At 41.6% G+C, this 109922-nt stretch overlaps 3 protein-coding genes across 3 annotated transcripts; 2 read left to right on the top strand and 1 right to left on the bottom strand.

Moving 5' to 3' along the window:
• Positions 1–15858: 15858 nt before the first annotated feature.
• On the bottom strand, positions 15859–27148 carry RBFA (ribosome binding factor A). Its single transcript, XM_075213179.1, has 7 exons — positions 26850–27148; positions 26178–26217; positions 23372–23545; positions 22689–22801; positions 19787–19871; positions 17761–17834; positions 15859–16301 (listed from the first exon to the last, which is right to left on the bottom strand). The coding sequence occupies exons 1-7, from the start codon at positions 27053–27055 to the stop codon at positions 15935–15937; spliced, it is 1059 nt and encodes a 352-aa protein (XP_075069280.1). The 5' UTR covers positions 27056–27148; the 3' UTR covers positions 15859–15934.
• A 9747-nt stretch (positions 27149–36895) lies between these two features.
• On the top strand, positions 36896–58975 carry LOC142157794 (putative 2-ketogluconate reductase). The gene is made up of 5 exons (XM_075211334.1): positions 36896–37271; positions 54810–54981; positions 55437–55615; positions 55849–55945; positions 58652–58975. The coding sequence occupies exons 1-5, from the start codon at positions 36896–36898 to the stop codon at positions 58806–58808; spliced, it is 981 nt and encodes a 326-aa protein (XP_075067435.1). The 3' UTR covers positions 58809–58975.
• Positions 58976–62276: 3301 nt separating this feature from the next.
• Positions 62277–102729, top strand: LOC142157795 (glyoxylate/hydroxypyruvate reductase B-like). The gene is made up of 7 exons (XM_075211335.1): positions 62277–62400; positions 65552–65707; positions 92199–92579; positions 97320–97491; positions 99483–99661; positions 99902–99998; positions 101361–102729. Exons 2-7 carry the CDS (start codon positions 65623–65625, stop codon positions 101515–101517), a joined length of 1071 nt encoding a protein of 356 aa, XP_075067436.1. The 5' UTR covers positions 62277–62400; positions 65552–65622; the 3' UTR covers positions 101518–102729.
• Positions 102730–109922: the final 7193 nt, after the last annotated feature.

Consider the following 109922-nt stretch of genomic DNA (forward strand, 5'->3'; position numbering starts at 1 on the left):
ACAAATACCACAGAAGAATGAAGGTGATTATGATGAAAATGGGTTAAGGGAGAGCAATGATGATGAAAGGAGTCTAATGATAGCGTGTGAAGGGATAATAATTGATTTAAATATGACCTCCGAAACTGTGGGGCTACAACAAAATGGTGCCGAAACAAGCGCTCTATCTACCGCTCCCAGCAGTCTAGGCTTCTGGGGGGAGAAAGGCATATAGGAGGAGGCAACCCAAGGATCCCGACGGTGCCAATCGGCAGATGGGAGGATATAAATAGGAACTGCCCTGGAGGGAGAAGAGCAGCCATCTTGGGAGAGTGAGGTGCAAGCAGGGCCGGTGCAAGGTTTCTCGGCACCCTAGACAAATTTTCAAACTACCCCCCCTAAACACACACACACACATCTCTGGCACACCAGATACCCACTTTCCAGACTCTCACTTGTAGATACGTAAAGAAAAGACAAAAAGGATTAGCCTTACCTCATCCAGCAGTCCAGATGCAATGATATTTGATGCAGAATGCTGTCCAGACTCCACTGATGCCCTGAGAAAAAGGCAGGATTTCTAGAGGGGAGGTATCCAGATGTTAGATTGCGGAACAAAAAATTGACACAATAAGCTTGCAACAGACAATTTTTAGTGATGATTTGAGTCCTAACATGCGTCACACTCCTGCCCCCCCCCCCACCCCTCAGCACACTATCTCAAACCTCCCCTGGCAGCACAATCTCCCCTCCCCTTACAGCACAAGCATCATCATCATTACCATTTATTTATATAGCACCACTAATTTCGCAGCGCTACAGAGAACTTACTCACATCAGTCCCTGCCCCATTGGAGCTTGCAGTCTAAATTCCCTAACACACACACATACAGACAGACAGACTAGGGTCAATTTGTTAACAGCCAATTAACCTACCAGTATGTTTTTGGAGTGTGAGAGGAAACTGGAGTACCCGGAGGAAACCCACGCAAACACGGGGAGAACATACAAACTCCACATAGATAAGGCCATTGTCGGGAATTGAACTCATGACCCCATTGCTGAGAGGCAGAGGTGCTAACCACTGAGCCACCGTGCTGCCCAATCCCCCCCTTGCAGCACCCCCCCCCCCTGCAAAACAATCTCACCCCCTTCAAGCACAATCTCCCCCCTGTACGGCACAATTCCTCCCCCTTACAGTGCAAGTTCCCACCCCCCCTTACAGCACAATCCCCCCCCCGGCAGCACAAAATCCCCCACTCTGCAGCACAACCCCCCCTTGCAGTACAACCCTCACTTTTGCAGCACAACCCCCCCTTGAATCACGCTGTCCCCCCATTGAATCACACTGTCCCCCCCTGAAGCATACTGTCCCCCCTACAGAAAACTGTCCACCTATGTATTACAATGTCCTCCTTTTGTAGAACAATCCCCCTACTTGAAGCAAACTGTCCCCCCCTGCAGCACAGTCCCCCATGTATCAAAATGTCCCCCCTCTTGCAGCACAATACTCCCCACTTGAATCACACTGTCCCCCCCACCTTGCAGCACATTCTCCCTCACCTCTCCAGCACTTTATTCTTTACTTACCTGGCTGTTTTCTTCATGCAGCTGTTCCTCTCCTCACTGACTGTCGGGACGTGATGATGACTTCACTCCTGACAGTCAGTGAGTGGGGAAGAGGAGGGGGTGTGAGCGAGGGAGGAGGGACAGTACGTCTCTACCTGCCCTCACACACAACAGATAGTGCTTCTCTTCGGAAAGGGGGGGGGGGCTGCCCCCCTCCTTCTATGGATATGAAGCTGTGCGGCGGTGGGCTGCATCAGTGGCGCCCTCCAGAGCCCGACGCCCTAGGCAGCTGCCTAACACTGCCTAATGGTAGTAGAAGCATAGTGTCATAGAGGAGCCTAATCAGAGCAGGCAGGCTAGTCTGAGTCCAGCCAGTGAGGAGGTGTTGGGGTATCGGGGTTCACCGATTCTTCTATCAATCACCTTCAATGTCAGTCAGGTCTTCCTTGATTTGCAGTCGACAGTGGTTTAGCCTTATTTCACAGAGATGACAAAAGGCTCTCCAAAATTTAGCCACAAACTGAGTACCACGGTCTGAAACCATTTCATCTGGACATCCATGCAACCGGAAGATCTCTTTAATGAAGAGTTGGGCTAAAGAAGATGCCGATGGAAGTGTTTTCAAGGGTATGAAGTGGGTTGCCCGGGAGAGACGGTCTTTGACTACCCAGACCACAGACTATCCTTTGGATAGAGGAAGATCAGTGATAAAATCCATAGATAAGTGGCTTCAAGGGGGATCAGGCACCAGGAGGTGGTGTGGAAGCCCACACGGACCTTGTCTGGGAGATTTATTTTGCGCACAGAAGGTACAGGAGGAGATATATTGCCGGATATTAGAGGGTAAGTTCAGCCACCAATAGTTGCAGTGAATTAGTTCTTGGGTCTTTTTGATGCTAGTGTGGCCGGCGAAGCGAGAGGCATTGGCCCATTTAAGAAGATTGTCACGAAGGTGAAGAGGCACAAAGGTTTTCCCTCTGGGAATTGCTTGGCTGGTGGGCGTAGTGGCCAGAATACACTTAGGATCAAGAATATGTTTCAATTTGTTTGGCTTTTCCTGGTTGGTGGTGTCAAAGGAAGGAGAGAGGACTTCTGCCTTGATGTTCTTAGCTCCCAGTCTGAAAGTGATCTGAATATTGAAGCGTAAGAAAAACAGGGACCACCTTGCTTGTTGTGGGTTCAAATAAGTAGCTGATTGGAGGTACAGCAAGTTTTTGTGGTCTGTAAAGATAGTTAGAGGGAAGGAAGCTTCTTCCAGTAGCTGTCTTTATTATTCTAAGGCTAGTTTAATAGCAAGTAGCTCACAGTCTCCAATTCCGTAATTCTTCTATGCCGGGGACAGATTTCGGGAGAAGAATCCGCAGGGAAAGAATCTTCCCATAAAAGATCTTTGTGACAAAACAGTCCAGACGCCAACTGAAGACCCATTAACCTCCAGAATAAAGGGCCGAGAAGTATCTGTTTGTTGTAAGATAGCGGCAGAGGTAAAAGCCTTTTTAAGTTATGAGAAAGCTTCCACTGCTTCTAGTGGTCAAACCATCTGGTCAAGGCGGTGATGGGAGCTACCAGAGAAGAGAAGCCTTGAATGAACTTTCTATAATAATTGGTGAATCCCAAAAACCTTTGTGTTGCCTTTAGACTGAGAGGTTGGGGCCAGTCCAAAATAGCCTCGAGTTTCTCTGGGTCCATGTGGAGTCCAGAACCGGAAACAATATAACCCAGGAATGGTAGCTGTTTAGATTCAAAAATACATTTCTCTAACTTGCACAATAATTGATTTTGCCAAAGTCACCTAAGGACAGTTGAAACATGCACTCGGTGGGCTCTTAGGTCAGGAGAAAAGATAAGGATGTCATCTAAGTAGATTACTACAGAATGATAAAGCAGGTCTCGGAAGATTTCGTTCATGAAGTGTTGGAATACAGCTGGGGCATTACATAGCCCATCGTTTATTTTAAAGGCCTTCTTCCATTCCTTCCTTTTCTTGATTCAAAATTTATAGGCACCTCGAAGGTCTAGTTTCGTGAAAACGGAAGCTCTTTTAATTCTGTTGAAGAGTTTGGAGATGAGAGGTAAGGGGTACTTGTTTTTTACAGTAATAGCATTCAGACCCCTATAATCGATGCAGGGACGGAGACTCCCATCTTTTTTTAAAAAAAAAGAACCCGGCACTTGCAGGGGGAGATGATTTTCTAATGAATCCTCTCCTCAGATTGTCGTCAATATATGTAGACATAGCCTGTGATTCAGTCAGGGAAAGAGGATAAATACGACCCCGTGGAGAACACTTCTCTGGTAACAATTTTATTGCACAATCCCTAGGGTGGTGAGGAGGTAACTTGGAAGCTTCTAGTTCACAAAACACATCTGCAAAAATGGCATATTGGGCCGGGATACCCCGAGAAGAAGAATTTAGACATAAGGGGGTAAATGTATGAATGTCCGATTTCTGCAAGTCGCCAGAAATCGGCGACTTTGCAGTGAAAATTTAAAGGGGCGATGGCTTGTAAAGGCAAACTTGCCTTTACAAGCCATCGCCGCTTTAAGTTTTACCTGCAAAGTCGCCGATTTCCGGCGACTTGCAGAAATTGGACATTCATACATTTACCCCAAGGAGTTGTTAACCGGAATAACATTCTGAAGTCATCAAGAGTGACAGGAGGAACCCCAGGATAGTACTTGAGCTTGTTTCCGGTTGTTGCACATTGCACAGGCAGGTTTGCAGCATTATGGTCACTGTTCTCACCTGTTTCCCTCTTTCTGCATTCACTTGCTGGGCTGAACTGAGCAGGCACACACCTGGTCTTCTCAATACTTCCTGCATTCTCTTGATTGGCTAATTTCCTGTCAGCTCTGTCTATTTAAAGCACCTGCTTCAAGTTACCAGCTGTTCAGGTCTGTGGTAACGCTCTGCAGATTACTGATACTTGTTCTCTGAAGTCTCCAGCACATCTATCCGCAGATCATCACAGCCTCTGTGATTACTCCACTACCCTGTGGTAATGCTCTGCAGAGTATTGCTTTCTGTTCTCTGAAGTCTCCAGCACATCTATCCGCAGATTATCACAGCCTTTGTGACTACTTCACCACCCTGTGGTAACGCTCTGCAGATTATTGCTACCTGATCTCTGAGCAGTGGCGGATTCAGGGGGGGGCGATCGGGGCGATCGCCCCCCCTAGCAGGGGCTTGCTGCCGGCAGCTGCACACTATGTGCAGATCCGTTCAGCAGAGAGAGAGAGTTAGGGAGAGAGTCCTGCCCAACTGCTCTGATTGACACAATCAGAGCAGCCGGGCAGGACTCTCTCCCTAACTCTCTCCGCTGAACGGATCTGCACATAGTGTGCAGCCGTCAGCAGCCTTAGGTGTCAAAAAGGGGGTGGGGCTAAATTGCCCCCCCCCCTAAATCGCCCCCGGTACAATTAACTTCTGGATCCGCCCCTGTCTCTGAGTCTCCAGCACATCTATCCGCAGATCATCACAACCTCTGTGTCTACTCCACTATCCTCGTGGTAAACGCTCTGCTGGCTATTGCTACAATCGCTACCAGCCTGCTGTGTTAATCAGCACACTACCCTACTGTCGCCTAATCTCTCAGCTATCCTGGTACTCCTCATCCAAAGCATCTTCCTTTATAATCCTTGTTCTCTTTACAGGTTTGCTCATCACCTCCTAGGAGAACTGTGACCTGTGGTCAGGGAGCTGCGAAGACCAAGTGCCCTTGCGGGAGCCTCTGGTGCAGACCTCTCACTCCGTTAGACTCCACGCCTTCTAGGAGGTAGTGCCAATGTGAGCAGATTGTAAAGGTACTCCTCTGACCCTACTGGTTGTGACACCAGTCCAGGACAGGCGAGAGAGATTTTAGCCAGGGAAGACCTAACACCAATGGATTAACGGCCTTGGGGATTACCAGGAAGGAGATGGATTCACTATGAAGGGCCCCAATTTTAAAAGTCCAAAGCGCTGCGTGACTCTTAATAGAACCCCCCACAATCCTGCTGCCATCAATGGCAGTGATAGCAATGGGTTGGCGAAGAGGGACTGTGGACACGGAGAGCTTAGAAACGGTATCTGCAGAAATGAAATTCCCAGCGGCACCGGAATCAATAAGCGCCGAGAGGGGAACATGGTGATCAGAGAGACAGAGGGTAGTATCAATAGAGAAATTATTATCATGCGGAGAGATTTCAGATATACCTAGTCTATTTAAAGCACCTGCTTTCTCTACAAAGTTGCCAGATCTTCAGGTCTCTCCTCCAGGTTAGACGTGTCCCTGTACTGGCTCCTGTATCTCTGCTTTATTTCTTGTGTTCCTGATACAAAGGCGCTACCAAGCACCACAGGACTCATCTGTAGCCGCCGCTGCAGAACCTCTTTCTACTGTATTCTGGCTCATAGGCGCTGCCTAGTTCCACTGGACCTCTTCAGTAACTACTACTGCAGAACATCCTCTTCTCTCCCCCTGTTCCTCAATATTTCAGGCTCTCCTACAGGTTTCGTCCGTTGCCCTCTGAGAGGACAGCGACCTGTGTTTAGGGAGCCGCCAAGACCATACTCCCTTGCGGGGGCCTCTGGTAAAAAAAACCTCCCTTGCCATTAGACTCCATACCTCATGGAGGGTAGTGCTAAACCGGGCAAACTAGTCGGTCACTCCTAGTCCTCCGTATCGTGACACCTACCAGCTAGTTCGTCTTTTATCCGATCAGAAAACTCCTGCCAGAAGGTGGCCATAAGCGCCTCCTCATTCCACTGTAGCTCCGAAGCTAGAGTACGGAACTGGATGGCATACTGACCCAGGGTTAATGTTCCCTGAGGCTGTTAATGAATTGACCGCCATTGCCAGTAATCTCGAAACAACACCATCCCGGTTGTCACCATGACGACTGGGATGCCAAAGGCAGACAGGAGCGGCTCATGACAGTACCCCCCCTTGAGGAGGGGTGGAGGCACCCCGACATCCAGGTTTCCCAGGAAATTTCCTAAAGAACTCTCCAATGAGTTTATTAGCATGCAGACGCCTCTGCGGAACCCAAGATCATTCTTCCAGGCCATAGCCCTTCCAATGTACAAGAAACTGAATCTGCCCTTGAATTCTCCGGGAGTCAAGGATTTTTTCCACAATAAATTCACGGTCTCCATCAACAGAGACTGGCCTTGGTTTGTGTGATCTCTGCCATTTGAACTTACTTGAGGTGACAGGTTTTAAGAGAGAGCAGTGGAAGGTGTTTGGAATTTTTAGATATTGAGGCAATTGAAGTCTGAATGCCACAGGGTTATTTTTTTTCAATGATTGTGAATGGTCCGATGAATCTGGGTCCAAGCTTCCTACATGGCTGATTGAGTCTAATATTTTGGTTGGACAGCCACACTATATCACCAACTTTTAAAGGCAAACTCTATGATGGCAGTCTGAAAGAGACTTGGATCTGAAAGATGCCTGATATAATGAGGAGTGAACTTTCCTCCAAATATTTCAGATCCGTGAGGCCATAGAGGGCATCCTATGAAGAGCAGAATCCAGCAAAGAGTAGAGAAAGTTTTCCCTGGGATGGAATCCGTAATTACAAAAAAATGGAGAAATAAGAATTGTTTTAAGCGAATTTAGCAGTTATCATGGAATTTAGAAATGTACAACCACAGAAACTGTTCCAATGACTCATTAGTTCTTTCTGTTTGTCCATTGGATTGCCGTTGATAACCGGATGACAAACTAATCTTTACCGTAAGAAGGCTGCAGATAGACCTCCAGAAGTGAACGACAAACTGGGAACCACGTTCAGAGTCGATTTCCTCAGGGATACCATGCAAGCGGAAAATATGTTGAATGAATAATGAGGCTAGGGTCCGCACATCAGGTAATTTGGGCAATGGAATAAAGTGGGCCATCTTGCTAAAATGATCCACAACCACCCAGATGGTATTGTGACCAGAAGACCATGGAAGATCCACAATAAAGTCCATAGAGAGGTGTGTCCATGGTTTAACTGGCATAGGAACCAACTGACCCGATTGGGCAAGTTCTAGAGGATTTGCTTCTGGCATACTCCTGACAGGAGAGAACATAGCTTCTAACATCAGAAGACAAAGTGGGCCACCAAACCCAACGTGATAACACTTTAATGGTTTTAAATATTCGCGGATGCCCTGCGAGTTTGTTCCCATGACATTCAGCAAGTACTAATCTTCTAAGATGACCGGGAACAAATAACCTGCTCACAGGAATTTGAGCAGGAGCAATCCTTTGAAATTGTCGAAGTGTAGCTCCAAGGTCATGAATCAAGCCAACATGAATCGAGGAAGAAGGTACGATGGGCCGTGGGTCTGGAGGCAGAGCATGGCAGGCCAGGAAACTTCGAGACAGAGCGTCAGCTTTGATGTTCTTGGAGCCTGGTCAGAAGGTGATGATAAACTTAAAACGAGTAAAGAAAAGGGCCCAGCGAGCTTGTGTAGGTTTTTGTGGTCAGTGAAAATGGTAATCAGAAGGTTAGCGCCCTCTAACCAATGTCAATACTCTTCAAAGGCCCATTTAATGGCCAGTAACTTACAATTTCCCACATCATAGTTGATCTCAGTGGGCGAGAATTTCCAGGAAAGATATGCACAGGGGTGCAATTTCTGTGGGTCTTTCTGAGAGAGTATAGCGCCAGATCCCAGGCACCTACCTCAACAATAAAGGGAATTTCCAGGTTTGGGTGCCTATGAACTGGAGCAGAGGTAAAAGCATCCTTTAGGACTGAAAAACTGGCCAATGCTGCTGGAGACCAGTTAGCCGTGTCTGCACCTTTGCAGGAATTAGATTGATTGCACAGTCATACTCTCGATGAGGGGGGAGAGAATCTGCCTTTATTTTGGAAAATACATTGCAGAATTCTTGGTATGGAGCAGGAACGGGTTTTGGATCAGGTTGAAGAACTCAGAGAAGTAAAATCAAGCAAGTAGATGAACACTCAGGACTGGAACGAAGGATCTCCCCCTTCTTCCAGTCGATGAGGGGATTATGGCTTTGAAGCCACGGATACCCTAGAATCAACGGAGTGGAGGGGCACAAGATCAAGAAAAATGGAAGCACCTCAGTATGAAGGGCACCCACTGAAAACTGAATAGGTGGAGTTTTAGCGAGAATTCTGCCCCCAGATAGGGGATTACCGTCTAATCCACAGATGGTGATGCTTGAGCTCAAGTTGATGGAAGGAATTCCGAGAGTCCGAGCCAACTGGAGATCCAAGTTGTTTCCCACTGCACCACAGTCAAGAAAAGCGGAGACATTAGTGGATTGAGAACCGAAGACTAGAAGTGCGGGAATCAGAAGAGAGTTTTCTGAAGAGATTATTGGAGACCTAGGCGCACCTCTTCCCCAGCGCCTAGTGCTGGCCGCTTTCCGGCTTATTAGGGCAGACCCGGAGTAGATGACCCTTGTTGCCGCAATACATAGAGAGTCCCAAAGAGCATCGTCGTGAACGTTCCTCTGGAGAGAGACGGTAGGCACCTAACTGCATGGGCTCTGGAGTGTCTAGCAGAGTGGAGTAAGGAATTGGTGGAGAGCCAGAAGGGACGGACACATCTTTTTCCGCTTTTCTCTCCTTGAACCTACGGTCAATCTTAATCACCAGCTGCATTAGGTTTTCAAGAGAAGTCGGTGTAGGGTACTGCACTTACAAATCTTTAATTTGTTCAGAGAGACCTAGGCGGAATTGACTCCAGAGAGCAGGGTCATTCCATTCACTATACATGGACCATTGCTTAAACTCAGTACAGTATTCTTCGGCAGTGCGTCGCCTTTGTTTCAGGGCTCTAAGATGGGACTCTGCCAAGGCCACCCTGTCTGGATCGTCAAAGTATACCCAAGGCATTGAAGAAGGCATCAACTGATTGCAGAGAAGGACTTGTAGATGGAAGGCCGAACACCCAGAACTGAGGCTCTGCTTGGAGCAGAGAGATAATGGTGTCGACTCTTTGCTGCTCAGAACCAGAAGAGCGTGGTTGCAAGCGGAAATAAAGTTTACAACTCTCCTTAAAATTGCGAAAGAGGCCCTGTCACCGGAGAAGCGGTAAGGTAGATTCAAGTTGGCCGCCATTACAGGATCTGGAAAGCCTTGCTGGGCTTGCGAGGTTCTGTAGGCTTTTTCCTGGACAGACAAACGCTGTGCCAGGCTTTGGACCATTTATGATAGGGTCTGAATCTGGCCTGCCAGGACTTGGGCTGGAGAGGGGTTCATTCCACTTTCATCCATGGAAGCGATCTCTACCAATACTTCACAGGCCGGTTATAATGTTACGACTAGCAGTATGATCATAATGTTACGACTAGCAGTATGATCATAAACTTGTAGAACAAGATGGAGAGGTCTACACCTATGGCAGTCGCCTTTCCCGTAGAGCATGGACACGCTCATAGGTACACGGATGCCCCCAGGTCTTACACTCAGAGTAGTACAAGGTTATGAAACATACCGTAGCGCTGAGTAGCGGGAGATGGAAGAAGCGCAGTCAGGAAACAGGCCGAGGTCTGAGGTCCAAAGCAGGTACCGTGGTCAGGAACAGGCAAGATGTCAGGGCTGGCAGCAAACAAGGAGAGTTCAGAAACGTAGCGAAGGTCAGGGCAACAGGCAAAGAATCAAGGTCCAGAAAAACAAAGCCAAGGGTCATATACGGGTAATCCAATAACAGTAGATGCAGAGCACAGGATCTGGTCAGGAAAGAGAAACTGCAAACTATAACCGGCAGGGAGGCTAAGCCCTCCCTGTTTTTTATACACAGATGACCCAATCAAAACAAAGAACCCACACATGAAGAAATCAGCCCAGCAGGCTGTTACTGAATTGACCCCTATTGCACACGCGCCCGGCTGTCAGATTAGCCGGGCTGCGACGGTGAAAGATAGAAGTGTCCCAGCAGTTGCCCTGGTGACAGTTGGGACGTGTGGGCGGAAGTGGTGTCCCGGTCATCATGATGACGGCCGGGACACCAAAGGTAGACAGGAGCGAGCCGCGGCTCGTGACAGTTCTTACATCAGATAAAAAAAGAAGCTGAAAAGGAGATATTACTAGAGAAAATGAAAGAATTAGAAACCCTGCATAAAGCCTCCCTGGCTAGTGACATGTTAACTGAATTGACACGAGACATGCCCGTAATAAGCTCCCCAATGACAAGACAAAATTAGCTTTTCAGAAATGCTGCAATCAGTATTTCCAAGGGGGAACAAACATTCCAGATGGGCTTTGTTTCTGGCCAGTAAGCCTGAAACAACACCACAAAAATATGTTTGATTTGATTTTATCTACAGATGCTGAGAAGGTCTATTCTGAAATCACATGGGACTGGGTCCTCTTTGCGAGCACAGAATTCTTGTACTATGCAAAATTCCTTCATCAACAAATAAAATCAATTGCAGATCTATCAGATCCTTCTACATTAGGATTTAAACCATACAGGGTTGCCCTCCTACCACTCTTATCACCAAACCTTTAATTTCTCTGTCAGATTTGATGGTGGAGTTTTATATATTTGTTAGGAACTCCCAAGTCAGTACAGTGAAACTCGGGAACTACTCAGAAGGCCAGGTGTTCGCTGGAGCCCCTTGTGGTGGGGACAGACTGGGCTGCGGGCCGACCGAGGGTCGAGAAACGTATACTGACTTAAAGGAGTTCCCAGGAGTGGAGTGATTGGTGGACAGTAGTATAAGAAGAATCCTAGGTCAAAAGGTCACAGGCACAGATGCAATATCCAAGGGCAAGCGAAGGGTCAAACTCACAGGCAGAGAAGCAAAATCCGAGTTCCAGGCAAATGGTCAAGGTCAGAAGAGAAGGGTCACAGGTCCAATAACAAGCAGGGGTCAAAACACGGGTAGTCAAATCCAAGGTAGCAAGAACCAAAATGGATAGCACAAGCAGGCAGCAGAACTGAGGACAGAACGCTATAACCGGCAGTGAGGCTGCAGACCTCACTGCCCTAAATACCACAAGCCACCAATCAGAGCCTAGCTCTGAGTCTCACACAGCCCCCATGAATAATTGCATTAATCAGCCCACAGGCTGTGTTAAATTACGCGCATGCGCCCGGCCACTAGTACCGCCGGGACGCAGCGCTATATTATCAGCATCGGACCGTTGCCTTGGCAACGGCCGACCAGGAAGCGAAAGTGACGTCCCGGTCGTCAAGGTGACGGCCGGGACGCTAGCAGGACCAGGAGACGAGCCGCGGCGGCTCGTAACAATATTTGGGCAACAATCCAACTTCAAAATAAGTCAGTGGTTTTTAATCTTTCCATGTCTTCTGAAGTTCTTAAGGGCATCCATTACTACAGTAAATATCTAGTATACTTATTACAAAAGATCTTGTTCATTTATATAAAGCTAACTTTGAACCATCATCATCATCAGCTATTTATATAGTGCTACTAATACCGCAGCGCTGTACAGAGAACTCGCGCACATCAGTCCCTGCCCCACTGGAGCTTACAGTCTAAATTCCCTGACACACACACACAGAACGAGAGAGACTAACGTCAATCTTATAGCAGCCAATTAACCTACCAGTATGTTTTTGGTGTGGGAGGAAACTGGAGCACCCGGAGGAAACCGACGCAAAGACAGGGAGAACATACAAACTCCACACTGAAAAGGCCATGGTCAGGAATTGAACTCATGACCCCAGTGTTGTGAGGCAGAAGTGCTAACCACTAAGCCAGCGAGCCAATTCTCCCCAAACTTTGGATTGACCTTAAGGGATGACAAACCCAATGACTTCTCCTGGCTAGAGGAAAACACTTTTACCTACTTCAAGCAGTACCAATTAATATCCCCCCAAAATTCCTTACTAATTTACAGAATAATTTTTTGAAGAAAAAAAAGGTAATCACAGATTTCTTCTCATGTATCCTATATGAAAATTTATACAACATACAATAAGTAAACTGTAGTATGTTTTTTATGAAAATTATGTCATATACTGTATGTTGTTGTGTTTCCTCCGTCGCTAGTTGTTTGTAGCATGATACATATCAGGAGGGGCATAGTAATATATCATCAAATAGCATGCTGGTCAGTAGCAAAATTAATTTTATGTAAAGTCATGTAGTTATGACCCTGATATAATATATAGATAATCCACATTCAGTGGGGACAACCCTTATTTATATATTTGAGTAGAAATAATTACTATAGCTGTAGTTAAACTTTGTACAACCTGGGTGGGAATATTCTGGGCTGCCATGGACTATTTAGAGAACAAGGAATTAACAGTGAGATATTTTGCATTTTTCCCATTCACTCCTCCGTGGCAGCCTTTGCTATGGGAAGTACCCAACCAATACACAGCAGGAGGACGGGGCAGAGGCAACAAAGTACCAGTAAGTCAGTATTTGCTTTATAAAGAATTTATTTAGTAGTTGACTGAAAAACATGTCTGCCAAATTGAGAATCTCCCGATGATGAAACATCCAAATGATAATGACAGTGAATGGTATGGTGTATCTGACTGCCTTTCTGCCACCTCCTCTTGGATGTCTTCACGTTTTCTCAAAATTAACATAGCTAAAACTGAGCTCATTGTCTTCCCTCCTTCTAAATCTTCTCCCCATTTGATCTCTCCATCACTGCTAACAATACCGCCATATCATCTGTTCCCCTTCTCCACTGCCTGGGCGTCACTCTTGACTCCTCCCTCTCCTTTACCACCCACATTTATTCTCTTGCCCAATCCTGTCGCTTTTAACTCTGCAATATCACCCGCATCCGGCCCTCCCTTTCTCAGGATGCTACTAAAACCATTATCCACGCACTCATTATTTCCCGTCTTGACTACTGTAACCTTCTCATCGGTCTCCCCCTCTCTCATCTTGCCCCCCCTCCGGTCTATACTTAATGCTGCTGCGAGACTGAGATTTGCAATTGGGTTCAGGCTCCATTTTGCTGGCTAACTTGAGGCTGCTTTTATTTTTTGAAAGCAATGACACAGTAGAGAAACCTAAAGTCCAGTTATGGACTGATGAAGAAAATAGACACTCTTTGTTAGTATTCTATTTAGCAAAAACAGCTTGTTTGGCTTTGATATAGGATTTATACTGACCTAGTGCTGGCTAGGCTTCCTCCCAGTTAATTAACACATCTTAAGAATCCAACTCCATTCACCCCCGAATCCACCTTCGGGGGTGAATGGAGAAACATTCATTGATTCACTTGCACTCACTTGCTAACAGTAATTAGAACGAGAAACAACATTACCCCTTATCTGGAGACCTTAAATGGATTTCACATGGGCCCAAAGGGGCAGAGGTAAATTGTTTGAACATGAGAAAACAGTGTATATTACTCATATTTAAGTCTGTTTATTGCAGTGGCGGATCCAGGGGGGGGGGGGGGCGATCTGGGCAATCGCCCCCCCTAGCAGGGGCTTGCTGCCGACGGCTGCACATTATGTGCAGGTCCGTTCTGCAGTGAAAGTGTGCTGCCCGGCTGCTCTGATTGTGTTTCACCGGACAGCACACTGTCACTGCAGAACGGACCTGCACATAGTGTGCAGCCGCGGGCGTGGCCTAAATCGCCCCCCCTACACCAATTATCTAGATCCGCCCCTAGTTTATTGCTAGTACTTTGATGATAAAAATATAAATGATAGGAGTTACATTGGGACAGCATGGAGGGTTGACATTATATATATATATATATATATATATATATATATATATATGGAGAGATCACATTTTGTTCCCATCCCCAATGTGTTGGACATCCTCTGATTATACTGTTTGTGAGAGTATAGGTTAGCAAGAAAATACAATGATGTTTAATGGAAAATGCTTGGAAAAGTTACATTAAGTAAAATGTGCAGCATAGTTAATTGTATGGTGTTAGTTAAGTATTGTTTTAAATGTAACATGCTAGCATGGAAATGGTAGTGCATAGTTTGTTGTGTAATGGAAGTGTATGGTTATAGTTAATGCAGTTTAGTGTAAATATATAGTAAATGCACAAAAATGGTAGTGCATAGTTTGTTTGTTAGAATAAAATGGTTGCTTTATCTGCAATGCTTCAATGGAAAGATTACTCCCTTTGTGAGCTGTTTTGAGTTGATTGAAAAAGGCTAGTGGAGATTGTTAGTGTATTTAGAAAGGGACTTGGAAAGATTTAGAAAAACATTGTGTTGTTTACATTGTTTGTGCATAGAAAAAAGTTATGAATGTGATGTTTGTTACATAGTTATTTGTATGACATAGTTAAAAAGTGAAATGTAAGCATAGATCATTTGGGAACGTTTTACAGTTCTACATATACTGTTTGGTACATGCAGTTTATTGCTGGATACATTAAATGGATTACATGGCTCCTGTGTGAGCCATGTGAGAGACATGCAAGTAAGGCTTTATACTAAAGCCAGAGACACATGGTCTGTTCTCCATTTTGGCCTTCCTTTTCTCACACACTTGGCCTATCCTCCATCTTGTTTTCTTACAATACAATATGTCTTACACACACATTGTTGTACAATCTGATTTCACACAATCTGATTGAACAGTCTTACAATCTGATTACAATTAAATAAATGGCACATTTACACATGTATAAGATAGCTGAAGCAGGCAATGCATTGTATTTCATGTAACATCTATTATGCATTCTACACTGTTATTGTAGGTGAAAATATCTATTGTTAATAACAATACATATGATCTAATGAGACTTTGTGGAAATACTTTCTTGATAGGATATAATATGAATTATTACCTGTATTAAACTGTGGCAATCATAGTAAATAGAGCAGACATTGAAATAGAATTATCTTTCTAAGAACGGTATTTAAATTGGAATTAACCCTGTGTGATAATGAATGTAGTTTACTAAATGGTTATAACGATATTAACATAATTAGTATATTTGCCACATCATTGGACCTTCCTGCTTCAGATTAGCACAGTAAGTAGCACCCAAAATAGTTACCCTTTTACATGGACAGAGTCCATTATGTATAATTTATTATAATATAATGAGTGATTATGAACTTTGTTTAGCTTTTCTTGCTAGAATAAAGTTTGCATTTTTGTCCTGCTTTTTATGATGACACCAGGAATTACCTCAAAGAGAAGTGGGAGCATGAACAACCATTAAGTTACCTCTGTGGATAGAAAAGGGGTTTAAATTTCATGAGTATGAAGCATTGTATAAGGTGAGCAGAACTTCATTAGACTGATTTTACAGGATTACACATCATTGCTATCTTATTTACTTTTTTCCAGTTTATTTTGTGCAGGAGGATATCCATTGTAATTGGATAATCAGTGGATTAAAACCAATTGCATTGCAAAAACATCCAAGAAGTTACCAATAGTACTATATTTATTCAAAAGTCTTACAATTTGGCATGTCAATATAGCAAATATGTCCAAGTTTTTATTTAATTTAATTTTCTCCCATCTTCTTCCTCCTCTGCATAATCAAAGTCCTCCTGCAGTTCTGACTCAAATTCTTCTTCTACGTCAGAGTACAAGTCACTGTCTGTGGACAGCAAATAGTCCTGTGGGTTGATGTAATCCCGCATAGTCACCTTTTGTATTTTCTTCCTCAATAACTTTTGCTTCCTAATCTCTGCCAGCTGTTCTTGCTGCTGCTTTGATAGTTCAATGCCATCATTTTCTATTTGCACATCCTTCATTTTTTTCTTGTAGTCAACAATTTGTTTGTTAAGTTCAATATGATCAATACCAAACATACTAGCAGTAGGAAAAGCAGGCAACGCAGAGGGGGGAGCAGTGTCCAATTTTCTAAAGAAAACAAAAATATTAAATAAGCAAAACAAGAAGTGAAAGAGATAAGAGTTACCCCCTTAATTGGTCAAGTCGATTTCAATTGCATAAATTGAAATCTACTTAGCGCTTTTACAGCAGAGATGTCCGACTAAGAAACTTAACTAGTATCAAAGGCAGACATTTAAATTTGCTCATTCAGACACACTTGAGTTCAGCTTATATCACTGTAATTAATCTTTCTGGCTTTATCACTGGCAAACATAGTACAATTCTTTTCTGCCACAATAAAAAAGGTAAACATAGATTTTGGCCTTTCAAACCAAAACATTGAAAATTAAGACATTTTTCATGGAGGGAGGGCCAATATATCCTAGGGACACCTTCTATTTGTATGTTGCAACTGTGCCCAAAATCAATTAAATTAGACAGATGTATGGAAGCAGGAAGAGCAGCTGGGGAGCCGATGACAACAAGATCTGGCACATGGTCGGAATTGAAAAAACAAAGTAATGTTCGCACTAGGGAGGAAACCTTCCTCATAGGAAGTAATGTATACAAATATCCTTGTGTTTTGTCATCACGAATAGAATTTTCATATCTAGAGGGGTGCACCAACAACTCAGGTAATAGATCAAAACTAAAGAGGAAAGGACAAAGAGTTGTGGCTCAAAGAGCAAGGGCACTCTGGTTTCCAAAGAGAATTAGTTATAGTAAGTATATCATATGTAACAGGGCCGTTGCCTTTATTGAGCCATATGATGATAATAGGTGAAATATGGAGTTAAAAACAGATAGAACAGATAGGAAAAACTAATTAAAAATTGAATAAGCCCTTCAGTGATCACCGCTGAGATAACTGATAATTCTCAGATGGTTAATAAGTAGTGGGTTAAATAGAGCTGGTATATTATAATATAAGCTATGTGATCATTATAATTGGATCACTCTTATTTCTGTAGCTTGTGCTGCAATAGGATATCTGTCACACTATTGATGCTTCTGATAACTAAATGTTATCATGATGGCCATAGTCAACATGCTTCTAGTGGGAGTGAGCAACAGTGTCTTACCCACCGATATCAAAGGAATGCAGAGTTACATCACCACCAGATCAAAGTTTACTAATTTGGGATCAAGTTTAACTTAGGACGATCCATACAAATTCAGTTTTGGGTGGAGTTATCCTTTAACTCCTCAATCCAGGAGGACAGCCGACTACATTATAAATAAAACTAGAAAAATTCCTTCCAGAATTATATAACAAGCAGACATGGTACCATCAAGTGGTAGGATGCATTAGAACAAATATATTTAGGGCACTCTGACTTGAAGAATGCTGTAGTAGTATCATCTAAAAAATAAACAATATTTCCAATATCGATATCAATATACAACTCTCTCAGCACCAGAATCTGGCATACAGTAGCATATCTTATCAATCAGATATCGGATCATTAAAATAAAGCTTATGTACCTGGATGTATGACCATATTTGATTGCTGTATCATAGTTGTCTCCAAAATCTAAACTTGCCAGCAATTCTTCAATCTGTGTGTAAAATTAAAAGTAAAGTCACAATTTAATATTTACATATAATGAATGTTTATTATGGAGCTGAATTATATGTATGAAATAACCAAAGTATTTATACTTAACCAAATGTGAAGAATGCACTTCTGCATCCTTATGTAGCAGTTCGCCATATTTGGAGGGAGGTGAAGATGGTCATACGTGGGCTGATCCATTCAGCCACCACATAAACTAAATTGCAGGGTAGGTTTACGATTTGGCTGCACAAAATTAGATTGAAACTTGCACAAAGCGGCCCAATCACATTATGGCCTATGAGCATGCATGGCATAAGATTGCATACACAAGTCAACAGATGATTTTGATAATGATTTTTGCTCTCACCCCACGGAGGTGCAAAACGAGCGTACGTTTTTACCGTACTACCAATAAAAATGGTCAGCCGTGAGGTTGTCAGGAATATTACAGCAAATTGAATCTCCCACTAGTGTCTTAGAGGAGCCCTTTTCCTACTAGACTATACATGCTCTCATGAGCGGGGCACTACCAATCCTTTGTTTTCAGTTTGCTTGTTGTTTTTGTATACCTCGCATGTAAACAGTTTCTCTTTTACCCGCTGTCTGGTGATGTGGAGCATTATGGCGCCTTACCTATCAACGACAATAATAATCCTCAAATAAGGCCAGACCACACAGTAATTTATGACAAAATTGAAAATCTTTAATTGAAAGGTGAGGTACTAAATGGGTAAGTGGTTGGACTTTGATGTAATGTTTAATGTACTCCTCAAAATTTTTGTTCGACTTCACCTCGGAGGTTGGTCACAGGTGCAGAGGAGAGGTATGTACCTTGCAGTGCACTGGGCAGACATTTGAGACACACTGGTGAAAAAACCAAGGAGTTTTGTGGTGCGGATTAGATGTGCTTCATAAATGCTTGACTACTTGTGTACACGGAATACTTGTACAATTAGCACAAACAGGCACCTGACAAAGATGTGCATATGTTCTGCCAGGTACAATTCTCTAGATTGCTCCCTGTAAATAAATCTAAGTACAAATGACGTACTGAGGTATATATTTATTCTGCTTTACCGCTGCTTGCTAGGCATCTTGATCATGAACTATTAAGGGATAGCTCCAATCTAGAACAATGTTGCCCAATTAAAATCATCATGCTGGCTACTGCAGCTTACAGGAATAACTCCCGATACTTGAAATAGACTTTTTGCAGCAACCAGATGGTTGTGAATACCCAACAATGTTGTCCAGTTTGTTTCCCTGGTTACAGGTGTTACCAAGAAAGGTCTGTTATTCCTAACATGTTAAATGGCAGCCACACTGTATCAGAGTTATCAATAGGCCATTTTAGGCAAAAGCAATACCCATTGTAGTGATTAAGCAATCTTTTTCATTTTGTGGGAAATCACTATATAATGTGTGTATTCCAGTTAAATCATTTTGGTCTCTTCTAATAAACATGAACCAAATAACAGTAATTAATTACAGCATATATGCAGTCTATCTATAAGCTTATCAATAGAGTAGTGCCGATGTATGAATGTACAGCTTAACTTCTTTACATAGAGAATGGTAATAAAGCAGATTAAAAGCATGAACTTTGTTTCATATAGAGTTGCATTTAAAATGACAGTCTTCCTGCTTTAGACAGTGGCCTCACATCACCACTCAGCGATGCTGAGGGACCCTATCTCCCTAACTCTGTCTGTGCCTTCTTGCTTGCCTCCATTCCCCCCTCACTATAAACCACAGCCTCCTGCATATGTGCACCTGAAATACTCTGCTGCCGAAATTCTGATGATCTGATTGGGATAGAACAACCTGTAGCCAACCTACTTCAAACCTGAGGTCATCCTGGTCCTGGGTAAACTGGAGATGAATACAAAAAGGTGCTCAAAATTTTAGGCAGATTTCCCTTTGAAAATAATTTATATGTTCTCTCAAGCCCACCTCTTGTCTTTTAGCATCATCTTTGTCTTTTAAAAACAAAATTGGTGGAACTCTTCCGAGAACCTGCTGGGTCATCAAGAGATGTCTGAAAAACACAATAAAAGTTAGATTTAAAAAAATAAATTAGAACATAAAATAAAATAAATTAAAAAGGTACTCCTGGTGTATTCAAAGCTTCACAATCATGAAACATAGTTTACTGGTATTTGCTCCCTTCTCCAACTATTAATAATATCTGCTAAGTATAAGATATCTTTCACATTTTGACTGCCAAGCACACAGGCAAACTACAACAGACAATGCACCCCCTCCCTGGTTACCACTCCAGCTACATAAATTTGTTCTAAAAAAGGAGGTACATTCTAAAAAAAAAAAATCATAAATGCGTTGACAAATAAGTATCAATTTTTAAAGTATTAAACAGCAGACCATAAAAAAGTAACAGTGGGAGACAAAACAGGAATTGGTATCACTCTGCCATGGGTACCAATGAGATACCAGAAGAGCCTTCTCACTCAGACAACTTCTGTTCCCTTCATTTTAAGCCTTATGCTTTGCTTTAACTACAATTTTTCTTATTCAAATAAATGGATAATAATGGGCACTTCCGTGTGATCCCAAAAGGGAAGTATATAAATATAAAATATGTATATTAAAGAAAACACACTATATATGAACATAACCAAAATAACCTACTAAAGCCACAGATTAACAGATTTTGGTAATAGTATTTGCTGCTTTTTTCTTTGGGATAACTGCGTATCAATTTTCTTAGTAGTAAAATACAAAAAACAAAAAACAAAAAAGGTGCATATCACTTAAACCAAAAAAATACCAATGTTCCTTGAAAACTATTGGAGTCCAAATTGAGGAAACTTTTACAGATGGATTCTCCCTTTAAGTGCACTATAGGGTTAATATACAACAATAGAGATTTCCTATTGAGTCCTGTTTGTCAATCCACTTGGACTTCAGGTAATATATGAATTTTATATTGTAATATGTAGTTTGTCCAGTATCTGTTTTTAATAAAATATTTTTTGAATTTTAATATATTTATGGTGGTATTTTTATTTGGCTTAAGTGATATGCGCTCTTTTATTTTTTGTTTTATGCTTCAACTGCCTGATGTTAGCTGCACCAGGTTAAGCTTTATAATGTCAATTTGTTATGGGTCATTTTTGCTCACAAAGTTAAATAAATTAAATCAAACCGATGACGGAAATCCTCAAAATATGGCCCAAAGCTGGGTACACACTATAGAAGATTTCTTGCAACGAGATATTTGTAACGATTTTAACAACGACTGAAAGTCCCAATGAGCAGATTTATGTGTACACAATCATAACCATCTGCTGAAAAGATTGTGACTCTGTAAACTCTATGGAGATCTGCCTATGTTGCTGGTCGTGAGTACATACACACTTCAGTATTTGCTCAGCATCATTTATAGAGAGTTTTAGCCCAGATAAAATCAAACGACACGACGTGGTTTGGCAAGAGAAAAAAATTGATCTTGGGGGGGGGGGGGGGGGGTCACACAATGTGATATTGGACCTAACAATCGTTTATTGTGTGCTTGGCACATAATTGGGTGAAAAACCTATAGTGTGTACTGGGGAGTACTTGATGAATGGGGCTGAGAAATCTAATTATATGGACTAAAAATTGCATTACTAGCGATGTGTAGCTGGACATCACCAGGATGTCTGGCTGTGCACATTTCCCAACATCTGTGATTTTCTTGCGCACCTCTAGCCGCGGAGTGCCTTCACAACCATTCTGGAGGCATATCACTAGTAACTGAATCGACCCCATAGTCTTAGGGACTAAGTCACATTGAGACAGTAATACAATTGTCTTATAGTCCTTGCATAGCAATGTTTCTCAATAATAACAATGTATATCCAACAAGTGAGAAATGCCTTCTGTGTTTATACGGACTAGGAAAACGGGAGACCGTGACAGACTGAACTATACATAAGACGACTAGTATATTGGATAGAAAAAGGCAAGCTTTGCTAAATAAATACAAATGGACATATAATAAAGTTATAAGCCCTAACCAATAGGTGTGACAGATGTATAAAGCATAACTTCATAGTAACATGTCTAAGTTTAACAAGCTAAAAACAATGAGTAGTGTTTTTAACATGCCCCGTAGCAAGTATTAGGGCAGGACGGAAAGAAAATATGCCCTGGGACCACCTTCTTAAAAAATAGGAGCAGGGAAGAACCTAAGCAGTACACAAAAGTAATGCGATTCCACACTATATCTGGAAATAGGAACATTTAACCTCTGATGTGACCCAAAACCATAATCTTGGCTCTTCTTAAATGATGGTCTTTCTGCATTAATGGGGCCAGCACAAAATTAAAATAAATTGCAAACTAGCCACCTTGGCCATGAGGCTAAAGAACATAAATACTGGTCCTACATCAATACCGGGATTAGAGGTTTGTACCAAGCCCCTTCCTGGCTATATAGTCCAGATAACATGCCATCATGTTCCATCTTCCATTGGATAATGCCTTGTATGTACACTGTGCAGGACCCCGATATCTAACCTTCACTTACAAGTGCTGAATGTAATGATATGATATAGGAATGCAGCAGTATGTGCAAGGCCACATCCAAATTTACAACACCGTGGCTAATCATTAAAAATAGCATTACAAGTGGATAAAGAAATAATGTAGATCCGATACATGCGGATACTGTCCTGCATGGTAACAAGTTGAGCAACATTTACCTGGATACAAGGGAAGGGGGCGAGAACATTCCATCACTATTTGCTGGAAGATGTGCATGTTATGATAACTTATGGCACCATTACTGTTGCTTCAAATAGCTTTCATTAGTGGCTTAGCCAAAAGAAGCGACACAAAAGTGAAACAATACCTAAAACGAGGAGCATATTTCTCGAGTAATTTTTCAATGTCGGCATCAGTGTCTTTGTTGCCGCTAGTTTTCCAATATGCACGGCAGGCTGAAACGTCTACTGTTACAGACACCTAAAAACAAAATGCAGAAGATAATCTGTCTCATTCCTGGAATTAGGAGCTGAATTATCTTCTAAATCTTTATAAAAAAAATCTTAAATTATTCTGGGACTTTTACTGTTTATATGACCACTATATATGTTTGCAATTTTAAAGCCTTTGCTCTAGCAAAAATAGTTTACATTGTGTGTGGTTTTTCTTTTTACATTTATGTTTCTATCATTGAATAGTTTACTAAAGCATGTGCTTACATGCAGCAATATGCTGCTCTAACACTTTGAATAAGAGCTGCATTACTGTTTGTTTCCAATGATAAACCATTGAGAAGTATGCTGGAACTATGTAATAATATGTGACCGTGGTAATAGTACTGGTTCCATCTATGTATCACCAGCTTAAAGCAAAAATGTTCCATTGTTTTGTGGGATGGAAGTCTCACACTAATTTTGGAGATTTCTAATTTCACACAATTTTGTGGATCAATTCATGGCTCTTGTGAAAAATAAAAATGGCTTTTTTTCTGGATTTTAAGAGAAGGTGATTTTGTTTAATCAGATGGACTATCAGACTTCTATACATTACCTTTGAGAGTTCGATACAAAGGTCAAAAACCTCTTCACTGACTTCTGAAGTACTCAGCAGGCCTGTCAATGCTTTATACAGGATCATATTCAGAGCTCTAATGCGAACGCTATTGCCTCTCTTTTCTTTCTGTTCCTGTTTCATCAAGCTCATTAAACCATGTGGCCGGTTATCCTGCATGAAATTAGAAGATAAACATACAAACCAATGGTCACAAATAATGTCATGGGGGTAAATCTATCAAGCTAAGAGTTTCTGGCGGGTTTGAAAAGTGGAGATGTTGCCTATAGCAACCAATCAGATTCTAGCTATCATATTGTAGAATGTACTAAATAAATGACAATTACAATCTGATTGGTTGCTATAGGCAACATCTCTTTTTTTTAACCCCCCCACCTCCCTCCCCCCGGGAAACCCTCAGCTTGATACATTTACCATCTGGTATTGGATAAAACATAAAATATTTCCGAGACACAAATATTCTTCCCAAAGCTACCACACTAAAAATCAGGACTGATATATATATTTTTTTAACATCTGACGCTTCAGATACGCTATGAAAATTCCCTCAATTCACTTGAATGGCATTCTAAAACAAAACACTCAGAAAAGCCATTTTTTTCTTTTTCTTTTAAAAATAAAAATAAAAATTAAATTAAAAACACACATTAGGTACTGAAATGGAAAATGAGTAACATTACCAGCAGGAAAGGTTCAGGAAATAGTTCGAGCTGTAGTGACAGCTTGAACTGAGAGTAGGACAGCTGCAAAACAAACACTGTGTGTATCTGCTCTAACTTTGGAAGATTAATTAACAAATAAAAACTTTTCAAATTAAAGTGTCACTGAATATTCACAATATTTGTAAGAAAGATAAGCTGCACTTATCATGAATTGAATAAGGGAAATATAATTTAAACTTGGAAGTCCCAAAGGGCTACCCCAAACAGATTAAACTTCTTTGCATAACTTTGATAAATGAAAGAGTTACAACCTCAACTACATAACAATAAACAAATATAAGGCATACAACATTTTAAAAATTACACACTTGCATATCAGCTGTGGTTTGAGTGCCAAGCGGGCATTTTGGTATCCAGATAACAAAAAAAAAAAAAAATATCTAAAATGTACCGAACATAACATTACAGAATTAAAAAAATATGTACATTTACTGGTAGCTGAGCTTTCATTACTTTAAGAAACTGTTCTAATTGTTATATTATTTTATAGTATGATTAGTAAATTAAAGTAAGGCTGCACAATATGGTTAGTCTTTTTATACACATTGTTTTTTTTTAAACAAAAAATGCAATTCCCTCTTTCTAAAGTAGTGGATCTGCTCCCAAAGTCAGGGGTCTATTTAATAAGGTGCAATCAGTCATAAATACGGAGAAAACAGCAGTTTTCTCTGTGAAATGGTAAAATGTTTTTTGCTAAATATATTTTGTGTAGTATTGTATTACATTTTTTATGTAACAAGGCTGAAAAAAACAGAATGGTGAAGGGGGAAGTAGGGGAGCATCACAATTAAGAATACATCAGCCTTGATTAAAATTTAACTTATAACATACTAACATCAGAGGACATTTCAATCTGTTAGGCAATGGAGAGATGAATTTAGAAGGAGCTGGAAGGGATGTTAGTATCGGGAAGAACAGGGAATGGGGAATGGAGAGAGAAGGGAGAAAATTTCAGTTCCTCAGCTACATTTACAGTGACAGGAAACCCTCACGAGCCAAAGTGCTCAATCCATGTACTTCCATACTGATAGAAATTGATTGGGCCGGTCATTAATTAGTCTTGTAATGTGTAGAAGTTTATATATCTGCCAAACATTATTGATAAATGCAGGTAATGGGGGGAGGGGGGTTACATTTCTCCTGCCATAACCCATTTAAAGTTTCTTAACACAGACCCCATATATATATACTTATTAAGTTGGCGAGGTAATGCCATCTCAGAAACACATTACTTGTCATTTTCAATGGGACCTAGCAAAAGCCTCCCCGGCTTTGCTGGATCCCTCACCTGTGGCTATGTGCAGCGCCAGGGCCTCACTAAGAGTTCAGGCCACCCTAGGCTAATACGCTTGTAGCAACACCTTGCCTTCCACACCAGGCTAATTAATAAACGTTTGGTAAAAACAAACTCATCCTTAATTTAAATTCCACCTTCTTTCACCCTCCCTTCCACCAATGTTTATGTTCCTGTGTTTTGCAAAAAGGGTCACAGACATCTCATTTGGTTTTCATTAAAATCAGAACTGCAAATATAGCGAAACGGAGACATGAATGAGTGTTACTGGGGGTAAAGATGTAAAGTGGGAAGGGGCTGTCACTTCTGTGCCTTTTTACTTTGAAGAACAACGGTTCTCTAATATTTTAAAATGAAATTCAGTATATGCCTTTCCCTGTGACAATTCTGCAACCCCAAATATTTTGCTCCCTTCCAAAGGCATTGTGCCCTGGGCTGCAGCCTAGTCAGCCTATTGGATACTCAGGCCCTGGCTACTTTAGTTTTAGGCCTTTTTTTGCACTAAAAAAAAAAAAAAAAAAAGAACCCCAAAAAAACCCAGGAGTTTGTGCAGGAGGGAAGAAGGGAGTCTTCGCCAGGACTCCTAGCGCAGCACCGGCATGATAAAGTACAGCTGTATTTCATTAAGCATGGCTCCTATTTGCAGCATTTAGTATGGTACAACAATATAAACACTGATGTTTACAACCAAATCAAGACATATATGGACATGTGTTATGTTTGAATGATTGGACAAATCAATTATATATCTATTTATCCTAATACTTACTGGCACAGCATAACATGGACTGTCATACCAAAGTTTCTTTCTGTTGAAAAAAAAAACAAACACTTGTTGCAACATTTAATAAAACAAACACAGAGCACAATGATTTACGAACAAACAGGACTTAAACCTACATCAGTTGCCCTCTTCCCACATGGTACAGTATGTGGCGCTCCACTCACCGACACCAGGTCGGTGGCGCTCCACTCACTGAAATCAGGTAGGTGGCGCTCCACTCACTCACACCAGGTAGGTGACGCTCCACTCACTGACACCAGGTAGGTGGCGCTCCACTCACTGACACCAGGTAAGTGGCGCTCCACTCACTGACACCAGGTCGGTGGCGCTCCACTCACTGAAATCAGGTAGGTGGCGCTCCACTCACTCACACCAGGTAGGTGACGCTCCACTCACTGACACCAGGTAGGTGGCGCTCCACTCACTGACACCAGGTAAGTGGCGCTCCACTCACTGACACCAGGTAGGTGGCGCTCCACTCACTGACACCAGGTAAGTGGCGCTCCACTCACTGACACCAGGTAGGTGGCGCTCCACTCACTGACACCAGGTAGGTGGCGCTCCACTCACTCACACCAGGTAGGTGGCGCTCCACTCACTCACACCAGGTAGGTGGCGCTCCACTCACTCACACCAGGTAGGTGGCGCTCTACTCACTTGGATTTGGTCGAGAACTTGTGTATTAAACTCTTGGCGGGCAGCGCGGAGGAAAGATGTACACATCTGCAGTGCTGAAAAGCGGATTCTGGGCCAGGAATGATGACAACACGGGAGACAGGACATAGCAACCTCATAAACCTTGGACAATCCCGCCAGACAGCAGGTCGGAAGAACCCATGCAAAGATCCAGTAGACATCGCCATGTTACTTTCCGCCTGTAGACCTCTTTTAGATCTGCGGGCGGCTGCCTGGACTATTCAGACCTTACTAGAAGATGTAACTGCACATGTGCCGATGTCCAACAGATGGCAGTCGAGAGCATCAACTGAAAAGTCTGCATCTGTTCTACTAGACTAGAGCGGTGCAAGCGCACTAACCACCTGTACAACATTAAACAAGTAACACATAACTAAACATATGGTTACAATTATTGTGCGCTACAGCAATAGTGTTCATTTTATATGAATATGTTTTACATGCCAGCATGTTGAGATGAGCTTTAAGGAGCGTGTTCACTGTGCTCCACAAAAACGTCATTAAGCTGCTGGCTCTGAATAGCCAAATGCGCTCAATATCACTGAAACTTCTGACCATACCAATAGCTAATTTGAATAATGCGTAATGGGGGTTTTATGCAGGGCTGCCCCATTGAAAAATGTTACATCTCAATGTCTAATTAATAAATATAACCCCCTGTTGTGTGTAGTCTTGGGTGCATAGTTGGGTACTGCACCTCCCCACCTATCTGATCTGGAAAGGTTTACACTGTACACTGGGTTTTTGAATGTGAACCTGCCCCCAGGTATGTTATTGCATAAGTCAGCAGGTTTGCTAAAGAAAAAGATTGAGCAGTTTTCTTTTAGATGCTTTAATGACATGCTAACCAGGTTCCTTGGCTACCCAGAGGGGTCATAAGAAGTGGATCTTACAATCTAAGGGTTATCGGGAAACATCCAAAATTGTGTTTGCTAATTTTCTATGATCAATATGTTACCACCTATTTTCTGCTAAAGCAGAACCGCTTGTCTAAAATCTATTAACACACTTCTCTAAATGGAAGTATTACTGAGTTTTAGAAAAAATCCTAGTGAAACAGAAAGGTAGTTCTGTATGACTGCTAATTCTGCAACTTTCCTTGATGCATCTTCTTGTAAGTTCAGTCATGACGATGCAAGACCTTGCAGCACGGTGCCTTTGCGGTGTTCTTCCACAGTCCTAAAACAAACTAGTCGGTTAACTGGCTGCGTTTATGTGTGTGTGTCTGTTAGGATTTTACACTGTAAGCGCCGAATGGGGTAGGGACTGATGTGAGCTAACATAACTTATAACTATATCTTATAGCTATCTACATAACTTATAATGGTTTCTGCTTAGTTCTCATCTGCTCTGTGCAGCGCAGCACAATTACTGGCGCTATATAATTAGCTGCTGCTGAGGAGGATGATGACAGGGACGTGCAGGAGATGCTGTCTGTGGCTGGAAAAATGTCTGGACTTTATCACCATTCTCCAACAGCATGTAGGAGATTGCAGCTGCTACCACAATAATACAATTTGCCCTGTCACCAACTGAAGCAAGAGGTGGTAACAACGTGGAATTCCACCCTTTGTATGCTTGAGTGGATGGAGGAACAGCGAAAGGTCATCCACGCTTACTCTACACCCCATGGGAAAAAAGGGGGAATGTATTTTAGTCCAGCGCAGTGCAGAATAATTTCAGTGTTGTTTATGGTCCTGAAAGTAATATAAAAAGTCTACTGTATATTAATAAAACGTATTTAAAAAAAAAAAAGTCTACTGTAAAGTGAGTTCAGCACAGCTACTTTGATTCCTTTAATTAGAGTTTTGGGGAAAAAAATTGTGAATATCTGAGTGGTAGATCAAGTACTTTATTCGCTTTGCCAGGATCTAAGAGTTATCAACATTTTTAAATTTGATCACTACATTTTGATGACTGTGCTTGACCCTAGGTTTAAGAGTTCTGTGTTATATTTATTTCCAAATGACACATATCTCAAGAAATACAATGAGTTGCTGGTCAGCCAGTTGACAGCTCAAGTGGTACATGACACCACAAGGTATACTCCTTCAGTTTCTATTGTGAGTGCAGCTAGGAAAAAAATAGCTGTACCAAGAGACCCAGTGGTGGTGATACCTGAGTCTGCACAACATTAGAACATCTGCTCTGGTCTAAAAGAATTGGCCCAAAATTGTGACAGCTTTGGCTTAATATGTTCTACAAATTCCATGAGAAAGTCCTTTGCTGGCAATTACATCAAAGTACAGAGACTTCTGTAATATATTCTTACATCATGGAATAATTAATATTGTGTGAGCAACAATGATGTACACACTGATGAGGATGAGAATGGTGACTGTAGATTGCAGGTGCTGGGATGTAGCTGAGAGAAGGAAGCTGGCTAGATTTTTCTCCAATTTCCTCTGAATCTACTTCCCTCAGTACATATAGTTCTAGTACTATTCTTCCTATGAAGAATGTTACCCTCCTGTACCTTATTGAAAAAACCTTCATAATTATATATTTCAAAGTTTCTATTATGTCCCTCCTTTCCCTTTTGTTTCTGTGTAGGCAATGACACTGAGACTGAAGAGTGACAAGAACACTGTTGTTAACCCTTCTGTTTCTCTGTGAGCTCTGTGAACAACAATGTCAGCCTATTACATTCTCATTCTCCTATTTCTGGGTGAGCTCTGGCACAGTACAATGTGACTGAAGACTTGGAAGAACACTGCCAACACTTCTCTTTCACTTGCATTCATAACGCTGCCTAACTGCACTGGAGACTGCTAAGAACCCTGCTACCCCTTCAGTGTCTCTCTGTGAAATGGCGTCGGATCTCGTTTTCGGGAGTTATTTATAGAATGAAAGTCTTGCTGGATCCGACGATGCAATGATGAAGTATTGCCTCGTTTTCATGCCCGAAAGCGCGCGTCAGTAGGCTATGCAAGCCAGCTCGCATACCCTAAGTTTGGGTGGGCTTGGTTTTCGGGAAACCGAAGCCCGCCCATCTCTAATGCTTACGCACTTCTAAGGAATTTAGCATAGAAATTATCATTATATAGAGCTCACAGTCACAGTCCACTTATAGGTTTTTCTGTACATATGTATATGGCAGACCTAAAAGTGGTATCAGAGATTTGTGTCCCAAAGTGGGACAGTTGTGTACCACTGTAAATGCAAGGGTGCCAGACCATCTTTATTACAAAATATATGCTCTTTATTGACATGCCTTCTTAACACTGCTTTGCACCACACCCGGAGTAGATTGAGGCTGTACCATATATCATTTACATTTAATAATGTTTAATACCCAAGTGAGTACTCTGCTTCTTTCCCATTGCACTTATTTACACCTGATTATGAGACAGGGTTTCTTTTCAGTGTATGATGAATCTCCAGTTACTCTAGAATTGGGTGTATTACTCGCCACATTATCTTCTTTATAGTAGTAGTGTTGGAACTACTACTCCAATTATTATTGTCTTCTTTATATTGCAAGTTATCCTCAATTAAAATGACATTCTTTGGAGTTTCTGCCACGCATACTATTATTTTATTGCTACCTCATCTGTAAATGTATGCCCAGCTCTGGTGTAGAATGCACACTTCGTTTGTGTTAGCTTCTCCATTTCTTCAGTGTCTTCAGTATTCATCTTCTTGATTCAGGGTGTGCCCATAGGTAAATTAAGAGCCTATGATCTAACCAAAGAGTACCAAAGTGATGTGATGTTGCTTTGCTATCTCATTCTTCTATTCAGAGTCAATTGTATTTCCCTGTTTAAGAGTCATTTAAATTGTCTTAATAACATTGCTGTTACTCTTTTTGTATTGTATTGAAACTGATTGTCATTTGCTTATCTTATTGTCTTACTGTCCTTAAGTATCACAACTGTGCATTATTGGTCATTTAATCTTACTCTTCAAATATTTTGTATTTTGTGATTATACATTTATCATCTTGTGGCTACGTTGCTCTGTACCTTTTCCATCACATTAGATATTGCTGTAAACTGTGCACTACGTTTCAGGCCTTTATGTAAAAATGCCTTAAAATAAACATAACAGGTGGCTTATCCCCTTTTCCTGAGAATGTGTGAGTTTCCATAAGTTATTTTAAGGGAGGTGGGGAGGGATCTGATTCGACCTCTGGTACACCCTAGGATCAACATCCTGAACAACTTGGGTGAAGGAACTGCAATGAGAAGTCAGGAAAATGTGAGACAAATCTAACAGTAAGTTACAGGACCTGGTTATCCAATAGGCTGACTAGGCTGCAGCCTATGGCGCAAATTTTTCGGCGGTGCAAAATTGAGATAGGGAGAGGCATAAACTGAAAGTAAAAAGAAAACATGAAAGAAAAATGTAGTAAGTTTAATTGTTGATGTGTTCCCATATAAAGGCTGAAGACAATGAGCCTGAGTCCTTAACAAATACAACACGAACGCAATGTGTTTTATTTAAAATCGCATATACATTGGCCACACGCACGTCCGCATTCAACAAGGAGCGGATTTGAAGATATGTTTGTTGATGAATATGGGTCTAGGTCGGCTCTACTCTAACAGACAATACACTGCAGTATACGTCCAAAACATGTGGAATATAAATTCCCAAAATAATGCACAGAAAAAGCTATACAATTAATGTCACCTGTTAATAATAAAGTCAATAATGACAAAACATAAAAACATTTAAAAAAGTATTTTTTACATTTTTTTTCTCTCCTTTAAATATATTCATTAGGATGTTATGAATGTCTGCTGCACATAAAATACATTTTTACAGTTGCTTCCGATTGCAAACACGTGTTCTAGCATGCATACACAGCCATCTTCAATAGTAATCGGCACTTAGAGCAGACCTGTAGCTGGCGCAAGTTATAAGACTGAAAATCACATACTTTAGAGATGCCCAAAGCTTGAATCGGACGCTACTGCGTACACTTGAGTTTGGCACGCCCTTACAGTACATTAACTATGTGCATACACCCATTACCCTCTCCACTCCGCCCTTGAAATCGTAGCCTGTAGTAAGTTTCTGGCATTCGCAGTGCAGTTTTACGCAAAATACAGCACGTATAGACATTTACATTTGTTAATGAATCATGTCCAATGACTCATCCTTGGGCATTGAGGATAAGCAAGTAGGTGTTAAGAAATAGGATCTCTCCTGATTGTCTGATCTGTCAGCTGTGCATTGCTGCTGCAACTAATTCTGCAGTTCACTGATTCAGCTGGTTGCTAGGTAAATAGCAACAAGCTTCTCTTCAGCTCCCAGTCTGGCAGGTGTGCTTTTACTTATCACACCCATGCGGCTAATTATCCTGCTGTTTTTATTGGTGCTGGTGCTTTTATAAACCTCTTCCTGGCAGCATACCATTGCTGGTGATAGTTGTGCCTTATATCCTGACCTGTTCTGTTCCCTGTATTTGACTTGGATTGTTCTAAGGATTCTGCTGTCTTGGCCACTCTTGACTCTTGGATTTATTAAACGGATTTGCTCTGATATCTCTACGTCCCTTGACCCCTGGTTTATTTAAAGGATTATGCTGTCTTCTCTATTCCTGATCCCTGCCTGTGTGAATCTGAGTTCTGCCAAACACATTATGGTTGCTCACTACCATCTACCATGTTCCGTCCACTCCACTGGGCAAGAGCTGGATCACTAACTGCCACTAGCCGAGCTTAAGACCTGAGGGCAACTGAGTACTGTGGAACATAAATAGTTCCTTGGAAAGGGGGCTGCTAAATGTAAATATCTTGTGAAGAGGTTCTAGCAGTTAAGGATCTCACCCTACTCTGCCCTTAACAGTAGGTGACAAGAATGGCGACAGTCGCAGACATGAGAGCCCCCTCAATCTTCATATCTTCATCAGTGGAGCCTGTTAATGCCTCTGTTCTGCTATACATTTCTGATTTTAATGAAAACTAAATGAGCGACAAAGATTACTGTGACCTTTTTAAAAAAGCCAATTGGAGCTGATTTTTGAAAACACATAAACAATGGTGGGGGATGAAGGAAGCTGGATTTTAAATTAAGGACAAGTTTGTTTTATCTATCGCCTATTAATTAGACAAGGGGCGCTACGAGCATGTTAACCTAGGATGGCCTGAACCCTTAATCAGGCCCTGGAGGTTTACCAACCCTCTCCCCTCCCAATGCATTGAGGTGCCCAGTGCTACATATGTTAAATTGTTTTAATACATTTTTATATTTATAATAATTTATTTTAGGCAGCAATCCCAATCCCTGGTCGCAATTGTACAATTCCAAATTCATATCATAGTGCCAAGTGTACTGTACAATTCAGGGCATAATCCCTAGTAGCTAGTATACAATTCAGAAGTTATTTTCCAGACCAGGGCCACCGGAACACGATAAAAGCTGCAGGAGGACAGCCCTTGCCGAAATTTGTCTTTTTTTCCGCACGGCCGCCTTCTCCCTTAATTTCTGAGTCCCCACTCTGAACAGAGCAGGGAGTTGAATTGGCGCACCGAGGCGCCTCACTGTGGTAGAATGACGTATGTGCAAATTGTCAGCAGGGGGATGCTGGGAATGCCAGCACTGACCCTGGCCACGACCCTTTAAAAGGCCAAGTGGAGTAAAGTTTCGAAAGCATGGGGACATAAACATTGTTGGGTATGGAGATGGACACTGAGTTCATATTTACCTACCGCGTAAATATCCTGGAGTGGAAGGTGAGGGGTCGCTCTAAGCATATTAGCCTAGGGCTATCTCAGCAATAGCCAACTCCAAGACCTAGCCCTGAGCTGCACACAATAACATATACCTATCCCTGTCCTTTTAATTATTCTTTTTTCAATGACAAAATCACTTTGTCTTTGCATGTTTTTCCCCTGGACATGACCGTATCTCTTTTTTTTGTTCCCCCTCTTTTCTATCATTCCCTCCCAAGTTTAATTAAAAACACTGGTTGGTAATCCCTTGAATATGTTTATGCTGGACGCACTTCTTGTATAGTTTGATTCAGAGCCGGATTTAGACCTCATGGGGCCCTAGGCAAGATACTGGTTTGGGGCCCCCTCCCTGAAAAAATCCATAGCACTATAGTTTTTTAGCATAACATATACCCCTATTCAGGGGCTGGCTGGCCCATTTTTAAAGGGTGGTCTCACCGCCGGCCCTGGGAGGGACCTCTGGGGACCGCTGGGCCCTAGGCAATTGCCTAGGCTGCCTAGTGGTAAATACGGCCCTGGTTTGATTCTCATGTCATCATTATGCCTTATTTCATCTTGATATGTGTCATTAGTATTTGCCAGATTGTTCAACCTTGAAATAAATCAAATATTTACCCAAAAAAACCAAACACCTCATTGTAGGTTAAGTTATAAAGCAAGATATACAAGTAACTCATTAACTTGTGTGGCTTCTATAGTAAAGTCTTACCAAGTCAGGCAGAAACTAGCCGAGATCGTGGTATGTATTCCTGAACTTCTATATCCCTCTTTCATTTTTTTTACCTATAAAGTCAAATGTAGAAATCATTAGTTGTTTATTTTAGTTGTAGAGGTGTAATTCATTGTTGTGGTAAAGGATGTGATAGGGAAGGAAAGGTATGTGAACTTTTATCTGGAAACCAGAAAGAAAGGAAGTACCCTATATACCAGCTGCTGCCTGGTGAGAATGTCATGTACCAGGCATACTGGAAAAGTATATAGTGCCTGTATGTGTGATCTCAGGCCTTTATATAATCATCATTTATTTATTTATATAGCGCTAATTCCGCAGCGCCTTGCGGAAAATATTAGTCAAACATATCAGTCCCTGCCCATTTACAGCACATTTGGGGGTAATGTATTAAGGAGTGAATGCGTCAAATCGCTGATATTCTGCAATTGTGACAGCCATATTTAAAACGGCAATTTTATTAAAGGCAAGGTTTTGCCTTTAAAATAATTGCCGTTTAAATATGGCTGTCACAATCCCCGAATATTGGCGATTTGACAGATCCGTTGCTTAATACATTTACCTCCTGGTCTGGTTTGCTGTAATATACCACACTATGGACCTTTGGTATTCATTCCACTGCATTTTTGTGGAAGTGGAACCACATAATGGAATATCAGCTGCTGATGCAGTTGCAGGAGAGAATACGAATACGCCATGCCACAAAAGTATACTAGACACAAGCACAGAAGGTGGACAATCTATGCATATAACAAATGGCAGAAATTGTTAAAATGAAAATATATTCTAATTCTGCTGTCCCTGCTCTGTCACCATGCTAAGGGGAGTGTGTGTACTGCACTTGTGTCTCTTCATTAGACTCTTAATTAATCTCTTGATTATCTGATTATTAGACCAAATAAGTTATGAGCATGCAACTAAGCTGGTTTTCCCAGCTAAATTATTTCCAGTGGCAGCACCCTTTCTACCTATTCTATTATTCCTAGTGTGTCTTTTGCAAAAAGCGGTTACTTGTAAGTTGTCGATTAAAGCTTGTGTTTATCATACAGTAAATTGAATGGATAGGATATTCAGTATATTTTTAAGATACAATGTAAAAACAGGCTGGTCTGACTATTGATTAGTGTTATTATGTATAGTATAATATAATGCATAGTTGCCTACTCTTCCAGAATGTTCAGGAGGCTCCTGAATTTCAGGGAGTCCTCCCGGACTCCAGAGAGAGCAGGAAAACCTCCTGCATCCTGCCCACTTCATTAGTAAAAAGGGTGGGGGCAGGGCTTAGTGTCGCGATTCACACCGAATTGTGTCATCATGGCCCCAGGGACTAATGACACTCTTCACTTGGCCACACCCCGGACTCATCAGCGAGATCTCAGAAGTTGGTAAATATGGTCTAAGCTATGTGTGTGCCAGTCCAGTATATATAACATTGACCCTCTGAACCTATGAAATATATTATTAATGCTATTGTAACTCCTTCAAGCTATATTCTGTATTACAAACAGGGAATGTTAGTTCCATATATTGCAATACATGTTAAGCTGACTAACTCACGTCTTCCCTTCTGGCCAGTCCACTACATATACACATGAATTCAATCTAAATTTTAGCGTTATCATTGCTGTGCTTTTCAAGTGGGTTGAATCTTACCTGCAAACAGCTTTTAATGGCAAGTACTCCCCAAGCAACTGCAGCTATTAGACAACTAAGGAGTCATCTGACACAAGTTAAATAGGGAGGGAAGCTACAATATATATATCCAAATTACCCCATCATCAAATTACCCCTGTCAGGCGCGGGCTGGCACAGTTCAGTCCGGGGGGCGCTTGTTTTGTGATGCGGCCGCAGGTAATATTAAAGAAAAACATGCATCCACGGGGGGGTGGCGGCCCAAACAGGGGTCAGACTGAGTGGCCCGGGGGACTGATGCCCCCCTGCCCCCCGGCCCAGCCCGCCCCTGACCCCTGTCCCCCACAAGTACTTGGGTGGTGTCAAAGGCAGAACGAGCCAGCTGTGGGCCCCAGTGCAGGGAGGCGGGGAGAAGGGAACCGGGGCCCCCAACCGTCTGCATCTGCCATGCAGTGGGCCCCATTATCTCCATGGGCCCCGGTGCACTGCAACTGCCACATCAATGATAGTTCTGCCCTGGGTGGTGTTGAGATTAACTCTGGATTCCATAATTTTTTCCTTCACATTTTTTCTATATATGCATTTCTGAGGATATAGTAATTTAATGTAGATAGTCCTGTATTTTTTTATATGAAATAACATCACATTGGATTCAACTTTCACTGATACTTATATTCATACCAGTTTATTCACAGAACTGTGATAGGTATTGCTGTTAAATTACAGTTCTGTATTACTCATTTATTTAATTCACCTGTTTTAAAATTATGATGTATAGTGTTAATATGATTTTTGATAGTTTGAAAAAGATTTTACTTACTTAATGCTTCTGTTAGTTGCCTCCATTCATACCCTACTGCTAATTATGTTACACTGTAATAGTCTGTGTTTATACTGCAGAATATGTATGAGAAAAAAAGCCAACACATTCTGTACACTCTTTTAATTATTTTGTAGAAGAAATGGAGGAACTCCCATATGCTCTGCTATCACACAGTGGAGGGTTGCAAGGATTTCCTAAAAAATATGAATCCATTGTAAAGCAGCACTTTCAAATTGTGTATCTGGAGGAGTTTGCCAATGACAAGAAGGTATATGCTCCAAAGATACAGGCTGTCTTGATGTGGTGGCACCTGCCTGTAGTTAAACGAGAACTCCTGGATTCTCTTCCAAACCTTGAAGTCATATCGAGTTCTGGAGCAGGGGTGGATCACCTGGACCTAAAGATTATATCAAGTTATGGTATAAAGGTCACCAATACACCACGTGTGGGAGATGACGCAACAGCAGATATGGGAATGGCTCTAATGCTGGCATCTGCTAAAAATGTAGTAGAAGGTAAGTCAGCCTTGCGTACTATATATGTGCGCATTTCTATTTCTGGATCCCAAGATGTGTATAAATATATGGGCAGCACGGTGCGTAGTGGTTAGCACTTCTGTCTTACAGCACTGGGGTCATGAGTACAATTCCCGACAATGGCCTTATCTGTGAGGCGTTTGTATGTTCTCCCCGTGTTTGCGTGGGTTTCCTCCGGGTGCTCCGGTTTCCTCCCACACTCCAAAAACATACTGGTAGGTTAATTAGCTGCTAACAAAATTGACCCTAGTCTGTCTGTCTGTCTCCATCTGTGTGTGTGTGTGTGTGTGTGTGTGTGTGTGTGTGTGTTAGGGAATTTAGACTGTAAGCCACAATGGGGCAGGGACTGATGGGGAGAATTGGGGAGAATTGGCTCGCTGGCTTAGTGGTTAGCACTTCTGCCTCACAACACTGGGGTCATGAGTTCAATTCCTGACCATTGCCTTTTCAGTGTGGAGTTTGTATGTTCTCTCTGTCTTTGCGTCAGTTTCCTCCGGGTGCTCCAGTTTCCTCTCACACCAAAAACATACTGGTAGGTTAATTGGCTGCTATAAGATTGACCTTAGTCTCTCTCGTTCTGTGTGTGTGTGTCAGGGAATTTAGACTGTAAGCTCCAGTGGGGCAGGGACTGATGTGCGTGAGTTCTCTGTACAGCGCTGCAGATTTAGTGGCGCTATATAAATAAATAAATGATGATGATGATGATGATGCACATAAACCTATATTCTACAAGCTTCAAATATAAAGGGACTGTTTCATCTTGTGATGTAAATACCGTTGCGTACCGTATCTTGTGTGAAATTGCTGTCCAAGCACAAATGACACTTCCAATTGCCTACGACTTGAAAGTAGGAACAGGATCGGGATTGGACGGATGCACGCACATTCATCCGATTCAAGCTCTGGCCATCTCTTAGGTACGTGTTTTTTAGCCGTATCATTTGTAACAGCTACAGGGCAGATGTAAGTGCTGACTGAAAGTAATGACTTACACATATGCATGCTACAACATGTGTTTTCAAGTAAGAGTAACTATAAAAATGCATTTTATGTACAGTACACATTAAGAACATCTGGATTTCTGGATTTCATATAAAAAAAATTAAACATTTTTTATAAATGATTATTAATAGTTGTAAATGTTATAAAATCTTTTTTTATTGCATGTGCACTTTATATTGCACAAATGCTTGTGCGTATCCTTCAATGTGTTCTGTCTGTTTGCATACGGCAAGTAACGTACAGGCAGAAATGGAAACATTTCTTGAGATCTGTACTTCTGTTTTCTTCTGCTTATCTTTATGTATTTACCTAGTCTGGTCAAATGCATGGGACATGTGGCAGGTGTATACATAAAAAAAAATGTAACGGCTGAAATCTAGCTACTGCTTGGATACTTCTTTATATATTTTTGACATGGTTTGAGGACTTATTTTATTATTTGCTGCAAGATTCTTTACATGCTAGACAAATGTTACAGCTGATTCATCTTGCATTTATAAAAAAAACGTAAATTGCACGCTGTATTCTAATACATATTACCTTTTGCTATTGGGAATCGAATTAACTGTGTGCCCCACAAATGAGGACTGTTCTGGAGTGGGAATTACTGTTAATCAAGGACCGTGAATGACAATGATATTATCCATGTTATTGATATAACCTCTGCATTGTCATTATTGGACCAGGAGGATTTGGCACGGTATATACTACAGTGTGAAAGAACTTGACATTTCCAGGCGGCTATGGGAGGGACACAGACACTTTCCTTTAAGTGGATTGTAGTGCAGCAGCAGGGGCGGATCTAGAGAATACTTCTACCCGGGCAGTTTAGGGGGGGTTAGGCCCCACCCCCTTTTTGACATCTAAGGCTGCCGGCCGCTGCACACTATGTGCAGGTCCGTTCGGCAGTGACAGGTAGGGAGAGTGTGCTGCCCGGCTGCTCTAAATGTGAAACACAATCAGAGCAGCCGGGCAGCACACTGTCCCTGCCTGTCACTGCCGAACGGACCTGCACATAGTGTGCAGCCTCCGGCAGCAAGTCCCTGCTAGGTGGGGGGCGATTGCCCCCCCCCCCCGGATGCACCAGTGTGCAGCGGTCTCCCAAGACTGGTACAGTACATCTCAATGTTCTTATTATTCTATACCATTCTAAATACTGTCAATCATTACCTCCTGACTAAGATTCACCGTTAATTTGCAAGAAACTGGCACTAAAAATTAAATAAAGCTCTATGTAGCTAAGTGAGTGCTGTGAACTACATGTGGATGATACTTGTTATTAGTTCACTGACCCCTGTGTTCTGGTTTTGGATCTGGATTAACTTTGTATTTTGGTTTTGGCATTATTATTAACCTCAATAACACTATTTTCAAGTAATTTGCAGTCTATTTTGACCAATATTCTTTTCATACACTTTCAAACAAAGACTGCAGTGACCTGGCTGGATGTTAAGCGACAGAACAATGACTCAAACACACGGCAGTTCATAGCACATCTAGGAAACATTGCCACACAACAGTGGCAGAAAAGAAAAGTGGTGCAAGATGGCATTGGCCTTGGATCATGAAATCAGTTATGGTTCATTTGATTGCTCCAACCGTTCCTTGGATAACTGTGGTAATTCTACAGCTAATACATGGCGAAGAGCGCTGACCCCATCCCCCGGGATGCGTGCTTTCATCAGACCCAGACCAATCCAGACAAATGAACTAAAAAGAGCCATTATAATTCATAGCAAAAAGCAAGTTCATCGCTGAGCTTCGAATCAGCCCCAATTCCCAAAAAATTCTAATATAGTTAGGTACCTTTGACGACAAGTGCAGATTACAAACACTTTATGCAATACTGATGAAACAGCAGCAAAGTGGAAGGTAATACATATACACGTCTATTTAGACATCCATGCCTGCATTACTTCTGCAAGCAACGTTGTTCTTTGTTAATGAAACTGTTTACTTTATACCGTTCAAAAAATTTTAAAATAATCCTCCACCATTCTTTGGATGTTGATAGTTGATAGTAGGATCAGGTGCAGTTACAGCAGAGGTGTCACTAATTCTGGTCAATTCTTTTACAGTAGACAAGACCAGATGTTCTGCCGAGTCATCTGCATCATCAATGGGTGTCTAAGATTTTTGCAAAGCACACAACAGTATATAGCACATGTAGGTAACATTGGCACACAGTGGTAGCTGAAAGGAAAAGTGGTGCGAGATGGAATTGTCTTTGGGACCTCCCACCCACCCTTGTGTTGGATCTTAAAAAGGACATTCACACTTTAACAAACCGAGCAATTCAGCGACAAGGAGTGCCACTTTTGAGGCTGATGTGCTTGGTTTGTTTGGGCCCCCACAAAACAAAGTAACAATGGGCTTAAGGCACCTAAGGTAACAGTGCTGTTAATGAACTCTACTGTGGCAAGATGTTGTTGTCATCATCCTTAGCCTCATCCTCACTCTCATCAGTTATTACATCATGCTCACACACTATTAATTCATCACCGCTGGAATCCACCATTACAGAAGTCTCAGTATTTTGATGTAATTGGCAGGAAAGGCCTTCCTCATGGAAATTAAAGTTCATTTTTATGAACATCATCTTTTCCACATATTGAGGAAGTAGCTTCCTACGACGATCGCTGACAATGTTCCCGGCTGTGCTGACAACTCTTTCCGAGTACACCCTGGAGGCTGGGTAGCTAAGGCAGTGCATAGCGAGTTGTTACATGGGTCTCCAAATTCCCTTTTTTTCCTCCCAGTATGTAAAGGGACTGTCTGATGTGTTGCTAAAATAATTCTCCACCATCCTTTGGATGTTGATAGTAGGATCAGGTGGAGTTACGGCAGAGGTGTCACGTTTTTGGTCAATTCTTTTAGACAAGACCAGATGTCAAAATGGTGTGCTGAATCAACTGCATCATCCCTGGGTCTCTTGGGAAAGCTATACTTTTTCCTAGCAGCAGTTAACTGAGAAACTGAAGGAGGAGATGCCGTCCTGTCACGTAACACATGAGCTGTCATCTGGCTCACCAGGAGCTCCTTGCATCTCTTCAGATCTGGGTCAGTTGGAAAGAAAGAGACGACACAGTCGCCAAAATCTAGTGACTACTTTGAATGGTTTCAGCACCTTGCACAACACGAAAAGTATTCTCCACTTGAGTATAATACATCCCCCCTCCTTTCCCGATGTCATGGCTTGTGGAGTAAACGTGGATGGCTTTTCGCTGTTCCTCCATCCTCAGAAGCATATACAGGGTGGAATTCCACCTTGTCATCACCTTTTGCTTCAGTTGGTGGCAGGGCAAATTAAATTGCTCTTGTAGCTGCTGCAATCTCCTACATGCTGTTGCCGAATGCCGGAAATGTCCAGATATTTTTTTACGAGCCACAGACAACATCTCCTGCACGTCCCTGTCATTTTTAAAAAAGCTCTGCACTCCCAGTTTATTCTGTGAGCAAAACAGGGAATGTGAAGGAATACACCCAGCTGTAATGCTCTCACAATATTGGTGGCATTATCAGAAATGACATATCCTGAGGAGAGTCCAAGTGGGATAAGCCATGTTGCAATGACATCCCTTAGTTTTTGTTACACTGTCAGCTGTATGCCTCTTAGTGAAGCCGGCGATACACAGAGTAGCCTGCCTCTGAAAATTGGGACATACTTGGGTACATGCTACTGCTGTTCCTGCTGGTGAAGGTGAATCACCAACCCAGTGGGCTGTCGAAGTCATATAATCTTTAGCTTGCCCAGTTCCGCTTGTCCACATATCTGTGGTTAAGTGTACAGTGGGTATAATGGCATTTTGTAGCCCACCAGTGGAAAATTACATTTTTACATTCTTCTGGTAGAGGTGAGGAATAGCTTTTCTAGTAAAATGGTGTCATGATGGAATTTTGTAACAGGGACAGAAGACCTGAAGTAACTGTCTAAAACCAGCTGCATTAATAGTGGATATTGGATGCAGATCTAATACTAGCATAGTCGCCATGGCGTCTGTGATCCGCTTTGCGACTGGGTGACATCTTTCATACTTGCTTCCTCTTGCAAAGGATTGTTTAACAGTCAATTGTTGTAAATTACTAGTAGTCTTCTTCTTCTTGGTCTGCTTCTGGGATGAAGATTCACCCCCAGCAGAAGCAGTAGGACTAACGCTCAAGAATTCTTCTGAAGAATCTGGGATGGTGGAGGAGTCATCTAGCCTTAGCAACTTGGATGCAGGACTAACTCTGATCACTACTAAGGATATTGATGAGGATGGTGTTGTGGGTGTAGATTGTAGGTGTCGGGATCTAGCTAAGAGAAGGGATCTAGCTGATGCTGACCTGCTTGTTGTTATTTTTTTTAGCATAAATTTCCAATTTTCCCAACAGCTTGCCATGAACTCGCTTCAAATGGCGTAACCTGGATGAGGTTCCCAGATGGTTAAGGTCCCTACCTTTACTGACTGTGGCTTTACAAACGCTACAAATGGCTAGACAACTGTTGTCAGGGTTTGGATAAAAATAATTCCACACATAAGAGGTGGATTTTTTGGTCTTATGCCCTGGCATGATAATGGCCTTCTTCTTATCACGTGCAAGAACTGCCTCCACTGGTGCAGGACTTACAAAAACAACATCATCCTCATCAACATCCTCATTAGCGCCCTCGTAGCTCCACAAATATCCCCCACATTCTGTTGCAATTACAAATTGGCATCCTCAATTTGTGTATCACCGGCTACACTTGGGCTGTTCATGCACACATCTGCAGAAATGCTGAAAGGTGTACACTATCAGAAATGTCAGGCTTACACATAGCACTCGTGGATAGACTCTCCTCAGGGATTTGTGTCATTTCTGAATCTGAACATACATTTTCCTCTAATGCTTTACTGTTTTCTTCCCGCTCGGCTTTTAGACGTAAAACTATTTGGACACCACTTTTGGAGTCATAATGACAAGGTATTGCTTGGTCATGAATGACCTTACAAGAAGATGCCTCAGTGAAAGTTGCAGAACTAGTACTCAGAGAGAAAGACGAAGGCCTCATTCTTTCCTTGCCACTGTGTGGGTAGAATGGCGTGTTGGCAAATTTATTTTTTTCTGCAGATAACTTTGCCTGGATTACAGGTCTTTTTTTCTTGACCAAGGTAAAAGGTGTTTTTTTACATTTTTGTTTCCCTGAATTAAAAACACTATGCACTTTAATATAGGCTTTAGCAGATGACGTAGAGGGAGTACTATCATCATGACTGGTGCCAGCAGCTGCTTGGTGCTCCTGGTCTTCTGTGTACTGCTGTGAATCCATTTTGATATACAGTACAATGTGACTGCAGATTTAGACCAAGGATGCCAGCCCTATTATTTCTATTTCAGAAATGACAATTAGCAATGGACCCCTTCTCTTTTACCTATATAACACAGTTCAATGTGACTGCAGAAATAGACCAAGACTGCCAGCCCTATTATTTCTATTTCAGCAATGTAATTTAGCAATGGAGCTCTCCTGAATGTCACTGGAGACTTTGAAGAACACTGCTACCCCTCCTCTTTCTTTTCTACCTATGAAGCTGCCCAACTGCACTAGAGACTGTCAAGAACCATGCTACCCCTTCTGATCTAGAAGTCACTATTTCAGGTGACTTAAAGGCAGGTAAGCAATGCAACAAAGTAATGAGAAAGGCAAGTCAGATGCTTGGTTGCATAGGGAGAGGAATCAGTAGCAGAAAGAAAGAAGTAATAATGTCACTGCAAGGGTCATTGGTACGTCCTCATCTAGAATACTGTGTTCAATTCTGGAGGCCATATCTCGAGAAGGATATAAATACATTAGAGACTGTACAAAGAAGGACAACTAAAATGGTGCATGGCTTACAGCACAAAACTTACCAGAATAGACTAAAAGATCTTAATATGTATAGTTTGGAGCAGAGAAGGGAAAGGGGGGACATGATAGAAACTTTCAAATATATCAAGGATTTGAACAAGGTACATGAAGGAAACATTCTTCAAAGGAACAGAAGTACTAGAACACGAGGACATGCACTGAAACTGGAGGGAAGTAGGTTCAGAGGAAATTTGAGGAAAAACTACTTCACAGAAAAGGTAGTGGATAATTGGAGTAGCCTCCCATCAGATGTGGTAGAGGCTAATACAGTAGAGCAGTTTAAACATGCTTGGGATAGACATAAGAATATCCTTATAAAGAATAAGGGATTAAATAAGGTTTAAGATTACCATAGGTTAATAAAACAATGGGCAGACTAGATGGTCAAAGCGGTTCTTATATGCCGTCAAATTCTATGTTTCTATGAAAGGGAGCTCTCAGGTGAGATGAAACGGAAAGTACAGTTGGAGGATAGGATGATGCCAACCCCACTGCCTAGACAGTCATCAGGTTTGATGGAGTGGGTGAAAGAAAGGCCCCCATAGAAGAGAGCAGAAGTTGAAGCAGTATCAGTAGAAGAAAGCCAGGTTTCTGTGATGGCAAGAAGGTTAATAGGGTTGGAGATGAAGAGGTCATGGATAGAAAGCAGTTTGTTGTGGATGGATCTCAAATTCCATAGAGCACAGGAAAAAGGGAGAGATGGAATTGGGGAGATATGAATGAGATTTTTGGGGTTGCTGATGTGTGGATGCGGACTGGGACTGGGATGGAGATGAGGGCAGAGGGTGAGGATGGAAATTGGATGGGAGCAAGGAGACACGGTGAAAGACTAATGGAGTAGGGAGAAGATAATCTAGCAAATGAGTGAGCGAAGGGTGCAGGGTTACTAGGAAAGGGATCAGGGGGAGAGACAAAAGAGAGCATAAAAGACAGTAGATGGATCACATTAGTTACCTAGTAACAACCAGGGAGAACAGATTGAACATCCGTGGAAAAGCAGGGCTGGAAGATGGATATTCACTGCTCACAAGTTCTGATAAATTCAGTAGGTTAAGGTACTGTGGGGTCCGGATAAGTTCAGGATATCAGAGGATCAAAGTAAATTCAGAAGGGTTAAACTGAGAGAACTGGAGATGCAGAATGAATAGTCTAAAGGCGGTATATACATAAGACAACATATTTATTAGTAATAAAAGGCAACCAATTTGGGAACAAAATTTGGAAACAGGCAATTAGACTGCGAGCCTGACATCAATCATGGGTAATTTACTTGAAGTGATTCTGAGGAATGTGATTCTGAAATATGCAAAAAAATTATTGAAAACACACAATATAAGTATTTTTTAATCTATGTATTATTGTGGTGCTATGGCACCAGACGAGTTAATGTACTGTGTGCGGCGCCAAAAGCAGTAAGTCCTGATGCTATGTGCTGGGTGTGTTTTAAAATGTACTTATTTATAATGTATAATATGTATAATAAATGTATTTAATAAAGAAGCAACTTTTACTCACCTTGGTGGTCCAGTGGGAATCAGGGCTCCATCTGTTTTTTTTTGCCTACCACTCCGGATCTCGTTCACATGGAGCAACATCAGACTGCATTATTTTCACTGCAACATCCCTTCTGTTTAATCAGCTTGCTGTACTACTTGCTCATCCTACAGCTATTTAAGTCCTGTATCTGATCATTGTACTGTCAATTCTACTCAAGGCTTTGTCTGCCATCACAAGTATGGAGAAATGAAACTGACTTTGAACCACTCTCCTCTCTCATGACTCTGCAATAATTCAGCTACTCCATCACCTGCTGGGCCTTATTACTCTTCTCCATTCAACACTTCCACCCACTACTCCACATGGCTCCCCACATCATTACTCCATACTATCCAGACATCCAGGAATAAACTACATCTACTGCAGTCTCACTCTGCACTACATCTCTGAGTGCACAGGACATTGCAACTAGGTAATTCTTTTAATTCCCTAATTTTTTGGCTATTTTACTTATAAATCCCAATGTTTGCCAAGTTATTTTTCTTCCTCTCCTTTCATGGCATAATCTTTAGGACTATATCATCCTTCACTCATCCTGCAACATAAACCTCTATCCACATTGTACCTTCATTTACTTCACTCACCTCTAGTTAACATTCATGAACTCTTTTCCTTTTTAAATTCAAAAACTTTAACAGTTTCACCCTGTCGCCAGAAACTAAAAGGACACACATCTTACAATGATTTTTCCTACCTTTCTTCCTCTCTGCTTCTATTAGCTGGTGATATATCACCTAATCCAGGTCCCCTCACTTCTTCCACACACATATATATGAACGCTACAGAAATTCGGCAAACCTCAAACGCATCAGCCTCTCTGTTTGTATCAAACTTACCTCCGTACATGATCTCTTCCTCTCAAACAACCTCAATCTTCTGGCAATAACAGAAACATGGCTCACGCAATCAGATACTGCCTCACCTGCAGCCCATTCACAAGATGGTCTCCATTTCACCCACACCTCCAGACTGTCACAACTAAATTGCGTACCTGCTATTGTTGGCGCAACTCAGAGGAAGGTGCGTGTCACACGCCGGTCCCATAGTTAGGTGCCGGCGCTGTGACTTTCCCTTTAAGAACCATGATTCTGCTTGCTTCTGCCTCAGAGACATTACTTTCACAGGTGTTCCTGGCTACTGTGATTTGGACCTCCTCCTAAACCTCATTGGTCCTGGAGCACTATATTAACCTCCCAAGGTTATGGGCTCATTGCCTGTTCTTCGTGTTACTCTGGTTGCATTTGGATCTGGCTGCATACCTCTCCTTCTGTGTCTCCGTTACCTGCTCGCTGGACTGAATTCCTTACTGCTGTTCACCTGCAAGCTGCAAACTCCTCACTGCTGTTCACCTGCAAGCTGCACACTTCTCACTGCTGTTCACCTGCAAGCTGCACACTTCTCACTGCTGTTCACCTGCAAGCTGCAAACTCCTCACTGCTGTTCACCTGCAAGCTGCAAACTCCTCACTGCTGTTCACCTGCAAGCTGCAAACTCCTCACTGCTGTTCACCTGCAAGCTGCAAACTCCTCACTGCTGTTCACCTGCAAGCTGCAAACTCCTCACTGCTGTTCACCTGCAAGCTGCAAACTACTCTCCGCTATTCATCTGCACGCTGAACGAGTATTGTGAGTTATTGCTGAACTTGTGCCTTATCTATTGATTTAGCTTTACGTCTGGCTGGCTAAGATCGCTGCATCTCGCTGTAAGAGCTACTATCAAGTTACTTGTCACCTGTAGTTCCACATCTGACACGGGTTATCCTGACTCTGCTGTTACCTGTTTACTGGACTGTTATTGTGAACTACTTGTTGTTCCGGTGGCTAGTACTTGGGCTCAAGTTACGTGTCTCTGTTCATTTGCTTCATACTACAGTGAACTTACCATTACAGTTACAACGAATCCTGCTACCTGTAGTTCCACCATTGGTTCAGATACTACTCACGTCTCTGCTACTTCTAGGCAACATTCTACTGCACGTGTCAGTGTTCATCCAAGTCCTTGGGTGATGTTTAACGCTTGCTGTTCTACTTAATAAGAATCACAGTGTTTCCAGTACCACCTGCTATGTTGAGTCATCTCTACTCTCGGATCAGCTAGTTCTATTTACTACTCTGTTTGGACTGTAAGCTGTACCAGTGATTCACATTCATCTGCTGTGTGGTTCTCTATTGGATCCTGGTGTTCTTGTTTATCATCACTGCGTTGAACTGTATATCATCTCATCTCATGCTGTTGCCAAGGGTTACCGACTATGAAGTAGCATATGTGATTAATGTCTGCATTACAACGAATTGCCGTGTATTCATCTTTGCCAGTATATATATCTAATTCTTTCCATTCCTGTTGTACCAACATTTAATATAATACGTTGCAGCACTACTACCTTCTCCTGTGTTATTATTGATGCTTGTAAGCCATGAACTTATCCTAAGAATATTATTGTGTTCTGCCTCCACCATCCTCTATAATGGAGGCAAGGGATCTGCAAAACACACTCAGAGCCGTGACAGTGCGGAACCTAACGTGCCCCTGGTATTCACCAGGAACCCCCGCAAGGAAGTATGGACTCCGCTGCAGGGACACGCAGGTACAAAGCGAGATACAAAGAGGTGTCAGACAGGCCCGGGTCGGTAACGTTCTGGTAGTAAGAGGTACACAAGGATATCCAGAAGAATGATGAGACAAGCCGGATCAGTAACGTTCAGGTAGCGCAGTACAAAGGGAAAATCCAAATAGGGGTGGTCATACGGTCTGGGTCAGAAGGTCACAGGCAGAACAAGGAAGGCCAGGAACAATGCAGAAAACTGGCAACACACACTATAACGCTGGGGGCAGGAAGACCTAATACTCTGGCACAGGTGTCATGACAGGAAGGGTAATGGGTGGCAGCGCTGCGCAGGCGGGAGACAGCGGGACGGCGCCTGACACAGATCTGGAGGCAGACAAGGAGATGGGGTTGGACTACTTCTCTCCCCACAGTGCACGTTCACAGTTTTACCAAATGTCCCATCACTCACGTTCACATCTTTTGAAGTACATACTATTAGGATTTTTAACCCATTCTCTGTGCGTGTTGCTGTCATATATCTGTCAATAGACTTGATGTACCAAGAGCAGTTTCACCGACGGTGCGCACCGGAGGTGAAAGAATGGGTGCTGGACCGGAAGCCAGACACCCTGGAAACAGCCACACAGCTAGCGGATCAGTATATGGCAGTGAGGCCACACTGGCAGAAACGCCAGGCTAACAGCCAACCCCAAAGGACTGTACAAACAGGGGGACACCCCTCTTCTACTCACCCCCAAAAGCAGGTATCTAACCCTTTGGGTACAATTCGCCAGCCACCGCCCCTTCCTGTCCCTGGGAGTTATCAGAGACCATCGGTGCCCAGGCTGGAGAGAAAGTGCTACAACTGCGGGAAAATCGGTCATTTAAGGATGGACTGTCCCACAGCCCCAGCACCCCAGACTTGTGCCCCTAATCTGTGTCCTGGGGCCTGGCTGACATGCTTAACTGGCGAAGGTGAGCCATTAGAGACTGTTTCCACCCCTGCCAGCTCAATGGAGTGTGGCGTGTCTGAACGTGACTCAGCGGAGAGAGTCACCTGTGTGTCTAAAAGACCCCCCAAAAACATGTGGAGAGACCTGCAGCCGGTCCAAGTGGGACCCCTGCAGGGTGAAGGACTGAGAGACTCAGGGGCCTCAATTACTGTTGTAAGTCCCCATCTTATTGATCCTGTTGCAGTATTGCAGAATCGCACTGCCAAGGTTATTGTGGCAGATGGACTGGAAAAAGAAGTGCCTGTAGCCAGGGTGTATCTGGACTGGGGAGATGGCCAGGAGTTGTTAGATGTTGCCGTTATGGATGGCCTCCCAACTGATGTGATTTTGGGCAACGATGTTGGGGGTGGAATTCTGACCGCATTTCTTAACTCTATTACCCGGAGCCAAGCTGCTAAGCTACCGTCTTCACAATCTATACCTGCACAGCCCAGTGTGAAAAAACCACATCTGCTATTTCTTCAGGAAACAGCCAGGCAGGGAAGAGTTCAGGGCAGCGCAGCTCTCTGATCCCTCACTGGAAGGCATGAGGCGCCAGGCTGGCGGCAGCCTTCCAGCGAGGGAGGTAGGGAGTGTGACCTGGCGTAAAGGGTTTTTGTACCGTGTAGCTAGAAAGGTAGATGGGGATGGACCAGTCTGGGAACAAGTTCAACTGGTGGTACCACGGGGCTTTTGTGCACAACTAATGGCAGTTGCTTATGAAATCCCTATGGAGGGAAACCAGGGCAGAGACCGAACACTGAAGCGCCTGACACAGAACTTTTTCTGGCCTGGAATGTCTTATGATGTCCTGGCTTACCGTAAGTCCCGTGATGTGTGTTAGCATCATGGGCGCCCCAGTGTTTGTGCTCCCCTCAGGCCCTTGCCAATAATTGGGGAACCTTTTCAGGGAGTGGCTGTGGACATAGTAGGTCCCCTGCCTGTGCACATGTCTGACACCTACCCCTTGCCCTGTATTAATGCTTCTGTACATAAGTTAGGCAGAGTTCAGGGTTACCTAGAGGACATTTCCAATTTCAGTAAGATTTGGGAAGATAATCTGGAGCAAAGAGGGCTGATGTTAGGGAAGATTGGGTGGGCAAGTTTGACTTTTAGGGCAGAGAACTGCCAGATGGGGATGTCAGAGGTACAGTACCTAGGTGATCGTGTGGGTGGAGGAAGGGTTAGGTCAAAACCAGCTAAGGTAGAGACAATCCAAGCCTGGCCCCAGCCCACGACACAGTTACATGTACTAGCATTCTTAACGACTGCAGGGGACTACAGACGTTCTGTCCCAGACTTTAGTACTGTAGTGAAGCCCCTGACAGATCTTATTAAGAATAAACTCCCCAAAATAGTTGACTGGAAACCTGCTTGTGAGCTGGCATTTCAGTTATTAAAGGAAGTTCGTGCTCCAGTACTGTTGGCGCCTAATTATGACAAGGACTTTATTGTGCAAACTGATGCGCCACAGTATGGACTGGGAGCAGTACTTAGCCAGGTGGGGTCTGATGGGCAGGAGCACCCCGTGGCCTATTTGAGCAGAAAACTGCTAAACTGGGAGGTGGGGTATGCCACAATTGAGAAGGAATGTTTGACCAAAAACTACAACCTTATTTGTATGGACAACGTTTTACTGTGGTGACTGATCATAATCCTTTAAAGTGGCTACAACACACCTCAGTGGAAAATGGCCGGTTGTTGCGCTGGAGCCTTGCACTTCAAATTTATGACTTTGACATAATTCACAAGCAAGGAAAGGCTCGCAGCAATGTGGATGGACTGTCACGGCAGGAAGAGCCAGCTCCGCCGGAGGTGATCTGGGATACTGCAAACCGGGAGCCAAATCGTTGGACATGGCACCCTGGTTGCCGCATGGACAAGGGGGGGGGGGGGGGGGGTGACTGGATCACTATTAAATGACTTTTGGTAAAAATGTATTAAAAGCAAATAGCGCAGGGCACTTACTTATGTAATTGCGCATGCACTTATTTTGATATTGTGAGTTAGGAAACCTTTATCTCTGAGACCAGGGTAGAAAAGTTGTTTTTTCTGTTTAACCTTGCTATAGGGTATGCCTATATCTGATGTATATATCTGATAGAATGAGCCTGTGTTTACCAAGCCTTTGGTGTATTGTGATTTGGGGAAGTGGCTTGTTGTGGGTCCTTTTGTTGTTTTGTGGAAATGTGTATTCGGCGACTGTCTGAAGTATTCATGCCTGACCACTGATACCTTAAATCAGTGGGACTGTCCTTGTCAGGACACTTGAGCAATAAACATCACTCTGCTTCAAAGACCTGCTTGACAACTTCTTCAATATTGATGTAATCCTGTGACCTGCCGATTAGACCCTAAATCTAATCCGTTCTCCGGCTGATTCTGAGGTTTGCACCCAAGTTTTTCCAGTACCACCACTCTGCCTGCTACCGGCAGCTCTGGTCAGTGTGATAGGCCAGGGAGGATCCATCCACAGCTACCCAGATCCATAGTAAGAGGTCCGGAGTTACCAGCCCAAGTGTACCAGCACAGGAGTACACTAGCAGTGACAGTTACCCAGAAGGAACATGGTTCTGAGCACCATAGAGGAGTTCAGTGGTGGCAGCAGGCCCCTCCCACTGCGGCAGGAGAGGCGTATTCGAAATAACGAAAGGGAGCGGTGGCAAAGTAAGCCCAGCTGGTTCCCAGCAACAACAGACAGGGTGGCATAGGCAGTCCATCCTGTCACAGATTTATGTTGTCATGTCCATTTACAAACAAGTCCTTAAAAAAAAGGTCAAGGCAGGCAGCGAGCAAGGAAGTTCCATTAACAAAGCCAAAGGGTCGAGAGGGGCAGCAGACTAGGAGAATCCAGGAACAAGCAGGATCAGGCAACAGGTAGACAATAAGCAGATATAAGATGCAGCAATACAGAAGGCTTCCCGAATTTGCAGAGCAAGGATGCTATAACCGGCAGGGAGGCTAAGCCCTCCCTGCCATTTAAATTAATAAGGACCAATCAGGAGGCTCAAAGGAGGCAAGCCCCCCCAGTAATAGGTGATTGCAGTGACGTGACTACAATCTTAAAATAGAGTTTCCCACCTGCCTAACAAGCAGCCGAGACAGAAGAAGCAGGACAAATTCTTGGCTGCTTAGCCACAGTCAGGCCAGGAAAGACAGTGTGAGCTGCTGCGACGACTAGGAGACTGGGGTTAGGTGTCCTGGGACAGGAAGCGAGTTAGTGTGAGCCATTGCCGGCTCATAACAACCTTTGGCTATTTTCTGGGGTATCATCACTAACTCTGTCATAGGATACCCAACAAATTATTCTTTAATACTTGGATTTAGCTTCTACTGATGAAGTGATAATTTAATTTTTACTTTGTTAAACTATCTCTCTTGTTTATGAGATGCAAGAGATACACCATATTGTTTATACCTAGTGATCCCCGGCTGTTATTCCGAAGCTCAGTTTCAAATAGATTTTGAAAGGAAAATGTCTGAGGAAAAAAAAGAGGATAAAGCATAATAGTTTGAAAGCAATGTGTAATTGATATTATGTTGATGATGTTAATTTGTTTTTGTTTATTTTATCATGTTGCAGTTGTGGAAGTGGGTGGAGGGCACTTTGATATTCTTTTGGGAATGGCATTTATTTTCTTATGGCAGTGTTTCCCAAACCCAGTCGTCAGGGACCCCTAACAGTGCTTGTTTTCCAGGTGACAAGTGAAATAATTAGTACCACATGTGGATCTTTTAAAATGTGTTAATCAGTACTGAATGCACCTTTGCTCCAGCAAAGAGATATGGAAAACATGCACTGTTAGGAATCCCTAAGGACTGAGTTTGGGAAACAATGGCTAATGGGAATGAGGCCAACCAATTTATTCAGCGATACCGTTCTAAGAGTATGCCACTCACCGAAGGTAGGTAGGTAGGTAGGTTAGCCATGCAGTCTTTAACAACCACTCATTTGCCTGTACATTATCCACAATACCTTGTGCTAGCTTCTTGAGCTGTAGGAAGCCTTAATTCCCCAATTAAGCGCAAAAAAGTAGAGGCACATCTTAATAAAAATAACATTGATATTGCATATTTGCAGGAACTTTATTGGTGAAATAAAGATGACTTTACTCTTAAAGATATAAATATAAATATCTTGTAATCAAGAACTGAACACTAAATTAACCAATAGTGCATGGGACCACATGAAACGCCTTAACAGTCAGTAAATACTACACTTTTGTGTAATACTGTGGGTGGCAGTTGTTTTCAGGCATATACACATAATTAGGGCTCACATAATTTTCAACCAAATAAATACCCATGTAACTTAAAGTTTTTGTTGACTGCAGTTTCTACCTGATGATTCTATTTTGGAACTAAACACTGTAAAGTCGTTATAGAACTATATTCCCAGTTATCCTGTTAATCTGGGAGCATTAAGTTGGGTACACACTACAGAAAATTACTGCAGACGCGATTTCTGTAATGATTTTACCAATGACTGAAAGTCCTGATGAGCATGCAGATTTATGTGTACACAACTACACGATTTACCTTAAGATCTGTGCTCCTCATCTTTCATAACCATTTGCTGAAACCCTGCACGCTCTGTAGAGATCTGTCTACACTGCTGGATGTGAGTGCATACTTCCACATTTGCCTGACATCTTACCAAATGTTCATTTATTGTGGGATTAGCACGATAATACCATAATTGCATTGCAGTTATCAAACAATTTCTTTGTATCCTGTGGTTATCTTGTATTGTATTGGTTAAAATAATTTAAAAAGAACAAAACAGGCATAAGTTACAATTAAGTCACTGTATAAACTACAGTAAATATTATGATAGCTTTGTGCACCTAAATATTCAGATGTCAAGCTAAGTCAATGAGACATGTATAGACTATATAGGACTACAGCAGTGGTTCCCAAACTGTGCGCCGTGGCTCCCTGGGGTGCCGTGGCGATCTCACAGGGACGCTGCGGCCAGGGGCAGTGGTTTTGGCTTAGGGGTGCCTTGAAAAAATTATGGAGACCCTAAGGGTGCCTTGAACTGAAAAAGTTTGGGATCCACTGGACTATAGTAAATAGGCTAGATTCTGGGTGTACACAGACAGTACCAAGATAATGAATATTGCTGTAAAGTCCTTTGTAGTAGAACCTCAACCAAAATCTCTATCCAGTAAACTCAGTATCCGGTAATATGATGTCACTTTCCTTAATTTGTCTGCTGGGTTCTCAAGCACAGATGACTTTGGAGTACCATCCACATTTGGTGAAACATTACTGTAAGCCGTCTTTAAAGAAAAAGTTAAGTAAAACCTTATTTTATCTTCTGACTTCACTAACAAGCCTTAGTGTGATATGGGCACTCAGCTCAAGCATCAATGGTTGGATCTAGTTCAATATGTATTGTCAAATTTGAAAGCGATCCTGATGTTTGCCACTCAGACTGAAAAGCATGATCTGCCAGCATTAGGTCAGAGGCACAGAGGACAAGGTTAAGTGCTTGTAAAATATTTCTTTTTAACTCAGACAAGCTATATTTTATTCTACAGCGAACAGATATTCGTGTTCACCGGATACCAAAGTTTATGATTACAACTGGGTGGGTGATGACATCACAGGGGCCACACTGGGCATCATTGGAATGGGAAGCATCGGATACAACATAGCTCAGCGAGCCAAAGCTTTCAGAATGAAAATTCTTTACCACAATAGAAACAGGAGGTAAGGTGAACATGGCAACCTAAGCAAATCTCATTTTATATATTTAAAGAATTACCATCATAATATCATTTTTAAAAGTATTGTGTTGAGCTATCTATAACCGAGCATTACAAACATGTTTAATCAATATAATTACGAAGTTCTGATTAGAATTAGTGTTGAATTCTATTTAGTGTGGTCATGATGGTATCTGTGAACAGTTCCTAATATCAATTCAATTTCTCCGTGGACAACCATAACAGTAGTGACATCATGTAGGTTATAAAGAATGTAGAACCATAATATCTAAGAAGAGCAAAACAATAAATAGTAAAACTATGATTCTGGGGAGGGATTATTTCCCTTATTTTCATTGCAACATTAGTTTAACAATATAAATGTTTTTCACATGTCTATGCATCATATATTAGGTATAATGCTCACACAAATGTACTGATTTTGTTTTTGCTAAATAGAAGTCTGGAAGAAGAAATGGCGGTAGATGCTGAATACTGCAGCAACATGTCCGATTTGCTTCAGCAAGCTGATTTTGTTATGGTCGTTGTCAACCTAACACCAGACACCCACAAATTCATTGGACGAGAGCAGTTTCAGCTGATGAAGCCCACAGCCACCCTTATCAACATCAGTAGAGGTACAGAATTAAATTGTACCTAAGAATAGATTTTTACTTTTGTTTTCAGGGCGTAAGGTGCTATAAAATGTTAAGAGCTTATGTAAAATGCATTTGAATTAAATCAAAATATTGACCTATTTAAATATTTATCAGGACTAAAAATGGCCAACTTTGAATGATAATTATTCTCCGTGCTCACCCCCATATAAACAACTGATGATTGAGAATTATATTACAGCTCTTTATTGCAGGTCATGTAATTGATCAGGATAGCTTGGTAGATGCTCTTAAACAAGGCATCATCAAGGGCGCTGCTCTAGATGTCATCTATCCAGAACCTTTGCCAAGGTAAGATAAGGAAGTACTGCCTGTGCTTTACAATGTAAAAAAATTCCCCAACACAGCTACTATTCTTTTATTCCTTTTGTGTTATACTGATATTTGTTTGACAATTTTGCTTGTTTTATGATTAAACGCATGGGTTAGCTCATTGCAAGATGTTGCAACTGCGGGGTTACAGATTTTCCTCCTAGTGATCGGAGTAAATGGACAGATTGGAGTTCCTTGCTGAATGCTGATTAAAACCCAGTGATGCATGCGTTTCATATTGCATCTAAATCTGAAAGTTATATTTTATGTTGTGGGACAAGATATTTTTATGAACTTCACGGGGCAGAGAATGCACATTTAGGGGATATTCCCAGTTTACCTGGTGTCTAGAGTCTGTGTGGCCCTGCAAAAAGCTTAATTTGTACATGTCCTCTGAGGCGGCAGTGATATTGCGTCAGCTATTACATTCAGTCAGTCGTATAAGGCACATTTAATACGGGAAAGCACATTAATATGCAAGCAAATACCAATTTGATTATTGTATAAAAATGTGGCATATTAAATAAAGATAATCCCAATGCCCCCTTAAAGTGGATGGACTGCCTGATTGTGATTGACCAGGAGACACTACAAACTCTACATAATTGGATGTAAGACTATGACATGAGTTTTCTTTCTTTCATCTCATAACTTATTGAAAACCTTAATTGTGGTGACTTAAAAGTTTTACTAGTATGCATCAAATCACAATCCTGCAGATGGTAACGCAAAGCTATTTGAATGCTGGTGTACAGTACTAGAGCAAATCTGCAGAGCAAATACTCTTTCAAGACACCACATGCCTACTTTTGCAGAAATGTGCCCCATTTTACAGAAAACTGCATATATATTCAGCCCAAAATGACAGTATCTCCGGGGAGCAAGTGTTCCCACCTGCTGATTGAGTTGGGTGGATTAGGGCATGCACCCAGGGCTGCCATCAGAAATCGTGGTGCCCAGTACAAATGAAACAGACAGCCCCCCCCCCCCCCCCAATGACCCCCTTACCCCCAAAAAAGATGGCTGCCCTGTTGCATCCCCCCCTTCCCCCTGGTCACAAAGTACCTCCCCCAACTCCCCAAGAAACAATTTTAAAAATAAACTATTAGGTATTGGTCTATCAAATTGGAATAAACAAGGACATTTCTATATCATTTATATATTTGTTTCCCCCACATTTGGTAGTTTTTATTAGGATCTCACAATGTAAGAACAAGAAAAAACAACAGCCTACTAGTCTTTAACAGACTGTAAGATGGGTTGGGGGTGGTCGAGTGGAAGGGATTTGTGGGTAGGTAGTATAAAGTATAGCTTTCAGTCCTGGAGCTGGTACATTGGTATGAAAGTGATTTTAGTGTTATATTAATATATTAATCACACAGACCGTTTTATAAGGGGCATTTCAGTGGCACCTTGCTCTCTGCACCTTGCTCTCTGCACCTTGCTCTCTGCACCTTGCTCTCTGCACCTTGCTCTCTGCACCTTGCTCTCTGCTCCTTGCTCCTTCTTGTCCAGTGCACGGTGGGAACATGTGTGACGTCAGGTCACACCACACCATCACTGACAGGGAGAAGGGAGGATCACATGATCGCAGGGGCAGAGCTGCCTGGCTGTCACAGGCAGATCACAGGGGAATGATTGCTTCTCCCCTGTAATCGCATTCTGCTACTGTCAAGGTGACAGCCAGGATGAAGAGATGGAGATGCAGTGGAGACGCAGAGGACTGGATGACAGTGGGCCCCCAGGTAATTCTGTGCTGCCAGGCCCCCTGGTGAGCCCGGACCCGGTACAAGAGTACCCCCTGTACCACCCTGATGGCGGGTCTCTTCAGCCTGGCTGTCACCTTGACAGCAGCATCTAATTTTGCACTGAAGGAGAAAAACAAGATTTTCTTTGCAGTGTGGGTTTATTTAAATGAGCTATTGGAGGTGGATAATATGGACAGAGATGGAGTAAAACAGGCATCATCCTATCATTTTAATGGCATACAATTTACACTAAGTTGCACTTAGCTGACAAAGTGATCCCTGAAATTCAGTGATGGGCTTTGTCCCAAGGAACCCAGAGGTTTGCGGCCCACAGGGCAGCATCTAAATATAAAGAAGGACAAGAGAGGCATTGTGATCAATACACAAGCCAATCTCAGGGAAGGCAAAAATAGATTAGAAGGATAACAAACAAGCTGGGGCAGTATCAGAAGATCAGCACAAGAAATGTCACCATAACCAGGCAACAGATAAATCTGAGCAAAAAAACAAAAGAAGAAGTACCTGACATTACGGCTATGTGCCTGGACTCACATGTCAATGATATGTGCAAAGTTGTAATTTTATGAAGGTATTTCTAAAGCCAGTGAAGTGCACCTTGAAGTGCTTAGGAAGGGCAATTAGCCAAACTTGTGTGTGTGCAGGTCCAACTTGTTTATGGTTTATAAATGTATCTTATAATGTTTTGTACATCTCTTCTTGATGAGTAAAGTAATGATGTTTTCACACAATTAAGATACATACTTCAAAAGTTAATATTACTGAAGTCCACATTAGTATTCAGCTATAATAATTTGACCATTAAATAGCACTGACCGGTATAATCTGAACACAATATTACATTTGTGAATGTCATAAAACTACTTCCTTTTACTCTTGCAGTATTATTAGTTTATAATTTTGTGCCTTTTTTTTCCAGAAATCATCCTTTGTTAAATATGAAGAATGTTATTTTGACTCCACATATAGGAAACGCAACAGATAAAACAAAGAGGAAAATTGCCGAAAAACTTGTAAGAAATGCAGCTGACATCCTAAGAGGCCTGCCTGTACCAGATACAGTGACAGCACCATAGTTACAATATAATCTATTTACACAACATATGTGCATACATGGTATAAGACTATTTTATTTCCTCCAGTCTTAGAAGCAAAAGATGTGTTCCTTTTATTTTAGAAATGTATAATAATCCTAATCACTCTGGTACCTTAGTTGACAATTGAAATGACACCCTTCTAGTCTCCAAGGGAAGTTTCTCTATCCATCTCCTCTCTGTTCTGGCTATTAACCAGAGAATGGAGGACAGACAGATACTTGTATTCTGGTGCCCGGGGTAAGCACTTTACATATGCCGATGTCTGAAAGAGGACAAAAAGGTCATGCTCTACTTTCCCCATTCCTGCTCGTACATCCATCACTAAAAAAGCACCCAAGTACACTGTTGGCCCATCTCTGTACTGAGATTACTGTCTCTATGCAAGTATCAATATTGCCTCCATTCCTCCATCAAGAAACATAATGGAGGGAAGACATTTTCAAGTGCACGTAGCCGAAAGCTGCCCAAATAAATTGCAATGTCGTTACCAAGACTTATTTGTCAAACAATTTCCTATACATGCTCCTCTCACTTCTGGATTGTCTGTTCATGTTCATCTGGTGTACTGTTTACTGTTCTGCCACACAAAAATGGATGTGCTAGGACTTTGATAATTTCATCCTGTTTCTGTGGCCAGGGCCGCTAAGAGTAATCTCAGGCCCTGGTCCTGCCCCTTCTAGGATACCCCCAGGCTGTGTACAAAGGACTCTGGGTGCATTACTGCACAGACACCCCAGGCTGCATGTGCAATTTTGTCAAAAGCCGATACTGCACATAAAACCTACTAGGGGTATGAGCAATAGGAAGTTATTGGCCTACATAGTCACTTTTTCCAGCCTTTAAAGAGGCTCACCTGGGTTCATCTACCCCCACCATAATCTGCCAATAGCAGACCACACTCCCACACCATTCTTGACTCTCCTGTGTGTGGCTTATAATATACCATTGTTGACCAATTAAGTATATAAATATCCATATTGGTCCACAAAATCTGCATTTGTGTTCCAAGCATACAATACTGTGCCATTTTATTAGATACACTGACAAGAGAAAAATATTAGGTTAGATTATGGCAGCAATAAATATTATAGATATATTATATACATCTAGCCATATTCCTAAGGTTGAGAACAGTACTGCACACTACCAGCATGCTACAAATGGTTCTGCCGAATAAAGAAATAAATTGATCTGAAAAATAAAACAGCGTTTGTTTTGTTTTTTGTTTATTTAAATTTTTAGTTTTTTTTTAGTTTTTATATATTTCATACAGCCATACACTGTCAAGGATGAGCTGGGAGGAGACACAGGCAGGAAATCAGAGCTGACAGGAAGAAAGGAGAGGAGAGCGAGTGTGAGGTGCTGGCAGCCAGAGGTATGTATGAGGTGCTGGCAGCCAGGGGAAGGAGAGGTCAGATAGCAGAGTCTGCCGAAAAGCGGGTAACCAGACGTTTGCTGGGTCGGTACACAAGCGGGTAGTCAGACGTTTGCCGGGTCAGTACACAAGCGGGTAGTCAGGCATTTGCTGGGTCGGTACACAAATGGGTAGTCAGACGTTTGCCGAATTGGTACATAGGTGGTTAGTCACGGATGCAAGGAAGAGTAGATGGAGCTGAGCAGGCAGAATACTCAAGCATATGTCTGATCCAGTAAGTGCCTATTATAGGCCCAAACAGGAAACAGAAGACAAGATGGTTTCTCTTTGATCCCATACTGGCCATCTTGGAAAAGGGCAAGTATACAAATACAGAGACCTCTAGTGGTGCAAATATCAGAGTAATTCCTTACACTGAGTATACAGAGGAAGAGTGGGATGCCCAAGGTATGAAAAGAGAAGCTTGGTGTAGCTTTGAACAAAAAGGTCTTAGAGCCGGATCAATGCAGAAAATCCACTATCAAGCAGCCTGAAGGACATTAAGTCTCCCGCTATTGGCAAATTGCGTGTGAGCAGAGAGGGACAGCTAGCAAGATCAGGCAGTTACTCCACGACCCAACAGTGGTTGAGACCTTCTTCATCCAAAGGAAAAGAGATAAGTAATAACATGCCAAACATGTGACACCATTAATGCTGCATTAAGAAAAGAACACTATACCTATAATTCTACAAGTTAGACCTCTTTACATAAATCTGCACATATCTCAGAGACTGTGTTACCTGTCAGAGATAAAGACATTACAAGTATCAGTAACGCCCAGTTGATTGTTTGTAACTACAGTGTGTGGTTTATTATCATCACCCCTTTCAGAGTTCTAGGTAAAGGGGTGCTAATAAGTAATAAATTAATCTATATAAATTTAAATCAGAAAAAACAGGTTAGGAACTGGAGCCCTTGCTCTGTTGTACTTTCATTCTAAGATTTAGGACCAGTCAGGATAGAAAAGCAGGGCCGCTTTAAGGCATTAGTGGGTCCAGGGCAAAAGTCACATTAAAAGGTTCCCATACCACTTGGCAAAACAATACTTGATTATGGTTTGGGCCAATTTTTGTTTAGGGTTAAGCTAATGCTAGTACTGTACAAGATTTGTGAAAGTATTTATTAAAAAAAAATATATTTGATATGTTTTTTGTAGTTTAATAAACAACTGACAGCCCTGTGATAGTATGATACGACATGTAGCTCCACAATAACTGGTGAGGTATAGGTAATAAAAATGGACCAATCAACTCACTAACTTCTAACAGACCTCAAAGTCCATTAGAAAACGTCCAGTCCCTAGGGAGTCCTAACAGTGCATGTTTTCCAGGTCACATTTGAAATAATTAGTACCACCTGTGGATCTCTTAAAATGTGTCAGTCAGTAATGAATACACCTGTGCTCCAGCAAGGAGATATGGAAACATGCACTGTTATGGGGTCACTGAGGACTGGATTTGGAAACACTGCCCTAACTCTTAGGGCTAGATTTATTAAACTGCGGGTTTGAAAAAGTGGAGATGTTGCCTATAGCAACCAATCAGATTCTAGCTGTCATTTTGTAGAAAGTACTAAATAAATGAAAGCTAGAATCCGATTGGTTGCTATAGGCAACATCCCCACTCTTTCAAACCCGCAGTTTAGTAAATATACCCCTTAGTCTTTCTTAATTATAATGCACATGAAATATTAATTGATACCCTTGATACTTCCTTGGTATTACAATAAAAATCCACACAAAAACTGTTATGTTTTTTTCATTTGTATTTGATCCACCATAGTCCAATGACACCACAAAAATTTAAAACCATCCCTATCATCTGAGCTGTGATTGGTTGAAAACTTCACTCTGTGAGTTGTGGGAAAATTCAGATGTTTACTTCTTATGTGTAGGAGTGTGGTTCACAGCTTCAATGTTGAAATATTTGCATTTTTCCTATACTACTATTATTTATTTTAAGCTTTCAGCCAATCAGAGTGACTGTCCTGTAAGATCCTCTAAGTCTGCCCAGACCCGGCACACAATATAAGGATGCATTTTTTTTTATACCCTTAGACTAGTGACAGCTCAAGAGTTTTTTTCCCCGACTGAACTAATAAAGTGTGAAGAGCTTCAATTAAAGTATGCTGTGGATTACAGCTGATGAAGACTGAAGGTAACTGTTTCAGTTTAATACGTATTAAATGAAGGTCAGAAAGTACCTTGTGATCTAATAAAGATAATATAAAAGGAAGAAGTTTATTTATTGTAGTTCAACCTAGGCATAGGACACCTTGGTCTCTGCAGCTATTTGTGAAACTACAAGTACCAGCACCAGGGCCTGATCAACCACTAGGATGACCAGGCTGCAGCCTGGGGCGCTGGGTCCCGGGGGGCGCTGCCCTGTGGGTATTTTTAAAAAAAAAAATTTTTTTTCATTTTTTTTTTTTTTTCTTCATTCATTTTTTTTTTTCAGGGTGGGGGAGGGGGGGGGTCGCCGCGGGGGGGTGGAGGGCTCGACAATCAAAAGCAATGGTGGTCAGTGGTTAGCAACACACAGCCAATCGCCAGGCTGCCTGTTGCTGTGCAGCAGACAGGAAGCAGGACGTCTTCCCTTCCTATCTGCTGATCTGAGGAGAGCAGCGACGCTGGCACAACTACAGGTAATTGAAGGGGGGAACTGCCCTGCATATCTATAGGGAGGGGGGGAACTGCCCTGCATATCTATAGGGAGGGGGGGGAACTGCCCTGCATATCTATAGGGAGGGGGGGGAACTGCCCTGCATATCTATAGGGAGGGGGGGGGAACTGCCCTGCATATCTATAGGGAGGGGGGGGAACTGCCCTGCATATCTATAGGGAGGGGGGGGAACTGCCCTGCATATCTATAGGGAGGGGGGGGAACTGCCCTGCATATCTATAGGGAGGGGGGGGGGAACTGCCCTGCATATCTATAGGGAGGGGGGGGAACTGCCCTGCATATCTATAGGGAGGGGGGGAACTGTCCTGCATATCTATAGGGAGGGGGGGAAACTGTCCTGCATATCTATAGGGAGGGGGGGGAACTGCCCTGCATATCTATAGGGAGGGGGGGAAACTGCCCTCATATCTATAGGGAGGGGGGGGAACTGCCCTGCATATCTATAGGGAGGGGTAACTGCCCTGCATATCTATAGGAAGGGGGGGAACTACCCTGCATATCTATAGGGAGGGGGGGGACTGCCCTGCATATCTATAGGGAGGGGGGGAACTGCCCTGCATATCTATAGGGAGGGGGGGGGGACTGCCCTGCATATCTATAGGGAGGGGGGTGGAACTGCCCTGCATATCTATAGGAAGGGGGGGAACTACCCTGCATATCTATAGGGAGGGGGGGGGACTGCCCTGCATATCTATAGGGAGGGGGGGAACTGCCCTGCATATCTATAGGGAGGGGGGGGACTGCCCTGCATTTCTATAGGGAGGGGGGTGGAACTGCCCTGCATATCTATAGGGAGGGGGGAACTGCCCTGCATATCTATAGGGAGGGGGGGAACTGCCCTGCATATCTATAAGGAGGGGGGGAACTGCCCTGCATATCTATAGGGAGGGGGAGAACTGCCCTGCATATCTATAGGGAGGGGGGGGGACTACCCTGCATATCTATAGGGAGGGGGGGAACTACACTGCATATCTATAGAGAGGGGGGGGAACTACCCTGCATATCTATAGGGAGGGGGGGGGACTACCCTGCATATCTATAGGGAGGGAGAGGGGGGACTGTCATGCATATGTATAGGGAGGGAGAGGGGGACTGTCATACAAATCTATAGGGTGGGAGGGGGGGCTGCCATGAAAATCTATAGGGAGGGAGAGAGGTTGATATGTATGAAGGAGGGCAGAGGAGGGGGCTGATATATGTGACTGGGGGAGTTTTGATGTGACGGGGGGGGGATAGCTAGCTAGCAGAGTGGAGGTAAGGAAAATAGCTGCAAGGGGGATGGATGCAGGGTGGGAGGTAAAGAAAATGGCTGCAGCAGGGGTTAAGGAAAATGGCTGTGGGGGGGGTTGTGGTTAAGGAAAATGGCTGCAGGGGGTATTTAAAAAATATAGCAGCTTTGGGGGGCAGAATCTCATGATTGTGTGGTGGTCACATGGGTGGTCTCAGCAATCACTAGAATACTAAATTTTAGTGAGATGGGGCTGGTAGAGGTTTGTATTTGATTGACAACAAATATTCAGATATTGCTTATATATGCCTGTCCAATGGGGTACTTTTAGCTGGCCATAATGGAGTGTTTTGTTTTAACTAAAGGGCCTAATCATTCAGGGTTTGCATTATAATACATTTTTGCATTTTCAAAACAGGACGCCAACTTTCCAGAAGCCAGCGAGAGGATAACAAAGTTGCAAGAGAGAAGAGCAAGAACAGGTAAGAGACAATGGCACAATCTGTCTAAATTTGAATGCTGGAGAATACACCTGAACATTCATATTCAGGAGTGTTCCTATACACCTATATATTCGGAGGAGGGGGGGGGGGGGGCGCTGCGGCCGTATTAGCCTAGGGCGGCCAGAACCCTTAATCAGGCCCTGACCAGCGCCCTGGGACTTCTAGTTCCATAGTAGCTGGAGAGCCATAATTGGTTTAAGCCTATCCCTGTCCCAATAGCATGGGAATGGAGAGATCCCTGGAAGTGGCATTCAATGATAATTCCCCCCCCCCCTTCCAACCCACACAGTGCCCCTTGCCATAGACCGCATTGTCTGTCATTATACTGTGACAACAACAGGGAGAATAATACAAAACTAATTGAGAATAATACAAAACTATAGAGCATGTAGTGTGTGCCAGGTTTTTCTTGACTATGCACAGACTGAGCTTGCTAGTGTTTGTATAGCCACACTGTTGTTTTAGATTGACCGCATTTGGTTCCCCTGAATCATTTTAAAGTATTTCCATGGGACTAATTTAGAAAGTGTCACTGAAAGTGGAGTTGATAATCCAGGTGAAAATCCACTGGAGTCTCTATGGCATGTATTGAATCCTTTTTTAAGATGCCATGCACTGAGCACTTGTTGAGCAAAGAGTATTTTATTATCATTTGTGCTTTTCATGTCCCTAACCCAAAAATACTTAATTTGTTCACTTTGTTGGTGTGAACCAAGTTGGTTTGCTTCAATTGTAATTTAAAATAAAAAATGTTAGATCCATAACCTGAAATTTTTCATGAACTAATCATTTCTATCATTTCTATGCATATAATTTATTTTCTTATGCAGCATTTACAATTATAAGTAAATGCAATATGGCACTTTCTCTTGATACATCATGTTTTTTTTTCCAGACTGTGACTTGCCTGTGCAAATTGTATGCATTCCAGAGTGAATTGCTCAGCACTAATGACACATTAGGATTATGTGTCCCATTAGATTTGATGAGCAGTACTATTCTTTTGACAATATCAAAACATTCATGCTGTTCCTGATTCTCCCTGTACAAGGTAAGTACAGTGCTTGCTGCTCTTTATACCAGCCACCTTTATAACGCCACTCTAATCTATAACCTGATTTATTCTCTAAGCATCAGTATATATTGAAATGTATTAGTTCAATTAAATACCACCTCCTTATTATAAAATGAAAGTAACAGTTTGTCATAAAAAAATATTTTTGTGTTATGTGTGGATGTGTGTTACACTACAAGAAATGTTGGGAGACACTTCCCAACACTGATTCCAAATTGTTTGTATTTCTTTGCAAATCTATCCAATGTATGGTCATCACAGTTGAAGAGAATGCTGTTTTGTCCATAGTTGGCTCACATTAATGTTGCATATACCCCAGCCCATTCCCTGCGAAACATCAACCTGCCAAATGTGCCCCACCAAAAAAAATCACCCCCCACTCAAAGTCACTGCAGTCTCTGCTCCTAGCCATGGCAGTCAATATATTAGCCATACTGACTGCTTAGCATTTTTATAACTACCCCTAAGTATGATGGGATATTAATTGATTAGGAACTGCTCCTGTGCAGAAGCTGTTCTTTTCTTTTTTTTTTTTTTTAAAGTAATTTTTATTAGGGTTTTTTTCAAAACAAAACAATGAGTTTGAAACATACCAAGAGAATGTATAAACATACTGTATACATATGAAACTCAAATGATTACACACAATAGTAAGAAAGATACATTTTCTAAAATCCGGTATGTTATTCATGGAAAAGAAAAATGTTGTTTGTTTTTATTTTTCAGGGGGAGGGGGAAGAACAATGGGGGAAGGAAAGGTTTTAGGGATGGGGAGAGGAACAGGAAAATATTCAACTCATTGTTTTATGCATCAGAATATAGGATAGAGGAGCGTTAACCCGTGTGGTTACACGGAGATCAAATTAGTTTAGGATTTTCTAAAACTTATAAGCGTAGTGATCCTTCTTAAACCTGACGAGGGTACATATCAAAACAACAGAGACTTGTGAAACGGTTGTCAAGGGAGGCTCAGCATCATAGTAACTCGTCCAGGAAGACCATGTGTTTTTGAAATTCACTGGTTTGTCTTTGAGAAGAGCTGTGATGCTTTCCATCCTATAGATTGACCAAACTTTATTGATCGTGGCTGAGAGCGAGGGGGGAGAGGTGTTTTTCCATAGAGCGACAATGAAACATTTAGAGGCATTCAATATATGATTGATAAGTTTTTGTGTGGAGCGACTAGTGCCCGGGAGCCGTCTAGGAAGAAGCGAGTATAGGGGGGATTCGGGCATTTTGAAGCATTTCTTTTCAATATACTTTATATCCCTCCAACCATGGCCTTATCTGTGAGGAGTTTGTATATTTTCCCTGTGTTCACTTGGGTTTCCTCCAGGTGCTCCGGTTTCCTCCCACACTCCCAAAAAACATACAGGTAGGTTAATTGGCTGCTAACAAATTGACCCTAGTCTGTGTGTTTGTGCTAGGAAATTTAGACTGTAAGCCCCAATGGGGCATGGACTGATGTGAGTTCTCTGTACAGCGCTGCAGAATTATTGGCGCCATATAAATAAATGATGATAATAATAATAATATCCCTCATTTACCAAAGTGTTTCCTTTATTTCAGTTGTTACCTTGCGCATCTAGGCTAAGCACACTGGTAGTTGTGTTCATAAGCATAGCACATTCATGTACCTAATCCAGGTGGATTATTTCTCAGTGGATGATGCAGTTTTCATTACATGTTTAGCTAAAAAGAAAAAAAATCTTGAAAATCTTGAAATTCAATTGAAAGTAAATGTCAAAATGCAACTTCTGACAGCATGGAGATAGTACCCAATGCTCTACTTTGTCATTCCATATACTAACTTAACATACAGTTCTGGTTAACATTATTGGCTCCCTGGAATTGTTTGTATAGCCTGTAAATTATGCTCAGAAATAAATGAAAATGTATCAACTTCATATCATCAGAATATTTTAATAAGATGTCCAAAGTTATAACCGTAAAGACATTAATTTTCAACTTACATGTAGTAATGTCAAAGACGAAATATAAAATATGAACTGGACAGTATTAAAGCACCCTTCCTTAATATTTGGTTGCACACCCTTTGGCAACAATGACTGCCTCCAAAAGCTTCTTGTAGCCATGTATAAGCATCTTGCACCTGTCTGCTGGTAGTTTCTTCCACTCTTCCATTGCATTCCTTATTCCAATGGCAGATTTCAGCTCTCTCCAAAGATTTTCAATTGGATTGAGATCAGGACTCAGTGCTGGCCAGTTTAAAAGAGTCCATTTTTTCCTTTTCAACCATTCTATTGTGCTTTTGGAAATGTATTTCAGGTCTTTGTCATGCTGGAGGACCCATGTTCTTCAACCCAAAGCTAATTTTATTACACTAGGGAGCACATTTCGCTCCAAAATTCATCTGTAATTATCTGACTTCGTGATTCCTTCAATATGGTCAAGGCATCCAGTACCGGATGTTACTAGCCATGGCGGTGCACAGCCACTGCGACTTTGTTCAGCTGCGTCCCAGCCATCTCCATGACGACCGGGCGTCCCTTCCGGTATTCGCCCCGGCCGTTGCTAAGGCAACAGTTGGGACGCGTTCTTCTCTAACGCTGGCTCCCGGCATTGGGTGCAGTCGGACGCGTGCGCAACGCTCTTATTTTATTATTTTTTACCTGGGGCATATTACCTCCTCCTGGGCTCCTTGTTCCCATTGGTCAGTCTATGTATTGAAGGCAGGGAGGGATTAGCCTCCCTGCCAGTTATAGCGCTCAGTATCCTGTCTGCTTGCCTGCTCCTGTGCTGTTTGCTAAAATTTTTGGATTGTCTACCATGTTTGATCTTCTGCGTGGAACCTGGACCTTGATTCTTTGATCGTTGCCCTGACCTTTGATTTGTTACCCGGACCGCCTTAGATCGCTGCCAGCCCTGACTATCTGCCTGTACCCGACCACGTATCCTGCCTCAGACCCTAGACCTTTGGCTTGTCCTTTACTCCGCTTGTACATCTCCTGTTATCTCGGGAGGCAGTACGTTCATAAGATTGTACTACTTTGAGTGTAAGTCCTGGGCACATCTGAGTACCTGTGAGCATAACCAGCTCTACAGGAAAGGCGGCTGCTATAGGTGAAGAACTCTTCTAACTGTTCTACAAGCTCATGATAATACTGTAGGCGTAAGATTATAACCGGCCTAAGAAGAGTGGAAAAGCCATTTCCATGGATGAAAGTGGGACAAATGCTTCTCCAGCTCAAGTTTTGGCGGGCCAAATCCAAACTTTATCCCAGATGGTCCAAGGCCTGTCGCATCGGTTGTCTGCACAAGAGGAAGCTGCTAGAGCCTCACAAGCCCAGCAAGCTCCCCTGGCCTCTACTGTGGAACCCAAATTGAAACTGCCAGATCGGTTCTCTGGAGATAGAACCTTATTTTGTAACTTTAAGGAAAGTTGTAAACTTTATTTTCGCCTTAGGCCTCGTTCATCTGGATCGGAGCCTCAAAGGGTAGGCATCATTATTTCCCTTCTGCAGGGTGATCCTCAGTTTTGGGCATTTAGTCTTGCTCCCACAAGCCTTCCTTTACAGTCCGTTGATGCATTCGTTAATGTCATGGGTCTGCTCTATGACGATCCGGACAGAATGGCCTCGGCTGAAGCCCAACTCAGGGCCCTGAAACAGAGCTGTCGCACTGCCGAGGAATATTGTGCAGAGTTCAGGCGCTGGTGCACGGACAGCGAGTGGAATGATCCAGCACTTCGGAGCCAGTTCCGTTTGGGTCTTTCCGAACAGATAAAAGACTCTCTGGTGCAATACCAAATACCAGCTACACTGGAGAATCTACTGCAATTGGTCTCTCTGCACCCACCTTGGCATCAACATCAGTCTATTATCTGCCTATCATCCACAGTCAAACGGTCAGACAGAAAGAGTCAATCAGTCTTTGGAAAATTTCGTTCGATTATACATTTCCAAATTTCATAACAATTGGTCTTCTTTTCTTCCGTGGGCCGAATATGCCTACAATAATTCCTGTCATTCTTCCACCCGCATATCTCCATTCTTTTGCAATTTTGGCTTTCATCCCAGGGCTAATTTCCTTTCTTCAATCAATCCTTCAGGTTCTCCTGGTATACGTCCAACAGTCTCTCGTCTCAGAATTATTTGGGAAAAGGTCCATTCCGCCTTGCTTCAGGCCTCCTCTCGATCAAATTTTTTTGCAGATTGTCATTACAGGAATTGTACTCTTAAAGTAGGCGACAAAGTCTGGCTGTCTACCCAGAATATTAGGCTCAAACAACCCTGCAGGAAATTAGGAAATAGGTTCATTGGACCCTTTTCTACAGTTAAAAAAAGTTAACCCTGTTGCCTTCAGGCTGAAGTTTCCATCTTCATTGAGAATCCCTAATACGTTCCATTGTTCCCTCTTGAAACCTGTTGTCTTGTCCACCAAGTTTGAGACTCATGAACCATCCAAACCTCGACCAGTCAACTTGCATGGTTCTCATGAATTTATTGTGGAGAAGATTCTCGACTCCAAGAAAATCCAGGGACAAACCCATTTCCTGGTACATTGGAAGGGCTACGGCCCAGAAGAACGCTCTTAGGACCCTCAGAAGTGCCTGCACACTGACAAACTCCACAAAGAATTCTTTAAACAATAACCTGGAAAACCTGGATGTCGGGGTTCCTTGACCCCACCTCAAGGGGGGTACTGTTACTAGCCGAGGCGGTGCACAGCCGCTGCGACTCTTTGCTCATCTGCGTCCCAGCTGTCTCAAGAGAGAACGACAGAAGAGGAGCAAGTTAGACGTGCCTCTTTCTTGCTTGCACCTTCTTTCAAGACCCCAATAACTCCGCCCAAGGAGTCCATGCAATTAGGACGTTCTCATTTGACAACTGAAGAAAAAATAGATTTAAACACAATCTTTGTCTGCACTGTGCGGCTCCTGAACATCTAGTACATCAATGTCTTAAGAAACCGGCAAAGCTTAGGAGGCACTGGGGAGACCTTGCTAGGCATATTATCTTGTATCCCAGACAATCAGAACTCTCCATCTTTTTTCATTGATGGTACAATTTAATACCCTTAATGGGGTAATTGACTCCCCTGCTCTTCTAGATTCTGGGACATCAGGGTACTTTGTTTCTACCATATTGATCAAGCAACTGGGCATCTCTGTGTCTCCAATACCCAGACCACTAGCACTGGTAGCTGTTGATGGGAATCTAATTGCTGGAGGTACTGTCTATCGCAAAGCAATCAGCCCAGTGGTCCTAGCATTACCTTGGTGACAATATGCTGGAGTTCTGGTCAAGTAATATTTTGGGTGCCATTCCCACTGTCTAACCAAGGCACTGCCGCCTTTGTCCCTCTCTATCTGTACCACGTGGGTAAAACTTCAATTTCCACCACAATACTGTGAATTTGCTGATGTTTTTGACAAAGGGCAAAGAGAACAACTTCCTCTTCACTGGAAGTGGGACTGAGATATCAACATAATGCCTGGTAAAATTACTCCTAGGGAGCTTGTGTACCCACTGTCATTACCTGAAATGCAGGTTGTGCCCATTGTCTGAATCCAAGACAGGCTAGATGGTCAGTCTTTTTATTTAAAAACAACATTGAGATTACCTTCCACCTTGGTACCTAGGTATTGTGTCTTCCTGCGACATCTGCGCTCAACATAAATCGGTCAATCAAAAAACAGCAGGGCTATTGCAACTATTACCTAGACAGTTGGCCATGGACTCACATATCTGTAAACTTTGTGTTTGAGATCCCATTTTCAGCAGGATGCAATACTATATGGGTTGTGGTAGACCAATTCTCAAAAATGGCCCATTTTGTGCCCCTCAGGGATATACCTTCAGCTGCCTCTCTAGCCAAAGAGATCTTTCAGCTTCATGGATACCCATAAGAGATAATTTAGAACTGAGGTAAACAATTTATATCTAAGTTTTGACGAGCTCTATGCAAAAATATGGGTATTAAGCTCAAATTTACTTCGGTCTGTGTGAAGCCATGCTGATTATTATTATCATAGTAGATTTGTAAGGTGCCACAGTGCTATGCAGCGCTATACAGTAGGGAAAACAGGACATCCATAAAACAAGGACATACAAGGTAGATAAAATAAATGCAGACATGAAAATAAAGGGTATGAAGAGCTCATGAGAGAGCTTATATTCTAAGTGTAAGAGGGCACAGCTGAAACAAGAGGAGAGAGTGGGATTCAGAGTAGAAATTGGGATGGTTGTGAAAGTGCATTAAGGTGAGTAGTATCATTGAGATAAGGTAACCTCTAACATAGAGAGAGGTTTTCAAAGAGCATCTAAAGAATTGAAACCTGTAGGAAAGTTTAATTGGGTATGGTAGGAATATCTATAAATGGGGAGCAGCACAGGAGAAATCATGTAGGAGGGAGTGAGAGGTGGTTACCGGAGATGAGACTAGGCACAGGTCAGAGGTTGATATAAGAGTTCGTGCGGGAGGGAGAGTATTTTGGTACAAGATTTGAGATGTATGAAGGGGTGGGCTTTGTAGGTAGGGTGAGTAATTTGATTTGGATTCTGGAGGATACTAGGGAGTATATCTACTAAACTGCGGGTTTGAAAAAGTGGAGATGTTGCCTATAGCAACCAAGCAAATTCTAGCTGTCATTTTGTAGAATGTACTAAATAAAGGATAACTAGAATGTGATTGGTTACTATAGGCAACATCTCCACTTTTTCAAACCCACAGTTTAGTAGATATAACCCTAGGAGTGAGAGTAGGGATTGCAAAGTGGTGTAGCAAATGTGGAGTGGTTAGTGAAGATCAGTTTTGCAGCAGCAGTCGGATTGAAGTTGGGATACATGGGTGTGGGGAATTCTAGATAGCAGGAGGTTGCAGTAGCCAAGGTGGGAGATGATGAGATAAAGGATAAGAATTTTGGTAGCATGGTGCATGAGAAAATGGTATATTCTGGCAATGTTTTTTAAATTAAAGTCGACAGGACTGGGAGAGAGTCTGGATGTGAAGAATAAAGCTGTGGACAGAGTCAAGTGTGGCACCAAGGCAGCAGGTTTGGGAGACTGAGGAAATTGTGGTGTTATTGATTATAGTGTGGGAGATTTGAGGGGAGTTGGTGACTCTGGGAGGAGAGAAGATGATACGTTCTGTTTTTGACATGTTGCGTTTTAGATAATGGTTGTGAGATTCGATAAAATAGTTGGAGTGGAGGATGTCATAGGTAGAAACAGAGGGGTTCAGTAGGTAGGAAGTGAACCAGGAAAGAACTGTCATGCAGGCCAATGGAGTGAAGGATGTGTTGGAGAAGAGGGTGACCAACAGTGTCAAAGCAGCAGAGAGCAGGAGGATGGAGAAATGACCCTTAGACTTTGCAGCAAGTAGATCATTGATCACTTTTGTAAGAGCAGTTTCAGTGGAATGTTGGGGACGGAAGCTTGATTGCAGACAGTCAAGAATGGAGTGAGAGGAGAGAAAGTGAGACAAGTGGCTATATACCAATCGCTCAAGTAGTTTGCAGGCAAAGGGGAGAAGAGAAATAGGGCGGTACTTGGAGAAAGAGGTTGGATGAAGAGAGTTTCATTAGAATTGGTGAGGGTAGCGCATGTTTACAAGAGGATGGAAATGTGCCAGTGGAGAGAGACAGGTTGAAGAGGTGAGTTAAAGGTGGGCATGCAGTAAGGGAGAGAGAGCAGAGAAGTTGGGAAGGAATAGGTTTGAGGGGAAAGAGTGTAGGGTGAGATGATGAGATGAGTACAGAGACTTTGTCTTCAGTTACTGGAGAGAATGCATTAGGGGTGTAGGATAAGGTGGGTGGAGTGTGTGGAAAATGGCATAAGGAAATATCTTATCGAATGGTGTCAATTTTACCTTTGAAGAAGGTGGCAAAATCAAAGGATGTGAGGGAGGAAGTGCAGGTGGGCAGAGGTGTGAGTTGAAAGTAGCAAAAAGGCGACGTGGGTTAGCAGACTAGGTGGATATTAGAGATTTGAAGTATGTTTTATTGGCAATTGAAAGGGGAGTGCTGTACAATGAGAGGATGAATTTACAATGGAGGAAATTGGTATAGGAACAATTGCAAGTAGCGGGTCTGTTTGGTGTGCCATAGGTGGGATTTGGATCTGTATGTGGTAGCTAGAGCTGCATTGTATTTGTGACTGTAAGAGGCAGTCTGATTAGGAAAGGACAATGCAGTCATAGGATAAAATAATTGTTTAAGTGAAATTGAGAAGTGGATTGGGTTAAGAGTTCTTAGGTTTCGCTTTGTACCTGTGGATTTAGGTGCAGGGGAAGGTCTTGGGGTAAGGTGAGGATGAAGGAAAGAAGGTTGTGGTCGGAGAGTGGGAAGGCTAAGTTGGAGAAACTAGAAGTGGAAGAGAAGTAGGAGGAGAAAGGTTAAGAGTGTCCATCACAGTGGTTGGGAGATGAGGTCCACTGGGAGCAACCAAAGGAGGAAGAAAGTTTAATGGCAGAAGAGACGGTCTCATTACCAATGAAAATATTGAAATCGCCTAATATAGGAGTAGGCAGGTCAACAGATAGGAAATAAGTGAGCCAGGCTGAAAAGTTGTCAAGGAATTGGGAAACTAGACATGGGGGGGGGCGACAAATGACAGCAACTCGATAATGGAGAGGATAAAATAGATGGATACTGTAAACGAGAGGGAGGGTTCAGAGGGTATGATTTGGAAGATGCAGCTTGGAGAAAGTAGAATGCCCACTCCAACACCTTGTCTGTTTCTGGGTCTGGGAGCGTAAATGAAAGAGAGTGCCCCGTAGGAGAATGCTGCAGGGGATGTAGTGTCAGAGTAGATGAGCCAGATTTCTGTAGTGCCAAGGAAGTTGAGAGACTTAGAAATAAATAGAATTGTAATGTTTGTTACAATTTACCAACAAATCTGATTTTCCTTAGTGCACAGGGGAAGAGGAAAAAAGGGTAGTGGAGATGTGTGGATTGGAAGTACGAGGTGGATGTAAAGTTTTGGGGTGGAACGAGAGTGTGAGCAAATAGTGAGGATTGTATGGGGCCCAGAGTTAAGTGAGATGTCACCAGCAGTCACGAGAAGGAGCAGGGTAAGAAAGTCTTATGAGAATTTGTGGTTGTGAGGTTTATTTCTGCTTATGTAGGCTGGCGAGTACAGTAGGTACAGGAAACAAAACAGTTCATGTGTGCAGACTAGTGAGGAGGGAAGTAGTGAAAGAGAAATAATCATAGGGGAGGGAGAAATGGATGCTGGAGAAAGAAGAGAATTTTGGAGAGACATGTGGTGAAAGAGAGAGTGTAAATGGAGTAGGTGCATGATGGAGAGATGTGGATGAATGTGTATTAGCTTAAGTAGGTAATTAGAAAGTGGGAAGGAACAAAATCTTCAAATTGTGCAGGATAATGGAAGAGGTGAAGGATACTTTACTGACCCCTGTCTGAAGTTCATAGAGTAGGCAAGTTTCTGCAATTTTGCATACAGTTGGGTACAGAGGGTCCAGCAGCCAAAAAGAGATGGCAACAGCAATCACAATTGAGCTCAGTGGACAGCAGAACTGATTTTGAAACAGCAATGATAGTTGAGCTCTGTGATTCCAGCAGCTTAACAGAGAAGGTAGTTAAGTAGTTCCTAAAACAGCCTTGTTATTGGTGTGAAATCGAACCGCAGAGCTACTATGACGTTTAACAACAGTATTCAGGAATATCTAATGCTTTATATTTGTGCGAGCTTGGGCTAAGCTAATGTTCAGTTTGCCATACACATGCCACCCACACTGATAAGAATAAACGTGCGAGACCATGGAGATAGGGTATGGTAATACACCAGTAATCTTATTGTAACATCCCTTTGTAGTGCTAGGGCATGTATGTAGGTGTATCAATGCATGTGTCCTGTCTATGGGTGGTCTGAACGTTCTCTCTTCATTAGTAGTGCAGTGCTCCACCTTAGTCAAATCACACCAGCGTTCTCATTAATTAGTGTCCTGACTTAGTCTCACTCTAGTGTTGCTTAAGAAACCCTCTGTCCCCCTTTTCGGGACCACAGGCACACACACAAAATCATATCACACTGAACTGAATTTAAAATTTTATATAAAAATAGATTTTTATAGTATATAGTGTGAACAATACAATCACCTAAAGTTAACAAAAAGCATACTACAACATTTGATATCATAACACCAAAAACAAATCTCTCTGACCTATTATAAAGTAGAGGTATCTCTATTACCAATTATATATTACTTGCTAGACTAAAATATTGATAACAATCCAGTGTCAGACTGGGGCATGACGGGCCCACCGGGGAAAACCAATGACTGGGGCCCACCTAATACCATGTAGCGCTGCAAAGGGGGTGTTGGGGAGCCAGGTGCACTTAAGACATTTATTATCATTTTAGACTAATACACAGGCAAAACTGTGTGCACTACTGTTAGATGCAAGCAGTTCTGCCTTCACGAGCAGTACAGTGTGAAGCAGTACATACCTCCCAACTGCCCTTGTAGTCAGACCAAATCCTGACTAAGCGTGACAGTCACCCAAATTCCGGACTGCCCCACCAGATTCAGGTCAGTTGGCAGACTATCCTGCTCTCTCCTACCTGACTTGTCACTTTCACCACCTGTGGCTGCTGGTGTTTTTAGATCAACTGCTGATTGTCTGGATCCTTGGAAGCCCTATTGGGGGAAAAAAATGGGTACATGAAATTTAGAAAACTCCAACCATCCCCGCCATTAAATCAACAGCACCTACATTGAATAATTAGGCCTCTCTCCAGCCCCAACGTTAAAGTAATAGTACTCACATTTGATAAATAGATCTATTTCCCTCCAATCGACCCCAACATTAAATTTATAATATTCCCATTTAATAAATAAACCTATTACCCTCTCCCCACACTCAGCCCTACATTCAATTATAGACCCAAACCACCCCAGCATTAAATTAAAGGTCCCATCACCCCATCTTAATTTAATAGGCTCCACCAATAAATTAAATTGCCCCACTATCATCCCACAAATAAAATAGCATCCATTAAATAATTACCCCCCACCTAAACTCCACCATTACATTAATAGCCTACATTCCACCCATGTACTATTAAGACTGCCCCCCATTCCCTCACATATTAAAGCAGCCCCCCTCCCTATAGTTTTCTCTGTGCAGACCCCCCTCCCTATAGTGTTCTCTGTGCAGAACCCCTTCCTATAGTTTAGGATAGGCAGCCCCCCTCCCTATTGTTTAGCATAGGCGGCCCCCCTCCCTATAGTTTAGCATAGGTAGCCCGCCCCTCCCTATAGTTTAGCATAGGCAGCCCCCCTCCCTATAGTTTAGTATAGAAAGGCAGCCCCACTATAGTTTAGTTTAGATAGGCAGCCCCCCTCTGCCACATAGTATTGCCACCAAAGCAATATTATGCCACACAGTAGTGCCCCCAAACAATATTATGCCACACAGTAGTGCCCCCAAACAATGTTATACCACACAGTAGTGCCCCCAACTCACATTATACATGAGAAAGTCCACCAAGCAGGATCTACGTGTAGTAGCCCAAATTTTAGGCATATCAGAGGGGAGTAAATCTTGATAAAGAAATCTAATTCTGAATTTCTGCCTCTTAGAGAAATGTAAAAGATCATCTAAGATACTAGATGTGGGGAGAAATAGTTTATTATCTGTGTGCACCATGATGTAATGACGTAACTGTAAATACATAAAGAAATGGGTATTATGTAGGTTACATCTTTCTTAAAGTTGTTGAAAAGTGAGCAGGGTGCCTCCAGGATCGAATACATCTTTTATTGAAGCAATACCTTTGGTTCTCCAGGTGGAGATTCCAGTATTATCTAGGCCTGGGGAAATGCAGTATTACCCCAAATAGTAATATAGTGTGTAGTAGATCGAGGATGTTTTATGCGCTTCGTTATGATATTCCAGGCCTTATAGGTATCTGAAAATAAAATGTTTTGCATTATTTTTTCTGTAATAAATTTTTTCGGAAGGTGAAGGAGTGCTGCCAATGAATATGGATGTACTAGTTCGGTTTCCAAAGACAAATTAATGAAGTATTCTAGCCTTAACAGCCATCCCACAGTGTAACAGAAAAGAGCGGAGAGCATAAATGCCATTACATCCGGGAAACCAATTTCACGTCTTTGTTTATTTTGTCTAAGTTTAGCGTTGTGAATCCTTGGACGTTTACCTCCACATAGAAAGGAAGTGAAAAGTTTGGTGCACTTATGTATATCAGTTCTAGTAATACAGAGAGGGAGCATCTGCATCGGATATGTAAGCTTGGGAAAAATGACAGACTTAATCACCGCACTTCTACCAAGTAACGATAGAGGAAGATTTTTCCAATTATCTAGCATAAATTAAATTTTTCTGATGATGGGAAGAAAATTGAATTTATAGAGATTACTTAGGAAAGAGGGGATATATATGCCTTATTTTTTTAATTTTTGTGTTACTAAATGGAAATTTGAGATGGCTTTAACTTGGTCTGGGTTCATTATAGTATTCGAAATAGGGAGGGTCTCAGATTTTTGAAAGTTGATTTTATAGCCTGCATAGGAGCCATAGTTCTCGATTATCTCAACAATTGTGGGGATAGATTTTTCAGGATGTGTAACCATTAATAGCATATCATCAGCGAATAACGCTAATTTGCATTTTTCTAAACAGACTTGTATGTCTGAGTAATTAGGGTTTTCCATGAGGATTATAGCCAATTGTTCTAATGTTATTGCAAAGAGGAGTGGGGACAGAGGACATCCCTGGCGCGTGCCTCGTTGAATTTTAAATGGAGGTGATATATGACCATTTGCGATTATTTCTGTCTGGGGGTCATGGTATAATGTTTGTATGGTCAGTATAAAAGCTTCTTGAAAACCAAATCTTCTCAAAGATTCATATTAGTGGTCCCATGTCACTAAGTCAAAAGCATTTTCCACATCCAGCGAAAAGAGGAGACTGACCTCTGGGGGTTGGATATGTTGTATGTGTGTTAAGACCGTCAGAATTTTGTGTATGTTTGTGACAGAGTTGTGGCCCCAAATAAAACCCAATTGTTCTGTGTGTATAATGGAGGGTAAAACAAATTTTAGTCTCTCTGCTAGGATTTTAGTTAGAATTTTATAGTCAATGTTTAGCAGGGATATTGGTCTATAGGACCCCGGGTCGTCTAGCTGTCTGTCTTGTTTGGGTAAAACCCTAAGAATAGCTGAGATGTAATGAACGAGATTTAATAGCTTGGTTGAAAAAAATTACATAGTGTCAATCTAAGACCATCGAGAGTGATGTCAATAATTACATAACGTCCTTTGATGTCCTTGATCTGACATAAGGGATACCTTTTCTTAGCAGAATCGCCACTCCGCATGACTTAGAGGTGAAAGAGGCGTAAGCAATTATTTTGTACTGTAAAAGATTAAGTTTGTCGTGTTCGTTATCTACTAGGTGTGTCTCCTGGAGTAGGGCGACATCCACTCTCTGTTTTTTCAGATAAGTAAGGAGTTTTTTCCGTTTCGCAGGGGAGTGGATGTCACCCACATTCCACGAGCATATTTTCAATCTATTCACAGAGGAAACAGACATATTCTAACTGGTTATAGTTAAGCAAATCATAAAATTTACAGAGTATGATATTATATCTCATACAATCAAAAGGTATCCCTCCCCCCCACATATATGAAAAGGAAAGCTGTTTTACAGAAGACTCCACGGCCGCCTGCCAGCCAATAATACAAATAAACAATAATAACCACAAAATAACAAAGGAAACAAGCTCCTTAAGCATTTTCGCTTAACTTAAAGTATCAGACCCAGTAACTGGGTAAGAAACCTTTTGGTCTAAAAAGACATTCAACCCCCTTTAGGGTCCCAGCGGTATTTGAACATTACAATTTAGAACAGATTTATAATTAACGTGTTAAACTTCACAAGTAAAATTAGCTTTTCTAGTGTTATCATTTTTAGAAATAAGAAAATGAAGATGAGGAATATGATAACATTTTCTCATCATATAACAGGAGATTCAGATCAGATTTCAAAAAATATAGTGGATTTAATCAATTCATGACTCTTTACAGTGTCATTTGGGAGTCTAGCACATTTACGTGAAAGAGATAGACAATACCATAAGATGTCTAGAGGGGAATGCAATAGGCTTTCTTTCTGTGCTTGAAAAATCCATCTGTGGAAGAAGCAAAGAGTGGAAAGAGAAGAAACCAGGCTAGAAAGATAGAGAAAAGGAAGGTGATCAAGAGATGTCTAGATCTTAGTAGAAATAGGACAAGTAAAGAGAGAAAAAAAAAAGAAAATTTCAAGTATAATTGGCGTCATGTAATTCTGATCAAGTGGTAGGATTTATGGTACAATCCTGTAGCTCTGCCTCTCCTTCCTTCAAGAACTTCTGGGCATCTGCAACAGAGGTGAAGTCCTGGAAAACATTACCGGAGAACAGGCATAGTCCGGCTGGGTAAATCAGTGCGAATTTTCTTTTCCGTTGTATCAAAGAAGAGCATAAGGGAGAAAAGTCTTTACGTGCCTTTGAGACTTCTGCAGAAAAGTCTTGAAAAAGATATAGGTGTTTTCCTTCCCAAGAGATGCTATCTTTTCTTTTATAGGCTGCCCATAATTCAGCTTTTTGGACATAATTGAGGCATTTGAAAATTACTGCCGTTGGGCGTGTAGAAGTATCTTCTCTTGATGGGCCCAACATGTGAACCCCAACCTGTGACCCTTTTAAAAAGTCAAGTGGAGCTTATTCTTAAAAGCCCAGGAACATAAACTTTGGTGGATGCGGTGAAGGAAGTCGGATTTTAAATTAAAGTCGAGCTCATATTTACCTACTGCGTATTAGCCCGGTGCGGTAGGGGCACTACAAGCATATTATCCTAGGGCGGCCTGTATCTATTATAAATAACACAAGACCTAGGAGCCATGAACTGCACACAATAACATATGCCTAGGCCTAGCCTCTTAATTAGGCTTTTTCAATGACAAAATCTAATTAATCAAGGCACGTATCTGCTGATTTTGAGTGTATCATATGCAATATCACTCTGCGCCTACACACAAACCGGACCATACGCCATCAAATGCGGCCCTGTCCGCTTCATCTTTGAGCGCAAAGGACACTTACTGCAACCTACAATTTCAGGGAGCGAACAGGGCGGGGAAGGGGCGTTTTGCCATGGACAATTTACAGTAAGGATGTGCCAAGCTCAAGAGCACGCAGCCACTTCTGAATCAAGCTCTGGGTATTGCAAAGTTACTTGTTTTTCTGCTGTAACTCCTGCTGTATCTAGTCTAAGTCCTGAATACTAATGATGACAATCTTATATGCATGCTATAGCATGTGTGCAAACAGGAGCAACTATATAAATGTATTTCTATGTTTAGTGGACATTAAGGACATTCTAATAAATGTATTTCATGGGGGGGATTTTTTTCATTCTTTACTGTTTTATTATTCATGTCTATGGGCCTGATTCATTACCGATTTTATCTTGTGCGGAAGTTGCAATGAGTATTATAAGAAATTCACAATTCAACAAGGAACAAGTAGTGCGTTAATGCATTAGCATTTATAGAGGCATATTCAATTCAGATTTGCAGCCGCATGGGTCCCTATACCGCAACATCGTGGATTTCTATGCGCAGCCCATAGGGGTGTGCACAGAAATCCGCGATATTGCGCTACCGTAATGACGCTTTATATGCGCAGCTGCGCGGAATCGCGGCCGCAAATCAGAATTGAATATGCCCCCTAGAATTAGATTACCTTGGACAAATGATTTTAAAGTGTTACTTGGTTAAATTAACACACCTTTTTAATCACCGACATTAAAGATCCTATAATGTGTTTGTATGTGTTTGAGTTGAACTGAGCGCATGTGGATGCAAATGCATCTAATTTGCTATTATAAATAAACATGCATATAAATATTAAAATTAATATATGCTAAAACTTTGTATCTTGACCGTACTCTTCCATAATCAATACATAGGAGAGTACATACAAACTCCACACAGAGAAAGGACATGAGTCAGGAATCGAACTCATGACATGTATAAATAAATGATGATGATGATGATGACGACTCCATTGTTGGAAGGTGGATTGGCTAACCACTAAGTCAACGTTCATTTAGAAAAATAAATACATTCTATAGACTAGAGCGAGATGCTAAACAATACAGCATGCATGCTACAGATGTAAGAGCTAGATAATAGTACTCAAGAATAAAAACAACACAACGTAAATAAACGAAATAAAGTATAAAAATAAAGTATAAAATTAAGATGTAACTGCCAGAAAAAGCAGACAGTAATTTACTTATGGTTTTAAATGTGTCTGTGATTTAAAACATAACTTGGTGAATTGATTTTGATAAGGTTCAAAGTAACACATTTATTGGGCCATAATTTGCATCATGAATCTGGTCCTCCTATTCTCACAAACTTTATGAAAACTTAAATTTTAGGCAACACAGAGGGTATAGTGGTGTTAATGACAGTGCGTGAGATTGGAGGACTCGTTGTTGACTCTGGCATGAAGGACAATAATGAGCTCTGTATAGAACATGATTTAGTTAAGCTATCTGTGTGACATCCATGGGTTGAATGCAGAAAGACTGTGGTTTTAAACAGATAGTGCTGAAAGAAACAGGTCACAGAAAGCAATGTACATTTGGGTGTCCTCAGCGTAGAGGTGGTATTAGAAGCCAAATGTCCAAATTAGTACCCCAAGACAAGAGATGTACAATATCAAAGTACAACATTTAGAAAAAAAATGAGCCTTGTGAGACCTCAATAAAGAGTGAGAGTGGAAGGAAGAATGTGTCAGAGGTGAGAACACTACAGGAGAGGTTAGAGAGGTAGGAAGTGACCCAGGAGAGATCTGTGTCTAGATGGACAATGGAGTGAAGGATGTGTAGGAGAAAAGGGTGTTCAACAGTGTCCAAAGTAGCAGAGAGTTACAGGAGAATGCGCATTGGAAAAAAAAAGTATTAATATTTATTTATAAACACAATTTCAGTAATCAAATGAAACACTAAATAAAAACAAACTGAAAATACAAACTCCTTTGTAAAAAAAAAAAATTACAAATATCAAATACAAACACATGCATGCTGGTTTTATCCCATTGGTTAGAGGTGTTGCAAGGCAAGTTATGCTGGGATCCATCGTGGCTTTTTGTTTGGTATACATACATGGACATTTATATTGCCGCGCAGCTGGTACCACATACAATATGGGATATACCGAGCGCGGGCTTATTGCCAAGCAGCTAGTACCATATATAATGTGGGATATACCGAGCGCAGGCTTGTTTTTTCTCTGGTTTCATCTTCTTTATCTGTTTACACTATTAGAGGAAAAGCGATCAACCTTAGGCCATTTTGAAACAAAATATTACTGGACAGTGTGTACTTTTGTACACACCTGTACTTGCAAGCTGTAAAATCTACAATTTCTGATGCATTAACTGTAACACAGGTCCCCCAATAACCTAAAAGGAATGACATTGTTAACTGTAGATACTTACATGCTGCAAAAGGCAACTCCTTCATGTGTTGATCTTCCTCCATGAAATGATCATTGCCACACCTCCTTTGTGCTCCAGCTGGGCCATAAGGTCTGTTGGAATAAATTACAAACATTGAGCCATTTACTAAAATGGTGTCTGTTTCTCACTTATCCTCTAAATGAAAGAGAATGCAAGGTATCTCCATTACAAAACATTGACAAATCAGTGGCTTAAAATCAATAAACACACAACACTTAATTTATGTACTTGACCTGGGCAGAAAAGAATATTCACATAGTGAGTCAGATATATGATTAACACAGACTATGCTTAATTACTGAATATTTTTCAGGGGAGGCACACATGTCCCAGCTAAGGCCTGGTAGTACATCAATGAAAGCCTTTAGTTTGGTCTATTTTAACATAAAACTCTAACAATCAGGCTTCATCATTATTTTTCTAAGTGCTATGGCTATAAACATTACATCTGATAATCTCAGCAGGGGCAGAGACAGCCCTTACAGCCTGATTTAAAAATTGCAGATTTGAAAGGTAAACATTGTTTAAAGTTCAAACTATCTGGTGCATGCATTTGTATATGTTTAGAAAAATGACCAAACAACAATTGTATTTTTAGGATGTTAGAGAATTTTAAAAGTGTGATATAAACCATATTAGAAAAAGATTTTACCTTGCAAATCAGTCTGAACCTGAAGTGGCCTGCCTCCATAGTTTCATGAGGGCTGGGGATCTATTGGATAAACATGATAAACATGCCACATGGGGGAAGTGCCAAAACACGTAAGAATCATCTTAATAGATATTAGATTGAAAAGCTTCACCCCCCCCCCCCTCCCTCCCCAACAAAAAAACAAAACAAATTGGGTTAAAATTTATAAGACAAATAACACACACATTTAAATGCACATTACATATGAAAATAGAGATGCACTGTTATTGTGGAACATAAAATATCTTACAAACACAAACATTTAAAATGTCCAGAAAAGAGTAAACTAAAATGTAACTCTCAATACAAATAAAAGACCACTATACAAAGCCTCACCAGAAAAATAGAGTCCTAACCAACTTCAAGTGTGCATGAAGCTGTCTTTTATAGTGGATTGTAATGAGACAAGTATATGCAGGTGTATGGCACACTATGGTATCAGATGACGAGATCTGATGCTGGGTCTATGCAACACTGGTTACGGAAATTTGTTATTTACTTTTATACTGATTAAAAAAATGTTTGCGTTTATTTCTGATTGCGAATTATTACTTTAGCATAGACTTTCATATTTTAATTTTTATAAAACAAAATATGATCCTTTATGTCTGTTACTAAGAAGGTGTGTGCAATTGTTCATTTAATTATGCTCATTAACACTTTAGGTTGTCACTAGTGCATGTGTTGTGTTTGTATGTTTGTTTCAATCTGAAATATGTCTTACTGGTTAGACAAATGAGCTGACAACAGTAGGGTCTTGAGTTTAAATCCAGAATCATGCCTGTATCTGTGTGAACTTTGTATATCCCCATCTTTCTGTGGGTTTACTCCAATGTGTTACTTATAGAAGAGTACGCTAGTATATGTTTTGGGGTTTGCTCTGTCTATTGCATTGTATCGTGCATGTATATTTATGTTTGCAAATTATTAGGAGTTAAACTAGCATCCACAGTTATTTACAATTCAAAATTACACAACACAGTTTTCATGTCTGACAACAAGAGAATGTGTGTGGGTAATTCTTTATTGTTTAACCCAGTGGTTCCCAAACTTTCTCAGTTCGAGGCACCCTTAAGGTCATCATAATTTTTCCAAGGCACCCCTAAGCCAAAATAATTACTTGGTAGTCCAGTTTTTAAGTAGTTGGGTCAAAATGACGTAAGATGTATTTAGGCCCCTTCACCATCACATTGTGCCCCTTCATCATATCACAGAGCCCCTTCACCATATTACTCTGTCCCCCTCTTTGCCATCTCCTACTCTGTGTTTCCTTCTTCGCATCTCTCTCTATCCCTCTCCTTCAGCGTCTCTCTTTATCCCCCTCCTTCAGCGTCTCTCTCTATCCCCCTCCTTCAGCGTCTCTCTCTGTCCCCCTCCTTCAGTGTCTCTCTCTCTGTCCCCCTCCTTGAGCGTCTCTCTCTGTCCCCCTCCTTGAGCGTCTCTCTCTCTGTCCCCCTCCTTGAGCGTCTCTCTCTGTCCCCCTCCTTGAGCGTCTCTCTCTGTCCCCCTTCAGTATCTCTCTTTGTCCCCCTTCAGTGTCTCTCTCTGTCCCCTTCAGCGTCTCTCTCTGTCCCCCTTCAGCGTCTCTCTCTGTCCCCCTTCAGTGTCTCTCTCTGTCCCCCTTCAGCGTCTCTCTCTGCCCCCCTTCAGCATGTCTCTCTGTCCCCCTTCAGCATGTATCTCTGTCCCCTTCAGCATGTCTCTCTGTCCCCCTTCAGCATGTCTCTCTGTCCCCCTTCAGCATGTCTCTCTGTCCCCCTTCAGTGTGTCTCTCTGTCCCCCTTCAGTGTGTCTCTCTGTCCCCCTTCAGCGTGTCTCTCTGTCCCCCTTCAGCGTGTCTCTCTGTCCCCCTTCAGCGTGTCTCTCTGTCCCCCTTCAGCGTGTCTCTCTGTCCCCCTTCAGCGTGTCTCTCTGTCCCCCTTCAGCATGTCTCTCTGTCCCCCTTCAGCATGTCTCTCTGTCCCCCTTCAGTGTCTCTCTCTGTCCCCCTTCAGCGTGTCTTTGTCTCCCTTCAGCGTGTCTCTCTCTGTCCCCCTTCAGCATCTCTGTCCCCCTTCAGCGTGTCTCTCTGTCCCCCTTCAGCGTGTCTCTCTGTCCCCCTTCAGCGTCTCTCTCTCTCTCTCTGTCCCTCTTCAGTGTCTCTCTCTGTCCCTCTTCAGCGTCTCTCTCTGTCCCCCTTCAGCGTGTCTTTGTCTCCCTTCAGCGTGTCTCTCTCTGTCCCCCTTCAGCATCTCTGTCCCCCTTCAGCGTGTCTCTCTGTCCCCCTTCAGCGTCTCTCTCTGTCCCCCTTCAGCGTCTCTCTCTGTCCCCCTTCAGCGTCTCTCTCTGTCCCCCTTCAGCGTCTCTCTCTGTCCCCCTTCAGCGTGTCTTTGTCTCCCTTCAGCGTGTCTCTCTCTGTCCCCCTTCAGCATCTCTGTCCCCCTTCAGCGTGTCTCTCTCTTTCCCCCTTCAGTGTCTCTCTGTCCCCCTTCAGTGTCTCTCTCTCTCTGTCCCTCTTCAGTGTCTCTCTCTGTCCCCCTTCAGCGTGTCTCTCTCTCTGTCCCCCTTCAGCGTGTCTCTCTCTCTGTCCCCCTTCAGCGTGTCTCTCTCTCTGTCCCCCTTCAGCGTGTCTCTCTCTCTGTCCCCCTTCAGCGTGTCTCTCTCTCTGTCCCCCTTCAGCGTGTCTCTCTCTCTGTCCCCCTTCAGCGTGTCTCTCTCTCTGTCCCCCTTCAGCGTGTCTCTCTCTCTGTCCCCCTTCAGCGTGTCTCTCTCTCTGTCCCCCTTCAGCGTGTCTCTCTCTCTGTCCCTCTTCAGCGTGTCTCTCTCTCTGTCCCTCTTCAGCGTGTCTCTCTCTCTGTCCCTCTTCAGCGTGTCTCTCTCTCTGTCCCTCTTCAGCGTGTCTCTCTCTCTGTCCCTCTTCAGCATGTCTCTCTCTGTCCCTCTTCAGCATCTCTGTCCCCCTTCAGCGTGTCTCTCTCTGTCCCCCTTCAGCATCTCTGTCCCCCTTCAGCGTGTCTCTCTCTGTCCCCCTTCAGCATCTCTGTCCCCCTTCAGCGTGTCTCTCTCTGTCCCCCTTCAGCGTGTCTCTCTCTGTCCCCCTTCAGCGTGTCTCTCTCTGTCCCCCTTCAGCGTGTCTTTGTCTCCCTTCAGCGTGTCTCTCTCTGTCCCCCTTCAGCATCTCTGTCCCCCTTCAGCGTGTCTCTCTCTGTCCCCCTTCAGCGTGTCTCTCTCTGTCCCCCTTCACTCTTCTTTACTTACCTTCTTTCCTGATGTCCTCTCTGCTGCTCTTCACTGAGGCTGATGAACGTGATGATGTCACACCCGGCAGTCAGTGAGGAGGAGGATCCGGCGCTGGATGATTGGTAAGTTTTGTTTTTTTTTCTCTTCTTTTTCCTGCTAGGGATCGCGGCACCCCAGGGAGCCGTGGCGCACACTTTGGGAACCGCAGGTTTAACCTTAAACCTTCATGTCAGTAGTAGGGTCTGTGTTGTGTTGTATGTTCTTTTGCACAACTATAAGCTTAGTTGATGGTTTATGTACTCACATTTATTTTAACCTAAGAGCTCTTTCAAACATGGTGCTTGACATTCAAGTCTATATAATGTATGTAATGCTCAATCAGCATGTTGCATTAGTGGTTAGACAATCCACTTTTCAACAGTAGGGTAATGAGTTTGATTCCTGACCCATTTTGTGGAATATGGCTATATTGCATGCTGAAATTTGTATGGTGCTTCAACAGCACCTGTTCCAAATAAAGTGAATCCAAACAAATAGAAAAAAACACAATTAAAAGGAAACTAAACTCCCCAAAAAAATATTTTATACATCAATGAATTTCCATAGCAAATTATTTAAACTGTGCATCTACCAAAGATTTAGGGGTATAATATTTCATTGTATAATTATTGACATTAATAAAAATTATAAAAGAAAAAAAGTTTGTTATGAGAGAAGTTCATGCTCAGCTTTTCGTTCTACTCTATATCATGCACATATTGCTTTCACTTGCCAGTTGGCTTAGTGGTTTAGACAATCCACCTTTCAACAAGGGGGATCTGAGTTTGAGTCCTCACTCACAACCTTATCTCTTTGGAATTGTAATATCCTCCCCATGTTTGTGTGGATTTCCTGTGTGTCCCTTATGCAAGAGTACGCTTGGTCTAAGTTCGCACAATTTATCCGAACAATTTTAACAAATTAAGCTGTCATGGCTTTCATATTTATTAGCGTATTATTAGCCATTTTTTACAAAAATCATAAAAGGTATAGGCTAAGTATTAGACACATCAACCACTTTACATTGCAAATTGTTGCAACTGTGCATCCATGATGGTTGGTTTTAAAAAAGAGTAAACATTGTTTAGTGTTTGATATAAATATAAAATAAAATAAAAAAAATATTTTTGAGTGAAATGTATTAAGTATTATATTGTGCATATTTAGTTGTGAGTGTTTCAAACGAACAATGCTTTTTGAACAGTTTGGTGGTGTTATTCAGTGCTGTTGCTATAGCTGCTTTGGACTTAAACATAACCCAGAGCTTCCTTAAGTTTAAGCAAGAAGTTAAGAAAAACCCTGAGTGTTTCTTTTTATCTATCCAACGGATCTTGATGTAAACGCTGGAGGTAAACGCCTACTCCGTATGATCTCCGCTCAATTTCTGCACATTCCCCTCCCTTTCCCAATCTTTTTTTCTTAAGTGTTGGGAGAACTTCTTAAGTGCAGTTAAAAAGGATTTTCATCTTAACTTAAGAAATTCTTAACTTACGCAACAAATTTTCCTTCTTATCCCCCTTTTCGGGGCATGCGCAGAGAAGATTTTCGTAAGATCCGCAAAAAACGGCAGATAAGATCAGTAATGAATCAGGCCCTATATTATTAACTATTATTAATTTTTTTTGTGCGTTTTTTTTTGCAAATATATAATCCACATAGACATTGGACTTGTCCTGCAGTGTCTTGTGTAGTAGAGCACAACAGACCTACAACAGACCAACAACAGACCTACACCAGAATTTATCAGCACACATATCTTCAGATCTGTTCCTTGTTGAATTCGGGCGAGTGCAGAGCCAATTTACATGCGTTTAAATTAAATGCACATTGCGCTAAGTATGCGTCTTGATGAATTAGGCCCTTTGTATAATCATGTTTTCCCCCCGGACATGACCGGACCGCTTTCCTTTGTTCCCTCTCTTCCCTCTTCTATCCTTCTCTCCCATGTTAAATTAAAAACCCTGGTTGTTAATCCCTTCAAGACATGTTAATGCCGGACACATTTCTTTTATCATCATTGATCGTAATTGATATTGATATTGTTGATATTATTGATATTGATACTTTTATCATATTGTTCGTAATATCATTATCCTTTCTTTTTTCTTGATTTGTGTCATTTGTATTTGCCACATTGTTCAACCTTGAAATCAATAAAATATAAAAAAAATAAAAAAACTCACTGCAGCTTCAGTTATAAAGCAGATTATTCAAATAACTCATTAACTTGTTTAGCTTCTTAAGCAAAGTCTTGCCGAGCCAGGCAGAAAATAGCTGAGATCGTGGTATGTATTCTTGAACTTCTATATCCTGCTTTCATTCTTTTACCTATAAAGTTAAATGTAGAAATCAATAGTTGTTTCCTTTAGTGATTTTCTTTCTGAGTTGTACAGTCGTAATTCATTGTTGTGGTAAAGTATATTGTAGGGAAGGACAGATATGTGAACTTTTATCTGGAAACAAACAAAAAAAAAAAGTACTCTATATAACTGGTGAGAATGACATGTACCAGGCATACTGGGCGTAGTATCTCATGCCTGTATGTGTTATCTCACACCTTATAGCAAATTTGGTCTGGTTTACTGTAAAATGCCGCACTATGGACCTTTGGCATTCATGTCACTGCATTATTAGGGAAGTGGAACCACATAACAGAATACTAGCTGCTGATGCAGTCGCAGTAGAGAAAATGAACATGTCATGCCACAAAGGTATATTGGACACAGGAACAGAAGGTGGACAATCCATGCATATAACAAATGACAAAAATGGTTAAAATTAAAATATTTTCTAATTTTGCTGTTCCTGCTCTGTCATCAAGGGGATCAAGTGCACTACACTTGTGCTGCTCCATTAGACTCTTAGTTAATCTATCCATTGGCTCATTATTAGACCCGATAAGTTATGAACACTCATTTCAGCTTGGTTTCCCAGCAAAATTTGTCCCAGTGGCAGCAGCTCCTTCCACCTATTCTCCCAGGGCCTGATTTTGAGTTAGGTGCAAAGCAAAGCAAAGGAGCAAATTTGCACCATGTTACAATGCAAAGGGTACAAATTGACTTATATTTTTGCACGCAAGGAAAATACTGGCTGTTTTTACATGTAGCACACAAATACTTGTGTGCTACATGTTGTTGATTAAAGCGTGTCTTTATTATATTGTAAATTGAAAGGATAGGATATTCAGTACATTTTTAAGATACAATGTAATAACAGGCTGGACTAAATATTGATTAGTGTTAAGGTGTATAGTATAATATAGTCTAATTTATGTGTGCCAGGCCAGTATATATAACATTGACCCTCTGAACTTATTAAAGATATTATTAATGCTTATCTAACTCCTTCAAGCTATATTCTGTATTAAAAACGGAATGTTAGTTGCATATATTGCAATACATGTTAAGCTGACTAAGTCACGTCTTCCCTTCTGGCCAGTCCACTACATATACATGAATTCAATCTAAATTTTAACATTATCGTTGCTATGCTTTTCAAGTGGGTTGAATCTTACCTGCAAACAGCTTTTAAATGCAAGTACTCCCCAAGCAACTGCAGCTATTAGACAACTAAGGGATCATCTGACACAAGTTGGATAGGGAGGGAAGCTAGAATAAGTGTTCACAAAACAAAATTTTAACCAAAAAGTCTAGAGGGTGTTGTGCTCTATCACAAGAATTTAATGAATTTAAAGAAATTAAACTAAAACTGGGGTGCAGAAGGAGTGTGATCGCATTGTGCAAACAAAAGACATTGATCCACTGTACTTCCCAAACATATTATTATTGCTATTGCAGCTACCTCAAGATGTACTCTGGCCAATCCCACACTAAATATCAACATGAATTCAATCTGTATTCTTATCTGCACGTAGCTTTAAAGGCAAGTACTCCCCAAGCAATTGCAACTATTAGACAACTAAGGCCAGGTACATACTACAGAATTTTCCGACCAATAGTGTACACACTATACACGACTTACCTTCTGATCTGGGCTATTCATCTGGTCCAAGAGCAGTGAAGTCGGTCATTCCTGTTACATTTATTATAACACACAAAATAAACTTTTGACTTGTCCACAATGTCATTATAAATTTCGTTAGCTTCTACGACTCTGAAACAAAATATCTAATCTCAAACGAACTGATAAATTAATCCACCTACAGCACTCTCTACATTTAACAACACAGACAAAGTAACAGGTTATTTCTGTTTCTCTGGGCAGAGAGTCGTGTGAGTACATACACACTGCAGAATCTGAAAGGAGGTTAGAACGAAATTTTTAAACAGAACAAGCAATCAAATGAAACGATGATTGATACTTTGGAACGACCGTCGTTCATTGTGCAAGTATACACACTAATGCGATATCGGGTCAAACGTTGTTTATTAGGTGTTTGGCTGAAAAATCTGTAGTGTGTATCTAGCCTAAGGAATCACCTGACACAATTTGGATAGGCAGGGGAACTAATATATATATATAAATCTATTACACAAACCACCACATCATTAACCCCTGTCCCCACAAGCATTTGGCTGGTGTTGAAATTAACTCTGGGCTCTTCAGTTGTCCTTCACATTTTTTCTATATATGCATTTCTGCGGATATAGTCATTTTAAAGTAGTGAATCATGTATTTATTGATCTGAATTAATTATCAATTTATTTGAATTCACATTGGATTCTAATTTCCCTGACAAATATATATATATATATATATATATATATATATATATATATATATATATATATATATATATTCACAGATCTGTGATATGTCTTGTTAAGTTGCAGTTCTGTGGTATTCATTGATTTAATTTACCTGGTTTACAATCATGACTATAGTGTTAATCAGATTTTTGATAACTAGTTTTCAAAAGGTTTTACTTACGTTATGCTGCCTCCATTCACACCCTAATACTGCTAATACCCTACTGCTAATTATGTCCCACTGTAATAGTCTGTGTTTAAACTTCAGAATATCTATTTTGTAGAAGAAATGGAGGAACTCCCTTATGCTCTGCTATCACACAGTGGAGGGCTGAAAGGATTTCCCCAAAAATATGAATCCATTGTAAAGCAACACTTTCAAATTGTGTATCTGGAGGAGTTTGCCAATGACAAGAAGGTATATGCTCCAAAGATACAGGCTGTCTTGCTGTGGTGGCACCTGCCTGTAGTGGATCGAGAACTCTTGGAATCTCTTCCAAACCTTAAAGTCATAGCGAGCTCTGGAGCAGGGGTGGATCACCTGGACCTAAAGATTATATCAAGTTATGGTATAAAGGTCACCAATACACCACGTGTGGGAGATGACGCAACAGCAGATACGGGAATGGCTCTAATGCTGGCATCTGCTAAAAATGTAGTAGAAGGTAAGTTATATGCAGTATATAATGTAAAAATAAAGGGATAAACCGCGCTTCCTAGATGTATTATGCTGCCTGTAGATGGAAATACCTGGTGGAAAAAGGGTGGGATCCCTTCCCCTTTGTAAACAGATAGAACAAAATGGTATAACCTGGCGCAAAAATGGAATAGAGCACAGATATAAATGTACCAGAAAAGGGTTTATTGACGTATCACAAATAAAGTCCCAGGGAATAATGTCTTTTTGGGTGAAAATAAACCTCAATATTAAAAACCAAATTGGTTGTAATCAGTCCACTTCCAATTTTCCAACTTGGTGGAAAATAGAAAAAACAGACCAATAGAAGAATGTGGTAGATGGATAAAAACAATGATATAGATGACCAGATAATAAAATACAGAACAAAGTCCTGAATAAAATGTCAGATAAAAACAATGATATCCATAACACAAAAATACTGTGAACCAGCTCAGTCTGCAACTGAAAGCTTTCAGAAAATGCAAGGGTAATTGAAAAAACAGTCCATAGAGAAAAACAAAAATAGAATAGAAAAAGTAAAAACTGACCTCCGTTTTGGAAGAAGTTTGTAGATGTAGGTCCAGCGATGTGCAATCCTCATTTGTATCCGTGGTAATTCAGAGGTCCTGCTCTTACAGAAAGGGAGTTCCCATCCACCCTTCTCTAGGTCCTGGCAGATGAAAAGTTTGCGCTGGCGTTGCAAGGTCTTCTGCGCATGCGCAGACACACGATGGCATCTAACTGAGGACATAGTATATCCACTCTAGTTCTCCTATGAGATGTGGAACAAAGAGAAACGCCCATTGGAATGGGTGTAACCAATCATTGAACAAGCACCTCTATAAGAGGCAGGACATTTCTTACTACCTACATCCCTGAGGAAGATCATTGCGAGCGAAACGCGTAGGTTAAAGGACATATTTATTGGTTTGCTAGCATTACCACTTTTTCACATTACATCCTACTTCATCGTGTGTCTGCGCATGCGCAGAAGACCTTGCAACACCAGCGCGAACAATAAGACATTATTGCCTGGGACTTTATTTGTGACACGACAATAAACCCTTTTCTGGTACATTTATATCTGTGCTCTATTCCATTTTTGCGCCAGGTTATACCATTTTGTTCTATCTATATGCAGTATATATACTACAAGTTTCAGAAATAATAACTGCACCATTTGTATAGTTTTCATAGAATCTTGCAGCAAATATTTAAATATGCCTGTACTCAATGCATGTCCAAAATATATAAAGAGATATCCAAACATTTTATTTTGTTTATATAGACATATGTCACATGTCCCGTTCATATGACCAGACTAGGTAATACATGTAGATGTATGGGTTGTGGTTATATAATCTGTAACATTTGGCCTGCCTGAAATCTGCACATTCTTTTCAGAAGCTTGCAGTTAACCGTTAGATCAGTGATGGACAACCTGAAACACTTCAAAGGCCGTATGGAGCGTCCCTCTAACCTTAAAAAGGGCCGCACATTACTCTTAATCCCAGTAATAAGTTAAAACAATAAATTTAATCAAACATCTCTTTCTGTAATAACAAGCCAGCAGGCATATTAAACAAGTGTTACAATAAACAAATCTGACAATAATGCAGGGAGGAGCTGGGAGCCACAGATGAAGGCCACCTGTTACCTATCACTGCGTTCGACAGTAGCTAGACAGTAGACTCTACGCAAAAGCCGGTATGTAGGCCAATAACAAAATATCTGTGCAGATTGTTGGATGCATTAGCACCAAAACCTGCTGCATGTAGGTAAGTTACTTGTACAGAGCCCAGCATCCAAATGCACACAAAACCATGTGACCCTAAAGCACACTTTAAATACTATAATTTCAGTGCATGCATAGTTGCCATATATCCTTATTTTACAATAACAGTCCTAGTTTTTAAACATCTGTCCCTGGAAATGTCCATTTTTTTAAGCATTGACCAACTGCATTTCTATAATTCTGCATTAGATTGTTACCATCTATGCTTATTTTCTAGGTTTTAGAAGTTGACATTTATTTAAATTAGTATTAAGAATACAATGGTCCAAGGGGCCAAGATAATATCAACATGGTTTGACTTGAGTTTCAGTAAAACATTTTATAAAGGATATTCCTAGAAGTATTTTAGGCAGGAAATTTAAAGCTTAAATCTCCCACCCTAGACTCAGCAACAGTAATAATAACCAGTCACTGCTGTCCCTTGAAGCTATCAGAGACGATCGGAGCCACAGCTGGAAAGAAAGTATCATGGCTGTGGGAAAATCGGTCCTCCAAGGATGATGTGTCCTATAGTCCAAGCACCCCAGATTTATGTTCCCAATCCAAGTCCAGGAGCCCAAAGTTCTTGCTAGACTAGTGGAGGTGAGATCACAGAGACTGATCATACTCCAGTTAGCTCAATGGAGTGTGGTATTGAAGTAATTGACTCAGCGGAAAGAGACAATTGTATGGTCTAAAAGGCCACTACAAAATATGTGGAGGCACCTGCAGTCAGTGCAAGTGGGACCTGTGCACGGAGAAGGACTAAGAGACACGAGAGGCCTTAATCACTGTAGTGAGTCCCCACCTTCTTGGTCCTGCTGTAGTACTGTACGGTAGCACTGCCAAAGTAAAAGTGGCAAATGGACTACAAAGAGAAGTACCCCATGGCAAGGGTATGTATTGTTTCAGGAGCTGCACAAGCATTACCTAGCCTAGAGGAACAGATCCAATCTACTAGATAATAATCATTAGGAGCTATTACAGCATTAATCAGCCCAGAGAAAAAAGTTCAAGCTGCTAGATCTTCAGGACCCAGCCAGCACTTTGCCTCCTGATAGACAGTATTCCTCAGCAATGCAGATTATGTTGTTTCCAGCCATTCTGATCTTGTGGAGTTGTCTAATGATGCTCCTGTCCATTGTAGCTTGCCATTTCCAGCAGTGAGTTGTGATGACTCTCATGACCTCCCTAGGACTAACCCCATCCAGACTAACCCCATCCTGACTAGTCCTAGTAGCCCAAATGTAGACCCCCATGTAGAGTGTCCCAACACAGTAGAGAGTGAGGGCTGCAGGAAAGAATTTAGGGAAGCTCCACTTTCTGATCCATTTTTGGAAGGCATGAGGTGTCAAGTCGGCAGCAACCTTTAATGGATGGAGATGGGGAGTGTGATCTAGTAGAAACCGTTGTTGTCGAAACTGAAGTGCCCGATGCAGAAATTTTTCTAACCTGGATTGTCAGATGATGTCTGGATCTTTTGTAAGTCCTGGTTGGGTACCAATTATCGGCTGTAGTAAATCCGACTGCAGTTTGAGTGATAGGAGAAGTGTGATTTTCAGGTGTCCGACCTGGAGGGGAGAACGACTGCTTGAAATGACACTTACAAACAATTCTGCAGAATGAACATCCTGGCACCTGCAAATCACGTCAGGTTAAAGTTCGACCTAGACATTCTCGCTATTGAGGTGGTCAGTTAAGGAAGCGCCGCCTCTACAATGTTTAGTGTACATTGATTAGGGCTCCCATCATTTTCAACCAAATAATTTCCTATGTAACTTAAAGTTTCTTTTGTCTGCAATTTTTACCTGATGCTTCTTGTTAATCTGGGGCCAAAAGGAATTATATGAAAATGAACATTGACATATCCAACAATTTCTTTGTATATAAGCCTGTGGTTTTTTGCATTTGTTAATGTAATATTAAAAGAACAAAACAGGCATAATTTACAACTACAGTAAATATAAGGAAAACTTAGTGTACGCAAATGTTCAGATATCAAGCTAAATTAATGAGACGTGTATAGATCAGTATTGTGATAAACGAACACTGCATTATATACCACATGTTTATTTCATAAAATAGATCTAAAAACTAAAGCCATAAACCTATAGATAGGCAACTTATACAGACATACTGTATATCCGTCATCATCATCAACACTTATTTATATAGCGCCAGCAAATTCCGTAGCGCTTTACAATTGGGAACAAACATTAATAAGACAATACTGGGTAATCCATACAGACAAAGAGGTAAGAGAACCCTGCTCGCAAGCTTACAATCTATAGATCCGTTATGATTGGATATATGAGTACTGTAAAAGGGCAAGATGTTAGGTGTACATAGACAGGATCAAGATAATATTGCTGTAAAGTCCTTTGTAGTAGAACCTCAACGAAGGACTCTGTGAAGTAAACTTAGTCGCATAGAAGAATTTGGAATTCCGTCCAAAATTGGTGAAACAGAAAATAAACTATACTTTTGATATGATTGTAAGTTATCTTTAAATAAAAAACTAAGTAAACCATTATTTTATCACTGTTATGCTTCCTATTTTATTTATTATTTATTTCCTTGACAACATTGTACTTAAAGCAACTTAATATTTCAGTCACAAGACATATCGATATCACCACATATGGCTTCAAAATACACACAACATATTGAATCATTACTGGGCATGCTTATAAATCTGCTTGTGTGTGCAGTTCTCTTCTGACTTCACTAACAGGCCTTTGTGTGATCCGGGCACTCAGTTCAAGCATCAATGTTTGGATCTAGTTCAATATGTGTGGCCAAATTTAATAGCGATCCTATTGCTTGCCAATCAGACAGAAAGGCATGATCCACTATTAGGTGGCCAGCATTTGGTCAGAGACACACACGGCAGGGTTAAGTTCTTGTAAAATATTTGTATTCAACTCAGACAAGCTATATTTTATTTTACAGGGAACAGAATTTCGTGTTCACCGGATACCAAAGCCTTTGATTTCAACTGGGTGGGTGATGACATCACAGAGGCCACACTGGGCATCATTGGAATGGGAAGCATCGGCTACAGCATAGCTCAGCGAGCCAAAGCTTTCAGAATGAAAATTCTTTACCACAATAGAAATAGGAGGTAAAGGCAACTTAATACCCTAATATCATTTTATATATATAAAGAATTTGGGTCATTTTTAATTGATAAGTGAAAAACAAAAATACTATGAGTCTGGGGAGGGATTATTTCACTCTTTTCATTACAACATTAGTCTTATAATATACACTGATCAGCCAAAATATTAGAACCACATGACTAATATTTTGTAGACCCCCTCGTGCCGCCAAAACAGCTCTGACCCCTTGAGTCATGGACTCCACTAGACTCCACTAGACCTCTGAAGGAGCTCTGTGGTATCTGGCATCAAGATGTTAGCAGCAGATCCTTTAGGTCATAAGGATGCAAAGTGGAGCCTCCATGGCTCGAACTAGTTTATCCAGCACATTCCACAGATACTTCATCGGCTTGAGATCTGGGGAATTTGGAGGCCAAGTCAACACCTTGAACTCTTTGTCATGTTCCTCAAACCATTCCTGAACAAATTTTGCAGTGTCAGGGCGCATTATCCTGCTAAAAGAGGCCACTGCCATCAGGGAATACCGTTGCCATAAAGGGATGTACTTGGTCTGTGTCATGATGACTCTTGTGGATGTCACTGACTGATCTTGGCGCAACTAAACAGGGAGGTGCGGAGACTAATGGGCACCCCTGGTATTCACCAGGGACCCACGCAAGGAGGTATGTACTTAGCTGCATGAGGTGCGCAGATCGCGGTTCTCCAAGTTAGTTAGCAGTGCAGCTGAAGAGAAAAGGGATGGTCGTAGAGGCCGGGTCAAGTATCAAACGATAGTGCAGTACACAAGGGCGATCCAGAGGGTAGGTCAGAAGCAAGCCAGCGGTCAGAATCTAGATAACAGCAGAACCAAATCGCAGGACAAGATAGTGGTCAGGAACAAGCCAGGAAACAGAAACGAATGAAGCAAATAACAGGAGCAAGGGAACAGGATACAGAACGCTGGAGCTGGTAAAACCAATACTCTGGCATCAGACTATAGGAAGGAGGTGTCTTAAATGCTCTAATGCGGCCCCTGATTGGGCGGCAATGAATGCAGGGGAAAGATGCGTCCCGTTGCCTAGCAACGGGATGTGGAACTACTGCACATACGCGTGCAGCGAAACCCGGAAGTACGTCCCTTTGCTAGACAATGGGACCCGACATAGCATAGGAGGAAGGCGTCCGTCCCCGGCACATAAGGACAGTGCGGCGACGGCACCTGACAGTCTGCAACAATGGTTAGGTAGGTGGTATGTGTCACAGTAACATTACCAGCTGAACACTGCCTCTACCAGCTTGCCTTCTTCCCATAGTGCATCCTGGTGCCATCTTTTCCCCATGTAAACGACGCACACACACTCGGCCGGCCACATGATTTAAAAGAAAACATGATTCATCAAACCAGACCACCTTCTTCCACTGCTCCATGGTCCACTTCTGGTGTTCAAGTGAACATTGTAGGTGCTTCCGGCAGTGGACAGGGGTCAGCAGGGCACTCTTAACTGGTCTGCATATGCAGCAAGCTACAATGCACGTGTGCTCTGACACCTTTCTATCATAGCCAGCATTAACTTTTCAGCAATTTGTGCTACAGTAGCTCTTCTGTGGGATTGGATCGCACAAGATAGCTTTCGCTCCCCATATGCATCATTGAGCCTTGGGCACCCATAACCCAATCGCTGATTTACCGGTTGTCCTTTCTTGTAGCCCTTTTGGTAGGTACTGACCCCTGCATATTGGGAACACAATACAAGACCTGCTGTTTTGGAGATGCTCTGATCCAGTCATCAAGCCATCTCAATTTGGCCCTTGTCAAAGTCACTCAGATCCTTACGCTTGCCCATTTTTACAGCTTCCAAAACTGGCTGTTTGCTTCCTTAGATAATGTTATTCACTTCACTTGTCACTGGTTTTAATGTTGTGACTGATTGTTGTAAATGTTTTTCATATGTCTATGCATCATATATTATGTATAATGCTCACACAAATGTACTGGAATTATTTTTTAAAATAGAAGTCTGGAAGAAGAAATGGCGGTAGATGCTGAATACTGCAGCAACATGTCCGATTTGCTTCAGCAAGCTGATTTTGTTATGGTCGTTGTCAAGCTGACACCAGACACCCACAAATTCATTGGACGAGAGCAGCTTCATCTGATGAAGTCCACAGCCACCCTTATCAACATCAGTAGAGGTATAGAATTAAATTGCATCTAAGAATACATTCTTAGTTTGTTGTCAGGACTTGAGATGCTATAAAATTTCAAAAGCAAATTTAAAATGCATTTCAATGAAATCAAAATATTGAGCTTTTTAAGTATTGATCATGACCAAAAATGGTCATCTTTCGAACAAACATATGAATATGATAATTATTTCCCCCAACCCCCAAATAAAAAATGATTGATAATTATATTACAACTCTTTATTGCAGGTCAAGTAATTGATCAGGATAGCTTGGTAGATGCCCTTAAACAAGGCATCATCAAGGGTGCTGCTCTAGATGTCACCTATCCAGAACCTTTGCCAAGGTAAGATAGAGAAGTACTGCCTATAATTTACAATGTAAAAAAATGCCCTAAGAACACAGCTGTAAATGCATGGGTTAGCGCATTAAGATGTTGCTACTGCGGGCTCACATATTTTGCTGAATGCGGACTAAACCCAGTGATGCATGCACTTGATATTGCACCTAAATCTTAAAATTAGATTTTATGTTGTGGGTCAAGATCTTTTCATGAACTTCACGGGGCGGAGAATGCACATTTAGAGGTTATTCCCAGTTTACCGGGTGTCCAGAGTCTGTGTGACACTGCAATATGCTTAATTTTTACATGTCCTCTGAGGAGGCAGTGATCTTGTGTCAGCTATTACATTCAGTCAGACGTCGTTTGTACTAACTAGGTACATTTAATATGCGAAACAAGTACCAGTTCGATTAATGTACAAAAATGTGGCATATTAAATAAAGACAATTCTAATGCCCCCTTAAAGTGGATGGACCCCCTTGTGCCCGATTGTACTATATTGTGATTGACGAGGAGAAACTATAATATCAGAAATTATTCAAAACCTTAATTGTGGTCATTTTAAATTTTTCCTAATATGCATCACAGATCACAATACTGCAGATAGTAATACAAAGCCATTTGAATGCTGGTGTACAGTACTAGTGCAAATCTGCAGATCTTATTTAAATGAGCTATTAGAGGTGGAAAAGGTGCACAGAGATGGAGTAAAACAGGCATCATCCTATATTTTTAAAGGCATGCAATTTACACCTTTCAGTTGCACTTAGCCGACAAAGTGATCCCTGAAATGAAGTGATGGGGTTTCGTCCCAGGGGACCCACAGGTTTGCGGCCCACAGAAATGGTCTCCCTGGGCAGCATCTAAATATAAAGAACTACAAGACAGACATTGTGGTCAATGCACAAGCCCATGTCAGAGAAGGCAGAAAGGTCAGTATCAGAAGGTCTGACAGAAAACTGCTCAACAAAAACAATATCAACACAACCAGGCACCAGATAAATCTGAGCCAAAAAACAAAAGAAGTACCTGACATTACTGGTATGTGCCTGGACTCATACGTCAATGATATGTGCAAAGTTGTAATTTTATGAAGGTATTTCCAAAGCCAGTGAAGTGCACCTTGAAATGCTTAGGGAGTGCAATTAGCCAAACTTGTGTGTGTGCAGGTCCAACTTGTTTATGGTTTATAAATGTATCTTATAGTGTTTTGTACATCTCTTCTTGATGAGTAATGATGTAATATACGTACTTCAAAAGTCAAGATTAGTATTCAGCTATAACAATTTGTGAATGTCATAAAACTACTACCTTTTGCTCTTGCAGTATTATTAGTTTAACATTTTGTGCCTTTTTATCTTTCAGAAATCATCCTTTGTTGACAATGAAGAATGTAATTTTGACTCCACATATAGGAAACGCCACAGATAAAACAAGGAGAAAAGTTGCAGAAAAAATTGTAAGAAATGCAGCTGACATCCTAAGAGGCCTGCCTGTACCAGATATAGTGACAGCACCATAGTTACAATATAATCTATTTACACAACATATGTGCATACATGGTTTAGGATTAGTATAATAGTAAACAAAAAAAAGAGGCACTCCTCCAGTCTTAGAACCAAAAGATGTGATCCTTTTATGTTAAAAATGTATAATGATGATGCTAGTCATTCTGGTGTCTTAGTTAACAATAGAAATGACACGCTTATAGCCTCTAAGGGAATATATGAAGATTACAGTTTCTATATCCATCTCCTCTCTGTTCTCACTATTGACCAGAGAATGGAGGACAGATGGATACTTGCATTCTGCTGCCCGGGGTAAGCACTTTACATATACATAATGATGTCTGAAAGAGGACAGAAAAGTCATGCTCTACTTTCTCCGCTCCTGCTCCTACATCCACCACTATAAAGCACCCATGTCCAGTGTCGGCCCATCTCTGTACTGAGATTACTGTCCTCTACGCAAGTATCCATGTCACCTCCATTCTTCCGTCAAAAAAACATAATAGAGGGAAGAAATGTACAAGTGCACATGTCTGAAAGCTGCCCAAATAAATTGCAATATCGTTGCAAAGACTTATTTGCCAAACAACTTCCCATACATGCTCCTCTCGCTTTTTGGTTGTCTGTTCATGGTCATCCACACCAAAATAGATGCTAGAATTTTGATCATGTGATCATGATAGTTTGTGTGGCCTGGGCAAAGCACTTTAGCTGTACGGATTCCCCAAGGCTGTGTGCGTACTTTCATCAAAAGCCGATACTGTGCAGGCATCCTAATGAGGGTTTGCACAATAGGAAGCTATTGGTCTGCATAGTCACTTTTCCCAGCCTTTAATGTGACTCGGCTGGGGTCATGGATGGGGCCAGAGCCCCATCCACCCCCACCATAATCTGCCAATGCCTGACCCCTTTCCCACCCTTTCTTGACGCCCCTGTGTGTAGCACATTAATTTTCTGTTGTTGGCCAATTTAATAAAAAAAAAAAAAATCAACTATGCTGATCCACAAAATCTGAACTTATGTTCCAAGTATACAATCCTGTGCAATTTTATAATTATTAGATACACTGACAAGAGACAAACATTAGCTTAGATTAGGGCAGCAATAAATATTACATAAATATATATATAAAAGCATTTCCTACATGTAGCCAACTTCCTAAGGTAGAGAACACTACTGCACCATCAGCATGTCACAGATGTTTCTACCGAATGACAAAATAAACTGATCTGAAAAATAAAACTGCATTTGTTTTGCATTCTTGCTTGTATATTTTGATTTCTTTTTCCATTTTTTTTTATATTTCACATACACTGTGAATTAAACTTGAGATTAAAAAAAGTAAAAAATTAAATATACAAAAGTTTAATCAGAACAAAAAGAAAAAAATCAGATTAGGAACTGAAGCCCTTGCCCTGTTGTACTTCCATTTTATGATTTAGTAACAGTCAGGAAATAATAGCAAGCCTGCTTTAAGACATTAATGGGTCCAGGACAAAGGCCACACTTGGCAAAATACTGCTTGATTATGGCTTGGACCAATGTTATATATAACAATTGGTTCAATTCTTCATCAAGCTATTGCTATTACTAAACAAGACTATGGTAAATCGTTTCAGGTAGTATTTAATAAAAAAAAATATTACATGGTTATTGCAGGAGTAGTTTACTAAACAACCAACAGCTTGGTGGTAGCATGGTGCGACTTGTAGTTCCACAACAACTGGAGAGATATCACAGCTCAGAGTAGTGTCTGAATAAGAGACTGTCTGTGAGATCCTCTAAGTCTACCTCGCCCCAGAAAACACAAGATAGGGAGTGATTTTTTAATGCCTTTAGACTATGACAGATCAAGAGGGATTTTTCCCCCTATTGGACTAGTAGAGGGTGAAGAGCTTCAATCAAGATATGCTGCTGATTACAACTGATGAAGACTGAGGAAAAGAGCTTCAGTTTAATATGTATAGAATATAAGTACTTTGTGGTGTAATAATGATAAAAAAGAGAAGTTTGCTCAATTGAAAAACCCCCACAAACACATTTATTATATTTCAACCTAGACTTCGGACACCTGTGTTTCTTCAGATATTTGGGGAACTATAAATGCCAGCACCGTGGGACTTCGAATTTCATGTCCCAATAGCAGGGGGTAGGGAAATCCCTGAAGGTGGCATTCAATGATAATTCCACCCCCAATCCTCACGGTGCCCATGGCCATAGACCTCATTGCCTTCCCTAAAAACAGACATGATACTCTGACCACAACAGGGATAGTAATACAACTGGTTACAGAGCAGGTGAGCATTGTGCCAGGTTTTTCCTAAGGATGCACAGGCTATGCTTGCTAGTGTTTGTATAGCCACATCCATAAGAAATCATGGAGCGCATAAGGTTCCCCTACATTATTTTAAAGTTTTGCCATGGTAGCTAAGTGCTAGAAAGTGCCCCAGGTGATATTGACAGTAAAGGTGACAATCCAGATGCCTGAAGTTTCTGTGGCATGTATTGAATCAGTTATTTCATATGCTTTCAATCTTAATGTACATGATAAGAACTATGTGAAATCCCCATTCCCCATGTTTTCTTTCTGCTATATTTACACAAATTTGCATCTGATGTCAGATGGCGATCATTTTGAATGATCACCAACATTATTAGGGCCTTATCATCAAGGTCAGCTAGTCTGACCCATCTGCCTTCTGTGCTACTACATGTAGTGTTCCACCCACCATGCTAAGGGCCAGTTCTGTGGCGCACGACCTGGTTACTACACACCGCTATATTCATTCCGCCTTGCAGTGGGCTTTAACTCCTCACCTTCGCTATCTGGCAGTGTCAATCCTAGCTGGTGTTGTATCCACAACCCCAAAGCTGATAGTATAATCTGGCCATCAAGTAAGCTGGAGCACATATGCCTTGTGACTGGCTGCAACACCTTATTGTAAGGATTAAGAAAAAGGAGGCTAACAAAGTCCAAATTCTGCAATGTCTTGATGGGTTCTTATATCAACTGGATTCCCTTCTGAAGACCACAGGGGTGTCCACAGCTTCATCTGTACCTCCTGTTACAGTAACACCCAGTCAACCTTCTCGTCTCAAGATTCCAAATCTTCTGATGTACTATGCTAATGATAGAGGATTTTTAACCAGTGTGCCATCCATTATGAATTACAGCCTGCAAATTTTGCTTCTGAAAAATAATTTCCCTACTTTGTGGTCTTGGCTTCACTGCTTTCGGAATGTAATGATCCAATGTTGCACAATGTCACAGTGTTCATAGAGACTTTTCATGAAATCTTTGATGACGCCACTACTTCCATCCTGAGGCTATGCCAATCACAGAATGTGGGCCATTATGTTATCCAATTCCACACATTTGCCTCTGAGTTAAGATGGAATGATGAAGCATCAATAAATTAAACTAATCTCCAGAGACAGAGACTTCGTCTAATCTAGTTGATTTAATATCCCTATGCAATAAAGTGGATATTCAAGAAAGAAGAGTAGAAAAGGAACAAGATAGACATGTCACTTTCTGGCTTGCACCTCGGTTAGAGGCCCAAATAACTCAGCTCAAGGAGCTCAAGCAACGTTCTTGTTTAACAATTGAAGAAAAAGAAAGCCAATTTAAATATAATCTTTGTCTGTACTGTGCGGCTTCTAACCATCTAGTAAATCGGTGACCTAAGAAACAGGCAAAGCCTAGAAGGTGCTGGAGAAACCTTGACAGGCATATTATCTAGTATCCCAGACAATCAGAACTTTCCATCTTTTTATTTGAGGGCGCAATTAAATACCCTTAAGAGAGTAATTGAGTCCCCTACCCTCCTAGATTCTGGGACAGCAGGGATCTTTGTTTCTACCTCTTTGGTAAAGCAACTGGGTATCTTTTATGTCTCCAATGCCCAAACTACTAGCATTGGCAGGTACTGTCTCCTGCCAAACCATGTCTCTTAATATAGAAATTGGAGTTCTTCTTCATAAAGAAGAAATATCATTTGATGTACTTTCCCAAGCATTAAATTACTCTGGCTACAATACCATGCCCCTGTTCTTTTTTATTTTTCTTATTTAAATATACTGTTTTTTATTATATTTTCGATATAAGAAGGGTGGAAAACAGAAGGGGGAAGTAGGCGAGCATCATAACTAAGAATACATTAACCTTGATTAAAATTTAACCTATAACATATTACATGAGAAGAAATTTAAATATGTTAGACAATAGAGAGATGAAGTTTAAGAGGAGATGGTAGGGAAAAAAACAGGAGGATGTTAGTATAGGGAAGAGCAGGGAAGGGGAAGGAAGAGACAAGGTAGAATATTTGAGTTCCTAAGCAGCATCTGTAGTGATAGACTCAGGTACACACACTCCACACCGATAGAAATTTTTTTTTGCCCAGTCATGAGAATTAGGCTTGTAATGTGTTCAATGTTTATAAATCTGCCAAACATTATTTATAAGAGCAGGTAATGGGAGTAGGGGGTGGGGTCAGCTTTCTTCCAATTCAAGACTATCAACCATCTAGCTGCTCTAAGTATATGCCCTGCAAGCTTCCAAATCTGCTTTGGAACCTCTGGAAGAGCATATGGGAGAAGATAGAACGAGAGATTTGTGGAGAGCCAAATCTGGGTGATCTTATATACTAGATCCTTGACCTCTTTCCAGAAGATCTAAATCTTGGCACAGCTCTACTTTATGTGGGAGAGTGTGCCCTCTCAGATGCAATTCAGCAGGCAAAGATCAGAGGTAGCTGGGTATATGGCTCTTAATCTGGTAGGCACCAAGTACCATCTGAACAGGAGCATATATGAGTTTTCTTTGATTTGTGTGCAGAGCGTCGATTTGGCCACCTCTTCTCATATGCGAGACCATTCCTTTAGATCGAAGATCTCACCCATGCCCTCTTCCCAGTGAATCTCATGAAGCTCCTTGATTGGTAATTCATGTAGAACAAATAAGGAATAAAAGGTGGAGATAAGACCTCTGGAAAAGTATCTATGTGAGCAAAATGATTCTGGGGGAAGGTTGATGTGGAAAGCATGGTTTAATCTTGCTGTTATAAAAATGATCTGAAGATATTGGTAGAAAATACCAGAAGGGAGAAAGGTGTTTGGGGAACCCAGCGAACTCTGGGAAGTCACAACAACGTACTATATCTAGGAGAATTTAACCTTATGTTTGGTCCAGTCCTTGAATATTCTGGGTTCGAGATCTATGGGTATACTTACTAAACTGCGGGTTTGAAAAAGGTCAAGATGTTGCCTATAGCAACCAGTCAGATGACATAAGGGGATATCATATTCATTAAGTCAGCTTCAATATCTACCCTCATCCTTGTGTGCAGAATGGCATGAGCTAGGACTGCTTGGGTGAGATGGGCAGCTAGACAATTTTTATGGAGGCAAGGTCTCCGCTCCTGGAGTGTCTGACAAACTCTATGGCAGCTACCTGACCAAATAAAGTGGGAACTTTGCTTTAGAACATCTTTGAAGATTGCAGATGGGAAGCTCACTGGGAGCATCTGGAACAGGATTAGTAACCTAGGAAGTAGATTAATTTTTACAGTTACAACTCTGCCTATCTAGGAAATGAACTGTGAGTCCCAGGAATGGAGGTTTTTTTTAGGATATTGATCAAAGGGGGAAAAGTAGCTGAAAAGAGTTTATCATATTGCCTTGTTAGGTAGACCCCCAAATACAAATTTTTTGCTGTTGCAATTTAAAATTAAAGGTGTCTTTTAAGTGCTGTTGAACGTCGATGGGGGTATTAAAGTAATTTTATAGTTTTCAAATTAAGCATTGCCCAAGCGATTGTATTGTGTTTCTAACGCACAAAGTGATTTATTTTAGCAGATGTAAATAGTCAACAATTCAATACATTATTATATTATGATAAAGTACAGTACAGCCAATACCAAAAGATAAATACATACCAATGCTATCGCATGCGCTCGCTGCGCACCCACGGGACCCGGTGGACAGTATATCTGTTAGAATACTGTGTCAGAGTTGACTGAGGCTGGGTGTGCAGCTATGATCATATATACACATTCAGTGCTACAGAGAACAATAGAGATGACGTAGTTTGTTTCTATAGGTCCAGACGTTGGGTGGCTCCAGGGTAAACAGGTCATAGGCTGATTCAATCTAAGGAATCCAAAGGTGGGGGTCATCTCTCCAGGGGGTCTGCTCCTTTCATAGCCAGCATCATACAAAAGGTTTATTCTCTAATATCAATAACTAAAGTATGCAATGTGCGATCTCTTCGCTGACTGCACCGGACAGCTGCTGATGATTAGGGGATCAATATGATATCAGGCATGACACCTTTCCTATAACCTAAACCTTTAATAACACTAAAATGTACATATAATCATATTATATATATATATAGACTAATAATAAACCAAATATTATCTGCTCATAAATTACAGTGTAACGAAACCAATATGAATATGAATAAATAACTAAATGTTGTAATGAGAGTGTGTGCGTGCGTATTATACATTGCGATCGCACCATGCCACGTGTTACGTGGCGTACGGATCGCAATCGCACGGCAAAACAATATTAAACCAATATACTTTCGTTCATCTAATTATACGACTTCGACAGGGGTGTTAAGAGTAAGAACCTCTGTCATATCCGAGTTAATTTTGATATTTGAGAGACTATCATATTCCTTGATTTCATTCCATAGTATGGGAAGGCATCTGTGCATTCACAATTGTAAGGAGAGTGTCATCTATGTAAAGGAACCATGCTCTTGTAATTGATTGGAGTTCTGATCAAGTAATGTCTTGGGGACTCTATGTCATACCCTTCAAATTCCAACACAATACTGTACATTTTCTGATGTTTTTGACAAAGAGCAAGCAGAACAAGTTCCCCATTAGTGGGAGTGGGGCTGTGTTATTGACTAATTCCTCAGAAATTTCCTCCTAGGGGGCATGTGTACCCACAGCAGACTGTGTGTGAACAGATTAAATAAAACCTCCAGAGAGGCCTCATCAGGAAGTCCACATCATCAAATGAAGTGGGCTTTTTGTTTGTTGAGAAAAATGGTGATCTCAAACAAATAGCTCATTCCCTTGAACTTTAAATTATTTGATAGAATTAAAGGTGCCACAATAGTCACCAAGCTGGATGAGGGGCATATAATGTAATCTGCTTCAAGCAGAGGGATAAGTGGAACATTTAATACTCGAGATGGACATTTTGAGTACCTGGTGATATCCTTTTGATTATGTAATGCTCTAGCAGTATTGCAATCATTCATGAATTAAAGATTTTGTGACACCCTCTGTGCATTTGTATTGATCTCCTTTGACAAAATTCTTATATACTCGAGAGACATTTTCTCCCATAGACATCATGTGATAGAGATCATGAGTCAACTGAGAGATAACCAATTATTTTGCAAGCTAGAGAAGTGTTAATTTGAATGTGACAGCGTACTCTTCCTGGGTTACATAATTTCAGATTCCAGTCAAATTACATAGCATTCTGAAATGGCCTCAAACAACTCTTATTAAGGCAACTCAGAGGTTTTTGGGGTTTCCAATTATTACCAGCAATTCATCAGGAACTATTCCACTCTGATAACTCCCATTACAACTCTCTTAATAAGAACTCTAATTGTAAACAGTGACCTCTGGAAGGCGTTCTTGTTATCGAGCAGTTGAAGCAAGCCCTTTACATCTGCTTCCATCCTTCAACATCCAGACTTGTATAACCATTTCTTCTAGAGGTTGATGCATTCTCCTTGGGGGTCTGAGCAGTGCTTTCCCAAGCAGCTGCTGGGAAACTCCATCCTTTTAGGTTCCTCTAGCATAAGTTTATCCCTGCTCAGAAAAAAGTTGGGAACGGTGATATAGAGCTATTGGCCATAAAATTGACATTAGAACAGTGCTGACATGTGCTAGAGAGGGATAATCATATGATCACAGCATACACTGAGCACAAAAAGTTTCAGTATTTACAGTTAGCCCATCATCTGAATCTAAGGCTGGGTACACAACTACAGTGTTTTCAGCCAACTATAGGGTCTATCACCCGATAAATGATTGTTCAGCCCAATATTGATTTGATTATTCAGCAGAACTATAAATCTCGTTCAACTATGGAACTACATCCTTCCAAATCTGCAGTGTGCGTGCACTCACTATAAGTATCTCCATAGGGTTTATAAGTCATCATCTTTTCAGCCGATGATTATGGCAGTTGAAGAGCACAGATCTGAGAGTAAAGCTTTTAAAACTTGTATAGTGTGTACACATGAATCAACATGCTGATGGGGAGGTTTTTGTCTTTCATTTGCTAGTAAAATCGTTGTTGATAACACATTGGTCAGATAATTCTGTAGTGTGTACCCACCTAAGACAGACCAGGTGGTCATTATTTTCATCTCAATTCA

This window comes from Mixophyes fleayi, chromosome 5 (assembly GCF_038048845.1).
Source record: "Mixophyes fleayi isolate aMixFle1 chromosome 5, aMixFle1.hap1, whole genome shotgun sequence".
In the NCBI taxonomy this organism is placed as follows: Eukaryota; Metazoa; Chordata; class Amphibia; order Anura; family Limnodynastidae; genus Mixophyes; species Mixophyes fleayi.

Excerpts from the sequence above, each read along its gene's own strand:
- RBFA (XM_075213179.1), bottom strand. The coding sequence starts at position 27,055 with ATGGCGATGTCTACTGGATCTTTGCATGGGTTCTTCCGACCTGCTGTC. Across the intron at positions 19,872-22,688 it reads AAATATGCTCCTCGTTTTAG|ACATCTCTTGATGACCCAGC; the intron begins GTATTGTTTCAC and ends TGTGTTTTTCAG. Across the intron at positions 17,835-19,786 it reads ATGATGCTAAAAGACAAGAG|ATTGAAGAATTGCTGGCAAG; the intron begins GTGGGCTTGAGA and ends TTTTACACACAG.
- LOC142157795 (XM_075211335.1), top strand. The coding sequence starts at position 65,623 with ATGTGTCCCATTAGATTTGATGAGCAGTACTATTCTTTTGACAATATC. Across the intron at positions 65,708-92,198 it reads CCTGATTCTCCCTGTACAAG|AAGAAATGGAGGAACTCCCT; the intron begins GTAAGTACAGTG and ends TCTATTTTGTAG. Across the intron at positions 99,662-99,901 it reads CCTTATCAACATCAGTAGAG|GTCAAGTAATTGATCAGGAT; the intron begins GTATAGAATTAA and ends TCTTTATTGCAG.
- LOC142157794 (XM_075211334.1), top strand. The coding sequence starts at position 36,896 with ATGGAGGAACTCCCATATGCTCTGCTATCACACAGTGGAGGGTTGCAA. Across the intron at positions 54,982-55,436 it reads TACCACAATAGAAACAGGAG|AAGTCTGGAAGAAGAAATGG; the intron begins GTAAGGTGAACA and ends TTTGCTAAATAG. Across the intron at positions 55,616-55,848 it reads CCTTATCAACATCAGTAGAG|GTCATGTAATTGATCAGGAT; the intron begins GTACAGAATTAA and ends TCTTTATTGCAG.